Source organism: Monodon monoceros, unplaced genomic scaffold (genome assembly GCF_005190385.1).
Source record: "Monodon monoceros isolate NGI ecotype Baffin Bay Population unplaced genomic scaffold, NGI_Narwhal_1 Super_Scaffold_18, whole genome shotgun sequence".
Taxonomy (NCBI): domain Eukaryota; kingdom Metazoa; phylum Chordata; class Mammalia; order Artiodactyla; family Monodontidae; genus Monodon; species Monodon monoceros.
Genome location: NW_021703774.1, coordinates 160,186,376 through 160,329,105, shown reverse-complemented (window position 1 = coordinate 160,329,105; position 142,730 = coordinate 160,186,376). Strand labels below are relative to the sequence as shown.

General features: G+C 44.8%; 2 protein-coding genes and 1 non-coding gene across 7 annotated transcripts; 2 read left to right on the top strand and 1 right to left on the bottom strand.

Moving 5' to 3' along the window:
• Window positions 1-29,001: 29,001 nt before the first annotated feature.
• LOC114900164 lies at window positions 29,002-29,098 on the bottom strand. Its single transcript, XR_003794780.1, has one exon. It is a non-coding gene; the product is annotated as a small nucleolar RNA SNORA40 (small nucleolar RNA).
• A 20,501-nt stretch (window positions 29,099-49,599) lies between these two features.
• On the top strand, window positions 49,600-119,173 carry ARID1A (AT-rich interaction domain 1A). 2 transcript variants are annotated; one of them, XM_029230662.1, is made up of 20 exons: window positions 49,600-51,138; window positions 75,843-76,055; window positions 77,356-77,808; window positions 78,801-78,917; window positions 101,637-101,877; window positions 102,191-102,280; window positions 102,829-102,996; window positions 103,710-104,022; window positions 105,623-105,768; window positions 105,856-105,965; window positions 107,148-107,357; window positions 110,051-110,258; window positions 111,742-111,874; window positions 112,052-112,224; window positions 112,540-112,690; window positions 112,777-112,923; window positions 113,008-113,104; window positions 113,580-114,465; window positions 114,831-114,961; window positions 116,691-118,421. In XM_029230662.1, the coding sequence occupies exons 1-20, from the start codon at window positions 50,002-50,004 to the stop codon at window positions 118,419-118,421; spliced, it is 6,855 nt and encodes a 2,284-aa protein (XP_029086495.1). In that variant the 5' UTR covers window positions 49,600-50,001. The 2 variants fall into 2 exon arrangements, with proteins under 2 accessions (XP_029086495.1, XP_029086494.1); XM_029230661.1 differs by having other exon boundaries at window positions 49,601-51,138; window positions 112,049-112,224; window positions 116,691-119,173.
• A 7,266-nt stretch (window positions 119,174-126,439) lies between these two features.
• On the top strand, window positions 126,440-136,469 carry PIGV (phosphatidylinositol glycan anchor biosynthesis class V). Of its 4 annotated transcripts, none has more exons than XM_029230940.1 (5): window positions 126,440-126,487; window positions 127,493-127,582; window positions 129,715-129,849; window positions 133,015-134,136; window positions 135,637-136,469. In XM_029230940.1, the coding sequence occupies exons 3-5, from the start codon at window positions 129,772-129,774 to the stop codon at window positions 135,916-135,918; spliced, it is 1,482 nt and encodes a 493-aa protein (XP_029086773.1). In that variant the 5' UTR covers window positions 126,440-126,487; window positions 127,493-127,582; window positions 129,715-129,771; the 3' UTR covers window positions 135,919-136,469. The 4 variants fall into 4 exon arrangements, with proteins under 4 accessions (XP_029086773.1, XP_029086774.1, XP_029086772.1 ...); XM_029230941.1 differs by lacking the exon at window positions 126,440-126,487 and adding an exon at window positions 126,697-126,948 and having other exon boundaries at window positions 127,498-127,582; XM_029230939.1 differs by lacking the exon at window positions 126,440-126,487 and adding an exon at window positions 126,697-127,246.
• Window positions 136,470-142,730: the final 6,261 nt, after the last annotated feature.

Below are 142,730 nucleotides of genomic sequence, written 5' to 3'. Positions count from 1 at the left end.
CCTATAGTAGAAGGAGGGGAGAATCCTTTGATTTAGATTAGACAGAACCAAAACTCTTTTATTTATTTATTTAGGGCTGTGTTGGGTCTTCGTTTCTGTGCGAGGGCTTTCTCTAGTTGTGGCAAGCGGGGGCCACTCCTCATTGCGGTGCGCGGGCCTCTCACTATTGCGGCCTCTCTCGCTGCGCAGCACAGGCTCCAGACGCGCAGGCTCAGCAGTTCTGGCTCACGGGCCCAGTTACTACGTGGCATGTGGGATCCTCCCGGACCAGGGCTCGAACCCGTGTCCCCTGCATTAACAGGCAGATTCTCAACCACTGTGCCACCAGGGAAACCCCAGAACCAAAAACTCTTATCCACCCCACCCCTAAAGAAAATCACTTACAGTTGACATTAAACATATAACTTAAATCTGAATACTTTTTGACCAATTTAGAAAGCCTTGCATTTGAACTTTATTATTCAAATTTACGTTCTACAGTGATTTTATAAGCTTTAGCTTCATTCTGCTACTCTAAATGTTTCTGCTGGGCTCCTGCTTCTGCTTCCAGAGTTACTGCAACCTTGCTGTTACATCCTGGTCTGCAAACTGATGCCTTTCATGGGGTTGGTGCTATAAGATAGTGTAACTAGGTTTTCAGCTCAATCCTATTCTAACATTTAGATTCAGAAGTTAAATTGTAAGAACCCCAAGAACATAGTCTTTCTTAAGTAAAATGAAGAAATTACCACAGGCTCAAATCAGTAGAAAGTCAGGAACATAGTCTTTCTTAAGTAAAATGAAGAAATTACATGTGAAAATGTACTACTTCTCATTAAATCTAGGGATAATTCTCTGAACTCTTGTATGTGACTGTATTGCTATTCATAACCTGCAACAGTGCCCCATAGACATTAGAGTCAAACTGCTGTGGATTATTGTCACTGAACTGGGAGAAGAGTGGCACTATCTGATTTCTTAAGGGAAAATCATACTGTAGACTAAAACCTATAGAAAAATTGACACAGTCATCAGCTTTATCATAATGGAATTCAGGCCTTGCTTTCCCCTTTATTGTCAACCTCTGTGTCATAGAGCATAAATGGATCCTTATTGTTGGTCTTGCATCCAAGCTGGAAGTCATAAGGCTTCCATTTCTTTAGTCATTTTAGAAGCCACAGTTTGAATAGATGCCTGCAAAATCTTTTTATCATCAAGCTTTCTAAAGATGATTTTTCTGGCCACTGCTCTGACTTCATGCTTTTTGGGATCCTGGGTAAGTCATTCCTCTTATTCGGGCTTCAGTTTCTCTACCTTGGGTCTTGCTGAACCCACAACCAGCTCCAGGTCATTCTCCAGAAGGTTACTTCTTTGCTTTAGTGCTGCAGGACCCTGGACTTTTAAAGTAATTTCCTCTTTTACTCATATCTGTCTTTTCTAGTCTTATTTAGCTTTTATACATTGATGAGAGAAGTTTTACACTGAGGGATTGAAATTTTGGGCTCCAAAAATAATGTGATGTTAAGGCAAGGTCTTAGGGAGGTTAGGGGAACAAAGAGACTATTTCAGGGATTCTTAACCTGGCACCCAGGATAGAATGCATTGGGTCCATGAACATAGATTGAGGGAAATCACATCTTTATTTTCACTAATTTCTAATTTAACATTTCTTTTTAGTTTGAATGTTAGTAACAAAACCACAGCACTACTGTATTAGCAGTACCGTACTTGTGACTGTCATTGATAGAAATCACAGATAATTTCATATCACACTGCAGTTGTTGCAGACACATTGATATAGTTTGTACTCATTACTAGGAGATCTTGTTATTTAATGTGTTAATAAAGACATACATTTATTGGGCTTCCCGGGTGGCGCATAGGTTAAGAATCCACCTGCCAATGCAGGGGACATGGGTTCGAGCCCTGGTCCAGGAAGATCCCACATGCCACAGAGCAACTAAGCCCGTGTGCCACAACAACTGAGCCTGCGCTCTAGAACCCGCGAGCCAGAACTACTGAGCCCGTGTGCTACAACTACTGAAGCCCGCGCACCTAGAGCCCGTGTTCCGCTACAAGAGAAGCCACCGCAATGGGAAGCCCGTGCACTGCAACGAAGGGTAGCCCCCGCTTGCCACAGCTAGAGAAAGCCTGCGCACAGCAATGAAGAGCCAGTGTAGCCAAAAAGAAATAAATTAGTTTTTAAAAAAAAGAAATACATTTTATTTATTTATTTATTTATTTATTTATTTATTTATGGCTGTGTTGAGTCTTCATTGCTGCACGCAGGCTTTCTCTAGCTGCAGTGAGCGGGGGCTACTCTTTGTTGCCGTGCATGGGCTTCTCACTGCGGTGGCTTCTCTTGTTGCGGAGCACGGGCTCTAGGTGCGCAGGCTTCAGTAGTGGTGACACGTGGGCTCAGTAGTTATGGCTTGTGGGCTCTAGAACGCAGTCTCAGTAGTTGTGGTGCATGGACTTAGTTGCTCTGCGCATGTAGGATCTTCCCAGACCAGGGCTCGAACCCGTGTCCCCTGCATTGGCAGGCGGATTCTGAACCACTGTGCCACCAGGGAAGTCCCAGAAATACATTTATTAATGTATCATACATTTAAAATTTTTTGATAACTATTTCAGTATATTAGGTTTCCTCTGTAAACCAATGTAATATCCTATGCATTTAAAAACATTATTCTGACAAAAGGTCTATAGGTTTCTCCACACTGTTAAAGGGGTCCATGATACAAAGAAAGATTAAGAACCTCTGCTTTAATCAAAATAAATACAATTAGTAATGGGTTATAAACCACTGAATAAAATAAGAATCCCTGTTGTAAATAAGTAAATGAATAAGTAAATAAGTAAATGAGTCATTATAAATAAGTAAATGAATCATTACATAAATATAGGAAAAGTGAAAGTGTTTCCTTTCAGGAGGATGACAACTAATAAATACAGATGGGATGATGGAGTAAGAAACTCATTCATGGATGCTAAAACTAGTGGGTGAAAGTTTGATGAGGAGCAGGATATTTACATGGCCAAGTATCTCTCCATAAATTATTTAATAGTTACAAAGCAATACTGGAGGAACCTCATCACACCACTTTAACCAAGTCATCAAGCCTACATCACTGATACTGGGACAAACTGACTGCATGTACCTCTTAATAAAAAGCACTGAGGAATCCTAAAGATGCTACCAGAAAACTACTAGAGTTAATCAATGAATTTGGTAAAGTAGCAGGATACAAAATTAATGCACAGACATCTCTTGCATTCCTTTACACTAATGATGAAAAATCCGAAAGAGAAATTAAGGAAACACTCCCATTTACCACTGCAACAAAAAGAATAAAATAACTAGGAATATACCTAAGGAGACAAAAGACCCATATGCAGAAAACTATAACACACTGATGAAAGAAATTAAAGATGATACAAATAGATGGAGAGATATACCATGTTCTTGGATTGGAAGAATCAATATTGTGAAAATGACTATACTACCCAAAGCAACCTACAGATTCAATGCAATCCCTATCAAACTGCTAATGGCATTTTTCACAGAACTAGAACAAAAAATTGCACAATTTGTATGGAAACACAAAAGACCCCAAATAGCCAAAGCAATCTTGAGAAAGAAAAACGGAGCTGGAGGAATCAGGCTCCCAGGCTTCAGACTATACTACAAAGCTACAGTAATCAAGACAGTATGGTACTGGCACAAAAACAGAAATATAGATCAGTGGAACAGGATAGAAAGCCAGAGATAAACCCACGCACATATGGTCACCTTATCTTTGATAAAGGAGGGAAGATATACAATGGAGAAAGGACAGCCTCTTCAATAAGTGGTGCTGGGAAAACTGGACAGCTACATGTAAAATAATGAAATTAGAACACTCCCTAACACCATACACAAAAATAAACTCCAAATGGATTAAAGACCTAAATGTAAGGCCAGACACTATAAACCTCTTAGAGGAAAACGTAGGCAGAACACTCTGACATAAATCACAGCAAGATCCTTTTTGACCCACCTCCTAGAGAAATGGAAATAAAAACAAAAATAAATGGGACCTAATGAAACTTAAAAGCTTTTGCACAGCAAAGGAAACCATAAACAAGACAAAAAGACAACCCTCAGAATGAGAGAAAATGTTTGCATATGAAGCAACTGACAAAGGATTAATCTCCAAAATTTACAAGGAGCTCATGCAGCTCAATATCAAAAAAACAAACAACCAATCCAAAAATGGGAAGAAGACCTAAATAGACATTTCTCCAAAGAAGGTATACAGATTGCCAACAAAAACATGAAAGAATGGTCAACATCGTTAATCATTAGAGAAATGCAAATCAAAACTACAATGAGATATCATCTTACACCAGTCAGAATGGCCATCACCAAAAAATCTACAAACAGGGTTTCCCTGGTGGTGCAGTGGTTAAGAATCTGCCTGCCAATGCAGGGGACCTGGGTTCGAGCCCTGGTCCAGGAAGATCCCACATTCCGTGGAGCAACTAAGCCCGTGTGCCACAACTACTGAGCCTGCGCTCTAGAGCCTGCGAGCCACAACTACTGAAGCCTGCGCGCCTAGAGCCTGTGCTCTGCAACAAGAGAAGCCACCACAATGAGAAGCCTGTGCACCACAACAAGAGTAGCCCCCACTCATTGCAACTAGAGAAAGCCTGCGCACAGCAACGAAGACCCAATGCAGCCATAAATAAATAAATAAATAAAATATATATATTTTTAAGTCTACAAACAATAAATGCTGAAGAGGGTGTGGAGAAAAGGGAACCCTCTTGCACTGTTGGTGGGAATGTAAACTGATACAGCCACTATGGAGAACAGTATGGAGGTTCCTTAAAAAACTAAAATTAGAACTACCACATGACCCAGCAATCCCACTACTGGGCATATTACTTGAGAAAACCATAATTCAAAAAGAGTCATGTACCACAATGTTCATTGCAGCTCTATTTACAATAGCCAGGACATGGAAGCAACCTAAGTGTCCATCGACAGATGAGTGGATAAAGATGTGACACATATATACAGTGGAATATTACTCAGCCATAAAAAGAAACGAAACTGAGTTATTTGTAGTGAGGTGGATGGACCTAGAGTCTGTCATACAGAGTGAAGTAAGCCAGAAAGAGGAAAACAAATACTGTATGCTAACACATATATATGGAATCTAAAAAAAAAAAAAAAGTCATGAAGAACCTAGGGGCAGGACGGGAATAAAGACGCAGACCTGCTAGAGAATGGACTTGAGGACATGGGAAGGGGGAAGGGTAAGCTGGGACAAAGTGAGAGAGTGGCATGGACCACATACACTACCAAATGTAAAACCGATAGCTAGTGGGAAGCAGCCGCATAGCACAGGGAGATCAGCTCGGTGCTTTGTGACCACCTAGAGGGGTGGGATAGGGAGGGTGGGAGGGAGGGAGAGAGACATAAGAGGGAAGAGATACGGGGATAAATGTATATGTATAGCTGATTCACTTTGTTATAAAGCAGAAACGAACACACCATTGTAAAGCAATTATACTCCAATAAAGATGTTAAAAAAAAAAAAGAGAAGACAGATAATTTTTGTAAAGAAAAGAACTCTTGGTAACATGAATAAAAGCTAATCAATTCTATGCATCGATAAATCAACAAGTAAATAAAAAGCAGAGATGTAAAAAAAAGCACTGAGGACCAAACATTACTTCAGTGATAATCCTGCCAAAAATGCACAAACTGAATCTAATCATGAGGAAATGTCAGACGAACCCAAATGGAGGGCCATTTTACAAAATAACTAGCCTGTACTCTTCCAAAATGTCAAGGTCAGGAAAAAAAAGAAAGCCTGAGGAATTGATCCAGATTAAAAGAGACAAAAGAGACATGACAAGTAAATGCAATGTGTGACCTTAGATTTGATCCTGAACTAGGAAAAAGTATATCTCTACATAATGTTTTTAGGATAATTTACACAATTTAATATAGACTGTAAGTTAGACAATAATATTGTATCAATGTTAAATGTCCTAATTTGTATATACACACAGGCACACACACATGCACACACACACACACACACACACACACTGTGGTTACATAAGAGAATGGCCTTGTTCTTAATAAATAACACACTGAAATATTTAGGGTTAAAAAGTGTATGATGTCTCTAAGTCTCAGATGGTTTAGGAAAAAACACATATAAGTCTATATGTAAAGAGGGAATAATAAAGTAAATGGAAAAAATGTAAATAATTTTAAATTTTGGATAAAGGACTTAGGGGAGTTCCTTCTGCTACTCTTGACATTTTTCTGTAAGTTTGAAATTACATTGCTTTAGATCATTTGTTCCACCCTCTCACTTTGAAGAGGTGAAAATTGAGATTTGGGAAGGTGAAGACTGCTCAAGGTCACACAAAAAGTTAGTGACAGAGTTAGGGCCAAAACTCAGATGTCCAGATGTCAGTCCTCTTTTTACAACACCAACTGAATTGTTTGGTGTTTCTGTTTGGATGGAAAAGGTTGAGCCACCCCTTTTTTACTTCTCTTTTTAGTTTTTTGGTTCCTTAGAGCTAGTTCCTTCTGCTAGAGAACCAGACTAACATAACTAAATGCTTCTTTCAGTTCCTTCATGATTAGGCAAGGATCAGTCTGAAATTTTTGAGCTGTACAGTTGGGATATCTCTTTCTTCTTGTAGGTTTAACATCTTTCTTATCGCCAGTCTTTTTCTGTACATGGTCAGCTTCTTTTATATGGTATTATTTGTACACTGTCCCCCATAGAGTGATGATGTATTATTGTTTAAACTTCTTTCCATAGGCCACTCCATATCAAGGTCTCTTCAATATTATCTATTCTAAATAAAATTGTGTGTTTTCATTTCTGTGGTTCTATGACTCAGTTTCCTTAATTGGTGGAAAATTAAGACATAATATGCCAAAAAAAAAAGGGAACATAGCATTTCAGAATTATAGTCTTAAAATATGGAGATTAATCTAACCACAATTATAGATGGTGGGGGCCATTTACTAGTTTTACTAGTTACTGAGTAAATCAGCTTTATCAAAAAATTAAGAAATCAGATCTATCATTTTCCATGTAAATCAGTGTAAATCAGCTAATTGTCATCAGTGGGAGGATGCCTTGTCTCCAAGTGAGATAATGGAAAATATTAAATAACAATTAAATGTCAACAATTTCATATGGCTCAACCTGATAGCAGTAAGCATATTATTAGGTAGTGATGTGTTTTCTCTTCTCTTACGGAATTGGTAGAAAAATGGAGATAGTTCATGTGGTATCTGCTCTTGAATCTTCAACTTCTCACTTTCTTTTCCTACCCTGGCTGTTCCTCTGTCCTGTCACTCTCTGTGAGATTCTTTCTAGGCTTCAAATTACTCCAAATTTCCATCTTGGCTTATATTAGCTTCTGCCACCTGGGATCCATCCAGCAATTCATAGAAAGTTAGAGATGGAATACCAGAAGCAGCTTGTCCAGTCTCCTTATACTTCAGATGAGGAAACAGAGGTTAACATCATAAAGCTGATATCTCAGAGATGTGGCATGAATGCAATATCCTGACTCCCAGGATAGTGGTCTTTTTATCTCAGTATCCATGTTCTACCTTATATTTTCTACAGCCCAATTTATGGACTTGGGTCTATCTTTCAATCTCACTGTCTCTTTCTTCCCCTTATCTTTTTCTTAGTTCTCATGTCAGTCAGTCACCTGGATCTCCTTTATTTCCTCATTTTTGCCTTTTTACCATTCAAGAGCAACTTTAGCTTGTGCACTCTCTCTCTTTCTCTTTCCATCTTTGCCATTGATGAAATAAATTTATTTATTTTTAGCTGCGTTGGGTCCTCGTTGCTGTGCACAGGCTTTCTCTAGTTGCGGTGAGCAGGGGCTACTCTACCTTGCAGTGTGCGGGCTTCTCCTTGTGGTGGCTTCTCTTTGTTGCAGAGCACGGGCTCTAGGCGTGCGGGCTTCAGTAGTTGTGGCACATGGGCTCAGTAGTTGTGGCACGCGGGCTCTAGAGCACAGGCTCAGTAGTTGTGGCGCACGGACTTAGTTGCTCCGCGGCATGTGGGATCTTCCTGGACCAGGGCTCAAACCCATGTCCCCTGCATTGGCAGGTGGATTCTTAACCACTTCACCACCAGGGAAGCCCGTGTATTATTTTATACTTACAGAATATTTTGAAAATAATTTAAGAAAAAATAGTGATTGATAATATCTGTCCTTACAATAAAAACTACCATAGCCCAATGGAAACAATGGAAAGGAATCGGAATTAGAATTTTTTTTTTAATGAATGAGTGATGTTTTGTTAAACCTCACAAAGTAGAGTTTGAATTATCTTTGATTCTGCTGAAAATATACCCTATCTTTATTCCTAAAATACTGAATTGTTTATTTGAAAAGACCCTTGGGATTCATGTTCAGGGGAGCAGAGTAAAATATCAAGAAAAAATTATTTAGTATGAGGGAAGCAGAAGATTTTAGGGTAATGGACAAGTCTTTGGGTCCTAGGAATACTGTAACAATTTTTAAAGGGCAGAGCAGAGGCATTTGCTTTTTTTACAACTTATGTATTTTTAAGACAGTTCAGCTAGAGACTCAGCCAATACGTAGAAAAACTTCAGAGTGAATGTTTGGTGTGTGAATCTGGTACATTGAGGAGTATCTCAGGTTTTCTCTACCTTTATTTTATTATTATTATTTTTAAAATATTTATTTATTTATTTAGGCTGTTCCGGGTCTTAGTTGCAGCACATGGGATCTTCGTTGTGGCATGCGGGATCTTTTAGTTGTGGCATGTGGGCTTCTTAGTTGCAGCATGCATGCAGGATCTAGTTCCTGGACCAGGGATTGAACCCAGGCCCTCTGCACTGGGAGCACGGAGTCTTACCCACTGGACCACCAGGGGAAGTCCCTTCTCTACCTTTAAAGACTTAGCTGTTGATAAGAAGTACCCTGTAAACACCTTGTTTAGTCAGCATTTGCATCTTGCAGCCCAGAAATTTGGTTTTGGGTGCTTTACCTACTTTGGGACAAATTGGCCTTCTATTGGTAGGTGAGCCTTATATGAGATAATACTTCAGCCTGGAGTTTGGATAAGCACTGACTGATGGATGTAAAAAGTCAGTGGAAGCTTTACTCTTAAAGAGAAAGGTCAATGTTTATATTTTCTTTCCTCTGCCATGTAGCTTTTCCAGAAATAGTCTTTGGGTTTTTTTTATTAGTTAATCTCTTTATTCCCACCCCCCAACCCACCCCCGTGCTCACCTCCCTACCATCTCTTTATGTGTAAACTAAGCCTTTGTTGAAAACAATTTATGGCAAAATTGTACAATTTTTTCTTTAATTTCTTTTATTTTTGGCTGCGTTGGGTCTTCATTGCTGCATGCGGGCTTTCTCTAGTTGCTACTCTTCGCGCAGTACATGGGCTTCTCATTGCAGTAGCTTCTCTTGTTGTGGAGCATGGGCTTTAGGCGTGCAGTCTTCAGTAGTTGTGGCTTGTGGGCTCTAGAGCACAGGCTCAGTAGTTGTGGGGCACGGGCTTAGTTGCTCCGCAGCATGTGGGATCTTCCCAGACCAGGGCACAAACCTGTGTCCCCTGCATTGGCAGGCAGATTCTTAACCACTGTGTCACCAGGGAAGCCAAAAATTGTACAATTTTCTTTGGAAAATAAAGGATGGATATATATTAATGCTCTCTTTTCCTTTCAAGCTTTAATTGGCATGCTATTCGTACACGTGATTTGGAAAAATGTGGAAGAGAAAGACCTCTTCATCTGGAATTAATGGAGTTACCGTCAATAATTGTGAGAGGCATATACCCTGAGAAAACCGTAATTCAAAAAGAGTCATGTACCACAATGTTCATTGTAGCTCTATTTACAATAGTCAGGACATGGAAGCAACCTAAGTGTCCATCGACAGATGAATGGATAAAGAAGTGTGGCACATATATACAATGGAATATTACTCAGCCATAAAAAGAAACGAAACTGAATTATTTGTAGTGAGGTGGATGAACCTAGAGTCTGTCACACAGAGTGAAGTAAGTCAGAAGAGAAAAACAAATACTGTATGCTAACACATATATATGAAATCTAAAAAAAAAAAAAAAGGTTCTGAAGAACCTAGGGGCAGGACAGGAATAAAGACGCAGACGTAGAGAATGGACTTGAGGACACGGGGAGGGGGAAGGGTAAGCTGGATGAAGTGAGAGAGTGGCATGGACATATATACACTACCAAATGTAAAACCGATAGCTAGTGGGAAGCAGCTGCATAGCACAGGGAGATCAGCTCGGTGCTTTGTGTCCACCTAGAGGGGTGGGATAGGGAGGGTGAGAGGGAGACACAAGAGGGAGGAGATATGGGGATATATGTATATGTATAACTGATGCACTTTGTTATAAAGCAGAAACTAACACACCATTGTAAAGCAATTATACTGCAGTAAAGATGTTAAACAAAATTGTGAGTTTTAGAAACTTAATGATTGTCTTAATAAAGTAACAACCCTAATTCTCTAATTTTATCCCTACGAACTCGCAGAGTTTTCTCCAACTATCAATTGTTCCTGTTGGATAGCAGAGCTGAAAAGATGTAGTATTTATTTCAGGGTACATTCACAATTATATAGTGAAGCTGAATGTGACAAACGCATTACCAGGTCCCTTATCAAATATAAAAGAATCAGTTGCTTGTTACTCATGCCTGTGTTCTGCAAGTATTTCCTATAAATACAGTGGCCAATACATTAAAAAAATTTTCACTTTAGCTTTTTTTTTTTTTTTTTTAGTAATAGTTATTATCTTTTATTTGTTGAATTTGCTGCAGGACTCAGAAAAGAAGAGTGTTACTGATAAATTTTAAAGTAAGTCACCGTTGGCTAACCTTTCAGATTTCTTCTTGACTAAAGAGCTTTGCTGATGAACTTGACTTAGTCAAGAAGCTACCTAGGGGCTTCCCTGGTGGCACAGTGGTTAAGAATCCGTCTGCCAATGCAGGGGACACGGGTTCGAGCCCTGGTCCGGGAAGATCCCACATGCCGTGGAGCTACTGAGCCTGAGCTCTGGAGCCCGCGAACCACAACTACTGAGCCCGTGCGCTACAACTACTGAAGCCCACGCACCTAGAGCCCCGTGTTCCACAACAAGAGAAGCCACTGCAATGAGAATCCCCCACCACAACGAAGAGTAGCCCCCACTCGCTGCAACTAGAGAAAGCCTGCTCACAGCAACAAAGACCCAATGCAGCCAAAAATGAATAAATAAAAATAAATTAATAAAATAAAAAAAGAAGCTACCTAAATCCATTCTACTTGGTCAGGACTTACCAGTCTCTTAAAATTTGTTTCAAATGCCCTCATTTTCATAAAAATTTCCTAATAAGGTGGCCAAGGTGCTCTTGTTCTTCACTTCTAGCCATCTATTAACACATTAAACATACCAGTGTTTCCCAAGCCGGCCAATTTCTTGAAATATTACTAGGTGTTCCGGGTGAAATAAATTTAGTAAACACTGTATATTATATCCTTCTCTTGGAGATATTTATGATTCATGTTATGAATAATTATGAATGAATGTTAAAGTCTCTGAGAACATCTGCAGTAAAGAAATCTGCTTAACTTTGTTTAGCCCATTGTACTCAGTAAATACTTTGTTAATTGCAAGTTGTAATTCAAATGTTACATTCCACATGAAGCCTTTCACGACTCCCACAGGCAGTAGCCAATGTGTCCACCACTGAATTCACACAGCTTGAAGTTACACTATATAAGTGCTATAAAAATCTAGTTCCTGTTCATATTATTATGTAATCTTCTGATTGTTAGCAACAGAAAACTCATCTCAAACTTAATTAAGGGAATTTACTAGTTATCAACTGAAAACTCAAAGTTTGATCCTCAGTGTTAAGGCTCAATGATACTACTAAAGACCTGGTTTCTTTCCATTTCATATTCTAAAATATTTGATTTTCTAAAGTTTCCTCCTTCACGATCTCAGTATGGCTGTAGCAGTTTCTAGGAGGGCTGCATGTGCTTCCCTCATCTCTAGTGGGAAGAGAACATCTCTCAAGGAAGCTATTTCAGAATAACAAGGAAGTATCTTTTCCAGAAGCCCCAGCAAAGGTCTTTTCATATCCCATTGTCCTGAATTAAGATCACTTGTCCAGGGGCTTCCCTGGTGGCTCAGTGTTTAAGAATCCACCTGCCAATGCAGGGGACACGGGTTCGAGCCCTGGTACAGGAAGATCCCACACACTGGGGAGCAACTAAGCCCATGCGCCACAACTACTGAAGCCTGCACGCCTAGAGCCCGTGCTCCGCAACAAGAGAAGCCACTGCAATGAGAAGGCCGTGAGCACCGCAAGGAAGAGTAGCCCCTGCTCGCTGCAACTAGAGAAAGCCTGCACATAGCAACAAAGACCCAAAGAAAAAAAAAAAAAAAAAAAAGACCCAAAGCAGCCAAAAATAATAAATAAAATAAATGAATAAATTTATTTAAAAAAAAAGATCACTTGTCCATCACTGAACTAATCAATGTCCATGGAGATAGGATGTGCTCTGCTTAAGCCAAGTAGGGTCTATCCTGGTTTTGGGTGTGAAGTCAGCTTCCTTGGAAGCTTCCTTTTGTGATCATACGTAAGAGAATATGGGTACTGTTTCTAAGCGGAAGGAGGAATAGATGCTGGGCAGCCAAAACCAATAAAAATCCACTACATGATGCTTACCACATTCCATTACTTCTGTATTAATGAATACATAATTAGTACATTAATTAATCATTCTGTATTAACTTTGTTCACACAAAAACTTGTACACGAATGTTCATAGTATCAATATTCATAATAGCCAAAAAGTGGAAACAACCTAAGTATCTGTCAGGTAATGAATGGATAAACAAAATGTGTATATCCATACAGTGGAATACTATTCAGAAATAAAAAAATAATGAAGTACCGGTACTTGCTACAACAGGGATAAAACCTGAAAACATTATGCTAAGTGTAAGAAGCCAGTCACAAAAGGCTACATGTTGCATGATTCCATTTATATGAAATGTCCAGAATAAGCAAAACCATAGAGACAGAAAGTAGCTTTGTGCTCGTTTTCTGCTTTGTATTTTCAACAACCACCCGTCACCAACCCCAGTGCCTCACACATAGCAGGTGCTCAAAAAATATTTGAATGAATGAGTGGAAAATTAAATTGAAATAACTGATAATATTTTTCTCTTTAAGCTCCAGAAAGACAGTTGCTTAGTTCTCTCCTTAAATTAGTAATGCACTCAATTAGCATGAGTGCAGATCAACATCTTTGCAACTAAAAAGTATATTATATTCAAAGATTATTTTCACTTTTGTTGGTTTATTTTGTGATCTGTCACTTGTACAGGTACCGTTTGGTCATATACCATTACAGACTTGAGCTGGTTAGTCCATGTTCTCCTCATTTCCACAGTATTTATTTTCCTGATTTACTTGTAAAAATTGCTCTCATTAAATTTCACCTTTGAGAGCAAAGAGTTTAACTGGGTCTCTGAATTTGTTTTGTCTGATTATTGCTTATAATATTTACATTATTTTAAAAAACAATTACCCTGGGTTTGTTTCCTCCTCAGAGGACTTTAATCATGTTAGCACCATTCAAGTTAACAGTCTCTGTACTTAGCATCATAAAGGCAGGATGTGGAGGAACCCATATGTGCAGGTGGAATTATTTCTTCATATCATGAATCTGAAGAAAGGGAAGATGAGAAACAAATTCATTTTCCAAGTTCTTTCTCGTTTTACTTAAACTGGCCACTCTACCTTTTCCTCGTCACCCCAGTTTATAAGTACGATATGGAGCCTGCTTAGCTCTGCCATTCAGAAGCATTAGATAGTTTCCATAGCCCTTCCATCTTGAGGGTTCGGTGGAGGGTATAAGGCAGCAGATTTTGCTGGTTTTGATTTGAGATTTCCAAGAAGCTTTCTGAAATAACTGTCCTTCTACCTGTGGATGCTGCTTTTAAGAACTGACAGCCCCATGGCCAGTAAATCTCTTTTTTTTTTCTTACTTAGCTAGAGAAGTACTCTTTTATTATTTTTTCCAAACTTCTGTTTTTTTTTTACAAATTTCAATTCTACATAAAAATGGAAAGAATAGTACAACAGGGGACCTCCCTGGTGGTGCAGTGGTTAAGAATCTGCCTGCCAATGCAGGAGCGTGGGTTCGAGCCCTGGTCCGGGAAGATCCCACATGCCACAGAGCAACTAAGACCGTGAGCCACAACAACTGAGCCCGTGTGCCACAACTACTGAAAGCTGTGCATCTAGAGCCTGTGCTCCACCACATCAGAAGCCACCCCAATGAGAAGCCCGTGCACCGCAACGAAGAGTAGCCCCCACTTGCCACAACTAGAGAAAGACCATGTGCAGCAACGAAGACCCAACGGAGCCAAAAAAAAAAAGAATAGTACAACATCCATTTATCAATTGATAACATTAATATTTTGTCTTATTTACTACATGTGTGTGTATATATATCTTAAAAATATATACATACATAATTTAAAAATATTATTTTATGATCCTTTCAAAAGTAAGTTACAAGTTGTAGACATCATGGCATTTCTTAAATATGCTAAATATTTTAGCATACATTGCTTAAGAAAAAATACATTCTCTACTGTTTTAGTTTCCTGTGGCTGCCGTAACAAATTATGACAAGCTTGGTGACTTAAAACAACAGAAATGTATTATTTCTCAGTTCTGGAGGCCAGAATTCTTTTGTCTTCTTTTTTTTTCGCGGTACGCGGGCCTCTCACCGTCGCGGCCTCTCCCGTTGCAGAGCACAGGCTCCAGACGCGCAAGCTCAGCGGCCATGGCTCACAGGCCTAGCCACTCCGCGGCATGTGGGATCTTCCCGGACCAGGGCACGAACCCGCGTCCCCTGCATCGGCAGGCGGACTCTCAACCACTGCGCCACCAGGGAAGCCCTGGAGGCCAGAATTCGAAAATCACAGTGTTTGCAGAGCCACATTCCTTCTGGAGACTCTACAGGAGAATCCTCTTTGCCTCGTCCAGCTTCTGGTGGCTGCTGGTATTCCTTGACTTGTGGCCACATCACTCCAGTCTCTGCTTCTGTGGTGACATTACCTCTTTTTCTTGTCTGTATCCTCTGTGCATCTCTTATAGGAATCCTTCTCATTGGATTTAGTGACCACACAGATAACCCAGGATGATCTCCTCATCTCAAGACCCTCAAGACTCTACATCTACAAAGACCCTTTTTCCAAATAACATTCAAAGGTTCTGGGGATTAGGACATGGGTATATCTTTCTGGGGGCTACCATTCTTTCCAATACACCTACACAACCACAATAAAATTGTCATCCTCAAGAAATTTAACACAGATACACAGATTACCTAATATATGATCCGTATTTAAATTTTCCCAATTGTCCTCATAATTTACTTTATGGCTTTTAAAAAAAATTATTTATTTTATTTTTTTATTTCTGGCTGCATTGGGTCTTTGTTGCTGTGCACGGGCTTCATCTAGTTGCGGCGAGTGGGGGCTACTCTGTTGTGGTGCGTGGGCTTCTCATTGCCGTGGCTTTTCTTGTTGTGGAGCACGGGCTCTAGGCGCGCAGGCTTCAGTAGTTGCGGCACGCGGGCTCAGTAGTTGTGGCTCGTGGGCTCTAGAGCGCAGGCTCAGTAGTTGTGGCACATGGGCTTAGTTGCTCCAAGGCATGTGGGATCTTCCCGAACCAGGGCTTGAACCCGTGTCCCCTGCACTGGCAGGCGGATTCTTAACCAATGCGCCACCAGGGAAGTCCCCAAAGCAACTTCTTAATGGTATTGTTTTCTTGCATCCTTCCTGCTTTGTACAATTGGTCATATGTCAACCTCTGATTTTGTTCCTCCTCAAAGAGCTACTATTAGTTTTCTGTCTGTTTTCTTCCTAGTCTCTTCTTTTTGGGGAGTATGGTTGAACAGATGATTTCTGTTTTCCTTGTCCTGGTGAAGGTGATTGCTAATGGGTGGGCTGTTTGGTCACACTGCTCTCCTTATCTTTCTCGAAAATATGTTCAGGGGCTTCCCTGGTGGTCAAGTGGTTATGACTCCACGCTTCCACTGCAGGGGGTGTGGGTTCGATCCCTGGGTGGGGAAGTTCTCCATGCCACAATGTGTGGTAAAACAAACAAACAAACCAACAAACAAAAAACTTCAAAATGTGGCTTCTTAGTACTCACAAACATTTTGCCACTTCTCCCTTGGAGTGCAATTGTTAGAACTGGTTGATACAGGTCCCTGAGGAATGCTCTAAATTTGTTAGTAATTGCTTTGATTCCTTATTCTCTGATTTTCATAGAAGTTACAGAATTGTGTAGATATAACGTTGTGTGTTTCTTTTGCTGCATTTGACCAGTAGTGTGATGGTGAATGGTCCTTGTATGGAAGAAGGAATGAAATGTTAGAAGGGAGAATGGATGAAAATATGGAAGGAAAAATAATAGGATTTTGTGGGAATGGAGAGGGAAGTGGGTAACGTGTGAATTAGTCATAAAGCCAGCTAATGAGTTTGAAGCCTTGTCATTCAGGCATGAAAATAAGGAAAAAGATTAAGAATCTAGAGAACCAAATCTAGTAGGGTAAAAGTAGTTAAGAAATTGCCTCTAAAATGATTTCTTTTCTTTTTGTTTTTTGGCTGCTTTGGGTCTTAGTTGCAGCACGCGGAATCTTCATTGCGGGATGCGGGCTTCTCTCTAGTTGTGGTGTGAGGGCTCTCCGGTTGTGGCGCACAGGCCCAGTTGCCCCCCGGCATGTGGGATCCCAGTTCCCCGACCAGGGGTCGAACCCATGTTCCCTGCATTGGAAGGTGGACTCTTAAGCACTGGAACACCAGGGGAATCCCTAAAATGATATCATTATCTACTCTTTCTCAAAACATACCTGTATTCTTAGAAGAAAGGAGAAAAAGGGCTTTGTAAGTGTTAAGGTCCTGTGAATGACAAACCACTGAAGTAAGTTATTTTTTGGAGTTGGAATTTTATAGAATCATGGAATGTAAGATCTGAGGGAACTTAGAAAGAGTTGTTCTTTACTCACAGTCATTCATTTATTAAACAAATATTTGTTGAATGTGCCTGATACAATGTCAGGTCACATAGGTGAAAAAATAATTCCTATCCTGAAGGATAGAAAAATTGTTATGAAAAAGTTTTGCACATTACAAAGAGCATACAGAGGAAGGGATGTCTGTCTTTGCCTTTTTGTTTATTTGTTTGTTTGCTTGTTTTTGAGATGAGGTATTAATACTTGAAAAGAAATGGTAGTTTGTCTAGTGAACAGGAGGGGTTGAAATGCTGGCTGAGGAGATAGCATATGAAAAAGTACAGGAATATGACATCGGAGAGTATATTTAGACAACAGCAAGTAATTAGGTATATTAGAGGTGCCAATCATTTCTCCTATGCTCACTTCCTCTTCTTAGGAATCTGCCCTTCCCAAGGCTAATATATATTGAGTACTCTGTATATTGAATGACCCTATACCCTTGGCCACATCACCAGGAATCAGCCCTTGACTGGAACTAATGAAATTTTCTCTTGCAGGAATAAGGTAAACTGAATAGACTTTCACTGTTAGTAAAGGTAGACTACATAATTCAAGTCAACCCTCCTACTGAAGGCAGCTAAACAACCTGGATGAAACCTAAAAAGCATCTTCTAGAAACATCTCATAAAATAACAAGACAGTGAGGAATTACTCGGCCAAAATTCTCAATAGGTAAGGAATTTGGAGTGATGAGCCTGGCACTCATGCTGCTTTTGTCTGGAGACATTTACTGATTCAGAAGTGACTGGGAAGTTAAAGTGTACTTTTGGCAGTCTCGAGAGTTTATGGGAACAAAATTTGGAGTCTAGGAGCCATAAAAGGTGGTAACCCTAATATACCACCCTGTGCTTTGGCTCAAGACCTTAAAACACTGCACTGTAGGTATAAGGGAGCACTGGAAGTTAACTAACCCTCATACAGACTGCAGGCTGACTTCATATCTTCTTAAGTGGCCCAGAAAAATCTAAAAGCCTGAACTTGTATTAAACTGTCCCTAATTGCTAGTGGCAAGAGCAAATAAAAATCCTCTTTGGAGGAAAATATCATCATCGTTGGCATCAAACTATTTATATAATTTTTTTTTTTTTGCCATGTGGCATGTGGGATCGTAGGAGAAAACCTATGCCCCTGCATGCCCCCTGCAGTGGAAGCATGGAGTCCTAACCACTGGACTTCCAGGGAATTCCCAATTTTTTTTTTTTTTTCAAATACAGTGTCCAGCACAAAGATAACCAGGCACATAAGGAGACAAGATACCATGAGGAAGGAGAGAAATAACAGATAATAGAAACAGACCCACAGGGACTCTGATGTTACAATGACTGGACACAGACTATAAAATAACTGTTTACTATGTTCCAGGAGATAAAAGCTAAACTTGAAAAATTTGGCAGAGAACTGGAAACTATAAAAAGTGACATTAAAATACAAATAGCAGCTTTGTTAATGAACAAAATAGAAACTCTAGACTGAGACATGGTGAGCACTGAAATTTGTAGGATCAGAGATTCAAGTCTGGTGACCTTGTTGGTCCATCTGTAAGACCAGGAAGAAATACAGAGAGAAAGAGAGATGAGAAAACATGTGATCCCAGGGAAGAAAGATGAATGGAGAGAAAGCTACCTGGCTATTTTCCAATTCAGCCTTTTCCCACTACAAATGATGCCACAATAAATATCTTTGTACACGTATGCTTATGTACTGGTATTTTTATTTCTATAGAAAAGATCCCATATACTGCATTAAAAGGATATGTTACATTTTAGGGACTTTCCTGGCAGTCCAGTGGTTAAGACTCTGCACTCCCAATGCAGGGAGCACAGGTTCGATCCCTGATTGGGGAGCTAAGATCCCGCATGCCACACGGTGTAGCCAAAAAACAAAAAAGGGTATACTACATTTTAAAAGATACTGCCACATTACTTTCCCAAATGGTCATAGCACTTATCATTTCCCCCAGCAATGTATGAGAGTTCTCATCCCCCCATATTCTTTCCAGTACTGAATGTTGTCAATGTTTTGAAATATTGCCAATCTGAGGAGTTAAAAATGGTATATTAAAAGTCTATTTTTCATAAAGAAAAGCATGACCAATGGAATAGAATTGTTTTGTTTTGTTTTGTTTTGTTTTTTTTTTTTTTTAAACATCTTTATTGGGGTATAATTGCTTTACAATGGTGTTGTTTTGTTTTTTGCTGTACACGGGCCTCTCACTGTTGCGGCCTCTCCCGTTGCGGAGCACAGGCTCCGGACGCGCAGGCTCAGCGGCCGTGGCTCACGGGCCTAGCCGCTCCGCGGCATGTGGGATCTTCCTGGACCGGGGCACGAACCCGTGTCCCCTGCATCGGCAGGCGGACTCTCAACCACTGCGCCACCAGGGAAGCCCTGTTTTGTTTTTTTTGACGTTTGTATTTCATCTTTAATAAATTGCCTGTTCTTATTCTTTGCCCAGCATTTTTCCTGCTGGGTTGTTTATCATTTTGTTATTAGTTTATATGAGTTCTCTTTACACTAATAGTATTAGCCTTTTGTCTACAGTGGTTTTTCTTCCATTTGATTTAGTTTATGGTGTCTTTTGGTGTATAAACATCGCACAAAATGGTACCAAGGGCCCACTGCCATTATAAGGTGAATTTAGTGCTGTGGAGGTGGGGAAAGCAGTTCACAGAAAATATGATGCTGGACAGAAAGCCTAATGGATGCCTACTATATGAAATTTTATAAAGATGTGGCCTTTCCAGCAAAGAACTGCAAGGAAATGACAGGAGGCACTAGATGTGGGTGTTGTTAGTTACCTGAGTCATGGTTTACTTGTCACCATTCACTCATTACTTCCTCCAGTCATCTATTTATTCATTCAACAAACGTTTATTAAGCAGCTATAATGTACCGAGCACTGCATTATAACAGAATACAAAAATAACTAAGATGTGGTTCCTACTTTTGAGAGGCTCATGCTGTATTTGAGGAGGTAGAAATGTTAAATTACCAATAGTAGCAAAAAGATGAGTAACACACTAGGAAGATGATGGTGCCTCAGGCTAGGAAGCTGTAGACATAAGAAGTGAATGAATTGGGGTTATGTTTTAAAGGTAAAACTGAAAGAACTTATTGATGATTGGATATAGGTATCAGGGAAAGAGGAATCAAAGATGATTCTAGGTTTTGGATCTGAGTAACTGTGAATATCCACAAGGGGCTTTTACTGAGCTGGAGGAGACTGAGTAGACAGAGATTTGAGGGAGTAAAGTCCTATTTTTTTTTGGCCACACCATGCAACTTGCAATATTGGATCGAACCCAGCCCCAGCAGTGAAAGCACCGAGTCCTAACAACTGGAGCAGCAGGGAATTCCCATATGTTAAGTTTGAGATGTCTACTAGACATCACAGTGAATTTTCAAGTGTATACTTAATATATGAACCTGGGAGCTCAGGGAGACAGGCGAGACTGGATTATAAATTAGGTGGTCAATAGTAGTATTTAAAGCTATTGGACTGGATGGGATCACTTAGGGCAGACTGTAGATGGAGTAGAAAAGACCCAAAGAGAACGGATGGACACTAAGGGGGGAAAGTGGTGGGGGTATGAATTGGGAGATTGGGATTGACATGGATACACTAATATGTATAAAATGGATAACTAATAAGAACCTGCTGTATAAAAAAATAAATTAAATAAAATTCAAAAAAAGAAAGAGAAGAGCCAAAGAGAGAACCAATCTTTAGAAATTAGATAGAGGAAGAGGAGGATCCCACCAAGATGACTGAGGGGTGGCCAAGGAAGCAAGAAGAAAACTAGGAGAAAGAAGTGTCCTAGAAGCCAAGAAAAGAAATTACTTCAGCAACTAAAGATTACACGTGCCCCAACTAAAAAAGATCCTGCGTGCCTCAACTAAAGATCCCGCATGTACCACAATGTTCATTGCAGCACTATTTACAATAGCCAGGACATGGAAGCAACCTAGGTGTCCATCGACAGATGAATGGATAAAGAAGATGTGGCACATATATACAATGGAATATTACTCCGCCATAAAAAGAAACGAAACTGAGTTATTTGTAGTGAGGTGGATGGACTTAGAGACTGTCATCCAGAGTGAAATAAGTCAGAAAGAGAAAAACAAATACTGTATGCTAATACATATATATGGAATCTAAAAAAAAAAAAAAATGGTTCTGACGAACCTGGGGGCAGGACGGGAATAAAGACACAGACATAGAGAATGGACTTGAGGACACAGGGAGGGGGTAGGGTAAGCTGGGACAAAGTGAGAGGGTAGCACTGACATATATATACACTACCAAATGTAAAATAGATAGCTAGTGGTAGCTAGTGGGAAGCAGCTGCATAGCACAGGGAGATCAGCTCAGTGCTTTGTGACCACCTAGAGCGGTGGGATAGGGAGAGTGGGAGGGAGACGCAAGAGGGAGGGGATATGGGGATATATGTATGCATATGGCTGATCCACTTTGTTACACAGCAGAAACTAACACAACATTGTAAAGCAATTATACTCCAATAAAGATGTTTTAAAAAAAAACCCTATACACAGCAAAACCAAAAAAAATAAAATAAAAGAAAGATCCCACATGCCACAAGGAAGACCCCACACGTGGCAATGAAGATCCCGCGTGCTGCAACTAAGACCCGGCATAGCCAAATTAAAAATAAATAAATAAATTTAAAAATAAATAAAAATAAATAGATAAATAGAAATTACTTCAAGCAGGGAGTAGTCAACAGTGTTGAATACTGTTGAGAGGCTAAGATGAAGGTCTTAGCCTCCATCAGAGATGGAGGTTATAATGCCCTGAAGAAGGCAGTTTCAGTAGAATGGTTGGGACAAAACCTAGGTTTGAATGGATTGAAGAGAGAATAAAGATGAGAAAGTAGAGACAGCAAATATAGACAAAAACTTTGAGTGGTTCTGTAAAGAATTAGGATGATAGTTGGGAGGGGATGTAGGTCAGGGAAAACTTTTAAAATGTTTTTTTTAATAGAAGCAGATTCTGAATAGGTTACATTACATGGTACAAAATTGTAAAGGTACAAAAGGGTATATAGTGAAAAGTCTCACTCCCACAACTTTCCCCCAGTCACAGTGTTTTCCTCCCTCATTCCAATGTTTCCAGTCTCTTAAGAATCCTTCTGGAAATACTCTGTGTATGTACAAGCAAATATATATATATTCTTCCACTTTCCCTCCTTTTAAACAAATACACAAATGGTAGCTCATTGTACACACTGTTTCTGCCCCCTACTTTTCTACTATCAACATATTTTGGAGATTGTTCCGTATAGGTATACAAGGAGGTCTTCCAGTTTATTGATGGTTACATTGTGTTGTTATACCATAATTTATTTATTCAACCCCCTAGTGATTCCTGTTGATGAATATTAGGTTGTTTTCAATCTTTTGCTATTACAAACAAAGCTGCAATTAATAATTTTATACATAAGTCTTTTCACATGTGTGGCAACATATCTGTAGGGTAAAATTATTAATTGTTAAGTCAAAGGGTAAGTACATTTGTGAGTTTGATAGATATGGTTCCAGAATGCGTCAATATAATTTGTACCAATATCTCTCCCACCAGCAATGATGAGAAAACCTGTTTCCCCATATCATGTTATTAATTTTTTTTAAATGTTTGCCAATCTAGTAAGTGAAAAATGGTTTCCTGGTGTTTTTTTTTGGCTGCGTTGGGTCTTCGGTGCTGTGCATGGGCTTTCTCTAGTTGCGGCGAGTGCGGGCTACTCTTCGTTGAGGTGAACAGGCTTCTCATTGTGGTGGCTTCTCTTGTTGTGGAGCATGGGCTCTAGGCACGTGGGCTTCAGTAGTTGTGGCTCATGGGCTCTAGAGCGCAGGCTCAGTAGTTGTGGCGCACGGGCTTAGTTGCTCTGTGGCATGTGGGATCTTCCTGGACCAGGGCTCGAACCCGTGTCCTGGTTCTTAACCACTGCGCCACCAGGGAAGTCCCCCTCTTGGTGTATTTTTTTTTTAATATAAATTTATTTATTTATTTACTTATGGCTGCGTTGGGTCTTCGTTGCTGTGCTTGGGCTTTCTCTAGTTGCAGCGAGTGGGGGCTACTCTTTGTTGCAGTTCACGGGCTTCTCATTGTGGTGGCATCTCTTGTTGCAGAGCAGAGGCTCTAGGCGCCCGGGATCAGTAGTTGTGGCACTCGGGCTTAGTTGCTCCGCGGCATGTGGGATCTTCCTGGACCAGGGCTCGAACCTGTGTCCCCTGCATTGGCAGGTGGATTCTTAACTACTACACCACTAGGGAAGTCCCCCTCTTGGTGTATTTTAAATTTTCATTTATTTCTTTTACTTCCAGTGAGGTTGAATGTATTCTCAAAAGTTTAAAAGCTATTTGTATTTCTTTTTCTTTGAATTGTCTCTTCTTACCTTTTGTTCCTCTTTCTAATGGGTTATTGGTCTTTTTCTTATGATTTGTAGGAGCTTTTAATATATCAGGCACATTAGGCTTCACTTTGTGATATGAATTGCAAATATGTCTTTTCACTTTATGTTGATTTTTCTCTGCAGAAATTTAAAAAGTTTTACATAGTTGAATTTTTCTGAGTTTTGTGTCATACTTTGAAAACTGTCCCTACTCCAAAAGTTTTTTGTTGTTGTTTTTTTAAAAATTTCCCAGGAGAGTTTTTAAAGTATTGGGGTAGGAGATACTAGAGCATGTTTGCATGTTTTCAGTAGAAAGGGAGGAATTGATGATGCAGGAGCTATTAAGGAAAATTTTAGGAGCAAAGTCTATGATTAGGCTAGAGGGAATGGGATACAAAGCCTAAATGGGATAATTGGCCTTCAATAAGAACAGGGATACTCCTCCCTCTGTCATGGGAGAGAAAACAGAGAATATGCGTGCTGATGCAGATAGGTTGGTGGATTTGGTGGTGAGAGAGTGGCATAAAGGCAAACTTATTAGCTGAGTGCAGGGCAGAAAGGGGTGTTAAGGTTTGAGGACAGATGAAGATATAGAAGGTTTAGAGGCCTTGTTGGATTAGACGTTCTAGCTTATGTTCATTTTCCCCACCTTGGAACAAAAGATTATTTAAAATTCTTATTGATATAATGATTCAATCTGATGGAATGACTTTGTTTCCCTTTGAAAACTCCTTTATCCTTAGAAAATGCTTCATATAATTATATTAGTAAAATTAACTTGGTATCAATGTGCTTTGCATGGGTTCCTAGTGGGGTAAGATTCTCTTCAAGAGGTGTTTGGGCTTACTCTTTGGACAACAACTGAAAACTCTCCACAAAATTCATTTTCTATACTTAGCACACAGCTGCTAAAAGTTTTAACACCTTGGACTTGAGTTATTTGCCTTCTCTTTGTTCACCTGGCACATCCCTACAGAGATAATTTGATTGGGTTGATTTACCATTACTCAGTATTGAGTGCTGCTTTTCTTTGTTTGTTTTTAATATTTATTTATTTATTTATTTATTTGGCTGCATTGGGTCTTAGTTGCGGCATGTGGGATCTTTCGTTGTGGCGTCTGGGCTTCTCTCTAGTTGTGGCAAGCGGGCTCTGTAGTTGTGGCTTGAGGGCTTAATTGCCCCGAGGCATGTGGGACCTTAGTTCCCCTACCAGGGATTGAGCCCGCGTGGATTCTTAACCACTGGACCACCAGGGAAGTCCCAAGTGCTGCTTTTGAACTAAGCTACTAAGCTTCTAAGCTACTGCTTCTGCCTCAGTGGAAGTTGACTAGCCTGTATGTAGTTGCCTTTGGCTTGTGTCTTAGCCACTGGTTAATCAGCTGTGATAGCAGGGTTTATTTCATTCAGAACAGGTTGTTTGAGTCATACAACTGCTCAGGAAAGAACAATTTGGATCACTTTGCCTAGAAGGGGTCCATGTACCTGGCAAGCCCAGATGGCTGCATGGACTCCTTCAGCCCTTACAATAAATTGTTCAGATCCTTTGTCTCAGTAATTAATTCTGCTTCTGGGAATCTAACCTAAGGAAATAACCCTTAGGTTATCTGCAGTATAGCAGAGTGGTTAAGAACACACAGTCTTTGGAGTCAGATACACTTAGAACTGGATCCCAAATGGTGATGCTAGAGTTTTATTTCTCTGTTCCTGAAGTCATCACTATGCAATTAAAAAAAAAAAAAACCCACCACATCTTCATGGGGATGTAATTCACATACTGCAAAATATACTCATTTAAAATGTACAATTTAATGATTTTAACATATTCACAGAGCTGTGCAACAACAATCAATTTTGGAATATTTTCATAATTTCAAAAAGAACCCCCCATCCATTAATCACTCCTATCCTATAAAACCCTACACAAACACTAATCTTTTTGTCTTTATGGACTTGCCTATTCTGGACTTTTCATATAAAGGAATTATACTACACGATCTTTTTTAACTGGATCCTTGCATTTAGCACAATGTTTTGAAGTTCATCCAAGTTGTAGCATGTATCACTACTTGAGTCCTTTTGTTTGCTCAATAATAATTCCATTGTTTGAATATACCACTTTCATTGATCTCATCAGTTGATGAACATTTGGATTGTTTCCACTTTTGGGCTATTATGAATAATGCTGCTGTGAACATTCATGTACATCTTTTTGCATACGAGTTTTTGTGTGGACATATATTTTTATTTCTCTTGGATATATATCTGGAAGTGGAATTGCTAGGTCATAGAGTAATCCTATATTTAACTTTTTGAGGAACTGCCAAACTATTTTCCAAAATGCTGGGCCATTTTATATTCCTACCTGCAATAAATGAGAGTTCCAATTTCTCTGCAAACTCACCAACATTATCTGTCTTTTTTATTATAGGCATCCTAGTGGGTATGAAGTGGTATCTCATTGTGGCTTTGATTTGCAATTCTTTAATGGCTAATGATACTGATCTCCTTTTTATGTCCTTATTGACCATTTACATATCTTCCTGGGAGAAATGTTTATTCAACTCCTTTGCCCATTTGAAAAAAATGGATCATTTGGTTTTATATTGTTGAGTTACAAAATTTTAAAAATATATATTCTGGATACAAGTCTCTTATCAGATTTGTAAAAATTTTTCTCCCATATGGTATGTTGTCTTTTCATTTCTTGATGGTATCATTTGTAGCAAAAGATTTTTAATTGTGATATAGTCCAATTTATCTATTTTTTTCTTTTGTTGCTTGTCTACTCAATGTTTTGAATTCCTCTCCTCTCAGTCTCTCTCTTTTTTTTTTTTTTTTGGCCGCGCCATGCAGCATGTGGGATCTTTGTTCCCTGTCCAGGGATCGAGCATGTGCCCCCTGCATTGGGAGCATGGAGTCTTAACCTCTGGGCCAAACAGGGAAGTCCCTCTCTCAGTCTCTCTTGAACCGACTCCAGCCAGGCTTTTGCCCTTACCACTCCACCAAAATTGCTCTTGGTATGGTCACCTGTGACCTCCATGTTGTTAATCCAATGGTCAAGACTCAGCCTTCGTTCTCTTTTTTTTTTATTTTTTTTATTTTTTTGCGGTATGCGGGCCTCTCACTGTTGTGGCCTCTCCCGTTGCGGAGCACAGGCTCCAGACGCACAGGCTCAGTGACCGTGGCTCACGGGCCCAGCCGCTCCGCGGCATGTGGGATCCTCCCCAACCGGGACACGAACCCGTGTCCCCTGCATGGGCAGGCGGACTCTCAACCACTGCGGCACCAGGGAAGCCCAGCCTTCATTTTTATTTGACAGAGCTCTTACCTCCTCCTTCTTGAAATTCTATGCTTTATTCACTAGGCTTCCAGGACACTACACCTTCTTAGTTTTCTCCTAACTTACTCACTGGTTGCTCCTTTCAGTCTAGGATTCAGCCCTTGGCTTTGTTTCCCTTCTCTACTTTTACTCTAGTGGTGATTTCATCCAGCCTGAGGGCTTCAAATATCATCTATATGCTGACAACTCCCTAGGTTATATCTCTGGCCCAAACTCTCTGCCTAAAACATTCTTCCCCCAGATATATGTATTACTAATGATCTGCTATGGACTGAATTGTTTTGTTCCCACCCACCCCCCCCCCCATTTATATGTTGAAGCTCTAACTCCCAATATAACTATTTGGAGATAGGGCCTTATTGAAGGTAATTAAGGTTGAATGAGGTCATGAAGGTAGGACCTGATCTAACAGGATTAATGTCCCTGTGAGAAGAGATACCTGAGAGCTCTCTCCCTCCCTCTCCCCACCTCCTTCTCTCTCTCCTCCGTCTCCATGTGCACGAAGAACAAGAAGCCTACCTCTGGAAGCCAGGAAGAGCTCTCCTCAGAACTGGACCATGCTGACTACCTGATCTCTGATTTCCAGCCTCCAGAACTCTGAGAAAATGAATGTCTATTGTTTAAGCCACCCAGCCTATGGTATTTTGTTATGGCAGCCTGAGTTGACTAACACACTCCAGTTTCAGGTATATCTCACTGAGGTATTTCCTCTCTATCCTATTTAAAGTTGCAACCCTGTCTAACCCTAGCATTCTCTTTCCCCCTTTCCTGCTTTATTTTTCTCCAGTAAATCATCCGGCGTATTATACCTATATTTTAATTTTTTTTTACTGTCTAGCTCCCATCAATAAAATGTAAATTTTTAAGGGTAGAGACTTTTGTCCACTTTGTTCACCTCTGTTTCCCTAATACCTAAAATAGTGCCAGGTAAATTATAGGCTTTTAAAAAATATATGAATGAACGATTGCCATTGTAGTTTGAGACTATATAATGAAATTAGATATATTAAGTTGGGATATTATCAAATTGGCTACTTCTGTGAAAGTTAAAATTTAGGCTTTCATTTTTCCTACCTCTTAGGAACTGTTAATTAACAGCTTTGTCAGCTTTATCAGCTAACAAAATTCCTTCCCTCATGACCATTGCAATGAAAGACTCTTGGTGAGCAAGCCATAATTGGAGCTGAGATGGTTTTTATATCAACACCGTGTAAACATAGCCCAGTGCCAGAACATTGTGCTTTTATGTTTCATTAAACACCATGTGTACAATGGCGGCTCCTTTGACTTTGCCGAGAGATCCTCTTCAAAGTTGTGTGATCCATTGCTGGCGTTACTATGGCCTCCTCTTTTTGGCTAAATACTGTATGATCTAAACAAAAATGTTTAAATACGGGAGTACCAGCTTAAATGTTACCTTTGCTTTTTTTTTTTTTTTTAAACAAGATCTGTGTTTCATGCTGGTCATTATACTTTGGCAATATAATATAGATTTTTTTTTAAGTGTAAAGGGTTTTTTTATTATTATGTGTAACACAGTTATTTAAGTCAATAAAATTTTAAGGAATTTCACACGTTCTGATTCTTTCCACTGCTAATCACCTTAGTTCCTCCAAACTCATAATCTTCAAGATAAAATAGCCCTTTCAAAAAGAAGTTATCATGTGAGTCAGCCCACAATTCTTTTAGTTAGGCTTCTTTGATCTCCAATGAAATATGGACACACTTCAAAATTCCCCACCTGTAATCTTTGGGATCCAATTTCCTCAAGCGATTTACTTTAGGACCATGTTTAGGGTCAGGAGATGGATCTGCCTGGTTCTGAATTTGACACCCTCTAAAAATATATTAGGTTCAAATCATATTCACTCCTAAGCCATCACACCCTAGAACAGTACAGATCATTGGGATATGCCAATACCTTTTAAAATTATCCAGACACTGTGTTCAAGATAAAAGCCTAAAAAAAGAAGCCATCTTTGTTTCATGTCAACGTTAAAATTAGAGTACTAAATCAATACAGCTGATAATTTAAAAGCTTAAGATATGAGGGAAATTATCAGCTCTATAGTCCTGGAAGCAATCTTTATGTTTATCAATACACCCCCATCACTTGACTCTCTTAGGTATCATGTTCCTTCTTATCTGTATCAAAACTCATACTGAACAATGAGTTCTGGGTTGTAAAAGAGGATTATAGATTTGTTTTTGTTATTGCTTTATGGCAATTCTTTGTATATGGGATGAGAAGGTCATCAATAGTAAGGAAGACCACTAGTGAAAAAACATGACCTCATTATTTTGATGAGAAGTCTACATGGATACATTAGTATGAATAAGTTATATTAGTAGTCATTGCAATAGGAACTGTAAGTAACAGAAGAAAATTAACTGTTTCAACTCTCAATCATCCCTAAATCAACTGATACTCTTGCTAGTTTTAATTAGTGAGTATACTTATTATATAATTTGTATAAGCAGCTGTGGTTGCAGTCAGGACAAATCATGTTTGATATGTTCTAGTATAACATGATACTTTATTTTTCTTTCTTTCTTTCTTAATATTTATTTGGCTGCGCTGGGTCTTAGTTGTGGTGGGCGGGATCTTTGTTGCGGCGTGCGGGATCTTTGTTGCGGCATGTGGAATCTTTAGTTGCGGCTTGCGAACTCTTAGTTGTGACATGCAGGATCTAGATCCCTGACCAGAGATCGAACCCAGGCCCTCTGTGTTGGGAGCACGGAGTCTTAGCTACTGGACCCCCAGGGAAGTCCCTAACATGATACGTTAGATGTACTTTTTTTTTTTTAACTTTTCTTAATGGCTTTCTTTTTTTTTAATTAATCAATTTATTTTATTTATTTATTTGGCTATGTTGGGTCTTCATTGCTGTGCGTGGGCTTTCTCTAGTGGAGGCGAGCAGGGGCTGCTCTTCGTTGTGGTGCTCTTCTCATTGCCGTGGCTTCTCTTGTTGCGGAGCACGGGCTCTAGGCACACGGGCTTCAGTAGTTGTGGCACGCGGGCTAAGTAGTTGTGGCGCACAGGCTTAGTTTCTCTGCGGCATGTGGGATCTTCCCGGACCAGGGCTCGAATCCGTGTCCTCTGCAATGGCAGACGGATTGTTAACCACTGCGCCACCAGGGAAGCCCTAGATGTACTTTTTCCACTGAGAATGACTTTAACAGTTCTACTGTAAATTTCCACAGTAACATAAAATAAAAATTAGTTTAAAAAGTGTCTGCTGACTTGTCGACACCGTAATAATGGTATTTGCACCCACAGCTGTTTACGAGTATTACTGTAAATACTATACAGTTTCAAGGCATTTTGCTCTGGGCTTTACTATTCCATGTATCATGAATCATCCAACTCCTCGGTTATCGCTTGGACTTTCTAGTATTTTGAATGGCAATCTCTCTCAAGGGGGCCCTTCTAATTGCAGAATCTGTGCCTAGTATCCTTGGATTTGCTGGTTCAGCATGAGCATGAATTGATTAGTCTATGTATCCACATGTCTTATGGAATGTGTATTTCCTGTGTTCGCCATCTGCCAAATTGGAGCAGCATTTGGACCAGAAGATATTATCCTTTCTCTGATTTACTGTCTCTCTGAATAGAGCCTCTTACTTAAATTTGGTTTGGTCAAGGGGCATTAATAGAAGGCTTTTTTTTAAAAATAAGGCTTTTGAAAAAATTCAGTATAACTGATGATTCCACAACAAAGCAAAGAATCCCCAAAACTGCAATATTGAGTGAGATGGCATGCCTTCAAATCTTGAATAGTATCATGGGAAGTCCATCTTTAGTCATTCCACAGATTGATCACCTCTTTTTTTAAAAAAAGTTTTAAAAAATTTACTTATTTTATTATTTATTTAGTTTTGGCAGTGTTGGGTTTTCGTTGCTGCGCGCGGGTTTTCTCTAGTTGCGGCGAGCGGGGGCTACTCTTCGTTGAGATGCACAGGCTTCTCATTGCAGTGGCTTCTCTCATTGTGAAGCACGGGCTCTAGGTGCGCGGGCTTCAGTAGTTGTAGCGCATGGGCTCAGTAGTTGTGGCTTGCGGGCTCTAGAGCACAGGCTCAGTAGTTGTGGTGCACGGGCTTAGTTGCTCCGCGGCATGTGGGATCTTCCCGGACCAGGGCTCGAACCCGTGTCCCCTGCAATGGCAGGCGGATTCTTAACCACTGCGCCACCAGGGAAGTCCCCAATGACTTCTCTTAATTTATCACTCAATAGCATTTATTGAACACCCTTGTGGCGGGCACTTGCAAATGCTGTAAATACAAAGGCAGTAAGCTAAGCTCCTTGCCCTCATGGAGCTCACAGACTGCCAACTATTACTATGTGTGATAATGCTACAATAGAGGCACATAACTGTTTTAATATTATGAGAAAAATGATTTTGGGAAAGACCACTATAATATATTTTAGGGATACAAAATGTTGGGAACAAATCATTCTTGGGTTTAGGATTCCTTATTTTGTTTGTTATTAGATATTTACTAAAACATATTTTAATGCCTTCTGTATGCTGGGAGTTGTGCTTGATGAAAAATTACATGTGGTCTCTGCCCCAATGAAGGAGATAAACAGACATTTTAAAATGTAGAATTCGATATTTTCAAAGCTAAGAAGAGAAGTTCAAGGTGTCCTGCAAAACTACAAGGAATTTAGATAGAAGGAAAGCCACTAACGGGACTTCCCTGGTGGTCCAGTGGCTAAGACTTCATGCTTGCAACACAGGGGGCCCAGGTTTGGTACCTGGTTAGGGAACTAGATCCCACATGCCAAAACTAAAGATCCCGCATGCTGCAACTAAGACCTGGCACAGCCAAATAAATAAATATTTTTTTAAAAAGAAGGAAAGCCACCAAGCATATTGTATGTTATCTATTGCTATATAACAAATAATTTCCAAAATTAGAAGCTTCAGACAACAATAAACATTTATTATTCCATATAGTTTCTACGGGTCAGGAGTTCAGGAATGTCTAAGTGTTGTGGTTCTGAGACTTTCATGAGTTTTGTAGTCAAAGTGTCGGTCGGGACTGCAGTTATCTGAGACTTAACTGAGGCAGAAAGAGCCAATTCCAAGATGGCTTATTCACCTGGCTGTTAGCAGGAGGCCTCAGTTCTTTGCCTCATGGACTACTTTATAGGGTTGCTTGTCTTCAAGGCATAGCCACTAGTTTCCTCTAGAAAGAGTGATCTGAGAGAGTAACGCAGAAGCCACAAGTCTTTTATGAATTGCCTCAGAAATCGTATACCTGGGACTTCCCTGGTGGTCCAATGGTTAAGACTCTGCACTCCCAATGCAGGGCGCCAGGGTTTGATCCCTGGTTAGGGAACTAGATCCCACATGCTGCAACTAAGAGTTCGCAAGCCACAACTAAAGATTCCTCATGCGCAACGAAGATCCCACACGTGGCAACGAAAATCCCCCATGCCACAACTAAGACCCGGTGCAGCCAAATAAGTTAATTAATTAATTAATTAATATTTTTTTAAAAAAGCAATCGTATATCTTTATTTCCACACTACCCTACTGGTTCCAGAGGTCATCCCTATCAGCATGAGAGGGGACATGGATAGCAGGAGGTAAGGACCATCGAAGGCCATCTTGGAGGCTGACTACCGCATGTATGAATCTTCAAATGCGAGCTTGCTGAAATCAGACTTTTCAGAAGAACCCAATGTAGTAAAAAAAAACCCACCCAAGGATGGAGTTGGTCAGAGAATCATGGAATGGCATAGCCAACTGGGTAGAAGCAGTTCGGGCAGAAACTCTAATACAGTAGATATAGATATATATTGATAGATAGCTAATTATAGCATAAAACTAACCTAAAGCAGAAACAGAAAATGGAAGAAAGACCATGAATTAATTGAGGCACTAGAATTGGTGTTTGTCACAATTAAAGGGAAAAAAGGAAGAAAAATTAAAGAATTAAAGACTTTAAAAGTTGCTGTAAATATTAAAAAAGAGCTCAGAAAAGCACGGTTCTCATTGTCATTCATTCATTATGGACTATGCCACTGACTGACTGACAAAGCTTGTAAATGGCTCCTACGATTCAAATCATCTCTTAGTATCATCACAGAAGATCTTGTCCCCTTTAAGCAAGGTTGACCCCTCTACCTATCTTTCAATAACAGTTGTTTTAGGAAATTGCCTAAGATTTCCTCTTATTGAACTACGCTTGTACTTGTTCTCACCAAAGTCTCAACGTTGTACTATATCAGTTCAACATTTGCTTTTGCACTCTGGATGGGGTGTTCATATCCCTAACTGCCTAGCAGGATCTAGTTCCCCGACTAGGGTTCAAACCCGCCCCCCCTGCATTGGGAGCCAGGAGTCTTACCCAGTGGACCACCAGGGGAGTCCCCCATCAGGTGGCTTTAGATCTGCTCTTATGAAACCCAACCCTGGCCTTTAAACAAGTTGGCCTTTGGTCTCAGCTGGGCTAGTCCAAGTCTCCTGACCCCTCCCTCAGAGGGAGATTCTAGCAACTGGGAAGAACCACTTCCATTTTATCTTCTAATGATAACTGACAATTACAAACACAGCTGGTTGGTTACATTTATTACCAGTAGGTCCATGGTCAAGTTGGCCTCAATTACCCTGCTGAATACATGCTGATTACTCTATTATTACCTCTTAGCAACAGTATAAGGAAGACAACCTGTCTTAATAGAAAGGATGCAGAATCTGAGAGTAGCTTTCTAGGTCTGGGAACCAGAGAGAGGGAGGTGAGTGGAGGTGGAGAGATGGGCAACCCTAGTCCTTAACCCTCCTTATTTACCCAGGGGCACCCAGATTCCCTATCTCTCCTTTCCCTCAATACACAGGACTTGAAGGGTCCCTTACCCACTCCAGTCTGACCTCCGCCATTCCAGAGCAAGCTGGACCAGGTGTGCATGTGACTGAGTTTTGACCATGCAATTGAGGTGAAATCCTAAGAGAGGGCAAAGCAACAATATGAAAGGAACCCAAGTCTCTGATTGACCAGGTGCAGCAGAGCTACCTGCTGCTCAGCATCTTCCAGACTGTTATTTGAGAAATAAACTTCTGTTTTCTCATTTTAAAAAAGAAAAAAAGAGTACAGACTCCTTTTTTTTTTGAATTTTTGAATTTTATTTTATTTTATTTTTATACAGGAGGCTCTTATTAGTCAGAATACAGACTCTTGATTAAGGGTTGGATTCGAATATCAGCTCTTAAACTTAACACTCCTGTGACCCAGTTAAGTTCCTTTAATATCTATTAGCTTCAGTTTTCCATAGGTGTAAAGTAAGGTTGTTATATATTTCACAGCACTGTTCAAGGTATAGGAAAGAAAATATGTACACCTGGCGTATAGTGGACACTCTATATTTATTTATTTATTTTATTTAAAACTTTATTTTTAAATTTATTTTTGGCTGCATTGGGTCTTTGTTGCTGCGCGCGGGCTTTCTCTACTTGCATTGAGCGGGGGCTACTCTTCGTTGTGGTGCGCGGGCTTCTCATTGCGGTGGCTTCTCTTGTTGCGGAGCACGGGCTCTAGGCGCGCAGGCTTCGGTAGTTGCGGCACGTGGGCTCTAGAGCACAGGCTCAGTAGTTGTGGTGCACGGGCTTAGTTGCTCCGCAGCATGTGGGATCTTCCTGGACCAGGGCTCGAACTCATGTCCCCTGCATTGGCAGGCTGATTCTTAACCACTGCTCCACCAGGCAAGTCCCTAGTATATTTTAATATTTCCCAAAATGCATTACTTTGCACTCTATTTCTTAATGCTAACAATGACCGAGAAAATAAGAAGAGCTTAAAGTATATTTGCTATATGTTTCAAGAAGGCAGGGATCAATTTTATTTAAAATAAATTTTTTTTGGTGGGGGGGACTGCGCTGCGCGGCATCTGGAATCCTATTTCCCTGACCAGGGATCAAACCCATGTTCCCTGCATTGGAAGCATGGAGTCTTAACCATTGGACCACTAGGGAAGTCCCTAAAATATTTCATTAAAGGCAGATTTTTAAACATCTTATACTTAAGGGGATTAGTTTAAATTAATTAGAAAACTAATTCAGAATTTTCACGTTCTTCAAAGGTGTTAGATAAATGAAGATTTTCTAAATTATAATAGCAAAGTCAGAATAAATACCTGTTTATGTTGACAAGTCTTCTAAATGTGTCTTTAGATCTGGTTGGTTGCTTTGACCCCCAAGCAAGAGAGAATAAATAATGCATTCCTCTACAAGCTGACTAACCATAAAAGTGTAACAAGTTCCCATTGGTATGCCCAGACCTGTGGAAGAGAAAATGAGTAGAAAATAAGAAAGGTATGTAGCACCTTGTTCTGACTTCCCAAGGATTAAAGGATGATCATATGAACAAACCCACAATGTAAATTATTTATACTGTTGAATAATATGAAACTATATAAATTAACAAAGATTATATATAAGAACAACTTCTAAGCAATTCCTAACACATATAAGCTATTGTTTAAGAATTCAATAATATCTTGAAGTCCATTAATGCTATAGTTCTCACCTTTTGAGATACCTCTGTGGCTCTTAGGGGGTTATTTGTTACTCAAGGTCAAAGTAAGTTGAAAGCAGAAAGTTCTGCAAGACTACCAGCCAGGAACACATGAATCTATCTGCTTTTCTTCCTTACTGTCCAAGACAGCAGGGTCTTTCTTGCCTGATTCACTCAGGAAGAGCAGGACTCTTCAAGACACACTGAGAGAATCCACCAAGCACATGACAGGTTGGTTAGGGCTGCAGGCTACCATTATATACCTTCCCTCCCATCCCCTCCAGGGCAAAACCCCATGAGAGCTGAACCTTGTCTGTCTTATGTACAGCGTACAGCACAGGGCTGGCATGTAATAGTATTCAACCATTTCCTAAATGAACATGATAGAGTGGCAATGAGAACTTGAGGTAACTGGAGCCTTAATTTGGAAAGCATTTCCCAGGCATAAGGGCATGACCTGGGGATATATAAGCTACTCAAGGAGTACAGCGCAGTGTACAACAATCTATAATGGAGCTATATGCCCCCAAATGAACTCAGACAAGGTCCCAAATCCAGACACAGGCATCTAGGGAAAATGATTTTGTTACCATGCTAGTTTTTCTTTGGGACTGATCATTTATGTTTCATAACAGAAATTTGGCTTTGGGCAGCTTCATTTATTTATTAAAAAACATTTTTTTTTTGCGGTATGTGGGCCTCTCACTGTTGTGGCCTCTCCTGTTGCAGAGCACAGGCTCTGGACGCGCAGGCTCAGCGGCCATGGCTCACGGGCCCAGCCGCTCCGCGGCATGTGGGATCTTCCTGGACCAGGGCACGAACCCTTGTCCCCTGCATCGGCAGGTGGACTCTCAACCACTGCGCCACCAGGGAAGCCCCCAGCTTCATTTATTAAAGAAGAACATCATGATTTTAGAGAACAGAACACCGTTTTCCTTGTTTTGCTGTTCAGTAGGGCAGAATGTTTAGACCGACTCTCTTTTTTACAGAAGTAACTTAGCATACCCAAATGTCTAAGTACTCAACTGTTATGCTGCTGGAAGTGGCAAGAGAAAACAATCCAGGTAGAAATGAACAGGAAAAGATGTTTAGGTTCCCTGTTCTGTGAAGAGTAATGTAGGGAAATGAAAGTGAACTGGAGAGGAAGAGAAATGGGAGCTGAAGAAACAGCCAAGAATCAGGAAGAGAGATTGCAAAACATGCCCCCTTTAGCCCCAAGTGCATCTGCATTTGCCTCTTTCTCCGCCTTTTGGTTGTTTGGAGGTGCCAGGCATGCGTTGCCACATGGCACACCCTCGACCTCTCCTGGTCACACTCTGTCATGAGTCACAACCTTGAGTCCTGTGGAAACAGCAAAGAGCGGGGCTCTCGGGGAGGAAGACAGTGCCTGACACAGTGTCCACTACTTCAAGAAATGGGCATAAGGTGGCAGCACTGGTAGTGCCTGCAGGTGTTGTGGAGAGAAACTTGGCCAAGGGCCAGCTGTACTTGAGCTGCTAAGTCCCAGGGAAAAGATGGAAAAGGGGAACTCTGTTAAAGACCTCCTTATTAGGGTAGTAAGTGATGGAAGGAAAAAGGCTTCTCCTGGGGGAGCAGTGGCACCAGGAGCTCCACTAGGAGGAATGCGTGATGAGGTCACATTGCCTGGCACCCATACGTCTGTTAAAAGAATAACTGCCACTTATGAGGAAGGATTAAGACGGACTGATGAACAACATGGATGAATCTTGAAAACATGGTAAGTGAAAGAAGCCAATCACAAAAGATGTGTACTGTACAATTCTGCTTACGTGAAATGTCCAGCACAGGCAAATCTATAGAGACAGAACGTAGGTGAGTGATTGCCTAGGGCTTGAGACTGGGGACAAAGAGGGGGTGACTGCTAAAGGGTTTCTCTTTAGGTTGATGAAATGTTCTAAAGTTGATTGTGGTGATGGTTGCACAACTCTGAATAAGCTAAAAACCATTGAATTTTGCACTTTAATGGATAAATTGTAATGAAACCTCAATAAACCTGTTACTTTTTAAAAAATGAATATTTAATTAAAACCAGAGAGGAAAGGTTATAACGTGAGTGCATTCTTAACCCTTCTCTCCCTCCCTGGTCCTTTGAATACCTATGGTTTCAATAGGGATGAGAGGCATGCCTTTTCCTGGAATCACCCATTTCTAAGCCAGTGCCTCTTAAACTTTAATTTGCATACAGATCACCTGTGGATCTTGTCAAAATGCAGAATCTGTTTCAGAAGGTCTGAAGTGGAGCCTAAGACTGTGCATTTCTAAGAAGCTCCTAGGTGATCTTGAAGCTGCTGGTCCTAGAATTACACTTTGAATAGAGAGACTCTAAGAGACTCATTGAAATTATATTTGTTCTTTGATTGAGATTAGTATTATGTCAGCTCTGTACTGAAGTTAAAATGCCAAGTAAATATTTTTATTTTGACTTGCTAGTGGCATAACATATATATGATGCTTCTAACAACAGTTAATACAGGTATCTTGAAAAAGTACATTACTAACATTATGGTATTTATTATCCATTTTTATTGAAAAGTTCAGGATTTGGAACTGTAAGAGAACTGGATTTGAATCCTGGCTCTATCATTAACCAATGTCATGGCCTTGGACTATCTGAGTTTCAGTTTCTTTGTGTATAGAATGGAGATACTAATACCTATCTCAGCGGATTTTTGGGAGTGCTGGAGACTATGGCACACACATTATACTCACTCTTGAGATAACTACTATTATTGTCATCATATTTGTGTGAGGTGGGAGAGCTACCACATTTCCTTCTCTGGATCTCGCATCACTCCATATTTTCTTTAAAACCTCCTAAATCTTGAAATTTTGGTTGTGTGGGAGATGCTTCTCAAAGATTATTTTTCTTTATCTGCCTAAAGAAGGTGTTGTTTGGAGCTCTAGTAAAATCCATACGGAATATAATTTTTAATACGTAGATGGCTGCTTTCTTTTTTGTGGGAGGGTTTGTTCTTTTATTAAGAGATTCAAAGAAAAAGTTCAGGATTTTTTTTTTTGTGGTACGCAGGCCTCTCACTGTTGTTGCCTCTCCCATTGCGGAGCACAGGTTCCGGACTCGCAGGCCCAGCGGCCATGGCTCACGGGCCCAGCTGCTCTGCAGCATGTGGGATCCTCCCGGACCGGGGCACGAACCTGTGTCCCCTGCATCGGCAGGCGGATTCTCAACCACTGCGCCACCAGGGAAGCCTGTTCAGGATGTTTAATAAGGAATTCTGGTCTTCCTGATTCTCTAGTGTTAAGCTGGAATAATTCAACATCAATGACTTATTTTTGTTTAAAAAAATTTTCAAACTGAGTTACTCAATTTCACTTTAGGGCCTCTGCTATTTTCCTTTTCCTTTACAGGTATGGCAGGCAAGTTCTTCTAATGCCTGGCCCTCAGGGAAGCCTACAGAGAGAGGCAATTCGGAAAACCCTGTTTTGGAACAGAGCTGCTCCTCAGTAGCTCCCCATGGAAGAGGAATTCCTGCCACAAATGACAAGACATCACAGGCACACAGCTTGGACTAGAGTGAGGACTGCTGCTTCTTCCTTCTTGTGGTGCTCTGACCTGGGAGGCCCATGAACTACAGTATTAGGCAAGCACCCAGGTGCCTTGTTCCTCCATGTTATTCTTGGGCTACAGTCTGAATGTTGTAGACTTGCAAGGGGCTGCCCAATGTATTTGCTTCCTTTTGTTTTTATAGTCTTTCGACTTTTAGGCTGACTTTATCTCCTTGATTTTCCTAGTTTCTGGAAGAATATGTAGCAATACTAATTGTCACTGGCAAGTTCCTGGCATACAGCATTAGTGAAATTCATTTCTTCCTTCTTGTTAAATCATTCTTGCGTTTAAAAAAATTTTTTTTTAACACTTTTGTAAATCTAACCCCTTGCCAACACCTTTCTATCACTGTGTACTGAGCATTAGCTCTATGAAGGCCTAAGCAGTATCGAGACTTAAGAACTTGTTTTCTTCTCTATTTGTTTTTTAAATTATAGAAGACTCTAATGCTGTCAGCTGGTAAATGTTTAGAATTTAAGGTAAACATCACTCTAACTTTTGTAAACACTGTAATAGAAAACTGGTTTTAGAGATGCAAAAACAAATCAAAAATGTTGTTTTATGGAGAATTGTGTTGAAGACATATTTTGAAATTTGAAGAAGAAAACAAGAGGTTCTATGTCTTCAGTGCAGCTTTGAATATTTAGGATTTCTTCTGTTAACTGCTCTGTTTTGTGTCACTACTGCATGAGGGCCTCAGAAAGGCTGGACTGGAAACACCAGCCCCCTGAAAGGGACAGTCACGTGTTCATGGAGTGAGGAAGTGCTAGCTGCTGGCTGGGGACTTCCCAGGTCACTAATTTTGAAAAACCCCCTAAACACTGATCTTAAAGATCCAATTCTTCTCTTCAACAGCAAGGATCAAAATGTTGGAAGGCTGTATCCTGTTTCCTCATCTAGCACCAGGATTCTGGTGAAGAGTTGCAATGAAGTGGACTCTAAGTCGGCTTGTTCTTTCCTTTCTTATCCGACCAATTAAGGACATTATTTCATTTGGTGCATCTTAGCCATTCATTTTGGTGGACAATTGTTTCTCTTGTTATAAAGACCAAAGACCATTCTAAACCCAGAGTCAGCCAAATAGGTAAAACAAATATCTCATAATTCCACATAGCTGCCTTAGGAGGACTGGGTTCTAGTCTATGCAGGAATCCCTGGCATGAGCACTGTTATGTACAGAAGCCTGAGCTTAGAGAGCAGCCAGTGTGGCATAGATTGTGACTTGTGGACATTTCTGTGCCATTTAGTCCAAGTACAATTACCCATCATGAGAGCCTATGTGACACAAACAGGAAGAGAGTAGGAGAAGATGAACAGGAGGAAAGAAGTTATCTTTTTTTTTTTTTTTTAAGAAGTTATCTTAATTCTATTCTCCCCAAGGGGGGAAAATGACTAAAATATAACCTGAGTGTAAGAGCATTAGTAATATTAATAATAATATCTTTGATAATTAGGCCACTGATCTCAAAGTACTTTTATTTATTTATTTATTTAAATTTTATTTATTTATTTTTGGCTGCATTGGGTCTTCGTTGCTGCGTGCAGGCTCTCTCTGGTTGCGGTGAGTGGGGGCCACTCTTCATTGTGGTGCACGGGCTTCTCACTGTGGGCTTCTCACTGCGGTGGCTTCTCTTGTTGCGGAGCATGGGTTCCAGGCTTGTGGGCTTCATTAGCTGCAGCACACAGGCTCAGTAGTTGTGGCTCGCAGGCTCCAGAGCGCAGACTCAGTAGTTGTGGCGCACGGGCTCAGTTGTTCCGCAGCATGTGGGATCTTCCCAGACCAGGACTTGAACCTGTGTCCCCTGCACTGGCAGGCGGATTCCCAACCACTGCACCACCACCAGGGAAGCCCTCAAGTACTTTTAACATCCATTATTTTCTTTGTACTCACCAAAATCTCTTTAAGGTCCCATAGAATGGGAATTGCCATGTCTTAAGTTTTTCCCTGTTCCTCTTTCCTCTTTATTCATCAACTTTCTTGGAAAATGAGGGATCTTGCCCTGTGAGTTAGGAACTTATCAATTCTGAAGGAAAAAGGCCTATCTCTCCTGTTCGTTAGACATCATCCTACACTGTACTTTATAGGAGGTACAAAAGTAGTGTATATTACAATGTTGTACATCACAGCAGGGTAATTGTCAGAGAACCTTCCATTTACAGTAAACTGAATGAGAGGATTGACATCCAAAATCAAAAAGTGGAAACTTCTAGACTGGTTTCAAATCATCACAGTGAAAGGACAGTCATTTGACTCATGGAGAACCTCTGCTCTGATGCTTCAGAGCATACATAGTCCATATGATTAGATTTTGTAAGTCTGAAATCTTGATCATTACAGTCTATAAATGGATATAGCCTTTTGGAAGTCTTGACTTAGAATGAAAGCCTGGACCTTTGTCTCAAATATTGAGATACTATCAAATTGTAGGCTCTTTGCCTTGAATATTAGGTAGGTTATCCTCCTTTAACTCTTGTCTTCTGTTTCTTCATCCTCCACCCCCAATCACTCCCAAGAAGAACATCTCTAACAGAGTTTTCAATGTCTTTGTAGTACTTCATTCCTGTAAATTCCTTCTTCTCCATGTTTTTGTTCTGTTTTATGTAGTTTGGAAAATGACAGTGTAGAATATGTTTGGTATAACCCTAGTCCTGTCCAGCATTTTTCATCCCTTTAAAAAATATATATATATTATATATATATAAATATGTATATATATATATATACACACACACGGGTGTGTGTGTGTGTGTTCTGCGGTTGAAAGTATAGAACTAAAAACTTTATTCATTTATTTATTTAGGCCACACCTTGCAGCATGAAGGATCTTAGCTCCCCGACCAGGGACCAAACTTTTGCCCCCTGCAGTGGAAGCATAGAGTCTTAACCACTGGACCACCAGGGAATTCCCTAGAAGTAAAAACTTTAAATAAAATAGAGGGCTTCCCTGGTGGCGCAGTGGTTAAGAATGGCCTGACAATTCAGGGGACATGGGTTCGATCCCTGGTCCGGGAAGATCCCACATGCTGTGGAGCAGCTAAGCCTGTGCACCACAACTACTGAGCCTGCGTTCTAGAGCCCATGAGCCATAACTACTGAAGCCCACACGCCTAGAGCCCGTGCTCCACAACAAGAGAAGCCACTGCAATGAGAAGCCCGCGCACTGCAACAAAGAGTAGTCCCCACTCGCAGCAACCAGAGAAAGCCCGCACACGGCGACGAAGACCCAACACAGCCAAAAATAGATAAATAAATTAAAAATAAAAAAGAAAATGTTTCTTGTATTGTTCCTGTTAAGCATTTCTCATATTTTGGCATCACACACCAAAACATGATGTCAGAGGTGTGGGGTGGGGTGGGGGAGCAGGTAGGGGTGAGGGAAAGACTAGGTTAGATAGTACAATGTGTGCAGTGGTGAAGAATTTACTAAATTTAATTAATCTTCAATTAGCAGATCACTGAGGATATGAATCACTCACTGGCAGTCAAAAGGTGATGTCAGTGAATGGTTATGGCTCAGCATGACTGCTTCTGTTTGCTCCTGTATTTACTCCTAGCACTATTGCTACTGCAGGGCTCTCCTATGAATTTTTTTTTTTTTTTTGCGGTACGCGGGCCTCTCCTATGAATTTTATTGTGGGACTTTAGAAATGTCTACTGCCAAGGATAGCATTAATAAGTATTCCAGTTGATAGTTAGAGCAAGGAACAAGTTTCTTAATGAAGTTTATAAATATGGCTTTGGACTGATCTTATTGGCAATAGTCATACTATTAATTTCTAGTTGAAAGAATAACATGCTCACAGGAGTACTGAGCCTAAGTAGAAGACTCATTTTGGTGGAAATTGGGTTAAAACAGCACATGCAACTCAAGGATTGCTGAAGAAGGGCAGGTGCATAAGTTTCTTCATCATGAAAGGTGGATATTCAACGTGGAGACTGAGCGCCCTTGGTTAAGTTTATAAAACAGTTTCTGCCTAAACTCTCTGTAATAGTTACCAATTGTGCTAATAATGGGTTACAAAAAGTCCTCAGTAGCCAATCAGGTTGCGACCTCCTTACTTCTAAGCATCTTCCTAGAGAATATCTTATGAAGGTTATGTAGTATCTCAATTCTCCTATGATTGCATCTTGGAAACACTGGCTGCTAGTTCATAAAAAACCAGATTATGTACAGAGTCAACTAGAATCCTTCTTTTCTAGATACTTTGGACTTCCAACTTTAGCTGGGCTAAAGTGGAACAACATGAGCCATGAACTCCAGGCTTTTCTGGACAGAGTGCCATATTTTTAAGTAACCGTGATTGACGGTTATGGGAAAAAAAATACTTAAATGGGCTCTTGGACTTTGTTCTGAGGTCAAAAGGGACCGCATTAAAAAATGTGTATTCTATATCCTGATCTTGGTGTTTGGGGCAAAAATAGTACCTAATGTTGTGTGATATTGTGTATTCTTTTGTTTGAACATAGTTTGTAGATGGACTCTATTAGTGAAAACACACCGTGGTGGAGAGGAATGTGTGTGTGTGTGTGTGTGTGTGTTTCAGTGCTGTTTTTATTTATTTATTTATTTTTTTGCGGTACGCGGGCCTCTCACTGTTGTGGCCTCTCCTGTTGCGGAGCACAGGCTCCGATGTACAGGCTCAGCGGCCATGGCTCACGGGCCCCGCCGCTCCGCGGCATGTGGGATCTTGCCGGACCGGGGCACGAACCCGTGTCCCCCGCATCGGCAGGCGGACTCTCAACCACTGTGCCACCAGGGAAGCCCTCAGTGCTGTTTTTAAATGGCCTGTTGGGTAGGCTTGATGAAATGTGTTAGGTTATTTCACCTTTGTCTCCTGTTCTCTCCCTCCACAGTAAGACTGGAAGAACAACACACTTATACCCAAGCCTCCAGTAGTCTCTTTGGAAGGGTAGGCCAATTAGAACCAAACTGCTGGTCCCCACCCCCAGCCACTCTGGTAGGTTCTGAATCCAGTTTCAGTGTTGTTAAATTTCAGGGCAGAAAGTGATAATTTGGAAAAGTGCCAAAACCCACTGTAATTTTTCCTGGCAGCTTTCCCTTGGTGTCATTGGTAAGTTCTGCATTTCACTGGAGTACCGCACCACTACTACTACAGTACCTCGCAGCAGACATTTTCATTTGGTCCACTTTTATCTTTGGAAGAAGCTGTTTTTCAGTAGGGATAGACGGATTTACACTCTATTAAAGCTAGTCAGAATGCTTTCCCTTAAGGGTCATTCACTTCCTGCCTTATGCTTAATAAGTTCCCTTGGATTTTCCTTGATGCTTACATAAAAAGCCTGGGATGATCATGCTGGAGTATTCTCTTGAGGCGGCTGTGTTGCACACTTGCTGTTTTAGGCTCCTATCCTGTTTCACAGGACTGCATGCCTACCTCCCTCCATTTTGTCAGTGCTCACTGGGTTTTTCCTTCTCTTTCCACCTCTCTTCTACAGACTTGTGTTGGAGCAAAAGACTCCATTCCAGATCCGTTCCAGAGTTACTATGAGAAACTTCCCCACTCTCTGACTTTTTTTTCCTATCTCAGTAAAATGGCAGTGTAAGAAAGCTCTATGCAATCAGGGCTGAAAGAAATACCCACCTAGAATATTTGATTTTCCTTCTGATTTTCTTCTCTACTCTCAACTTTCAAAAATTTCCCCTACAATCATTTTACATGTGTGAAATTTTCTAGATTGGTTTTAAAGAATAAAGCAGAACAAATGCAGCCTGGATTGGTTTAATATGGGAAGTCAAAGAAAACAGACTTTTACTGTTCCTGAGCAATACCTTCAATATTAAGATTGGTGACCTTAACTTTCCTTGGTAGTGTTGTTAGTGTTTAGCTCTCCAAATCTAAAAACAGCTTTGTGTAATAAGTACCAAACACAAAATTGTCGTGTCTCTTCTGATGGACTGTAAAGTGGCTTTCAAGCTTCTTTGTAAGTAGGTTTTTCATATCTGCACTATTTTTGTGTCAGTTGGTGAACACAAACCTTCAGTGAGGCTCAGCAGAAATGCCCAAATTCCTGATCTGCCCAGTGGTTTTATAAAACTCCAGTATGGGTTGGTTTGTTTGTCTATAAAATATTATTAATAGTTTTACTCTATCTTCTACAAAAGAATCGTCAACAAGCTCACCAATGAGACAAGTGGTTAAGGAAAATGTATATATTAGAGTGTGAGAGAGCTTGTGCTTTTTCCGTCATGTTAGATTGACTCTGGGTGCTTGCTTTGTTTGAAACCCACCACAAACCAAACTAGCCTGGACCTTTATTTATTTACTTTTATTGTAGATTTCAGTTTTGGGGTAGGTGATGGTGAGGGTAATTCTTATTTTATATTGGTACAAAAAAAGCAAGTTGACTTATACCTAAGGGTTTTTTTTCCAGAGCTACTCTTCTGGTGAAAAAAAAAAAGCCTCATTCAGAAATTAACATTTCTCAAAATGTGTTCCTTATTATTCTGAAATGTAAATTCCTTCAAATTGTTTATTTTAAAACTCTGAGATGAATGGAAGAAGGATCTAGACAAGGAGTTGTTGAGCGCCCACCATGCCTGATACCTCTGGGGTTGCTCCTTTGGAATTCTAGGTGCTGGGCAAGCGCAATTTTACCAGGGCTGTTGAGCGCCATTCGGACTCCATTCCATTTTTCTCCGTGGCGATCCAGTTCGTATCTTACAGCTCCCGCCTGGAAGCCGGTAATGTAATGAATTGCCTTGACTCTTGCTTCAATCCACTTTCCTCGCTTAATATGCAGTCCAAAGTTTTGCAGCTCGCTGTCAGATGGTACTGCTAGACTTTCACACTGCTCCCAAAGCCTCCGCTGGGGCTGTTTCAGAACACGGAGTTACAAACTTTAAGAAACAGACAGCTCCAGACGGAAATCCACGCCAGGCTTTGAGCTCTGCTTCTGGCTTCCGTCAACTGACATAGTTGCCCTTTTGCTCAAACTCGCAGCTCCAGTTCGCACTCGGGAGAGCTCCGCTGGGTATCTGCTCGCTTCGGCGCGGCGGGGACGCGTGTGAGGCTACGAGCCGGCGCTCCACCTATTTCACCGCGCCTTAGTTCAGAACCGAGGCAAACCTTCACTTGGGTCCCTGGGCTTAAACGTCTTCCTTCAAAAAGAGTGGGGAAAGGAAGGAGCCGGGCCCGATCTTTTGTTTGTTTGTTGAATTTTGTATTTCGGACACTTGGGAAGCAAATTGCCAGAGAGGAAGGGCTGTCCTCCCTGCAAACGTTTCCCTCTCTTAGCAAACCCTCCAGGCCTCGGTTCCACATTTTGCAGTTGACTGCGTGGATTTTAATAGGCTGTTCCCTTATTCTCGGGCCCAATCCATGCACACTGTGTAGCCAGATAAAATGAGAGCACATTTTCTGCCATTTTCAGTCGGTTTGTCCTGGCAGCCCTGCCCCCTTCCTTGGCTGCGGCAGCCGCGGGAGTTAATGCTGCGCGCAGAAAACTCCGCCTGATCCTCCGGGCCGGAGATCCAGTCCACGTTTGCCAGGTGCCGTGCGGTAGGGGACGGCGATAAGAACTCTCTTGTGACGGAGCGAGCGAGACTTTAGTCCGGTTTCCATGTCAACGATACAGTCCATATTTGCCATCAGGCTGTTGGTGGCAAAGGAGCTTTCGTGCGGGTAGCGCTGTCCTAGTCCTAGTTCTCCAATCGGCGCCGGGATTCCTGAGCTGCCTAGGTGTGGGGTTAAAAGGCAGGGGCCGTGGGGGAGAAAACTCCACCAGCGGGAGGACCCACAGCCCGAAACCCGGGTCTCGGAGCTCGGGCCAGCCACGTGCCCTGTTCCTCCCCTCCCCCCCTTTCCCGCAGCCATTACCCCTAGGGAAAGCTGATGGGCCAGTTTCTAAGAAAGTTCCCGTCAACTCGGGATAGTGATGTGGGGCTCTAAGGGTAGGGGTGGAAGAGGACCCTAAAGGATTTGAGATTAAAAAAAAAAAAAGTGGGAACGGAGAAATCCGACATTACTACCTCCTCCAACCCAGGTGGAGAGATTTTTTGCGCACTTTATTGCTAGACAAAAATGGTGGCTGTTTTCAAAACAGCCTGCCCACGTGTCGGACAGGGATTTTGGCACTTTCCAAATTTCACAGCCATTGAAGAAAGGGGATAAGGGCTTCCTCTGGAGACAAATTCATTCTGGCTTCCAGATTTTCACTGGGCTCCAGGTTTCTCATTATACTCCACCTCTGAGGGAAATGGCAGGGTAATTGCATGTAAAAAATTCCTCATTTGTGTGCAGGACTCAGGACTGTTTGCCAGCTCAGAGGCAGTTGATTAAATAGCCAAGCTCCATTTAAGAGGCAGCCTATAATCTGGTTTCTAGGACCTAATGCACCGGGCGAGTTGTTGCCCCTGAGGACTGTGAGTGAAAGGAGGGCACTGGTCCATTCCAGTCAGTCAGATCCTGGTAGGCCGGTTTGGTTCTTGGCTTGGGGGGAAAGAAAACACCAGTAGAAGTTTTTGCTTTTTTAGTGTAAGATGCTCTTAGGTTTTCTTGGGGGTTAAGAATGAGTTCAGGTTTTCGGAATTATTCACAGTGACCAGTGGCATGGCCAAAACTCCAGGGGCCTGCAGAATCTGGAAGTTCTAAGGTAATGGTTCTGTGGCCATGAAGTCTCCATTTACAGAATCTAAGGGGGAAAAAGGCCCTGGTGTCTAGTGACTAGCTGGCTTGGCCTCTCCCAAGGCAGCCTTGGGCTTGGTGAGGAGCTGGAATCCCCTCTGGCTTTTGTAGCCTGTCATGTCAGAGCATTCCAAGTCAGCCAGAGGAGGAAAAGGCTGCTGCTGGGGTTCGGTGGGGCCTGTGGATCTAGAATTTTCTATGTATGCCTGCAGCTCAATCAGCATCTCTTAGAATGTAATGGTAAACTTTGACGATTCTTTACAGTGTAGGACAGAAAACAAATTTGGGTTGCATCTGTTTTCTAAGTGACCTCTTAGACTGCACCTTTTCTCTCTTTAAGGCGAAAATAGTTTCCTCCATTTGGTCATCCCTCTTCTGCAGTGGTTTCTTTGAACACTTAGGTTCCTCCAGTCCCTGAAGCCTCTTCTGTGATCTGTTTACAGTTTTACAGGTACTGTCTTTGGAGACTGGGGCTCTTGGTCATTGTGGGCAAAGGTGGGGCTTGTGTTCTCCCGCTAGAAGGCTGTCATATGCCCTCAAAGTAGCTTCAGTGGTGACTATTTTAAGTCAGTGTTGAGATGACCAGCTTTGATCTCAAACCCATTCTGATGTTCTGATCACATTGTTGAATATGGCACAACTTGACAACTTTTTTTTTTTAAATTAATTAATTAAAAATTTTTGTCTGCATTGGGTCTTCGTCGCTGTGCACGGGCTTTCTCTAGTTGCCGTGAGTGGGGGCTACTCTTTGTTGCGGTGCGCGGGCTTCTCATTGCTGTGGCTTCTCCTGTTGTGGAGCACGGGTTCTAGGCACGCGGGCTTCAGTAGTTGTGGCTCACGGGTGTAGTTGCTCCGCGGATGTGGGATCTTGCCCGGTCAGGGCTCAAACCTGTGTCCCCTGCATTGGCAGGCGGATTCTTAACCACTGTGCCACACCAGGGAAGCCCGTGACCACTGTTTTTTGTTTGTTTTTAATGCTAAGTAGTTAGGGGCAGCTGTGGGGACTCTGCTGCTTTTTAAAGCCACCCTCCTCTGCTCTGACTTTAAGTGACAGGGCAGTCCCCTACACTCTGTCTTGATTCTGTAAAATGGAGATAATAGACCTCATGCCCCCAGGGCCTTGTGAGGACTGGCTAATGAGGGCAGAGGAGTGGGAAAACGGAAAGTCTAAAACAATGATCTGTCATTCCATGCAGCTTGCAAAGGGGATAAACTGTAAGGCTCAGCTGGTTCTTTGGAGCGGGTTTGTAAAAGGTTTTGAAGAAGAAAAGTGCTGTAGAGGTGCTAAGTAGCAGCCAAGAGACCAGGCCCGCTGCCAGGGGGTCAGGCCTGGGCCGAGGCGGCCGCGGTCTCGGGCTCAGGCCAATTTTTCAGCCCCAAGTAAACTTCACGGTTGCCCGCTCCCCTACGCGCGGCCTGGAGGGGACCGACCTGGGTAGGAACGCCAGGAGGGAGGCGGCGCAGGCTCCGGAGAGGCGCGAGCTCCGGGCCGGGTTTTCCCCGAAGCCTTCGGCGGCGGCGCTGCCGAGCGAAAGCGGCAGAGGGCCTGCCGCCGCCGCGGCTGGTTCTCTCCCCTCCTCCTTTGTGAAGGGACGGGAGCGAGTCCGTTCCACGGCCTGCGCCCGCTCCGCGCTCCGCTCCGAGTTTGCCAGGCGGCCGCGACGGCGCTGGGTAAAATGGCAGTGCTGAGCCTCGTGTCGGAGTGAGGGGGACTCGGAGGAGAGTGGGGCGCTCTAGCCGCTCAGTCCGGCCGCCCGCCCGCTCGCCCGCCCGCTGCCGCGCAGCAACCTCAGCCCGCGCCGCGGCCGGGGAGGGGAGGCAGGGCGCCCGGCCCGGCCTACGCTCCGACTCTACATCCCGGCGCCCGGGCTGCTGCCGCGCGCCCTCCAGCCCGCCCGTCCCGGGTCCCCCTCCCCCCGCTCCCTCCCTCCCTCCCTCCCTCCCCGCCCCCTCCCCCTCGCCTGCCTCCCTCCCTCCCTCCCTCCCTCCTCCTTTCTCCGGCAGCAGAAAGCGGAGAGTCACAGCGGGGCCAGGCCCTGGGGAGCGGAGCCTCCACCGCCCCCCTCATTCCCAGGCAAGGGCTTGGGGGGAATGAGCCGGGAGAGCCGGGTCCCGAGCCTACAGAGCCGGGAGCAGCTGAGCCGCCGGCGCCTCGGCCGCCGCCGCCTCCTCCTCCTCCGCCGCCGCCAGCCCGGAGCCTGAGCCGGCGGGGCGGGGGGGAGAGGAGCGAGCGAGCGCAGCGCAGCAGCGGAGCCCCGCGAGGCCCGCCCGGGCGAGTGGGGAGGGCAGCCCGGGGGATTCGGCCCCGGGGCGGGGTGGGAGGGGGAAAGAAGACGAAGACAGGGCCGGGTCTCTCCGCGGACGAGACAGCGGGGATCATGGCCGCGCAGGTCGCCCCCGCCGCCGCCAGCAGCCTGGGCAACCCGCCGCCGCCGCCCTCGGAGCTGAAGAAAGCGGAGCAGCAGCAGCGGGAGGAGGCGGGGGGCGAGGCGGCGGCGGTAGCGGCCGAGCGCGGGGAAATGAAGGCAGCCGCCGGGCAGGAAAGCGAGGGCCCCGCCGTGGGGCCGCCGCAGCCACTGGGAAAAGAGCTGCAGGACGGGGCTGAGAGCAATGGGGGTGGCGGCGGCGGCGGAGCCAGCGGCGGTGGCGGGCCCGGCGTGGAGCCGGACCTGAAGAACTCGAACGGGAACGCGGGCCCTAGGCCCGCCCTGAACAATAACCTCACGGAGCCGCCCGGCGGCGGTGGTGGCGGCAGCAGCGACGGGGTGGGGGCGCCTCCTCACTCAGCCGCGGCCGCCTTGCCGCCCCCAGCCTACGGCTTCGGGCAACCCTACGGCCGGAGCCCGTCTGCCGTCGCCGCCGCGGCGGCCGCCGTCTTCCACCAACAACATGGCGGACAACAAAGCCCTGGCCTGGCAGCGCTGCAGAGCGGCGGCGGCGGCGGGGGCCTGGAGCCCTACGCGGGGCCCCAGCAGAACTCGCACGACCACGGCTTCCCCAACCACCAGTACAACTCCTACTACCCCAACCGCAGCGCCTACCCCCCGCCCCCCCAGGCCTACGCGCTGAGCTCCCCGAGAGGTGGCACTCCGGGGTCCGGCGCGGCGGCGGCCGCCGGCTCCAAGCCGCCTCCCTCCTCCAGCGCCTCCGCCTCCTCGTCGTCTTCGTCCTTCGCTCAGCAGCGCTTCGGGGCCATGGGGGGAGGCGGCCCCACAGCGGCCGGAGGGGGAACCCCCCAGCCCACCGCCACCCCCACCCTCAACCAACTGCTCACGTCGCCCAGCTCGGCCCGGGGCTACCAGGGCTACCCCGGGGGCGACTACGGCGGCGGGCCCCAGGACGGGGGCGCTGGCAAGGGCCCGGCGGACATGGCCTCGCAGTGCTGGGGGGCTGCTGCTGCGGCGGCGGCGGCGGCGGCGGCCGCCTCGGGAGGAGCCCAACAAAGGAGCCACCACGCGCCCATGAGCCCCGGGAGCAGCGGCGGCGGGGGTCAGCCGCTCGCCCGGACCCCGCAGGTACACAGCTGAGTGGGGAGGGGCCTGGGGCGAGCGGGGTCCTGGGAGTGGGGGGGCGGCGGCGGGGAGCAGGCCACAGCCGTGGGCTACCCCCAGTCCGGGGCCCCCACTACTGGGGAGCTGCCATTGTCTCGCTCTTCCCTCTTAAAATGGCTGCCTGTCTGCCTTACTCTCTTTCCCTCCTTCAGCCTTTGTGTGGGGCTTTCCCTGAGGTGTCTGCTCCCCTTCTCCCTCTACCCTGGTGCCTTTCAGCTCTGGGAGTCTCCCAGGGGGTGCGAAGCAGAGTGTGCGGGAAAGGGCCCGGCCCGGGGTGACGGGGTGCTGGGGGGTCAGGTTAGGGGTATAGGCAGTGCTAGGAGGTCTGGAGTTGAGTGAACAGTTATTTGCTCACCTGCCGCTCCTCTCTGCTCCTCCCCCCACCGCCCACCTTTTTCTAGGCCGGTCCCCATCTGTGTTTTCAAGGAGGGGCCCCTCGGGCTCGGGGGGACCTCGAGGGAGGGCAGGGGCCTGCTTGGGAGCAGCTAGAGGCCGGCTGCGGTCCACCCAGGGCAGCCCGGGCCGTCTCCTGTCTTAGTCTCCGTCGGCCCTGTGGCCTGGGCTTCTCCCTGGAAGTGCTGGTAAACAGCTGAGTGATTGGAGTAGTAAGTGCAGATTGCTTTGGTTTGGGATTTGAATTATGGAGGTAAAATCCTTCTGTCAAAGCCAGGAGACAGTTGGTCTTAGGTTGACATCCTATCTGTGATCTGATTGGCTCCCCATCTCCTGCTCTTGGCCATTTATAATTGCCTCTGATGTAATGGTACAACAATCCTGATGAGCTCATAAACTTTTACACTCTGCTTTTCTACCAGTGATAACCCAAACCATCGCTGCCACTATCTGCCTTTTATTCCAGAGCTGAAATTGGCTGTGACCTTGAGGAGGGAGGTTTAAGCAGCAATACTGTATCAGCAGGAGCAGAGTCCCAGACAGGCTGCCCTTGTTACATTGTGCCCGAAACAAAAGAGGAGGCAGTGGCATTTTGCTTGTACCTTGGATTTATTTTGCTTGTTATGTTTTATGCAGACTGAAATAGATTCTGTGTTGTCAGAACAGTAGCTGAGTTTTTCTATACAATGGGTTTGCTGTTTGTTTTGGTTTTGTGACTTTCCTGATGGTATAAATGACTTCTTTGATGGCTCTGAAGATGCGTTTGTCTTGAGTAATTTTGACCCTGTTCGCTTTGCAGAACTGATATTATTTTACTGACCTTTTTATTGAGTGGCAAATGTGGGATCTTTATCAGAGGGGGTAGGAAAAAACTTTGAGAACTGAAAGCTTTCTGAAAGAGAATTTCATATTTAGGTGTTCTGTTTTAAAGAAGGCTGGCTTCATTATTTGTTTACATGTTAACACTTTCTTTTGTTAATTGAACTTGGGGAGAGCAGATCAATTTAAAGGGAAGGACATCTTTTTTGATCTTGAGAGGGGCTGTTTCTTAAAGGCTTGGCTTGGTGAAATTTATCATTTGTTCCTGGAAATATCAAAAAGCCTAGTTTTCTATTTTGTCATCATTTATTTTATAGCTTTGAAATAGAGGTCAACCAGTTTTTTTCTTTGCATTATAAGTTCCATTTATTTCTGTCTTCCAAGATAACAAAGATATGACCTACAATGATACTTAAGACTTGCTTAGAAATTACAACTTTTAGGTGTGTTTTTATGTAATCTGTTTTATTTTGCCCTTCCTCTTCATCATGTTCTGTCTTCAGTGCTTTGGCCAGGAATATTGGGTATTCTTTGGAGTCATCTATCTTTTCAAAGCAGAAAAAAGTCTTCCTTCATGTCTGCCCCTCTCCCAGCAGTACCCAGTTGTACCTTTGTCCTATGAGATTTTGTTCACATTTTGTTCACTTCGGCGGCCTAATTAGATGTATTCCCTCCCCATCTTAGAACTGCTTTTCTACTCTTACGTTGAGCTGGGAATTTTGAAAATATTTATGTCAGGTAGCAGGTTTAGAGGTCTGTGCCTTGACTCCGTGTCTTCCATGATGTTCTACATCTGGGCAAGAAATAGGGGAATTTTAAATTAGATTCCTAGTGTCTGGAGGAGAAATTTTGTCTTAGAACATCTTCTCTCTGGGTCATTCTATAGTTTATCTTTTTTCCCTCATTTTTTCCCTTTTGGGGGTGAGGCGGAAAGGAGGCTAAGAAATTTACTATTCTTAAACCATTAGATGAAATAATTTGGGGTAAGTCAAGGCTCATTTAAAAACAAAAATTAATTTGAATTCTTTCAGCTTGGGGATATTCAAGCAAATTCTTTTTTTTTTTTTTTTTTTGGTAAAACCAATTTTTGCCGTATAGTAATTTCTGTTTTTCAGTCATTAAATATTTGAGCACTTTCTATGTACTAGGCACTATGTTCTGTGCTGGATAAATGGTAGGAAAGTAGATACAGTCCCTGTTTGGAAGCTTGTCTGTGCTGCCTTTGTGCAAATTTTCTTATTCCGTTTTAACATTAACAGGCCTAGCACTTCACACAACATAGATTCCTGTAGGATTTCAGTTCAGTTGCCTGTTCTCCTGAGACCCAGAGCATGGGCTGGTGACCATTCACTTGTAGAAGAGACAGTGCAACTTCCAGTTTTGTGGGTTGCTTCAGGTGTGTCATCTAGATGAAGGTTGTAGGTGGGTAGATATCGTTCTGAATTCCTTTTTGCTACTTAAGGTTAAACTACTTGTCAGACCACGATGCCCTATTCTTAAGCATTCTTAAATAATAAGATCTTGGTTTGTTCTCTTCTTTCCCTAACTCAGTCTTGAATTAAGAGTTTTTTGCAAGTGTTTCACTTTGTTATAAGGCAGAAACTAACACACCATTGTAAAGCAATTATACTCTAATAAAGATGTTGAAAAAAAAAGTTTTTTGCAGGGACTTGATTAACACAGCTAGGGTGGTAATGTTCATTTGACTCTGAATCTTTATGGAATAAAGATTAGGTATGTGTGTGTATTGTGGCTCTGTCTTTTTCACAGGAGCTGGTTGGATCCCATCAAACAAACTTTTCCTTTATGCCTTTCCATAAGTAGTATTGTATCTCAAGGTGTTGAATCCTGCTACTGATGAAATACTTTTCAGTCACCTATGTTCTTGAACCTCGTGTAAAGCTTTTTTTTTTTAGCTGCAGTACCTTGAGCTGGTAGACTATGCTCATCAAAGGAAAAAATCCAATAGAATATGTAGTCCAGGATCAAGGTGGATTTGATTGTAGAAGCTTGGCTGTTAGTTCCTGCTATGGAAATATCAAATGATATTTCCGACTCCTGGGAAACAAATACAGGAATCCTGGGCTTATGGGAATGCCTACTGGCAGAAATTCTGGGCTGGCTGAAACACAGGACTCTTGGAGCTCTCTCAAGTAGGAGGGATCAGGAAAACCACACTGAGACGGCACTTAGTTGTGAGGGCTTCATGTTTCTCTGCTTTCCATGAGAGAACTGGGCTGATGAAGGTTGGGATGATGGTGAGAGAAGAGAGAAAGCAGTCAGGACCAAGGCTGGCTTCTTTGTATTGGTCCCTGTGGGGATTTTTTAAGGTTCCTTCCCTTGTGTGTGGCACAGAGTAACCATGACAAGTGGCACCTGCTGTAACAAGATGATTTGGATTGCATTAAATATTCATATGTTAGATTGACTCCTGTAGGGTGTGAAGTCTACAGTCACCCTTTTGCAAAGTTAGCGAACCTTATTGTGTGTATGTACATATGTGTGTATATATTTATGGCTGCGTTGGTCTGCGTACGGGCTTTCTCTAGTTGCGGCAAGCAGGGGCTGCACTTCCTTGTGGTGTGTGGGCTTCTCATTTCGGTGGCTTCTCTTGCTGTGGAGCACACGCTCTAGGTGCTCGGGCTTCAGTAGTTGCAGCACGCGGGCTCTAGAGCGCAGGCTCGGTAGTTCTGGCTCACAGGCTTAGTTGCCCCATGGCATGTGGGATCTTCCTGGACCAGGGATTGAAGCTATGTCTCCTGCATCGGCAGGCGGATTCTTAACCACTGCGCCCCAGGGAAGTCCCAGTGAACCTTTTTTAAAACGTGGAAATAAGCTAACAAAGTAATGGTCAGGGTCTTTTCCCATTCCCATCCCCCAAAAGTTTGTATTGATTGGCGTCAAATCCCAAAATTCTAGAAGCAACTGAAGCATGCAAATATGGCTAAAATATGGCATTCAAAATGAATTGACACTAAATAGTTCTTTCCTGCCAGTGAGATGGGATGATACCTTGGTCTCTGAAATGGAGTCCTGATTCCCTTGGCTTTCATTTCTGGGTTTTTCCCTGTTTAGATAGGTCATTATCATTACTGATGTGCATCGAGTTGTGTGTGGTATAGTAGTGAGCAGTAAAGAGTGCAGGACTCAGAAGGAAGAGGAGCTTTGGTTCCACATGCAGCTCTGGATTAAGCTGTGTGACTTTGGGCAGGGCATTTGCCTTCTCTGTTTCATTTTCTCTTCACTGGTAAAGCGAAGCTGGTGAACTGCATAACCTTCTCTGATGCTACACATCTGTCTGTGCTTCCATACCTGGCTTGTTAGGAGGGCAGCTTCTTCCTGTACCTTTTTCAACAGGGATCCTGAGACCATCTTTCTTTCCCTGGGCTCAAGGAACTCAAGTCTGTTTTCTCTTGAGGACTTACAGGAACAAGCTCTAAATAGTTGGGTGCCACTGTGGTCTGTGGCCCTTCACAGAAAAAGCCCTACCAGATTGTTTTGCTTTGAGACTGTTAATCTGGTTGTCATTAGTCATTCCACCTGGCTGGTGGTATTAATACACTAAACAGTAATTGAAAAATTAGACTTCATTAGAGCAAGACTTGAAAAATAGTTCCTTCAGAATCTCCATGAGGGGATTTTGGCTAGATTAGGGAGGGGGTGAGGAGTGGATATTCATAAATTCAGCATTAACACTGTTTCTTTGGTGGGGGGTGGATAGGAAGGTGGGGGGAGGTAGTATTAAGCTCTCCAGACTCTTCTGGTGTTTGGGCAGGTCTAGGTCTGGTTTGGGCAGTTGGTTGTAATCTGAGTGCCTGAACTTGCCCTGTAAGTTTTGCTGAGAGAGGAGCAAAAGTTCCTGAGACTGGAACAGGAACAGGAAAAGCTAAGCGTCTCAGGGTCAGCTTCATAGGTGTATTGCCATTTCTCATACCCCTGTTGTTTTTTTAAAACTATGTTGTGTGGTTTGCAGTTGGTCCTGGAAATGCTGTTCTTTCGGCTGTTCTCCAGTATACCAGAATTTCCAATTTTTCTCCTCCTGGTTTAGTAGTTAAAAAGTGTAATTTAGGCATCTTAGAGGTGTGCTAGAAGGAAGCTTCCCTTTATGAAAGAGGGAAAAAGGTAGAGGGAAAGGTGTTTGATAATTCTTTGCTTGACACAGCAGCTTCTTCTCTCTGAAGGAGCCAAGTGTTTCAGAGCTTTGTGTAAATACTTGCTGAGCTGTCAATATGTACCCAGGAGGTTTCTATAGTAAGACGTAAACGGCTCTATAGAATGTTTGACAGGCAAATTAATAAACAGTTTTCAAGCAAAGATAATGCTAGTTTCTTCTCACGTGGTGGAATAAAATAACATTGGAGAAAAAGACTTGGGGGTAGGGAAGAGAGGGTAATGCTGGGGGGTAGAGGTGGGGATGGAGAGCATGGAGATGAGAAGAAATGATCTAAAAGAGGTTTGAAGTGAAAAGATGATGCCCTGGAAGAGAAACCTCCCTGGTTCTGGCTCCATGCTGAGTTCAGGGCACGTGGAGCCCTGTTTAAAATCGGTTGCAGTTTCAGAGTGAAAATAAACAGAAGTTTGGAAAGAAGGTCCTAAGTTTCAGTTAGTGAACTAAGTGTGCTCCTAAATCTTGCTTTATGAGACTGTGAGTTTTAAATTTAAAGCATTGTTCTTTCAGAACGTTTCTGTAGTTTGGTGAGATGTTTTTAGGGTTGGGTTTGCATTTTTGGAATACCAAAAAGGAAAAAAAAGATACTACTACTTCAGTGCTGTCCTCAGCCTCTGTTCTGCTTTGGCTCGCAGGATTATAAGCCCACTCCTCCAAGGGCCAGGTTTAATATTTTTTACTTAATTAATTAATTTATTTTTGGCTGCATTGGGTCTCCGTTGCTGCGTGCGGGCTTTCTCTAGTTGTGGTGAGAGGGGGCTACTCTTCATTGTGGTGCGCGGGCTCCTCACTGTGGTGGCTTCTCTTGTTAGGGAGCACGGGCTCTAGGCGCACGGGCTTCAGTAGTTGTGGCACGTGGGCTCAGTAGTTGTGGCTCACGGGCTTAGTTGCACCAGGCTTAGTGGGATCTTCCTGGACCAGGGCTCGAATCCGTGTCCCCTCCTGCATTGGCAGGTGATTTTTAACCACTGCGCCACCAGGGAAGCCCGGGCTGGGTTTAATTTATGTAGCTTTTACTGGACTCCTGTGCATCACTTATTTTTTGTTTGTTTGTTTTTGTTTTTGTTTGTGGTACGCGGGCCTCTCACACCGCTGTGGCCTCTCCCGCTGCGGAGCCCAGGCTCCGGGCTCACGGACCCAGCCGCTCCGCGGCATGCGGGATCCTCCCGGACCGGGGCATGAACCCGTGTCCCCTGCATCGGCAGGCGGACTCTCAACCACTGCGCCACCAGGGAAGCCCCATCACTTATTTTTATGTTAAAATTAATGCCCCAGGTTCCTGGGTCATTACAGTGTTTGCGGACTCGCTAAGTCCTGCCTGAAGGGTTATGTGAGTAGATTCAATCTTTGTTTTTAAAATTGCCATTTTAGGATTAAAAACGTTTCTGGTTCTTCTGGTGAAACATTCTTTTTATGGAGGAGGAGGTATTTTAGAAGTGTTTTATCTGTCTGCCTATCGTACTCTCCCTTGGTAGCCTTGTGAGATGACCGGATTTACTTTCTCAAAGTCTCTTTTTAAACGTAATCCACTGACTCTGACACCATTGTTCTTCACAAGAAGTGTTTTTTAGGCCAGAGTCCTGGAAGTGCCTTTTTGACTCAGCATAGTAGTAGGGAGTATGAATGTAATTATGGCCCTGACCATAATTTTTAGTTAGGTTCAGCTAACTTACCAAAGGCTATCAGCTTGTTTTAAAACAAGATACAAAAACTTGGGTTGACGCTGACATTGATTGCCCAGGCCTTTCCCCAGTATGGTGGTAGGGAGGGTATTAGAACTTCAGGCTTGTTGCTGAGAGCATGATTTCTAGCTCAGGGGGCTCTGGAGATTCAAATGGGGGTGGGATGTAGCTCTTTGTGAACATACCTACTAGATACTAGGGAGGGACTTAAAAGATAGAGGCAGTATCTGCTTCAGAGGAATTTCGTTTTCTTGGGAAGCATGCTTACGTGTACACATTTGGAAAACTTGCAAAGCAGGGTTTCACAAATGGATACAGACCAAACTAAGTGTATGGGCTGAAGGAATCTGAGAATAAGGAGCAATCACATTTGGGCAGAGTAAACCTGGGACAGCTTTCCAGAGGCAGTGATTTGTGAAGTTAAATGTCCAAGAAGGGGAAAGTTAAAATATTAATTTGCTTTTTCATAATGCTACTCTGAGTTTCATGGGCTTTATAGAATTCAAGTTACACATCCATCCCCAGACCTGTAGTTGTCTCATTCTGGTGACTTTGAGAATTTGGACTGTAACCAGTTCCATGAAAGAGAGTGGTTTCAGGGTCTTAGTGGTTCCTGTGGTTATGTGGGGCCTTTAGTACAACCTGCCAAGTTCTTGGCTAGTTCAGAGGCTCTTTTGTAGTAATTTTGGGTTTGGAAGGTTGTGTCACCTTCAGAGTTGTGTGCCCTGGACAACTCTACAGTGATAGTCGTTCAACTTTGGTTAGAGAGCCTGAGTTTTTTCTTTTTCGGCAAAGTTAATTGACCTTTCTTAAAACAGGAGCCATGAGGTACCTGTCTGGACTCAGGCTGCTGCTGTTTCTGAAGGTTTGGGAGCTGTGCTCAAGCTGAGTTACTTGGATCAGACCTTACATTGAGGGTTGTTGGGTGGGTAAGCCTGCACATATGCAGTTTGCCCATCTGTTCACAGAAATGGTCTTTAATATTGTTTTTGATTAGGTTGGCTGTGGCCAAGAAGCTCATAAATGCTGCAAACACATGCTCATTCCTTATGGGAGCCTCTGAAATGTAGTGATTTTGGTTTCTCTTTACCTGCTAGTCCATGTGTGATTGGATCCCATGTGATTTCTGGCACTTTTCAAATGGTAAGTGGATGCTTAACAACTGAAGATGCATGGAGGGTCCAGTACCAGGCTACTACAGTGCTTCCACCTGGAAGAGGAGGGTAGGTTACACTGTTCCAGTATAAAGATATGGAGTCTTGAATACACATTCTAGTTTGGAAATATCTCTTCCACCATCTTTACCTTGCCATTCTGGCATTTTGCGAAAGTGAGTTTCCAGTAACTCAGAATTGGGCACAGTGGTTCCAGCAAGTGTGTAGGGGCTTGAGATGAACTCCTTAGTCAGTCCAGGTTTTAAGAATCCAAGTTGGGGTGAATGTTGACTTAACTGCCTTGAGTATTCTTCCCTGAACTTGCTCTTCCCCCTATTTAAATGGATGGCATTAGTATTTATTGAATTTGAAGGGACATCTGAGTGAACTTTTATTTTTGTTAGTCATTTGTGCATACTAGAAGATGGTCTTGGGACAGGTTGAGTCTGTATTTCCCAGTGGCTTCTGCATTTTCTAAGGGTGGACTGCAGTGGGAAGAAGTCTAATGCCAAGAATGCATTCCAACATACTGCAGAGTAGGAAATTTGATCCCTAAAATGTTGACTTAGTGTTGGTTATGGTACATATTAGAAATCACTCAGTAATCCAGGACAGATTTTTGTCGTCCTCCAGGAAGTTAATGTTGGTATGAAATACTAAGGGGCTTTGGGCACTGGGCTATGCGCTCTGCAGGCCCAGAGTGCTGCTTGAATATGAAGAGGAAATGTGCCATGTGCTTTTTTTTTTCTCTTTTGCATTTGGGCTTCCTTATGGCTTCATTGCTTCTGGGTTCGTAAGTCCGCAATGTTAGGTATTAGACTTCCTCCTCCCTTGGCACTGGCACGTTCATGATTTTTTTGTGGCTCATCACCAGCAGCCAAGATTTTTGTATGCTTTTCCCTCTTAAACTTGTTAGCTTTCAGCTTGCTTGTTTATAGACGTCTCTGTTAAAAGGAACTCCCCCCTCAAGATCTAGCACCAGCATGACGGCAGCAGGGGAGTTTAGGGATTGGTGTGATATTTGAAAACCCATTTGCTGTGTGCTTAGTGTCTTTATTTTGCCTCCTGTTTTCCTTGAGGTCACAACTTGCATGAGTGCATCTGGGTCCAGCTGTTTATTCTCAACTGACTGGTGCCTGGTGTACTTTGACTTTAAGAAGAGTGTGAGTTCAGCCACGTGGTAGAGGATTAAAGGCTACATCGTGCTGGGTGCTTCCTTTAAGAGGAAACAGATATGTCTTTGGGCTCTTCTTGCCCAGTGATTTCCCCTCTCTCTTGGGTAGACCTTATTACAGCTTTCTGTTGTTCTTAGAGAACAAATCACCTGAGCAGAATGCTGGGAATTGGTTGCTCTTTGTTACTACATCTTTTCTGGTGAACACAGATGGCTTTCTCTCTTGCCTTTTGGACAAGATTCTGTTCTGGTTGGAAGGTGATGGAGTTTCATGGCATTAGTTTAGGAGTGTGAAACTCTTGATTCACATTCAGATAACCTGCCTTTCGTTTCCAGACTTCTAACTTTTTACCTGTTTAGGAATCTGGGCTGCCAAAGATATTAATAAGGATTTGGGGATCAATTCTGTAGGTAGTTTGTCCACAACTTTGTCCTGGGCCAGGGGTAGGCCAGGGACCTCACTGAGTTCCCTGTTTTCAAGTGATGGTGTGTTGGGGGTGAATATTAATGATAATTACCATGTAGTTGAGTACTTGCTATGTGCCAAGCACTATGCTTGGGTCTCTCCATGAATTTCTTTATTTAATCTTCACAATCATGAGAGGTGGGTTCTAGAGTTATTCCTCCCACTTTACAGATGAGGAAGTAGAGTAAGAATGAGAAATTCGCCCTAGGACAAAAAACTAGTAAAAGGTAGAGTTTAGGTTTGAATCAAGGTTTGTCTGATTCTCCAGAGCTGTGTAACATTATAAAATACTAAGTTTGCTTCTCCAAAATAAATTATTCAAGCACTAGACCTTGTTGGGACATTATTTTTGCACTAATCTAGAACTCTTTTTTTAAAAAAACTATTTAGTTATTTAGGCTGTGCCAGGTCTTCATTGCGGCATGCGAGACCTTTAGTTGCAGTGTGCATGTGGGATCTAGTTCCCCGACCAGGGATGGAACCTGGGCCCCCTGCATTGGGAGCTCAGATTCTTAGCCACTGGACCACGAAGGAAGTCCCTAGAACTCTTAAATGGGGTGAAAGACTGAAAAGCCTTTAGTTACAGTTTGACATTATGCCTAGATTTCTGTCCCATCCATCTCTTCCATTTAGAATTTTATTTAGGTTTTTGATGAATGTCTGTATGATCCCGATGGTAAGAATTGGCAGGATTTGGTGCTTAGGCCCTTTTCTCTTTGAGAGTGGGGATAGAGGTAGGATTCAGGCTCAAAGATAGAGCCCTTCACTTTGACCTAAATGAGAGTAACTTGCATTATGAAAATATTTGCAGAGTGATTTTACTTTCTAGAACTTGGAGCACTCACTGGAGAGATGAGGATTATTGTCTTAATTTTCCACTTCAGGGAAGTGAACACGTAAAGGTTAAGTGCCTCACACAGTTTCATGTCAGAGTCAGCTCTAAAAGCGAGGTTTAAAGTTCCCTTAGGCTGTGTGACTTGAGGCAGGTCACTTCTCTGAATCTGTATCCTCAACTGTATGATAAGGAAAAATATCTACTTGCAGCTGTAGTAAACGTTAAATAACATACATGTAAGTATTACTTGTTATCCAATAAAATTCGAACACAGCTCCTAGTTGGTAGAGGCCCCTGCTTGAGAGGGGGATAGAATTGAATGGTTAAAGACAGACAGCATTAGTCTGTGCTGAATTAAAAGCTATCCCATAGTTTTTACCTGGGCCCATAGCATTTTTACCTGGGCCCTGTTTAGAAATGCAAATACTCATCCAGACGTACTGAATCCAAAACTCTGGCAGTATGTTTTAACAAGACCTCCAGGCCACTATAATGCACACTCAAGTTTGAGAACTACTGGATTTATGCTCAGCTAGGCTACAGAATATATCTGAAATACCTGAGGGGCTTCTTCCAAATTATACCAAAGGCTAATGTTTCAGATGTATCTGCCCTTCCCATGATGTTGAAAGTGTGTTATTGGTTGGAGAAAAGGTTAAAAGTGCTAGGGGTTGGGGGAGAAGAAAGAAAATACTTTTGAGATGGAGCTTCTACACAGTAATGACACACTCTGTTTGTTTGTAGGGCCTGGGGACTCCCTGCCCTCCGTTTCTCTTTTAGCTCTTTGGTGGCGTAGCATGAGGATGGTTCTGGTTTGATGAAGGTGGAAAAGCTCATTTTAGGGTGGTGGCCTCCAAGTATGACCAGTTGATAAAACTGCCCAAAAAAGTCGTTCTTGAAAATGCTCCTCAGAGGCTAGTATTTGAAACCTTAATTAAATGCCATGATATCCTTTCTGCTCGTTGATGGCCACCTGATCTGAGAATTTGGTGGTCTCTGAGTAGACCATTCTTAATGACTTCCCTCTGTCTCTCATCCTCCACCCCTCAGTGCCCCAGTGGCCACCTTGAGTTTTGCTGTGATTCCTTTCCTTGTGTCCCTTGTTGTGAAGTCCTAGTAAATAAACCCTCTAAGAAGACTCCTGACAAGTTACCCCATCTCTGAAGTGGATGAGGTCTCTTTGAGGAATGGACATTTGAGCCAAAACCTGTCCCTAGTTGTATGACTTAATAAGGATTGTGCTTGGCACAGAGATGGAAGTTACAGAAATGGTCAGATAATAAACATTAATAATGCAAAGACCAAGTGGAGAACCAGTTCATGGGGGCTTTCTGAAAACCTGATGTGGTTTCTGAATCCTTCCCATTAAAAACATGTTTCCTGTACCAGACCTCTTTTCCCTCCTGCCTGAGAAGGGAAGCTGTGATCACTGTGACCTGGCTGCGATGAAGGCAGAGGCTTCCAGGAGGCAGTATGCTGACAGTTTGATCTGTGATTTGATATTTGTATGTACAGACAATACTCTGGTAGTCATATGTTCCGTGTGTGTGTTTTTGTGTTCTAGACTCACTTTATCATCCCTCTGCCATTCAGCTTTATTTTCTCTCTGTTCTTGTTCTTTTCCTTTTTCATTCTTTCCTTTGGTTTCTAACTCTGTTAGTAGAATGCAAAGCACATGGAGACTTCAGTAGCTTTAACACACCAGAGCTGACAAAATGTCTTAAGAGAACCGGAGAGGCAATTTATACCACTTTCAGATCAACATCGTTTCAGTGAAGATTCCTGGTATCTGCTTACCTCTGTTGGAATGGCCTGGCTAACTAGAGGCAGGACGTGTCTTTGTCTAATAAACTAAGAAACAGAAGTTTCCTAGATGATCTCTCCCTCTTCTCTTTTCTCACCTTATTGCCTTTGGTCTGGAGACTTTCTTAGCCCTCCTTAATCTGTTTTGGGGGTTCTGTTGGTCTAAGACAGATTTGTAACGTTCTTGTTTTTCTTTCTAGTCTGTGATTTGAATCTTCTGCTTTCCCAGTGCAGCTTTGAATTGGCTTCTTTAAAACCCCTACATAAAACCTCAAGTGACCAATATGTGGTCTCATTATGGTATTTTGGGTTAAAATAAAATGAGATTGAGATTGCCTTATTCAAGGCACACAGAATTTCCCTTTGGTAAATGTGTCTGGGTGAGTGAACACAGCAATCTCAAAAGAGTGTATGAGCCAAAACAGACTTGGGGGGTGGTACGGATAAATATTAGCTAGATTTCCATAGCTTAGCGTGCCAAGTATTCATCCCAATTTGATTATACTGGCCACAGATAGCAGGAAAGACAGCTGGTAACTTTGGTCTAGTCTCATGCATTTCTCGTATAAATGATGAAGCCAGGGTCTTCAGTACACATTTGTGTGGACAGTGGTGTAGAGGAGGGGAGGTCGGTACCAATGTACTTTTGGAGCTCTGAAAAGAATAGGAGAATCTATAGTACTCTATGGCTTTTCATTCAGGGAACTGCTGACCTTAAAAAAGCCTGAGGATTTGGAAGCATCTATAATCTTAATAAGGTAGGCTGTGCTCTTGGCCGTTCTTTAACTTATTTTATTGTGCCTGTTATAGTGGACATAGGGGGACCAAGGGAAAGGCTGGCATTTTTGGAAAGTGGTCCAGGGCAGCCCTAGGAATTAATGAAAGTGCCATGGCTGCTGCTTCTCAGTGTCTTTATCAAAATATAGTACTTGATTGGATTGATTACAATCAAAGCATGATGGCAAACAGATTCCCCTACTGCATGTGAATCAAGTTCCTACAGCTAAGTGATGTCACAGATACCTTTTTTAGTATAGAAGGAAAAACTTGGGCAGAATGTAAAACTGTGCACTTAGAGAAATTTAGAACCTTTTTATATGACCCATGCCAGACCAAGTTTGGAGTTACAGATAAAGTAAAAGGAACGGGGGAAAAGAGAGCTTTTTAAAGGAGAAGGCAAGGAGGCCTTCAAGTTTTTTGGCTAGAAGCAGGTTTTGCCTTTGCCTTTTTTGTCTATTTTTGAGCAGTTATCTGTAAAGCAATTTAACATATGGAAGAGGGAGTAGTATTTTAGAAACTAGGTCAAAAGAACTAGGTGTGATTTAGAAGTGTTGTCTTTACTGAAAAGTTGATATATACTCTCCTGGGTAAAGCTCTGTTTGAAAGGCTATGTGCCCCTTGCCTCTCCATGTATCCCTTAAGTGTACCATATCAGTTCCTGATAATTGACAAATAGGTAGGGAAGAAAATGTCTAAACCTACTTAGTGCTTCATTCTTAACCTACTCAGTTGGGCTGCGGTCCATCCACAATAAGGTCCTTTCCCTAGTAGAAGCACCAAAGGATGGTTTGTGGGAGGAAATACTTTTTTCTGATGTCAACCCATAACACCTCGTGTGGGTAGTCAGGTCTGTATATTGTTAAGTTTTTAATTATTAAGCATATACTGGAAGGCAGTATACCAACCTGTTTTCCTTGTATACCATCAGGTTTTCTTGGACTTTGATCATATGCCCCATTTCTCAAGAATTTTCAGGATAAGAACTTTTTTTTTAGCTCACTTAATTGTCCGGTCCTGTTACTGAAATATTGTCTAATTTAAAGCATACAATAGTTGGGACTTGCCAGTGTAAGAAATCTTGTGGCAAAACTTCTTTTGAAAAACCTGTGAGTACCTACCTACCATTGGCAGTTGCTTACAGTAATGTAACAGCTACTTAAGGAGCTTCTACAGTGTATCAGGCAACAGGGTTCATAATGCCATGGAGTACTTTCTCGTAGGGAAAGATATAAATAAATAATCACAAATAACTATATAATTATAATTGTATTAATGCACTGGGGAAGTACCGCCTTCAGTAAATTATTTTCCAACTATTTCATAAAGTAAATTTTTATTTATGATTACCTTGGCTAGTGGGTGACTTTGTACTGTTGAGCTCTTGGGATAGGTACCGGTCAGTTCTGATTCCCTTTCCCATCACTGCTCCAGGGTCAATTGTTACAGGAAATTCTCCATCTCAGACTGGACTTGTAATGGGCTAGAGTCCATTAGTTCTCAGTGAGGCTCTTCTTTGTGTGGAGATGCATTGCAGGACATTTGGCATCCTGCTCCCCAGGTAACAAATGCCGGTAATACCACAGAATCGCTGTGATAACCTAAAAGGCACTTTCGTACATTGGTTTCCAAACACTTCTCAGGGGCTAGTATTGCCCTGGTTGAAAACCGTTGGGCTTTACTGTCAGGATTCTTGGAAGGAGCTATTGAACAAATTCCTTTGGGAGAACAGACTGAAAGTAGGTAGAGCTTGAGAACTGGACTGGTCAACCCTTTTGGTGTCTAACTTGTGTGTGTTTGTGTTTAAATTTTCTTTATTTTTAAAAAATATTTATTTATTTTTGGCTGCATTGGGTCTTCGTTGCTGTACATGGGGGCTACTCTTCGTTGCAGTGCACCGAAGTCGTCTTATTGCGGTGGCTTCTCTTTGTTGCAGAGCACAGGCTCTAGGCACGTGGGCTTAGTAGTTGTGGCACACAGGCTTAGTTGCTCCGCGGCATGTGGGATCTTCCTGGATCAGGGCTCGAACCCATGTCCCCTGCATTGGCAGGTGAATTCTTTTTTTTTTCTTTTTTGCGGTACGCGGGCCTCTCACTGTTGTGGCCTCTCCCGTTGCGGAGCACAGGCTCCAGACGCGCAGGCTCAGCGGCCATGGCTCACGGGCCTAGCCGCTCCTCGGCATGTGGGATCTTCCCGGACCGGGGCACGAACCCGTGTCCCCTGCATTGGCAGGCGGACTCTCAACCACTGCGCCACCAGGGAAGCCCGGCAGGCGGATTCTTAACCACTGCACCACCAGGGAAGTCCTGTAGTATTCTTGTTTTTTAAGTGGGTATTTTGAAACTGCTTTCAGCTCCATTCTGCTTTTTCTCCTATTGAGTATGGAGAGAGGGAAGTAATTTATTTGATTGTTAGTTAACTTCTAGTTGACCACTTTGGGTTTCTGGTCTTGAGTGTGTGGGACCAGACCTGGGTCTGGTTTCTAAGCTTTATTGCTTAGAAATTTGGGACTTGTGTAGGATGATAATAGCTAACATTTTGGGTGCTGGAGGTTATAGCAATCAAACACAGACACGTACCTTGTATTCTAGCCTTGTAGCTTATACTAGTCTAGGATATAGACTTTAAACAAGATAAATAAGTAAACTTTAGTATATAGTATGCTTAGTGATATGTGCTCAGGAGCAAAGTTAATCAGGGATCAACTATAAGAAGTGTGCAGGATTGAAATCTTAAATGGGTACACCAGGGGAGGCCAAAATGAAGTGATATTTGATGTGAGAGAGCTATACTAATACCTGAGAGAAGAAAGAGTATTCCAGGTGGAGAGATCAGTGAATACAAAGACTCTGAGGCTGGAGCATGTCCAGCTGGTTTGAAGAACAATGTTTTGTTTCGTTTTAATGTATTAACTTATTCAACCCTGAGGGTGCTACTACTGCCGTCTCTATTCTGTTGATGTAGAAACTGAGGGACAGAGAAGTTGAAGGCATTGTGGAGGCAGAGCTCTTAGGACTTACTGTGTTGAACCAAAGCGTTTCCTCTCAGCATGAAAGAGGTTAGGAATTGCCAAGACCTCTAGAATTCCACTTTCTCTTTCACAGTCCCCTTTCTTTTCCTCTTTTAAAGTAGGAAAGTTTGTTTTACACACGGATGTCTACCTTCCCGGAGTTTATGTTCTAGTCTAGGATACAGACGGTGAACAAGGTAAATAAGTAAAGCATATAGTATTGTTAGTAATAGGTGGTCAGGTGAACAAGGCAGTTGGGGATTAAGTATAAGAATTTGGGAAATCTTGGCTTTGAGAATGCTGCTTATTTGGGAATCTGAGGTCCGTTCCTAGTTTTTCTCTATTGGCCAGGCACTGCCCTCTTCAGACCATAGGTTGGCTAAGGAAGCTGAACGTGCATCTGAGTTCTAGGGTCATTCTGTGCTGGAGATGGGAGGAGATTTGGAGGGAGGCCATGCAGCCCAAATGCTCCCAGACTGGACATGAGAATTGCCCGAGGAGATTCCTGGCCCCATCCCAGAGCTGCTGATTCAGAATCTAGAGGGCGGGATTCAAGTGTGTAGCTGAAGAGGTTAGGTACAGCCTGATTAGTGCCTACCCCTCTCTCCCCAGTTGATCAGAGAACTGGGATTGAAACTCAGGCATTCTCTTAGTCTAGTGTACTCTTTTCACCGTGTTGTAATGCTGTCTTACTCTTGAGATTAAAAAGTTGTAAACAAGGGGATGTTTAATTTTATCAAATGGCATTTCATTGTTGTTTAATCATTGTCTTGGGGCCTTACTGTTTTATATATTATATACCTGGGTTTTAAGTAGTACCTGAAGAATTCTTTCTCAAGAAAGTATGTGTCTTTCTTAGAGGCTTTTGTAATTCATTGGAAATTGGGAGAAATTGGTTAGCTAAGTTTGGTCTTCCGAAAAAGAGATCATCATTTTTGGAAGAGCACTTTCTCTTTGAAAGGTGGCTAATGAAAGTGCTCTGGATGAGAAGAACTTTATTATTTGTTGGGGAATTTATTACTTTAATGCTCTACTTGCTTTATTTGAAGAGCTCTTTCAGGACCCAGCGAAGAAATAAAGAAATGCCAGCCACCTGGTTGTGGTTTTTCTGTCACGCCTCTTCTGGGGGACAGCTGCGAGGTGGTTATTACGGTTGGCTCTCATAATTTGTTTGAGTTTTGTGGAAGATTCAGTGACTTTTCGCCCTTTGGTCTCTTTTTTCTACCCTTAGTGAGTGTTTTTCTGATTTTCTGGTCTGGAAAGATGGAGCACAGTAGCCTAAATACCTCTGAGCCAGGGAGAGAGCCAGGCATCTTGTCTTGTTCTCTATCACATTAGAGACAGTGTGGGTTGGAAGGTCCTGAGTCTGTTGTCAGGTTGCAGCCCCTCCTAGGAGTTCGGTCAGCTTGATGCTTCAGGTCATGTCTTTGAAATGGGCTCTTACTTAAGGCTGCAAAGGGGAATGTGCCCTGATCTTCAAGAACCGTTTCTGTAAACAGAATGGGGTAGATAGAACTTTTAATTGACTTTGGGTTTTTTTATTTATATTCAACTTGGACACTTACGGAACGTTGAAAGAATTTTTTAAAAAACTGTCTCTTTCAGGTGGTAGTTGTAAACTAGTTGTTGGTAATTCCTCTCTCACCATAGGCATATGGCCAGCTTGTTGAGAACTGGAATGAACTAGAACTAAAATGAAAGAATTGTTTTCAGTCTCTTGTGAAGTAGAAAAATGGGGTGTGATTCTCAGGTTATGAATGATAAGAAACATAGGCTGAGTGGGTTGATCTCCTGGGTCAGGTGTTGGTATATCTGATGAGAGATTTTTATTTTCTTATCATCAGTATAGCTTCAGGAAATCAGTGATGTCTCCGGTGTGGCCAAATAGGAAGTGAAGAATCTCTTGTTATCCTGGGTCACATAAACAGTGGGCACGTGACTGTTTAAATGCAAAACAAAATGAAGGGAAGGAATCTCCTTATTTTAGGAGGCAGGGTCTGGGGATAGAACTAAATGCAGGTTTCTGGGCAGTTTTTCCTTGATTGGGGTTGGGCCCCTAGACCAGTCTTCAAAGCCATGAAGTGTACTGGAGGAGTGAGAAAAAAACAGGATGAGGATACAGATGTCTGTGCGGCTGGGGAGGGGGGCACTGTGAGAATGAGTTATGCTGGTCAGCTCACGTGTATCGGGGTGCAAAGGGTGGTTCTCTCTATGGAATCTACTCTGTCCTTCCTCAGATCTGAGTGTGGGGCCACGTGGAGCTTGCGGGAAGCTGAGAGCACGTTGGTTGGGAGAGGCCTTAACTTTTGTATTTATCCCTGCCTGGAATGCTCCTCAGTAGGGGAGCGTCCCATAGGGAAACTGGATCAACAGCTGCCGCCTGTCCCTGTAATCACAGGAAGCCAAGGCTGGGTGCCTTTGTATGGGAGCTCCACAGCCAGACAATAGTTTGTGCTGGCGGGGCCATGTGGCGAGTCACGTGACCTGGGGCTGTTTTCTGCCGGGGTCCTTACCCATCTGTTCTTTCGGCTCTTTCTGGGTTATCAGGCGCCAGTCCAAGTCCTCCCAGGCAGCCAGCTTCATGGCCAGAGATTACGAGCACTAACCTTCCTGGCAGGGGTGGTGTGGCTTCGCGTTTATGCAGATTAGCCATGTGTTTCTCACTTCAAGGCGTTCCACAGGAAAAGCCTTTTCCTGTGTTTGGCTCTCAGTGGGCGGTTCCCAGCTTACTGTACCGGGACTCAGCAAGCAGCAGGCGAGCACGAGAGGGATCACAGTGCACGGCCCCTCCCATTCCACCTCCAGTGCTACGTCACCGCAACACAACCGCTCGAGCTCTCAGACTGTTGGTGTCATTCATTCGGTGCCAAGATTGCTTTAAAAAATTCCCTTGGCCCCAGTTCAAACAGGAGTACAGCTGGGATGTGTTAGATTTTAGGCAGTCTGCCCTCAATTTGAGATGAGTTATAAATAGCAGTGCCGACTTCCTTAACTACCGCTCTCTGAGGTAAAATGCAGGTTAATTACTGTGGGAATCAATTAGGTGGTTCTTTTGGTTAAAGAGCCAGGGATGCTTTTTTTTATTGTTGTTATTAAAAGTCATACAACAAATCTGGCCAGGAATAAATTGAAAGCGCAGTGAGTAAGAAATAATATTCTAGGTTTCTACTAGCCTCAACTAGTTGGCATTTAGGGTGACAGGACAAGTGGTAGTCAAGACTTCTGCTTTCTGATGGACACATTTTTGGCAGCCCGGTCCATCTCTCTCCAGTCATGTTCTTGCTGGTCCTTGGGTACCAAATCTGGCTCCTTTGGTTTGCTACACGGTCACTTCCTTTCTGCATCTTTGGATTGGGACTGAAGCCTGGAACTTTCCTCAGTTGGACTTTTTTTTTTTTTTTTTTTTTTATTTTTTTCAGTTGGACTTTTATTTCAAGAAAATTAAGAAGTTTCTCTTTCCTGGTGCCACTGCATGTGGTGTGGTGCATTTTGGTGAACAGTATCTCTCACTTTGAAGTTGGAGTCCCTGGCCCCGCCTTCTCTGCTCTCTTCTCAATCAGTTGTGATCAGAAGTTGGAGAATTTGAAGTCCAGTGTGTTATATCTCAGCAACCCCTTAGGTCGTTATGGCTTTCCTTGGTGCAATAAGAAGTTGTAAGGGATTCCATTAGCCCTCTGATCTGGAGGGGCTTTTAATTCCATTTGCTTAGAGCAGGGGATCTCTGTGCAAGTGGTTAGTCTGTAAGCTGTTTGTTCTGAATATATTCAAAGGGACCAGCCTGCTAGGCATCCTTGCCTTTGATGCCTAGGGAAACTGCAACTTTTGATGCATTTCATTTGGCAGGCAGTTTGTAACACGTCCAGTGATCTGGAAAGAGATAAGTGGTGAATAGAGATGGGGGTTTTCTTATGGCTCTTTTCCTCTTTTTTATTTTTATTTTTTATGAATGCAGGAGAGTATATAGCAGGGGGCCCGACTTCCCTGATCAAGGGGGCAGCATTTTCCTCTCAATTATGTGTCTTTGTGGCAGAGCCTTTGCTTTTGAAGTGTAATCACAGTAATCTACTCCTGTGGTTTCCCATTGAAGGGATTTCCTCTCTGTCTTTCCCAGAGAGGAATCTCTGGCTCTTTGGTGTTTCCCATCCTCTGCCTCTTCCTTGGTGCCTGCAGACTGCTGATACTGGTTTTTCTATCTTGTATGTAGTAGGGATTTTTCTCGGCTGAAATTGCTACTTTCCAAAAAAACTGATTAGTGAAGATTGAAGGCCCCTTCTCTGTTATGAAAGATTGGAAGATGACGTTTCATCTATAACTGCAAATCACAGATCTTTCACAACGGTTTTAAATGTCAGAAGTGTGAGTTCAGTCCCTGCCTACCTCCCCCTCTGATATGAGCAGGTGTTTACCTTTGACATGAGACCAGAGTAATCTGGTTGAACTGAATATATTTTAGTTGCTAAGCTGTGTATTCCGTTTATTATAACCCTTTAGTGAAGGGAAGGGGTCAGAAATCTGATGTGCAGGAAAGGGAAATGTCTTAATTTCATTTTTTAGAATAAGAATTCTTTGAACTTGTGTTTATTTTTAGTCTGCAAGGAATTTCTAAAGTAATGGAAGAATCCTTGAACCCTTTAGTAGCTGTCCTCAATTGGGAGTGCAGGCACCCTGATGTGAGACATGGGGCGGGGGTGGTGGGTAGGGGGGAGTAACTTGCCTTTAGCCTTTTGTTTTTAAACAGTGTGTTTGTGGATGCCTGTGTGGTTTGAAGACCTCTCTGGTTATAGGAGAGAGGCACTTAAGGATGGCACTTAAGAGTCTCCTCAGAGGTGTGCTCATTCTTCCTTGACTGTTTGTTCTACCCTCCCCTTTGCTTTTTCAGTTCAGTCCCCATTTTTTTCTGCCCTCAAAGTCATAACCGGGTTTAGGGGTGTCCCTGGCCCTTTGGCTAGGTGGTTTAATCTAGGCTTTCTTCCCATAGTATCCCCTACCCACTTCTTAAAGTAGGGCAGCCTGGCACAGTGAAGTTCCTGAGCCCTAGTTCTGCACTTGGGGTCTTTCGGGGGACTTTGAAGATAAAATACCTGATCTCCGATTCCTGAGAACTTAGTCTCGAGAGATGCAGTCAGTTAGCTGGACAACTAAGTGCTAAACCTATGATTCTGACTGATTTTACAATAGGACATTTAGAAGTGTGAAAGAACAGAATGTGCTAAAGAAGTGGGAAGTGGCTTCATGTTGAAGGGTTGGGTTTCTGCTGGTGGAAGCCATTGTGGACAGGAGGGCATGGCAGGGTACTATTGCGTAGAGCTGGACATGAGGGAAGTCTGGCATGAGGCTGAAAAATGCGGAGAACTGGAGCATGTGGCACATTTTAGAGCCAGGCAGAAGCACTATTTATCATTATTGATAATAGCTACTATTCATTGGGTGTTTAAGTACCAGGCACTGTGTGAAGTGTGTTATGTGCATTTTATGTTTTTTGGCTGTGTTGGGTCTTTGATGGTGCACGTGGGCCTTCGCTGGTTGCGGTGAGTGGGAGCTACTCTTCGTCGCGGTGCGCAGGCTTCTCTTGTTGCGGAGCACGGGCTCTAGGCGCGCGGGCTTCAGTAGTTGTGGTACATGGGCTCTAGAGCACAGGCTCAGTAGTTGTGACGCACGGGCTTAGTTGCTCCGCAGCATGTGGGATCTTCCTGGACCAGGGCTCGAACCCGTGTCCCCTGCATTGGCAGGTGGATTCTTAACCACTGCGTCACCTAGGAAGCCCCAGTTATGTGCATTTTAGTTAAAGAATTGATGTGCTCAAGGTCAGTGACAAGAGTTAGGATTTGAACCCAAGTCTGTCGATTTATTACTTTCTTTGCTCTTTCTATTTGATACTGTACATGATGTAGTAGGTAGGAAGTTTGGGGCTGTTGTTGAGCAGGGAGAGGTGAAAATGATTTGTGAGTATTGCTCTAGAACTGTGCAATCCACTATAACCACCAGCTACATGTGGTTATTTGAATTTAAAGTATATAAAAAGAATTCAGTTCCTCAGTCACACGAGGCATATTTCAAGTACTTAATAGTCACACAACACAGAAAATTTTATGGGGCAGTGTTTCTCTAGATCACTGGTTCTCAGCTAGTAATATATATTAGAACTAGGGAACTTCCTGGCAGTCCAGTGGTTAGGACTTGGCGCTTTCACTGCCGTGGCCTGGGTTCAATCCCTGGTTGGGGAACTAAGAACTAAGATCCCACAAGCCATGCATTGCCCCCCCCCCCCCACGAATCATCCAAGGATCTTAAGGGGTTTAGGGGGAGGGAGCCCAAGCCTTTCTAGACTCGCTAAATTGGAATCTCTAGGGAGAGGCCCAGGCATTTGTGCAGCTTCTCACATCTGATCGGTAGCTGTGGTTAATAGCTCCTGCTCTAGAAGCTCCGTAGTAACCATGGTAATGACTGCCCCTTGTGTGTTGAGGAGATCTAGACTGACAGAGATACCCAGAGTGGGCTGGTCTCTGTTCAGCAAATGTAGTCTCTTCACCTGGGGGCCACATGGACAGCAGCTGCAGTCTAGGATAAGATGAGGATCTCCTTGTTATTTGCGGCATGATGTGGCTGTGTAAGCCCCTGAGCTCTTTGTAGGAGAGAATGGTGATGTTTTGGCTCCATTGCCAGGTGTATCTGGGGAAAACTACATGCTATTTATTACTCACTAGTTTGGTTGTTGAATTTGAACTTCCTAAACAGGCCCAAAAGAATCCACGTGGCTCCAAAGTTATGATCGGGAATGTTATTGGAGCTTCTGATACAGAGGCAGGTCTGGGCAAAAATTGTTTAGTTATGATTGTTGGAAATAGCACTTTAATAATATTGACATGTAGTAGTGATTTGGGACACGGTTTTACTATGATTCTCGTAGTTTGGAAACTTGGGAGGTTTCAGTGTTAACCTTTTAAGGTGAGATTTCAGCTGCAGCCTAAAAGAGAACTTCGTTTCTGCTTTTTTTCGGTTAGTATTTAGAAGAATAGTCTCTGTGGCTTTTTATCTTATCCATTTTCCTCATGACAGCTTGACTTCTTCATTATTATAAAACACTTAGGTAGTGTGCTGCAAAAAAAAATATTAGAATAATTTATTAATTATAGAATAATAGAACCAGAAGGGAGCCTAGGTGTAATCTAGGCCAGTGGTTCTTAAAGTATGGTGGTCCCTGGACCAGCAGCATCAGTATCACCTGGGAACTGCTATAAATGCATATCTTAGGCCCACCCCTCAACCTACAGAATCGTACCCTGGGGATGGGTCCCAGCAGTGTGCGTTTTAACAAGCCCTCCGGGTGATTCTGATGCATTCTGAAGTTTGAGAACCACTGAATTCCTTAATACCTACTCCCCATCGCCAATTTAATTTAAGATTCAGTTTTCAAGTTTTACGTCAGGTGCAGCCCTACTTGGCAACTTGGGTGTATCTATTTAAGTGCTTAGAGATACTCCTTCCCTTCTCACCACCAATAGATATAGGTAGGCATCTTTGGGAGGGGAAAGTGTGCTGGGCCTCTGTTCTACGTAGCTCCAGTAAGATAAAATTATGTCAGAAAGTGAATGAGTTGACTGATCCTGTTGCACCACAAAGAGCTGGAAGTTATGTTTGTAGCCAAATACCTATGAGCTTTGAGGTTCCATTATTGGTACCTCTGCATCTTGTTCTTTAGAGAGACATAATCTCTACCTGCCTTACACCCTCAAGCTCTTGAATATTAAAGGAGGTGAACTTTTCAGTTGAGTTGCACAAGGCTCTAAATAAATTCAGGGTCACAATTCCCTCAACAACTGTAACTTAGCTGTGATAACCCAGTTGGAAGAAAGCATAAATTTAAGTCCTCGTGCCATAGCACAAATGGGCTCTGGATGTGCAAGGAAATAAGTTTCCACTGTTTAAAGAATAAAAACATCTAGAGGCTTGTGTATTTGAATTCCCTACCACAGTATTAAAGCATCAGTTCTGGTGTTATTGAACAGGATCATGGCAGAGTATAGCAGCACCATCCCCTCCCAACTGAAGGGCCTTTGTTCTCATTTTTCTGTACCATAGAGTACGTGTATTCATTGCTCCACACCTGGCCCGTTCCTTGGATCTCAAGTAGTACCACACTTATAAAGTAGTATATAGCTTAGAAGATGCTTTCACAAACCGGTGGTGTTTCCATTTTACATATGACAAAATCAAGGTTCTGAGGAAGGTTAAATGACTTGCTCAAGGGTTATTGGGTCTATACCATTACTTTATTTCATAGTAACTGTTTTCCTTTGTGGCATACAGACCTGTATGCCAAGGTTTGTGTTCATATTGGCTAGAGGACATCAAAGCTTCAGGTTAATGAATTGCTCTTTATTTTGTAGCCATCCAGTCCAATGGATCAGATGGGCAAGATGAGACCTCAGCCATATGGCGGGACTAACCCATACTCGCAACAACAGGGACCTCCATCAGGACCGCAGCAAGGACATGGGTACCCAGGGCAGCCATATGGGTCCCAGACCCCGCAGCGGTACCCGATGACCATGCAGGGCCGAGCGCAGAGTACCATGGGCGGCCTCTCTTATGCACAGCAGGTAGATGTTGACTCCGATTACCTCAATCCTTGTTGCTGTCCAAGATCTGGTCTTCAGCTATAGAATCAGAATGTGTCTTTGGCTTCTAAACCTCTTGAAAGGAACATAGGCCAACTGACTCAGTTAGTTTCACTGTGCTATGTACAAGGCCAAGGTTGTGGTCACCATCGCATGTGTGCTTGAAGGAAAACTGCTCCCTGGCCACCTGCTATACGTATCTGTCTTCTTTGACCTGGCTGGCCTGCTTGTACCCACTGAATGGCGATCTCTGAAGGAAGTGGGAAGAAAGAAAAAGGCAGTGGCTGAGCACCAATCAATCCACTGCTACCAAGAAAAACCGCTCATACCATGTGCCCTGGGGAGAGAAGAGGCCCTTCATGTTCTCAAGGCCTTCAACATACAGCTGTCTGGTTTAAAGTGAATGTTTAGAAGGGACTGGGATTAGCAGGAAAAGGGAAGATTGAGCAGTAAAGATGCTAACAGTGCTATTGCAGATGCTAAGATTTTACTCATCTCCTTTTATCTGACCATCCGCACCATCATCTTTTTATTGCCATTTTTTGTTTTGACAGCATTTTCTACCACTTATATGTGAGTGATATTCATACTGAAAATGGTGAGGGATAGAATATAAGACGTAACTTTACTTCTAAGACTTGAAAGCAAAGTATGCCCTTATATAAAATCACTTTTTTTTTCAATGAGAAAATGGAGGAGAGTTGGGAAGGATATTATTGGTCTTTTTTTCCCCCCTCCTTGCCAGATATATCCCTGGTGCCTAGAGTAGTGCCTGGTAACAAGTAAGCAAGTAGGCTGTCAGATACTTTTTGAATGAAGACTAAATGAAAAAGAGAACCAGGGTAGTTTAGTGATTGGCATACCATCTGGCTTACTAAACCCTAGGTTTTCAGTCGGCTGAGCCAGGCTGCTCTTGACTCTTCGTTGTGGCTAGGATACAGATTCCTAGCGCTTATAAAAACAGTCTAGGCCATGATAAAAAGAGTAGACTCATTGGTGAAAACAGCTGTTCTTGAACTCTTGTAAGTTGACCAGATTTTTATTAAATAGTGTAAATTTTCTGCGAATGAATGTAATCCACTTAAGAACAAACCAACTAGGAACCCAGCCTGGCTGTCCTTCCTGGCTCAGTTTAACAGGGTTGGTAGAAAAACCCTGGGCTTTCTAAATGTGAGGCTTGGCTTGCCGGCTTCGTATACCCATCTTCAGGGCATGGCTTCTGACATAATCACCTTTCTTCATCCAGAAGGGTCAGTGCTAAAAGTATCCTTTCCTTTTACAGATTCCACCTTATGGACAGCCAGGCCCCAGCGGGTATGGTCAGCAGGGCCAGGCTCCATATTACAACCAGCAAAGCCCTCACCCCCAGCAGCAGCAGCAGCCCTACTCCCAGCAGCCACCATCCCAGACCCCTCACGCCCAGCCTTCATATCAGCAGCAGCCTCAGTCTCAGCCACCGCAGCTCCAGTCCTCTCAGCCTCCGTATTCCCAGCAGCCATCCCAGCCCCCCCATCAGCAGTCCCCAGCCCCGTACCCCACCCAGCAGTCCACCACCCAGCAGCACCCCCAGAGCCAGCCCCCCTACTCACAGCCGCAGGCACAGTCTCCTTACCAGCAGCCGCCACCTCAGCAGCCAGCATCCTCGACGCTTTCCCAGCAGGCTGCGTACCCTCAGCCCCAGTCTCAGCAGTCACAGCAAACTGCCTATTCTCAGCAGCGCTTCCCTCCACCACAGGTAAGAGGCCCCTTCCTCATGCCCTTCCCTACGTGTGACCGCAGACTTTGGGGGCTGGTGTCATGAGAACTTTGCCTTACAAAATTGGTTCTCTAATTGAAACTAATAAAGATATAACTGCATAAAAACCTGTAGTTCTCCATCCTCATGAAATAGGGCAATGGAAAGTTGCATAGGCAGAAAAGAAATAAAGATAATGGGACTGATTTTTTTTTTTTTTCTTTTTTTTTTAACTCAGAATTCAGAACTTGAGCATCCAAGTTAGTTTGGTCTTTTTTAAAACAGTCGCTTTGGGAGGCTGTATTGTACATTCATCCAACTGCCATTCCATTCTGCTATTGCTCAAAATATTTTGGAGCCCTTCATTTGAAACTGCTGTCAGAGCTGACATCACATTCTTTAGAATAGTCTCAGTGGTAGCAAATCTCTTATTTTTTTGAGAGTGGATTTGATTTTGGGAAATAGCTAAAATTCATCTGTAGCCATGTCTATGAACAAGGTAGTTGATAAAGTCTAAATAACAACTTGGGCTTTATTCTTCAAGGAGCAGAAAGAGGAGAATGACTGAGTGATGACAGGTCCATTAAAGATTTTGTGCATTGATGGCATTGTTGGAATAAATATCTTTAAAGGAAGCAGTACTCATTTTAATGCAGAGGTCCTAGCGTGAGTTTTTTGAATCAGGTGGTCTCATTCCTTGATAGATATAACTTGTAGTTAGCTAGACTTTAGCATTTATCCCCAAGTAACAGCTTTCTGTGGGTGGTGATACATGGTCAAGAGTGCCATCAGAGAGTCTTATGTCCACTGTTGACATTCTTAAGAGCCACAACTTGTTTTTTTCTGCCTTTGGGTAATATTGTGTGTGATTGGGCAGTCTCTCACACCTAGCTTCCCCTGTTGAAGAGAGCCCCATAGGCCTTTCATCATGAAGCAAGCTTGCCTGGTTTATCAATACCAAGCTCTCACAGCTTTTGTTTTTCTTGTTTTAGGAGTTATCTCAAGATTCATTTGGGTCTCAGGCGTCCTCAGCCCCCTCAATGACCTCCAGTAAGGGAGGGCAAGAAGATATGAACCTGAGTCTTCAGTCAAGACCTTCAAGCTTGCCTGTGAGTATTTCTGCCACCCTCTAAAAGATGATGGGGGCAGAGAGAAAAGCAAAGAAAACCAGTTTCTGATTGGATGTTTTGGTGGTATTGAGCTAAATGAATGATGAGCTATTCCTTGAATTCAGGCTCAAAATTCTGAATAGGAATTTATGGACTGACCTTATAGAATGTCTGTTTTGGTTGCCTGCCCAGGGAGGAATATGTGTGTGATCTCTGTTTAGAGCTCTAAACACTGTTTTAAAGTTTTTTTGTTTGTTCATCTTACTTTTGAGGGCTTAATTTTTAGGTGTTTGTCTGAGCGGTAAGCTAGGAGGTAGGATCTGGGGTGCATTCAGCATGGATTGTCACATTGAGCATGGCGGAGTAAAAGCAGATTTTCTAGTTGTTGTTTTGTGTGAATAGGTGCTTTTGTCTAGTAGAGTTTTTGGTGCCCAGATGCTTGGTTAGTGTTTATAGAATGGACCGACAGTATCCTGAGAAAGACAGTGTGGTTTGCTGATTAAGAGCTTGGGCTCTACACTCAGAGTTCCTGGGTCTGCATTTTGACTCTGCCGCTAACTCTGGAGCCTTGAGCAAGTCACTTAACCTCTCCGTGCCTTAGTTTTTGCATCCGTAAAATGAAACTCTTAAGTACCCACTTCATGGAGAGGTTAATATTAAATAAGTTTATATAAAGAGAGTACTGGTGCTTGTAGGTGCTCCATAAATGTCAGCTGTTATCATCATCGTCTTAGAGGGACTACACTTGACACTCAAAGGCAGTTAACACCGACTATTAAACAGTAGGCTGGTTCTGGGAACATTGACCTTTCGTCTTAGCTCTGCCAGTACACGTAGGCAAGTCACTTAGGCTGGGCACAGGAATAAAATGGAATGTTCTGAAATCTAGTAAGACTGCAGGTAGCAAACCTTCCATTACAAACCTGGCTTCAGTTTAGGAAATGGAAATTCAGCCACAGGTGCAAATAAGATTCTTTTGAAATTTTGATTCTACTTGGATTTGAAGCTTGTCTCTTCATTTATTCTGACTTTGGAGAAAATGGTTTGGGGATCTTTAAGGAATAGGTGGGAGGCAGGAACTCACTTCATCGTGAAGCCTCCATGGCTTCCCTTGAAGATCTCTGAGCCATAACCTTAGTAGGGCAAGGTCTGTGGAGTCCCTCAGCACCTGTAATTCAGGCTTCCCAGGCCAGGATGAATAGCTATTGTCAGATGGGACTTCGGAGACTGTTGACTTTCTCAGCTGAGGAATTGGGGAAGTGTCTGAATAAGGCAGTCACTCTTTGTTCCCTTCTCATTAATGTCTGTTGCAATCCTTTTCTGCATCCTGAACTTCACTGGAATGTGCTTTTTAACCTGATTCAGTCAGAACTGTGTAACCACTCCCTCATCATCTATGGTCTGTAGCTAAATCTGGGTGAGGTACACAATATTGTGGCAAGAATCCAAATCGGTGGATTTCTACCAGTGCTGTAAGTTGCTCCTCATCAAAAAGTTTCTGCTTGTTTCTAGTGACCTTTTGATTGGACTGTATTTGATAGTTTTTAGTCCTGAGAAACCTAGCACACAAACATGTTGTGTGTCTTTTGAGGGTTGCGGGCCTTATACTGTTGAATCCAAGAGCTTGATTTGACCTTCTGAAGTGAAGACACTGGTAGCCTCTTGGGCCCAGGAGAGGGTTGTCCCTGGGTTAGCCTATCACAAGGAGCATTCCCAAGTTCAGGCTTCTACTGTAGATTCATACAAATGGGTCATTTGCTTTGTAGTAGAAACTCTGTGTGAGAGGTGAGCAGGCTGGGTTATTGGCATCTTGTTTGTTGAATTGCTTTTTATCCCTCTGCTACTTGGACAAAGAAACAAAAGGTGGTTTACTCTTCGAAATTTTGGTTTGATGCCAGATTTGCCTAGCCAGGCTGGGGAAATAGTCACATCTGAAGAAGGGAGAAGGCTGGATTCCCTGCAAGGGGCCCACTCCTTTCTTCAGCAGGTGTGTTAAGGGAGCCCTAAGTTCGCCAGTGAATCCCTCCACTCAGCACGTGTTTGTTTGGCTCCAGAGCAGGTGCTGTGCTGACTGGAGGGCAGCCCCATCAGTGTTCCACATCCCTCTGCAATCATTCGCCTTTCTGGCTTAGCCCTAAAGGCATTACGATTGTGACCCTTGACTTAAAGGCTCAGTATGGTTTCTGATCCTGATTATTACAAAAATTAGATTTTGAGGAGTTTTTGCTCAGCTATTAATGCCAAACCATTTAGCTACTATTATCCTGATTATGTTATCCCTCTATTAAAACCTCTCAATTATTTTTCATTAATCTTAGAATAAAATCCAAAATCCTTATTATTACAAAGGCTATTCTCCGCCCCCCTCCCCGCCCTCCCTTTCTGATTTAGTAGGTCTGGAGTGAGGTCTCAGAATTTGCATTTCTAACAAATTCTTGATGCTGCTAGACCAAGGATGGCACTTTGAGAACCTCTGCTTCATCCTTTTTTGCTCTCTGCCCTCTCAGTTTCTGTAAGGCCCCATGCCTTTTCTGCTTCCAGCCCCTTGCACACAATCTTCCCTTTGCCTAATACACTTTTCCTCCTAACTTTTCCCGTTCGTATTTCAGACTACATCTTCAAGATCATTTCCTCAGAAAACTCTTTCCTAATCAAGCTTCAAAACTCAGCTTAAGGGGCTTCCCTGGTGGCGCAGTGGTTGAGAGTCCGCCTGCCAGTGCAGGGGACGCGGGTTCGTGCCCCGGTCCGGGAGGATCCCATGTGCCGCGGAGCAGCTGGGCCCATGAGCCATGGCCGCGGAGCCTGCGCGTCTGGAGCCTGTGCTCCACAACGGGAGAGGCCACAACAGTGAGAGGCCCGCGTACGGCAAAAAAAAAAAAAAAAAAAAAAAAAAAAAAAAAAAATCTCAGCGTAAATAACTTCTATGATGCCTTCACTGACTTAAGACAGTTTTTTAAATTAATTAATTAATTAGGTTGTGCTGGGTCTTAGTTGCGGCAGGCAGGCTCCTTCGTTGTGGCAGGTGAACTCTTAGTTGCAGCATGCATGTGAGATCTAGTTCCCTGACCAGGGATCGAATCTGGACCCCCTGCACTGTGCCACCAGCGAAGTCCCTAAAGGTAGTTTTTATTTTATTATTTTAAAAGCCTGCAATATTTAAGATATATGAAAAGGTATAAAAAATAATTAGTTGCCTGAGTACCCATCTTTAGAAACCAAACCTTGCTGGAACAGGTAAAAGCACCTTATATAGCCCAATGGGATCACTTCCCTACCCTTGTGCCCAGAGAAGCACTATCCTGTATCTGAGGGTTTTTTGCTCCATCTTGCTAGAGTATTTTGCTGATACTTCTACGTTGTTGGGTCTTTTCCACTAGACAGAAAGCTCTTGGAGGGTAGGCATTGTATTATTGACCTCTGTGCCCATAACACGTATCGCATTATACCCAAAACCAGTGGTTCTCTACCTTGGCTGCATGTTAGAATTACCTGGGAAGCAAATGATCTTTAAAACCAATGGCCAGGGTTCACAGAGTTCTGATTTGTTTGATATGGGGTGAGGCTTGGGCTTTGGTATGCTTAGAAGCTGTCCTAGGTGATTCTGATTTACAGCCCCTGTAGAGATCCACTAGTCCAAACTATGTCAGGTTCCTTTACTGTAATAGACCATCTTAGTGCCCATGCTTCTTGTCAGTGCTTATCTCAAGGGTAATTTCAGTTACTTATTCCAAGCTTAGTGAGGGTAGACTTGCTTTGTCTTGCTCAATGCCATCATAGTGCCTGGCATATAGTAGGTTCCAACTCATTGAACAAATAAACCTGAGCAGGTTCACTGATCATCCAAAAAGTGTATGGCTGACAGGGGACAGCGTGACCAGATTGTTGTTTTCACTGCTAGTGCAAAGCGGTTATCACAGACTGATACGGGAATGCCCAAACTTCATTTTAGAGGATAGATTAATTTATTTGTGCTTCCTGACAGTGGCCTTAGGAAGAAATGGGGTTGGGGTTTGTCATTATCTTATAGCTACCACTTCACCTTATGTTAAGAAGGTTCTTGGGACTTCCCTGCTGGCGGTCCAGTGGTCAAGACTCAGTGCTTCCATTGCAGGGGGCACGGTTCAATCCCTGGTCAGGGGAAGTAAGATCCTGCATGCCACACGGTGCAGCCAAAAACAATAAAAGAAAGAAAGAAGGTTCTTGTAAGGAGTGGGTGAGCAAATCTCTAGGTGTTTCATTAAGTCTTCAGTTTTCTTTATTTTGGGTCAAAATCTGTAAGGGAGTCATCTGTAAATTGGTTTCTGACTTTTGATTATAGTCATTTTTGAGAATGACTTGGAGTTGCATCTTGAAAAGCTTCTATTTAAGTGATTCATTCAAGTGTATGTGGTTTCCTTGGAGTAATGACTGCTTCCCAAATTTTTCTTACTGCAGCACATTTGTAAATGTACATGTTAGTCTTGAAAGTGTACCTGGGATAGAGTTTCCATTCAGTGGTGCAAAATGGATATAGGATTAAAAGCGTTGATCTGGTAGAGGTTAGCTATATCACTGCTTCTCAAACTTCAGCATGCATTAGGAATCATCTGGAGATCAATTAGAACAAGATTACTGACCTCTACCCAGAGAGATTCTGATTCAGTAGTTGTGGGGTAGGACCCCAGCATTTGCATTTCTAAGAAACTCTCAGGTGGTGCTGTAGTTCTAAAGACCATACTTGAATAACAATGAGCTTTGGTAGTCCTTTGAAAAGGGAAGAAAAAAATGACTAGACTAGGAAGCCACAGTGGCAACTTGAATAATAGTGGTGGTGACTTACACTGTCGTTTGACTCTTGATGATCTGGAGGGAAGACTGCGGGTTGAAAATGAAGGAGGGGAGACCTTGGGAGAGACAGACTGCCTGCAGCTGTGCCCCCTGCAGTTTATTCCGAGGTTAGGGCAGCCCTTGCGTTGCCAGCACACCCTGGGAGCTCTCAGCTCTGTGGCACTGATTGCTGGATCCCTTGTATAAGTTGTTCACCAAATCCTAGTCTACCTCAGAAATGGCTTTTAAATCCCTTGTCCTTCCTCGTTGCCTTTCTTTCAGGCCCCCATTATCTCTCACCAGGTGTTTTGCTACAGAGTCCTGACCTGTTTCTTTTCCTTCCAAGTCTGTCCTCAACATAATCACCAGAGTGATCATCTTAAAAAATCAAACTTGGCAAGTTAACACTATTGTTCTAAAACCTCTGGGTACTTGTTGTCTATAGGTTTAAGCCCAAGTGTGACATACAAGTTCCTTTGTGATCTGGAGGATTGAGGATATTTTAAAAAGAAAAAGAAAAGTAGGTAAGTTCCCTGTCTTACCTGTAAAACCTGGCACCCTGTTTGCTGTGGTTGTCATATAGGAGGCAGAATACGCATTAGACAAGGGTTGAACTTTGATGACTTCTGAGGTAATCTGAGCTCTTAAGTTGGTGAGTCTGAGTATGACATGGTTGCAACCCTCAAGGATCCTCCTCTGTTTCATTAGTAAAATAGATGGAAGAATGTGTGCCTGAATGTTACAGTGAGTGCTGTCAGGGCTTGGTGAACTCAGTGATCCATTTATGTCTAAATAGTAGAGGGAAGACATCATGGCAGAAGTTTAGTTAGAATGAACTAGGTATGGATGTATTGGGGTGGTTGGAAAGGAAAGTACAGCCTGAGCAGAGGCTCGGTGGGGGTGGGATGACACTTAGAGGGGCTGGTCAGGATCAGGCTTCCCGGGGTGGGGAGTAACAAACAGGATGGAAAGCTAGATCACAGGGGCTGGAGCCCCGGTAGGATAAGGGAGCCATTTGGACCTTATCTCATAGGCCTGCAGATATGTAATTAGGGCAATAACATGATGAAATTAATGTTTTACAAGATGATCCATTGGTGTGTAGTATAGTTTGAAAAGGGGATAGTCTGCAAGCAAGGGGATAAGTTAAACTGTTGAAATAGTTCTGGTGTTCAGTGGAGTTCTACCCCTCTGTCTCATTTACATAACCACCTAGTCTTAGTTGTGAGATGCACAGGAAAGAATCTATAGAACTGAGAATAAGTGCATTCTACTGGCTGGAAAATTTAACCATGTTGTATACTGGGTTGGGGCGGGGGTGGGGGGATCTCATTGACGGAAATAGAAAGGTTAATAGGAAAACTCATTTTTGAGGAGAAGTTAAGTTCCATATAGTGAGATATCGAAAAACAAATGCTTAGTTACTAGTTGGAGATAGGAGACTGAAACTTGGGTAAGAGCTGAGTCTGGATAGAACTCGAGAGTTGTCTGCATAGTGGTTAATCGTTAAACCATGGAATGAAGTTAAACCATGGAATAGTTAAACCACCCAGACCATGCAGCATGGAGAGAGGAGCCAGATGGAGCCCTGGACAATGCCTGTGGTCACTGAGTAGAAGCACCCAACACGTAGCTGGAGAGATTGGAGGGGGACCAGGATCGTGTCATATTTCCATATTTCTGGAAGCCAAGGAAGGGACAAAGATGGTGTGCATCTGAAGTATTTTCAAGGAATATAAAGTTAGATTTGTCATGAAGCAGGTTACTGGAATACTTCTGAGGTAGGGAGAAGACCTAATTTCTGAGGGCTGGAGGGAAGGAAATGAGCAAGGGAAAGGTGTAAGGGTAACGAGCACCCTTGAAAGGCATGGAAAGGGAGGCAGCTGAATCGGCCTGAATTCCTTAGCTTCATCTCAAGACCCACACGTGTATAAAGCAGATAGATACAGAATGGTGACGTTCCTGGCAGAACATTAGGAAGGTATAAACAGGCACATCTTTCAGGAGTTGCGAGAGAAGGGAATCAGGGACACTGGGTTAGCTTAAAAGGGACACTATATATCCTTGACTGAAGATGTCTCAGACACTGCCATTGAAGATCTCAACCATATTTGTTTGCTCTGGTTAGATAGGAGTGGAAGTTGTTGATGCCAGGAGTGAGGTGAACTGGAGTAGGATTTTTTTTTTTTTTTGCGATACGCGGGCCTCTCACTGTCGTGGCCTCTCCCGTTGCGGAGCACAGGCTCCGGACGCGCAGGCTCAGCGGCCATGGCTCCCGGGCCCAGCCGCTCCGCGGCATGTGGGATCCTCCCGGACCGGGGCACGAACCCGTGTCCCCTGCATCGGCAGGCGGACTCTCAACTACTGTGCCACCAGGGAAGCCCAGGAGTAGGATTTTTAATATCTGTTAAATTATCTAAAGATATCGTTGTATCACTTGGGTTTCCAAGCCCTTCTTTAGATTTCTACTTAACAACAAAGTAGCTATTAGCACTCATGCTTTACTACTGTGATGTTCTCAAATCTTGAGAGCTTGGGTTATAGTGATCTGGAAAGAGGAAATGGGAGGGAACTCTTGTAGAATCTGAATCTTAGAGGGCAGGAGTGAAGCCAGGAAAGGATCTACAGCCAAAACGAATCTTCCTGGAAAGGCAGGAATTGAAATGTATTAAGTTGAAAAATCACTTCTATTTTACATAAGAAGAAACTAAGGCTCGGAATTGGGATTTGAATCCAGTTTTCTCTGATATTTTAGATGAAATATTTCCTTTAGCATCCCACCCAGCAGAGGAAGGTCATGGACAATCTGATTCTCTCTTAATGTTTAGCCAAAAGCCTGAACCCTTTGTCATTTAACATTTACTAGAATTGTCCTAAAAGAAGAGTATAAATGTATTTCCATTTCCCATTTTTGCCCAGACCTGCCTGTGATGGAGGCATAGATGAGTTGTGAACTGAAGGCACAGGGAGGAGTGGAAGAGGGAAGATGGCCAAATCTATAGGTCAGGCCTGCTGGAGGTACTAACCAACTGGGGAATCACCTCAAACTGAAAAGTTGACAAAAGTGGTTCTTTGGTTTCCTTGTGTTGTGTGGGAGCCTGCTCTGTGCCTTTTAAAAAATTTTTTAAGTCTATTTTTTAAAAATATTTATTTATTTATTTATTTGCCTGCGTTGGGTCTTCGTTGCTATGCACGGGCTTTCTCTAGCTGCGGCCAGCGGGGGCTGCTCTTCGTTGTGGTTTGTAGGCTTCTCATTGCGGTGGCTTCTCTTGTTGGGGAGCACGGGCTCTAGGCACGTGGGCTTCAAGTAGTTGAGGCACGCAGGCTCAGTAGTTGTGGTTCACGGGCTTAGTTGCTCCGTGGCATGTGGGATCTTCCCGGAACAGGGATAGGACCAGTGTCCCCTGCATTGGCAGGTGGATTCTTAACCACTGCGCCACCAGGGAAGTCCCTGTGCCTTTTTTTTAAAGCAGTGTCTTGATTAATGCTAAAACTTTAATCAGTTAGATCCTTGGTACTGGGGAAAATGTGGTCCATTATCTAGCAGCACAGATATCACCTGGGAGCTTGCAAGAAATGCAGATTCTTGGGCCCCACACTAGCTTTATTGAATCCAACACTGTTAACAAGATCTCCAGGTGATTCATGTGTCTTATGGTTCTGAAGCAAGGAGGAGTTAGACCCTGAAAGCTGAGAGTAATATTTTCAAATAAAATATCATGCCAGAGACTTTGGAATACAATAAATTTTACTGTGTCTAGTAAACCACTTGTTTTGTGGGTGCTCTGGGGGCCCTGACTCCCTGTGCCTACAGTCCAGACACTATTATGGGGCCATCTACAGCTCCCAGCATACCTCTGCAACCTCATCTCTGGCCACTCGCGTGTGCCTTAAGCTCCTCACAAGCCGTGGTCCTTCCTGCCATTGTCCTTTTGCTTAAGGTGTGCGTGTGATCTCTGCTTCCCCCCCACCCCCAACCTTTTTTTTTTTTTTTTTTTTTTTGAAGCCCAGCAAACTTCTACTTTGGCTTCAAAACCTAGCTGTGAAATACCTTCTCTGGGACTTCTTCCCATTTTCTTCATGTTGACGTAGCATTATGCTGGTACTTCTGCTTGAGTACTCAGGCCTGTGTCTAATACCTGTGTCAGGCAAATACTTAGTAAACCTTTGTTGACTAGCCCCTAGGTTCTTGCTACCTACCTGATCTTGGGGACCAGCTTTTTGTTGTCTAGGTTATTGGTGAGGGGCGGGGGGGCGGAATGACAGAAATTCTCTAAAGGCTTAAAAAACTGGAATGTTTGTGAAGGATTTTAATTTTACACTGTTAGTGTTTCCTTTCATCACATTTCATGGTAAAAGGAGGCAGGACCAACGGTTTTTGCCTAGGTTTTCGATGGCTTATTTTTAAAGGGATAACAGAAATGTCACTAGCAATTTTGGTACCCAGAGAAGCTGGGCCATTCTGAGGTTGGTGACCTGTTTTCTTTATATCTGACTGTGTATCTATGCTTGCTCCCCTTGAATTGTAATCCAGGTGCTCTTAGAAAGTCTCATAAAGGAAATCCCCACCCCCTCTCACATATCTGCCCAGACTGCTCAGAGCAGCATGTACCCTGTGCAAGTAGCTGTCCCTTCTCTAGAACGCCGGTTCTCTGGCAGGACTAGCCAATCTGCTTCTCCATCTTAGTCACGCTGCTTTGGCCCTGATACTGCCTGGCGCCTGCTGGAGCCTGTGCTGCTTGCAGCAGATTACTGTATGCTTGTTCCTGGGCCCATTTCCTGTTTCTATTCTAGTTGCTGGTGGCTCAGCTCTGCTTCCTGCCTGTGTGTCTCACACAGATTCCTCTTGCTGGAACCTTTTGTTTTCTTCGAAACAACTTCATTCTGAAAACTAACTGAGCCTTAGGTCTAGTGTTATGGCTCCTGGGCTCAGTTAGCGTTACTGAGGACTGGTGGGAAGTACCCCATCCCCACCAAGCATATCACTTCGATTTGACCTTGTTTTTCAGTTTGTCCCCAGTCCTGCTACAGGAAGCTGGTGGTTCGTTACTTCAACCAGAAATTGGTATAAGAAGATAAACTGGGGTCTTGTAGGCCAAATGTATCTTCACTTATTAGCAGTGCAGGGCTGTCAGGACTGCTGTGCCCTGGCTCTTTACCACCTGGAGTATGTAAAACATACTTCCTGCTGCTGAGGAAGACAGTTGGTACCCTTTCTAGCCCAAGCCCGGAGAATACTTATTTGGGCTTGGGCAGGTAATGCTATCTCGGCAGAGTAAAAGCTTACAGAGAATATAGGGATGGAAAGGAAAGCATGTGCTGACTCAACCTTCCAACTTATGTGAGCAGTTCAACACCCCTCAGAGCTTAGGGTGGGAGGGAGAAAGTACAGGAAGGTTGTAAAAAAGGAAGAAGTGAAGGAGGTTGTCTTGGGCAAATGTATTTTAAAGTTCTAGGCTTCCCCATCTTGCCCATTTTCCCCCAGAAGACTCTGACTCAGGGAATATGCTTTGTGAATAATTCTCTTCTTTCTCCTTCACAACTCCTCTCTTGGGATCATCTGACAGCACTGTGTCAGATAGAGTGATTTCTACACTGAACCTAGGCCATGCTAAACCCTAGGTATGTTTAATAGAGAAGTATTTAATATAGGGAATTGGACTTAAAAATTGTTAGGAGGATTGAGGGAGCATGCTCCAGGCTCATCCTCCAGGAATTGGGATCTAGACCTAGATCTGACCCACCGAGGGAACTCCTGCTTGTGAGTCCCTGTCAGGCTGAGCGCTCTGAATCTGCTCTCTAGGGGTCAGTAAGCTGGAATCAAGAAGCAGCAGCTGCTGCTACAGACCGGCCCCCAGTTAACCGGAAGATGAAACCAAAACGCTCCTGTAGGAACAAGTGGAGGAGACAGACGTATGATCACTGCCATGCTTTGATCTAATCTTGAGTCTGCTTCTAATTAGCAGAACCTGAATTATAGCCAAAACCCATCTGCAGGGATTCTGGGAAATGTAGTTTTTAGCTTTTTAACCTCTGCAATTAGGAAAAGAGTAGAATGAAGTTAGCATGAGCTACTCCACAGAATATTCACCACACTTAACACAAACACCACCATCCCCCCTCACCCCACTCTTTACATGTATGAGGAATCCAAGACCCAAGAAAGTTAAAGGACTTGCCCAAGGTCATTCAGTAAATGAGAACATGGGCTTCCCTAATAGTGAAAACCCATTGCTTTTACTATTAGGACAAACTCCTATGAAGGGTGAGTAAAAAGCTCCTTTAAGGGAAGGAAGAGTGCCATATTCAGAAAACAGACTTTGGGGGCTTCCCTGGTGGCACAGTGGTTAAGAATCTGCCTGCCAATGCAGGGGCACGGGTGCGAGCCCTGGTCCGGGAAGATCCCACGTGCCGCGGAGCAACTAAGCCCGTGCGCCACAACTACTGACCCTGTGCTCTAGAGCCCGTGAGCCACAACTACTGAGCCCGCGTGCCTAGAGCCTGTGCTCCGCAACAAAGAGAAGCCACCGCAATGAGAAGCCCGCACACCGCAACAAAGAGTAGCCCCCGCTCGCCGCAACTAGAGAAAGCCCGCGCACAGCAATGAAGACCCAACGCAGCCAAAAAAAAAATGAATAAATACATTAATTAATTAAAGAAAAAAAGAAAACAGACTTTGTCGTCCATATTCTCTTCTCTTTGAGGAAAGGGAAGGAGGAGGTATGGAGAGATGTGGGGTTGAGACTTCTAGGCAAAGGTAGTGATACTGTAGCTTCTGGATTTGGGTCTCCTCCATAGGAAGATGTAGGAAGCATTTACTCTGGAAGGAAGAAACCTCAAAAACTAGAATTTCTTGAAATTCCTGAGTCACCATATGGATGAACTCAGTTGCCTAGGTGACAGTAGCTTTCCTCCATCTATCTCCCCTTCTCCTTCTCTCTTGTTGGTGCTTTTATAACCTGCAGAGCTGTCTGGGAGACTACCTTGGTGAAGTACATGCCCCGGTTCTGCCATTGTCCTTCTCCAAGAAGACCAAACAAAATCCAAAAGCTAGCCCCTAGATTTGGGATTGTGAAGCTGTTTCTTGTCTGTCTGGGGAAGGTGGGTGAGGGGTAGCTTGGACTTTCTGAACAAAGTCCTCCTAGAAATGCTATATTTACAGAAACCACTAGGGCCCCCCTGCACCAGAGTGAGAATCTTGGTCCAGAGAGGAGGGCCCATGGGTGTGAACTATGTTAACATACCTGATAAATCAAGCATGGAATCAGCTCTGTTGTCTTTTTCTCATATTTCTAAGATATTTGATGTTCTACCTGAAAGTTGTGATGAAACTGGTATGTGATCTAGTGCTGTCCCTTTGGGGGCCAGTGCTTGACCTCTTGCTCCATCTACTTCCATGGCCAGAACCTATTTCTCCTCCCTGGTGTCAGCATGGAATTGGCTGGTATTGTGATGTAATCTCTGATTGCTGTGAGGCGGAGCTCATCTCCAAGCTGTTAGCTTGCTTCCCATTGACCTTTCCCCAAGGGAACTAAGAAGCTGTGCCTTGTTGAAGGTGGGAACTAGAGGTTGAAGGTTCAGACTGAGAGCAAATCTGTCCCTTAAGGCCAGCTTTGTTGTGGGAGGAATATTGACGGTTGTTTACTGAGGTGAGTGAAGGTAATTTCCTGATATTTGAGGGAAAGTAGGAGAGAAACCAAGTTCCAAATAAATTCACTGCATCTGTATTCAGAGGAACTGTCATCAAGAATATTCGTTCTTTTCCTTCCTCGTCTTTTGCTTTTAGGACTTGACTATGTCTTTCCCTGTCTGCAGAGTTGTTGTTGTTTTTTTGGTTTTAAAGGCCTTCAGGGCTGTCTTTTCTGGTTTCGGATTCTATCCATTCCCCACTCTCAGATTTCTTTGTTCCACCCCCTCCCCCCAAATCTTTGGATTTTATCTAGACCCGTAGGTCATGGTAGGGAAGACCACTGGCAGATATAAATTTCGGCCTTTAAATATCAAACCAAGGAGGCCATCCAGCCCCCTAGACCTTGGTCTACGCTGTGTTAAGCACAGTGCCAACTTTACCTTCCCTACTTGTGCACATTACGTCCTCCTTGCTTTCTGGTTGCTGTATTTCTGAGGAGCAGCCAAATGAGGTGAAGCCTAAGGCAGTGCCCCTCCCCCTTACACTTCTCAGATCTAGAATTCTGCCGTCTTTTCCTCTCCCCTTGTTCCTGTTCTCCTTACTCAAGTTCTAGGATCCAAGCTGATGATCATGGTGGAACACGGTCTGTGTGGTTGGCCTTCTTGACAGGGAATGCAAGCTTGGAGAAAGTAGGGGGTTCTTAACTTCTTTGTCTTCTCTAGCTTTACAGTGCTCATTTCCTGCTGGGATTAGAATAGCCCTATTCCATAAATATGCACTGATCTTGACTGCTCTAACTCAGGCCCAGCTCTGACCTAGTTTCATTTTTTTTCAGATTTGAGTCTTAGCAGCTAGTGACCCTTACAACACTCTGTACACTTTTGGCCAAGAGGTGGTTTCTGGCTAGATGAGACATTCTCTAATGAGAAATGCCTAAGTGAGAAGAAACCTTGGCAGGGGAGGGGTATGTGTCAGAAGGCTGGTCAGGTAGGTAACATGGGTATTATACAGACGTGGTGGGGTCTGTGACAAACTAGAAAGCAAGGTTTCAATCGATCAGCACCTCTGGGAGTTCTAGGATCTATTCTTTTCACAAGTTGGGAACTTGGATTTTTTTATGTAAAACATCTGAATTATTAGAAAGGTCTCATGGGGATGTTGGGCAATGGATTAAAAGGTTCTCTGGGGCCTGTGGGTCTGCCCCTGCAGCTTGTGGATTGCCCGGGTAGCTTTGGTTCCCTTGAGCTGGTGCTTACAATTTTTCTGGGTATAGGGGCCAGCTGTGGGAAACACCATCTATCCGTTGCCAACTCTTATTGTGATTTTGGTGTTTGTTTTATTGGCTTGGGGAGGGGGAAGTGCAGGGGAGATGTTGAGCAGAAGCACTCAATGTGATTAAACCCCTAGCCGAGCAGATCTGTGGGAGCAGCGCATCGACCCCTGGAAAATCAATGGCTGCTGCAGTGGCCGAGCTGCTGTTTGGAGGGGCGCCCACCGCAGGAGTGCCGGCCGCCCAGCACTCTTTCTTCTCCCCACTTTTTACCTCAGCAGCGCCCTCAGCCTCCACCCAAAGGGTCAGACCTACGTCAAGAGATTTTGCTGAGGTGGATTAGAACAGCAGGTTCTTGTTTTTTGTAATTAGATTGAAATTTCTCCAGTGATACAGAGCCCCACCTCCCGACAGCCTCCTTGCCCGACGTTCCTTCCCTGCACTGCAGTTCTATCAAGAGCTCTCTTATCAAGTGGCTGAGGCCCTTTCAGGATCGCCCTTCTCAGTCTTAGGCAGGAGAGTCAGTTCCCTTGATGACAACACCCAAGAGTCCCTCCTTCATTGTGGAGGTCTGGAGTGGAGGTGTGCAGGGTTAGGGTGGGGGAATGACTATTAAAGGAAAGAGACTAATAGAGATTGGGTCTAAAGAGGATGCTTTTGAGTAATATTTATCAAGCATTTATAGTCTTTTGTGTGCCTGGCATTTTTCTGGTCACTAATAACATAGGAGAATATAGCTCCTAAGGCTAATGAGGAAAAAGGCAGATTCAGCACAGTACCACCAGTCCTGAACACTGGGTCTAGAGGACCTTGAAGGGACTCTGGGCTCTGCCTGCGGAGCGAGCGTGAGGGCTCAGGGTAGTTATACTGTGATTGTGGAGGCTTTGCCCCCACAAAGCTGTTCTCATCTTTGAAGATCCCAAGGCAGAAAACAATTTTAGTCTGTAGTTGATACACCTATAGTGCAACTTCAAGCAACTGTTCTTCCCACCCAGTTCTCTTTGGTGGCTGGGAAATGGGCTACCCTGTTGTGTTAGAGGAGAGCTCTGTTGCCCCATTGTTGGTGCGCGGCTGTGGGCAGGGGGTTGAAGCTTGCTTGGCACATGCCCCAGAAAGGAGTAGTTTGGGAGTTGGGGCTTCTAAACAAGACCCAGTTGTCCTGCAGTTTGCAACAGTGGCTGCAGGGCTGGGTGAGGAAGAAAGTGTGAAATTATCCGAGATGAGGCTGACTAGAGGCTAGGAGTGTTTTGACTTCTCTCTCTGGGCCACACCCTTATGCTTGATAATAGGGTTAGGGCCCAGGAGTACCTGCAGAGAGAGATCAGACACCTACTTTCGTGGGACTTAACTTCCTGCTTATCTCCCTAGATTCTAAGTCACTCTCTCCTCCCTCCTCACCCCTGTACATTAAGTATCCTTCTGAGGACCCAGAGGAGAGGAAAAGTACTATACCCTTTAGTATAGAAAAAGTAGGTTTAAATTAAGTGAGTTATAGGTGACAGGGCTGACTTGAAATAACCATGAAAGGAAGAGTGATTTATAAGGAAGAGTGGCTAGGAAAGAGAGGAACACATAGCATTGTAGACTTGTAGAGTTGGATTATCTAGTTTTATTCTTTCCTTCTGCAGAAGAACTAAGTGATACCTAGTGAGGTTAGCCTCTTAGAGTCATGTAGCTAATCACCCGGTGTGTCTGGAGACAGACTGTTGTTGCCTCACCTTGTTTGGAGCGTGGAGCCTAGCCTTTGATAGTGGCAAACTTCCACCTTATGGTGGAAAGAGTGCAGGCTGTGGAATCGAAAATACGGGTTTAGACCCAGTTCTTCTGTTTAATAGCATTCTCTCCTTGGGTAAGTCATTTAACTGCTGAGCCTCTTGCTGCTTTGTTAAAATGGGGATGGTACCTACCTCAGAAGATTGTGAGAGTGAAACGTGAGACAGCCACGTACCTTAGGGTTGAACACATGATAGTCAGGTATTCGTGTCCGTTCTGAGTCCCTTAAAGAGGGAGACACGAAGGGACTTGGCTTTTATTCCTCTTTCCAACATCCTTTGAATTTGGAGATTTGGTCTCCCAGAGCTTTCTTTACGAAATTTGTTGAGTATATTTAGGGGATTTCGTCTTGGAAGTGGGCCCCTGAAAAGCATTCTGGAGATAAGAAAAGTCTGACCTTTCTCTACTGTGCATTTCCCACCAGGCAGCCAGAGGGTACCAAGAAGAAATGATTCATTATCGCCAAAATAAAAGCTTGTAGAAAAAGAGAAGTGGGAGTTTGGTGAGGGGTTTTTGGGAACTTGGGGTGGGGGGTTAAGAAATAAGAGTTCTCTCAGCCTTTCCCAGAGCAGTTTCTTCTATTCCACACAGTGAGTGTAGTCCAGGCAGGAGATGGTGCTTGGTCCTAAGCTGCAAGGATAGTTGCCAGCCTCTGTGTCTTTTCTTTCCCCTTCCTTACCACCTGCTTAAATCCTGACTTGGAAGTAAGAGGCAGCCTCTTCTGTGTGTTGATTCGTTCTTGGCATTTCCACCAGCACCGCTACCGCTAGCCTGCTCTCAAGGGAGGGATGGCATTTAGTCTCTTGGACTAAGACCACTTATTAGAACAACAGAGCAGCAGTCCTGTAACTCTGGAGTCCCTTCTAGCCTGGGTGGGTCAGATCGCCCATCTTTCCATTTAGCAAAGACTGAGGAGAAAAAAGAGAGAATTATTGTACTGAATATTTTTTTGTGAGTGTATGATAGAGGTAGCCTCTTCCTCCCCTGACCCTTGACAAGTATGTTGCTTAAAGAAGGCTTTATGAAAAATCAGCTCTCCCCAAAATTTATTTGCCTTAAGTAGTTCTGAAGTAATGAAGTTTGTCTTTTTCCTTGAAGTTTGTTAAAACTATTGCCTCCTTTCCCACCATCTGCCTTTCATCAAAGTTAAGTTTCCCAACCTCTTCTGTGTTCTTCAGGATTTCCTCCCATTCTCCAGCCTGGGAGCAGCCTCCCACAGGGACCGTGGATCTGTTAGGCTGGGCAAGTATGTGTGTAGAATTTACCTGGGGCGGATGGTTTCCCTGCCAGTAGTCAGCACAACTTGGCAAAAGCTCTTCACAACTGAAAGAATATGAGGACTCCATCTGGGGGTTAACAAAAGCTCTATTTCTCGAGGATTCAGCCAAATTTATGAGAAAACCCTGAATCTGAGCATTGCTGCTATGAGCTTGTTCTTTAGACTTCCTTATTGATGTTGCTTAATCTGTTCAGCAAAATGAGCTGATGTCATCCTTGTGAGTCTCTGTCAGAAGATTGTTTAACCCCCCCCACCCTTCTGTAACCCTGATCTGGTATCTTCCTGCTTGAAAGTGTACTTAATCAGGCAGCCAGTTCATGTTAGAATTTGTAGCTCTTCTTGTGAGAGCACTGCAAACACCCCCCAACCCCACCCCACCCCACACACACACCCAGGGAGGTATGGACTGTGTGATTTTGGGCATGGTTTTGTTGTGGTGTGAAGAGGTGTTAGCTGCTGAGTTCTGTTTGTCAGCAGAGCCTGACAGACCCATGCTGGCACTCGCTGGGGCTGGGCAACCAATCACAGCTGGAACAGTTATCGTCATGGAATCCCTATGGGCTTCCTCTATCAGGTCACATCCCAAAATAACATTGGGCAGTATTTCAAGTGAAGAAACGAAGGCTTTCGGGGCTGTAGCCAGCCTGGAGTGTGAGATTCTGTGTGAAATAGTTGGACCTGCTCCAGCGCTTTTGATCTGCATGGTAGATGAGCAATAAAATGCATGAAACACGTTGGAAACACGTGAGGAAATTCTCCCTGGCCCTGCTGCTTCCTTGGAACTGGCAGGGCACTGAGTGGGCTGATCCTCACCTCCTATCTCTCAGCAGGATTATGCTTGGAGGAATGCAAGCCCGGGAAAAGAGATCTTTCCACTTACAGGGCATTGCTACAATTCTTTCAGCAGTCCTCCTAGAAGACACCTGTTAGGTGGACTCTTTTGGGAGAACTGAGAACCTGAGTCCTGAAATGCTAAAGGTCGCCCCACCAGGGAGAGAGAATAGGGGCTTGGATTGATTGAACTTTGTGTGATATGTGTGCTGTAGAAAGCCGAACTTGTTAGGCACATTGAAGTCTGACTCAACAACCAGACATCCGGCTTTTTGTGGAACAAAAGACCTGAAAAACTGGCTTTTTGTAGGGTAGAAAGCAGAGGTGTGTCCTGCGCAATAAAAGGACGTGGAGTTCAGAGCAATATCTGTTCATGTAGATAGAGGAGGGAGACTTCTTTTGGAGTCTTCTGCTTTTACCACTCCCTCTCATTTCCCAATAAAAACATTTACTGTGATTAGCCACTCAGATTGATGGGTGTGTCTTACATCTTATACTGCTGTGTGTAGTTAGTTGTATCTCTCATTCAGGGTATTGCTGCTGGTATTGCATTTTCCATATGGCCCTGACTATATGGTGCCGGTAGAGTTTCTTGCAGATGCCCCAGACTCAGATTTGTCACAGACTCAGATTTGTCCAGTCCTTTTCGTCGTATAAATGAGAAAACTGAAGCCCATCTTGTTGCTAGCTTGCCCAAGGTCACAACTGATAGGTACCAAGAGCTGGGCTTTGGTCTCCTAACTCAAGGTTATGATGCTTTTTCCTCAGTCTATATAGTATCACAGCGTAGTGGAAAGAGAAAGAACATAGGCTTTGGGGTTCAGCAGACCTGGGTTCGAAGTCTGATTTCTGCCACTTACTGGCTGGATGGCTTGGGCATGTAACCCCGTCTCTGAGCACCCGCTTGCTCCTTTTCAACATGTTAGTGGTGGTGGTACCTGCTTCCAAGAATTGTAGAAAATTAACTCCATAAAATGCCTGACACATTGTAGATGCTCAAATGATAGTTACTGTTAGTATTAATATCAATGAGCTGTTCCTTCCTATGCTAACATTCTGGTTCTTAATACCTTTTTAAATCAACTCCCCCCATGCTGACCCGTTGCCCTCTGATGAAAATGACAGTTTGAGAGACTGGCTTCAAACCAACCAAATGAGAGAGATAAGAAGATTAATGCTGATTCTTCCCCTACGGTTACTCTGTGCCCGGGCATCCCAGCCCACGTGGACTGCTGTTGACAGTGGTTTACTTAGTACTTTTTCTCTACGAAGCTCAGGGCACTTTACCAAAACTGACAGCTCTCCTCAGAATGCCTCTGTGAAGGAAGCCACCACATTGCCACCACAGGTGCCTCCAGGATCCTGAGAGCCCAACCCCAGGGGCTGCCAGTGGTTTTTTTCAGGCTCCTGGGATCCCTCAGGGTGGGCTAGGACGTTTGCTTGTGTATCTGTGGAGAGCCTGGTTTTTAACAGATGTGTGGCTGAAAGAGCATCTGTAGGCCCCGCCCTGACCCCATAGCAGCGGTTGTTGGGTTGGTGGGGTTTTTTCCTTTTTATTTTTTTATTGATATATATTTGATATACAATATTATATTAGTTTCAGGTGTACAGTATAACGATTCAGTATTTGTATATATTGTGAAATGAGTAACACAGTGAGTCTAGTTAACATCGTCACCTGTATAGTTACAGAATATTTTTTTCTTGTGATGAGAACTTTTTAAATATTTCAGATATACAGTTTTATTAACTTTAGTCACCATACTGTGTACATTACACCCCCATGGCTTATTTATTTTATAACAGGAAGTTTGTACCTTTTAACCCCCTTCTCTGATTTCTCCCCCACCACCTCTGGCCACCACCAGTCTTCTCTGAGCTTGGTTTTTGTTCTGTTTTGTTTTAGATTCCACATGTAAGTGAGATCATACAGTACTTATCTTTCTCTGTTTGACTTATTTCACTTAGCATAGTGCACTCAAGGTTCATCCATGCTGTCACAAATGGCAAGATTTCATCCTTTTTTATGACTGAATACTAATATTCCTGTGTGTGTGTGTGTGTGTGTGTGTATGTACACCACATTTTGTTTATCCATTCATCTGTCATTGGGCATTTAGGTTGCTTTCATGCCTTGGCTATCGTAAATAATGCTACAGTGAACATGGGGGTGCATCTATCTTTTCGAGTTAGTGTTTTGGTTTTCTTTGGATAAATACCCAGAAGTGGAATTGCTGAATCATGTGGTAGTTCCTTTTTTTGTTTTTTGAGGGACCTCCATACTGTTTTCCATAGTGGCTGCACCAATTTATATTCCCACCAGCAGTGCGCGAGGGTTCCCTTTTTTCCCACATCCTTGCCAATACTTGTTTCTTTTCGTCTTTTTGTTAATAGCCATCCTAACAGACGTGAGGCTTATTGTGGTTTTGAATTGCATTTTCCTGATGGTTAGTGATGTTGAACATCCTCTTTTTTTTTCCTCCTCAGTTCCTCAGAAGGTCTCCACGGATATACACCAGATGGAATAGGGATTCCTGTATTGAAGGCAGCAGAAAGAGAGCAAAGGGGACTTTTAAGTTTACCTATACTGTCTCAGCTGTTTTTACCATGAGAATGTTCATGTTTTACTTGTTTAATCAAAGACAGAAATGTTTAAAACATTTAATTTTTCAAGGCCATTTGAAGAGTTCTTGTCTTATGGATAGACCTTCAATTCCTGTTCTGTTCCAAAGTATGCTGATATCTTTTTCCTCTAAGCAAGTAGCTCTTATTATTAGAAGCTGGTGGTTTGGTAAGGAATGGAGACAGTAGGAGGGAATGCTGAGGAAAGCTACTGGTCCCTAAAACAGAGCATTGGGCTGTGGTTTCTGTTATAAACCAGGGCTTAACAAGTGGCTTTCAAGGCCTTTTCTGGCCTACACAGTTGGCTCCTCTTGTCATCTTGCTGCCTCTTTGAGTTTACTCTCCTTGGTTCAGAAGCTAGGTGTCCCTGGTACAGCTTAGCCCTCAACGTGGGGAAGGAATCCTCCTCTCTTGGGATGGATCTAGGGCTCTTCATAGCTCCAGGTACTTTAATCCTTTGAGACGAAAGAGGCCCTTTGGTGTTACCTAGAGGAGGGCTTCTTGAGTTCTCTTCCATGCTGGGACTAATTCTAGTTGCAGTTTGTGAAAGCATGCTATGGTGTACTGGGTCTGCTTCTTGTAGGAAAGCTAGCATTTTCTGACTTCTCAGCTAACACTGAGAGCTGAACACAGACACAAATGCACACCTACCTACTTGCCTTGCCTTCAAGGCAAGCTTTGTTCCCACAGAACTCAGCAGAAATACTCCCAGCCTAGGGAAGTAACCAACTGGTTTGCAAAGGTCCAACCAACCTGGATACTTAGGGGAGAGCCTAAGAGGTGCTCTTTGATCTCCAATGTTACTGGCCGACTCCAGGGTCAGAATCACCTTGAACTGATCTCTCCAAGGTGAGTTTGTTGTGGGAATAGGAATAGACTCAAATCAGGCCATTTTGGATTTCCTTCCTCTTCAGCTGTGTCTCTTTAAGAGAACTCTTTTCTTAACTATTTGAGTATTAGGGTTTTCACAGACCTGAGCGTGTACCGAAAGCTTTCATTCTTTCTTCAAGGTACAGTTAGTTCCCAGCCTGAAGTTAATGCGTGATGTTGAGCCCATGGTATTGCTAGAGAGTGAACTTGGGGCTGGGAGTGGGTTGGGGGTGCATTTCCTGGGGTGAATATTTTTATTTTTTTGGTGTGCCACGCGGCATGGGGGATCTTAGTTCCCTGACCAGGGATTGAACCCACGCCCCCTGCAGTGGAAGTGTGGAATCTTAACCACTGGACTGCCAGGGAAGTCCCTTTTGCTATTTTTAAATATTTTTCATATTGAGCTCCTGATTGCTAATCTTGGGGTTTACTGACCTAGAGTGAACTCTTTACCGATTAATTCAAGACAAGCACAACCTCCAAATAAATACCAAATTCTCATCGAAAAACTTAAAACTAGGGAAAAAAAACTGGGTTTGTTCAGTTGGCAAACATTTGTTCATCCCTGTTGTTGGCCAGGTGTTAGGAATGTAGTCCCAGACCCTCTTGGCAGTTAAAGAATTGTCTGTGCAATATATCCCTTTCTTACCTCCTACCCCTTATGTTTTAAAGTATGGTAACTTGGAGTGAGTTCTTGGTAAATGTAGGTTATAATAATTTGATGGAGAGGGGATCTGTGAATGTTGCCCAAACTTGTTAACATTTTCTTATAGCTCCTGATGCTGTCCTGGCAGTGTTTTGTTAAGTTTCCCCGTTGGAAAAGAACTAAAGGCTCGCTGAAAGAGCTGCTCTCTTACGACTGTAGAAGTTGGGGCTGGGAAAGAAGATGAAAGTACTACATGTGCTTCTGGTAGATAGACCAGAAGATAGACCAGATAGACCAGCAAACTATAGCTTGTGGGCTAGTTACTTTTAAAAATTAATTAATTAATGGCTCTGTTGGGTCTTCGTTGCTGCGCGTGGGGGCTACTCTCGTCGCGGTGTGCGGGCTTCTCGTTGCGGTGGCTTCTCTTGTTGCGGAGCACGGGCTCTAGGCGCGCGGGCTTCAGTAGTTGTGGCACATGGGCTCAGTAGTTGTGGCTCACGGGCTCAGTAGTTGTGGCTCGCGGGCTCTAGAGCGCAGGCTCAGTAGTTGTGGCGCATGGGCTCAGTTGCTCCGCGGCATGTGGGATCTTCCCGGACCAGGGCTCGAACCCGTGTCCCCTGCATTGGCGGGCGGATTCTTAACTACTGTGCCACCAGGGAAGTCCCTAGTTACTTATTTTTATAAATAATGTTTTGTTAGAACACAGTCACATCCATTTGTTTATGTGTTGTCTGTGACTGCTTCTGCACTCTGGTGGCAGAGTTGAATAGTTGTGACAAAGACTATGTGGCCTTTAGAGTCTAAAGTATTTCCTCTCTGGCCCTTAATAGAGAGCTTGCTGTATGTAAGCTATAGTATCACGACTGCATAAATGTGTGCAGTATATTTACTTCGGGTTGTTTAAGAAAAATGTTGATCATGTAGTAGGATTGTTGAAAAAAGAATCTTTCTGCCTAATACTGCTAATCCATGTCCTTGTGTGTATGTTCCAGGATCTGTCTGGTTCAATAGACGATCTCCCCATGGGGACAGAAGGAGCTCTGAGCCCTGGAGTGAGCACATCAGGGATTTCAAGCAGCCAAGGGGAGCAGAGTAATCCAGCTCAGTCTCCTTTTTCTCCCCATACCTCCCCTCACCTGCCTGGCATCCGAGGCCCCTCCCCGTCCCCAGTTGGCTCTCCTGCCAGTGTTGCTCAGTCTCGCTCAGGACCACTCTCGCCTGCTGCAGTGCCAGGTACCCACGAGTGCTGACCTTTGGGGAAAGGGAAAGAGGACTGGCCCCCAGCAATATTAGGGAGCCCCAGCCTTCCACTGGCGGAGAGTTTCCCTTCAGCATTTGAAGAAGGGAGATGGGAGCCCCTTTGCTGGATCCTTTTGTGAATGGGATACTGGGAGGTTCTTGGCCTTCTCAGAAGCCATTTCCAGTTCTAACTTGACCTTCTGGCTAGAATTTCCAGGCTATGGAATTCTAGTTGCGGCAGAATTCTAATTGGAATTCTAGTTCCAGTTAGTCATAATTGACTTACTTCTTTCTCTGTCTGGAGCAGGCAACCAGATGCCACCTCGGCCACCCAGTGGCCAGTCGGACAGCATCATGCATCCTTCTATGAACCAATCAAGCATTGCCCAAGATCGAGGTGAGAGGCTGGGCTTCAAGGGAGGGGGGAGCAGGGCAGAGGCCGACCTTTGATTGATTATCTGTGCAACAGCTTTTGGAGAACTGTATGACCACGAAGCTTAGGACAATCTCAGCAGCAGGTTGTGAAGTTAGGATGGGCTTGGCCATCTTGGTGTCTCCAGAATTATGTTCCCCCACAGTCATCCTTTGTTGGTCATGTGTTTTGATGGATTTCCCCCCTACATTGTGCCTAATTTGGTCAGCAAATACTAAATACTCAGCATTGAATCTTTACCCTTTAAATCCTGCCTCTTTTTGGGGGGAGAGGGGGGGTCATTGCTGTTTGTTTTTTCAAACCTCCATTTAGTAGAAACAGTTGGCATGCCCTGGTTAATGGCTGTGTCACTTTTGAGTGTGCCTAAAAGAGCACACAATTTATACAGCAAATAAGAGCCCCCGCGCAAGTATTTGCTAAAGAAAACGTAGATGGTGAAGTCCTAGGGTAAGGGAGAGCGTTTGTTCCCATTGTATTGAGGTACTAACTTTATGGACACTACCCACAAATAGGTTACATGCAGAGGAATCCCCAGATGCCCCAGTACAGTTCCCCCCAGCCCGGGTCGGCCTTATCTCCACGTCAGCCTTCTGGAGGACAGATGCACACAGGCATGGGCTCCTACCAGCAGAACTCCATGGGGAGCTATGGTCCCCAGGGAAGTCAGTACGGCCCACAGGGTGAGTATACTACCGTAGGAGTACATGGAGGTGAGACGAGAAAAGAGTTCCTTGTTTGATATGCTGCTCTCTGGGTTATTAGAGTAGAACTGTCCTTTGCCTTAAGTCCACCAAGGCCAGGCCCTAAAGTAGGGCAGGACTGCCATCATGGGAAAGTCCCTGAATATCTCTGAGCCTCTGTTTCATCTCTAAAATGGGGATAAGGTATTTAGCCCAAGACTGAGCACAGACACTTAGTAAATGGTAATTATTGGTTATTAAACTTTTTTGAGTAAATTAGTCCTACTAGAGTAGATCTTTGCTCAAAATCAGCCCTAGGTGGATCTAAAGCTGAATTTCTTAAACAGAGCATGGAAGATGAGTATGTAGAAAGGAAAGAATTCTGGGAGTTGAAGGGCCTGGATAGCAGCATAGCCAGCCTTGCCTGCCAGACAGCCTCGCTCTGTGCTGTGCTGTCCTTAAGATAAGGGGATGACTGAGGCCTGCCTTTAAATACTCCTGCCCCCCCCCCCCACTTTTTTTGTTTTTAAATGGACCATGAAGTTTTGTTGTCGTTGTTGTTTAAAGAGACCATGAAATTGGTCTCTTTCCGGACCAAATATTGAACAATTCCCATTGTTTGTTATCTTCGGAGTTTTAGAGTTGAGTGTTATTAGTGAGTTGCTAGTGAGTCACTAACCAAGTCTCTGCATCTTCTCTCCTTCCCCTCCCAGGAGGCTACCCCAGGCAGCCAAACTATAATGCCTTGCCCAATGCTAACTACCCCAGTGCAGGCATGGCTGGAAGCATGAACCCTATGGGTGCTGGAGGTCAGATGCATGGGCAGCCTGGCATCCCACCTTATGGCACACTCCCTCCAGGGAGAATGAGTCATGCCTCCATGGGCAACCGGCCTTATGGCCCTAACATGGCCAATATGCCACCTCAGGTTGGGTCAGGGATGTGTCCCCCACCAGGGGGCATGAACCGGAAAACTCAAGAAACTGCTGTCGCCATGCACGTTGCTGCCAACTCTATCCAGAACAGGTAAGGCCTGGGAAGTGAAGAGGGAGGGTATCAGTGCTAGGAAGCTCATTGTAGAGTCATTTAGGTTGTTGAGATACTTCTGGACCTAAATCATGTTATCTTGGTAAATATGCATTTTATTGAGAGCTCTTTAGAAAACCAGGTTTCTTTACAGTGAAAAATATAGCAGGAATGCTGATTTGTAAGCATCTTAGATTGGTATCAAATTTCACATGACCAGATATCATATGTAAAGAACTTTATAAAGTATACATTATTTTGATTAGTAAAATAAGTCTTCAGAGTTTATGTCTTCTGCCAGTCTAGCTTCTTGGTTTCCAAAAGGATTTTTTTTTAAATGCAATTTTATTTATTTGTTTGTTTATTTTTGGCTGCGTTGGCTCTCTGTTGCTGCATGCGGGCTTTCTCTGTTTGCGACGAATGGGGACTACTCTTCGTTGCGGTGCCCAGGCTTCTCATTGTGGTGGCTTCTCTTGTTGCGGAGCACGGGCTCTAGGCGCGCAGGCTTCAGTAGTTGTGGCACGTGGGCTCAGTAGTTGTGGCTTGCAGGCTCTAGAGTGCAGGCTCAGTAGTTGTGGTGCACGGGCTTAGTTGCTCCGCAGCATGTGGGATCTTCCTGGACCAGGGCTCGAACCCATGCCCCCTGCACTGGCAGGCAGATTCTTAACCACTGCGCCACCAGGGCAGCCCTCCAAAAGGATTTTTAATGATTCACATGATTTGGATCTACGATGTAAGAAATGGAGGGTGGTGAGGTTGTGGTTTGCCATTTCTCCTACTCTTCTGTGTGGTCCTGTGTATTTGACTCTGGTGCAAAAGTGTAGAAGGCTCGTGTGATTTGATTTAATGACTTCAAGATTCATCTCTTCTTCCTTGGCCACTGACTTCAGTGACTATGATTCTGCTGTTTTTGAAGACTCTGTCTGTGTACCCCATTGTTGGTGCCTACAGTTCTTAAAGTGACTCTTACTGGGATGTTGATGAACCATGGTAGAATAGGGTGATTGACTATAAAGAGGTGGATTTGGTTCCCTGGTGGCCTAGTGTTTAGGATTCTGGGCTTTCACCGCCGTGGCCGTGGTTCAGTCCTTGGTCAGGGAACTGAGATCCTGCAAACCATGCAACACGGCCAAAAAATAAGTAAATAAGGGTTTTTTGAGGTATAATTTTAAAAATAAAATAAAAAGAATGCAAAGCCCCTCCAGGTGCCATGCTAGAGTAATAAAATTGAGCATTTAATCTAGGCCTTTTGCCATAGTGAGGGCCCTTAAATGGAAACACAGCTTGACTTTGGAGATGCCTTAAAAGGAGGCAGTATTTAAGAGGCACCGTAAGACTCCATTCTTCAAGGAGTGTATCCTTTAAAATTGAGCTATGAGTTCCTTTTGGGAGCTTGCACCCTCTTAGAACCGTTTGTGGGTGGTAGAAGATAAGAATATTTCTGTGCATGGTTGTGGTTTGCAGGAGCCATAAACTTTTTCCTTGTAAGCCTAACTAGATGATCTTGGCTCACACAGCCCTATTTAGCTCAAGTCCAAATCTGAAAACTTAGTGTCTCTAACTCTTGTCTCTCTCTCACACTTTGCATCTTCTTCCTCAGGCCACCAGGCTACCCCAATATGAATCAAGGGGGCATAATGGGAACTGGACCTCCCTATGGACAAGGGATTAATAGTATGGCTGGCATGATCAACCCTCAGGGACCCCCATATCCGATGGGTGGAACCATGGCTAACAATTCAGCAGGTAAGTCCTAGTCATTGTTCACCCCAGGGATTTCTTCCAAAGTCATCTTCATGTCACAAACCTATTGGACTTTTTTCTCTTTTATAGGGATGGCAGCCAGCCCAGAGATGATGGGTCTTGGGGATGTCAAGTTAACTCCAGCCACCAAAATGAACAACAAGGCAGATGGGACACCCAAGACGGAATCTAAATCCAAGGTGATGATTTATATCTTGACCCCTCAACTTTCTGTCCCATCCTTTCAGTGATAGGAAGGAAAAAGAAGAGAGGGTGATCAGATTCCAGCCTTTTATGACACCAACTAGATAATCTTGGAAAAGGGTGCTGTCGCCTCTTCTTACCATGAAGGGTCCCAGGATAATAGTTCACTGAATTGGGTTTGAGTTAGCCTAAGGGGTCCTAACGTAAATAACATGTTCTCACAGCTGTCTGATATGGAGGAAATGCCAGACCTGCAGAGTAGAATTCTCTGCACTGCTCTCTCTGAAACTGTGACCCCTGTCCTTGTGCATTGATAGATGGTGTATGCCATGGGGGACTAGTTCTTCTCTTCCTGGACCTTACTCAGAACAGCAGGAATGGTTGGTGCCCTACGTTCTATAAAGTGGGAGACGAGGCAGGTGGGGTTTTGGGTCCTTGGCCTCTCTTAGATTGGTCCTGAGTGTGCTATTGGTTGGGCTGTGTGGCATTTTGGGGACCTGCTCAGTATTTAAGTCATTTAAATTATTTCGGCCCTTTGTCATACCTCATTTTCCCTATCTTATAAAGTAGGGGAAATCAAAATCATAACTGCCACCTCTTGTGGACATTCACCTCTGGCTTCCAGACCCTTTTAGTCATCCTCATGTCTTGGATAGGATATCCAAAGCCATTCAAGCAGGACCCTTCCTTTCTTGAGAGGAGGAAGAGTTGGCTTTCATTTTAGTCAGTTGTCTCAAGGTCATGTTTTGTGTTTCTTGAGTTCTCTGAAACAGTCTGTAAAAGTGTGTCCAGGCTCCTGGGTAGTAGTATGGGAGTAGTGACATTGATGTCAGGTGGACAAGGGTTTGACTCTCAGTCCTGCTACTTAAAAGCTATGAGATCTTAGGCATGGCCTCCTTGTGCCTGCTACCTTATCTTTTAAGAGAAGGATAATTTATAATACCTAATGTGTAAAGGCCTCTAGCACAGCACTCAATACATAACACGTAGGCAGTGTTAGCTTTCTTTCTTTATAGGAACGTCTGTCTCCCTTTTGGTTTTTGTGAAGGCAGTGCAGATGTTAGTGACCACCCCAGAATGAGAAGCTTTACCACTGCTCTAATCAAGGGATTTCTAAGACCCCTAGCGTAGGCTTTGAATCTGACCAGTTCCTAAGAATCTTGACCTGCCCCTTTCAGAAATCCAGTTCTTCTACTACAACCAATGAGAAGATCACCAAGTTGTATGAGCTGGGTGGTGAGCCTGAGAGGAAGATGTGGGTGGACCGTTATCTGGCCTTCACGGAGGAGAAGGCCATGGGCATGACAAATCTGCCTGCTGTGGGTAGGAAACCTCTGGACCTGTACCGCCTCTATGTGTCTGTGAAGGAAATTGGTGGATTGACTCAGGTGAGTGCCTGGCACTTGGCTTCCCCTGTGGTTTCAACAAGCCTCTCTCTAGGTACTCAGTGGCATCACTGGTGCCATGCATCCCACAGGCACATCACCCTCTCCTGCTGCTCTCTGAGTCACATACTGACAGACCAGGGAGCTCGGGCCTTCCAGAAGATAAGGCAAAGGGAGGAGGCTGAGACCTCCGTGGGTAGTGTAAAGTATTAGCATTAACTTACCATGTGTCCAGAGTCCCCCTGGGTTGCAAAAGTCGGGCAAGTCTGTGGGCATTCTGATTCCATGGCAGGCAGTTTGGAGTAGTAGACAAGGGCAAGGTTCAGGGATGGGTCTGGAAAAAAAAAAAAAGAGATGGGTCTGGTTTTGAATTCTTTCATAGCCACTTACGATATATGTGACCTTAATCGAGGTATATAACTACTCTGAGCCCTCGTTTTTCTTATTTGTAATGTAGGGACAGTGTGTATCCTGTTAAGACTGTCGAAAGCTGGGGATAATCAAACAGAGCTTTCAGCAAGATTTCTGTCACATAAATTGGTCTACAGTATGGTACAAGGGAAGCCAGAGTGGTTGCTGATCCTTTCATTCTAGGAAGCTTCCCAGTGGAGATGGGATTTCAGGAGCTATTAAATAGAAATCGTTTATGAAGGAAGAAGTAGGTGGGAAATTGTGTTTAGTCACTCTGTATGGGAGACTTAAGTGATTGGGTTAATCTCCACTGGAAACCTCTGAACTGAGCACCACCCTGAGCCTTGCGCCTGCCCTAATAGCTTATATCTTTGTTTTACACTCAGCCCAGGAGTCAAACAGGTGAGGCAACGCTGGCAGACAGCCCACTGTGCCTTGCAAACTTTACTCCTATGTATGTTCTGTAGTCATCATACCAGGAGCCTGCTATTGGATCTGAGTGTGTGGCTGAGCTCAGGGGGAGGCGTCGGGGCGTCGTGGGGAGGGGGTGTATTCCAAACCTTCTAAATCAGAAGAGAAAACAGCTGTCACCAGCAGAAAAGAAAATGATTGGAATGAAGCCAACCAACAGTCAGTTATGAATTCCTTCTCCCTCAGGCTTTGTTCCCCTCCCCCACAAAAGGAAAACAAAATAAAACAAGACACGTGCACACCACCACATAACGAGTGTGGGAAGCCGAGCCACAGCAGGCTTCTGAGGTGACCCTGGGTTCATTCCTGCCATTCTCCCTGGTATTGAGCTCTCGTAGTCAGGGCTCTTCTACCTGAAGGGAAAGGGGGCATTGGGTTAGGTTTGGCACACTGTTGATTGTGTGGGCTTCTGGGTTCGCTGGACCTAAAATGAGGTATAGAGGGAATCCCAAAGCCTGGGTCTGTCTTCCAGTTTGCAAAAGGTTGCCAACCTTTTAGATGCAGTGATGTGATTGAACTCTAAAGACAGAGTTCAGAGGAGAAAGAGTGCTGTTACGAGTTAGTTTGTGAAGGCTCCAAGAAGGCAAAAGATGAGACCTGAGCTTTTCTGAAGGATTAGTAGGGTTTAGGTAGAGGGCGGGGGAGGGGGGAGGGGGGAGGCAGTTGACTGGCCCAGCTGGCATGCTGATGGGAAAGAGTCTGGAGTATACCCTACCAGTGCCACCTCCAACCTTCAAGACTCTGCTCAGATATTGCCTGCTCTAGGAAGTGTTCATCTAGGTTGTTCCTTTCTTTGCTTCCTTATCACTCTTCTCTGGTGTCACAGGTACCAGACCAGCAGGTATCAAAACATATTGAACTCCCTGTGGATTGGGACTGGAAAGCCAGTGTTTCTAGCCTTGAGAGACAGGCTTATCACATGGTGGATGAATAAACATAAGAATACATGAAGGGGACTTCCCTGGCGGTCCAGTGGTTCAGACTCCGCGCTTCCACTGCAGGGGCCATGGGATCCTTCCCTGGTTGGGGAACTAAGATCCCGCATGCTGCGCAGAGCGGCCAAAAAAAAGGAATACGTGAAGAAGGAGACCTGCCTGGCTAAAGTAGACAGACCAAGTGTAGGGACTGGGGGACTGGTCTTGATCAGTGTGTGCTGAAGCTGAGAGGAGGCAGAACTGTAGGCCGGCCGCTGGGAAGGGGCAAAGGAGTCATAGGGTCTGAAGCATCTCCCGGACAATCAAGGCAGTGACTGCTGAGGGAAAGGGGCTTGTAGCTATATGTCCTTGAGATGCAGGGAGCAGTGACGCAGAGTATCAAATTTGGAAGGAGCCCCACACTGAGAAAAAAAATCAGATTTGAAAACCCCCAGTTTGACAAAGTAAAAGTCAAGCAGCGTGGTCGTTGATATTGCCACACGTCTCCATTTTATAAAGTGTTAGTTTTTATCAGTTCATTTAAAGTATGATCTGGATCTGATGGTGATTTGCACATCATTTCTCAGCAGTACACTTGTGTAAAGCAAAGCCCACACCTTCTGAATTCCGTTCTCTCCAATAGTGGCGTAAGGTTTGCCCTATTTTGAATAAGCACTGTCTGACAGTTGCAGTGATCTGTGGATAAAACCTGCTGAGGGTAGAGGGAAGCCATGGATTTAATGTTTATTGTGGACTCTCCACCAAGCAAGGTTCACTTTTGTGGTTAACAGAACTGTGATATCACAAGATGAGTACCTGGTAGCCTGATGGGGTTTGGGGTATGTGGGCAGGAAGACCAGATGGAAGATGTACCCCCAACTCTTCTGGTTGGTTGTACAGGTCAACAAGAACAAAAAATGGCGGGAACTTGCGACCAACCTCAATGTCGGCACCTCAAGCAGTGCTGCCAGCTCCTTGAAAAAGCAGTACATCCAATGTCTCTATGCCTTTGAGTGCAAGATCGAACGGGGAGAAGACCCTCCCCCAGACATCTTTGCAGCTGCTGATTCCAAGAAGTCCCAGCCCAAGATCCAGCCTCCCTCTCCTGGTAAGGATTGGGTGAGCAGCCTCACCAAGGCTCACCCTTCAAGGGTAGCATTCAATGGACTTGACACGGGGAGTGGGAAGGGTAAGCTGGGACGAAGTGAGAGAGTGGCACGGACATATATACACTACCAAATGTAAAATAGCTAGCTAGTGGGAAGCAGCCGCATAGCACAGGGAGATCAGCTCGGTGCTTTGTGACCACCTAGAGGGGTGGGAGAGGGAGGGTGGGAGGGAAGAGATATGGGGATATATGTACACATATAGCTGATTCACTTTGTTATACAGCAGCAACTAACACACCGTTGTAAAGCAATTATACTCCAATAAAGATGTTTAAAAAAAATGAAAAAAATAAAAGGGGTAGCATTCAGGGTCCAGGTTCCTTATTCACCAGTGCCTGCCACCAGGGATGTGTGCTTTGCCTTGTCCTACCACAGAGCTTAACAGGTTGGCAGACTAAAGAGCGGGCAGTGGCGACTCCCTTGGGAGATAGTTTGCAGCAGCCCTTAAGTTTTAATTTTCATTGTGCACCTGGCATCTTGCCAAATGTTTGTAAACTAGTGAGTGGGAGGGACACCAAAGGAGTCGGGAAATCTGACAAATAGCAGTGAGGCAGGGCCATCTGGGAGCTTTGGCTCACTGATGTCAGCGCCTTAGAATGCAGCTCAGACTAGAGCCCTGAATTCCCCAGGGAGCTGAGATGGTAATGAATGGGAAGGAGGGGGTGGGGAGGGAACATGAATGGAGCTGTCTGCTGGGAGTGCCTCTGCCCACCCTGCTTTCTGAGAGGAGGATGGGGCCTGGACAAGCATGGGGAGGGAAGAAGGCCAGGGCTCCTAGAAGGTGGGTGTAAACACATGCGCCCTGGTGTTGACCTCTGAGGGTATAGTGAGTGCCTGAGATGACTCATCGGCTGGGGAGGCCTAATCTGTGGGGTATCTGCTGCTGGGAATGGCAGCTAATGGAAGCGTTAACTGGGGGTAGTTCTGTGCTCACCAGCTTAAGGGAACATTTGAAACTGCACAGTGCCACTGGGTTAGATGCTTGAGAATAGGAGTTCCTAGGCTCCTGCAGTGTTCTGCAGGTTTGGGGCAAGATGGAACCTCCCCATCTAGCATTCCAGGGCCTCTTACTGGGAGCTTGTGTACCAGCATAACAATGTGTAATAGGTTAGGTAGGGTCCTTGGGGGAAGTAAAGAAAAGTAGTCAGGGAAGCTGACAGACTCAAGGAATCACCAGCATGTTGGTGGCGTCGCCACACCACTCCTGGTCTCCAAATGTGAACAGCCGCAAAAAGCAATAGCGCTCTCAGATTTCCTTCTTTATTACTGGCCTTGCAGATCCACTCTTGAGAAGGGTTATTTAGGTCTTAAAGAACCCTAGCTCTAGCCTTATAATGATCTGCTTCAAAGAGATCCTAGGGCATTTGTGTGTTGCTGTGAGAGTTACACACTTTCCTGCTCACCCTGCATCTCTGTCCACAGCGGGATCAGGGTCAATGCAGGGGCCACAGACACCTCAGTCAACCAGCAGTTCCATGGCAGAAGGGGGAGACCTGAAGCCACCAACTCCAGCATCCACACCACACAGCCAGATCCCCCCCTTGCCAGGCATGAGGTAAGGCCTGGAGCAGGGACAGGTGGTTTGGGGGATCCTGGACAGAAGTGCATGAGCTCCTGTGCAGCCCAGGGCGGTCCCTGCTCTGCCTGTCCAACCAGTGACTCCCATGTGCCTTGCATTATTGGAGGAATTCCTTTATTTGGGGTCTAATTGGCTTTCCTCACTCTGGAGCAGGAGCAATTCGGCCGGGATCCAGGATGCCTTTCCTGATGGAAGTGACCCCACATTCCAAAAGCGGAATTCCATGACTCCAAACCCTGGGTACCAGCCCAGTATGAATACCTCTGACATGATGGGGCGCATGTCCTACGAGCCAAATAAGGATCCTTATGGCAGCATGAGGAAAGGTGACCAACTGCTGTTTGCCTTACCTCCTTGAGGACGGGGAATTGCGGGGGCGGGGGGGTAGACTTGAGAGTGATTTAAGGTTTCTTGTCGAGCCATCCTCTCTTCTTGTCTCCCTCTCCCTGGCCTCACCTTGTCATCCCTTTATAAGTGTGTCTTCTTTGTTGGTTGGGGCCGTTTTAGATCTCTGTTAAAGACCTGGTAGTTGGAACAAACCTGAGCTCTGAAGAGGGTCTGGGTCTTTGGGGCAGGCAAGGTATAGGCTGCTAGGCCTACTGACGAACCAGTTTGCTCATCGTCTTCCCTTTTGCTCTTAGCTCCGGGGAGTGATCCCTTCATGTCCTCAGGTCAGGGCCCTAACGGCGGGATGGGGGACCCCTACAGTCGAGCTGCCGGCCCTGGGCTGGGAAATGTGGCGATGGGACCGCGACAGCACTATCCCTATGGAGGTCCTTATGACAGAGTGAGGTAAGCACGCCCCACCTCCCACCCCTGTCCCACACCAGCACCCCACAGCTATCATGGACTCAACCTGCTTCTCCAATTTTGTTTAGGACGGAGCCCGGAATAGGACCCGAGGGAAACATGGGCACTGCAGCCCCACAGCCGAATCTCATGCCTTCCAACCCAGACTCGGGGATGTATTCTCCTAGCCGTTACCCCGCACAGCCGCAGCCGCAGCCGCAGCCGCAGCCGCAACGGTAAGTAAAGCCTGGTCTCAGTGCCACTGTGGCTCAGGCTTCCCCACTTCCCACCCTGATCCTCTGTTTCTCTCCTTCCTGCAGACATGATTCCTATGGCAATCAGTTCTCCGCTCAAGGCACCCCTTCCAGCAGCCCCTTCCCCAGCCAGCAGACCACGATGTATCAGCAGCAGCAGCAGGTGAGGAGGGTAGCGGGTGAGCTGACACACAGGTTCCCCCGAGAGCCAGTTAGAAGGCTAAGTTGTGCAGTCTGTGAAGCCCACTTCAGATTCTTTGGTGTTCTTCTCCCACCCCGACGGCCGCTTCTGTCTGAAGAGCCAGGCCCTCAGTCTCTTCCCTGTTTGGAGTCTAGTCCCGTCTCTAGTTCTCCAAAAGGGTTAGAAACAGGCCTTATTTTGAGTTTTGAACTTTTCCACATTTTTCTACTTAGAGCAAGGGAGAGCCAGAGGGAATAGAGAATGATTCTTGCTTTCAGAAACAACTTCAAAAGATAACTCATAAAGGTGATTCCTTTGTTCCCTTGGAGTCTGTGTCCTCTCTTCTAGAGGGGCAGAAGTAAGCCCAGCAGGTGTCTGGTGTAGCATCTGGGCAGCTGTGGGTCTTGTGTCCCTGAGTGCAGAGTATTAACCTTTCCTGTGCTTGTCCCCGTCTTAGAATTACAAGCGGCCGATGGATGGCACATATGGCCCTCCTGCCAAGAGGCACGAAGGGGAGATGTACAGTGTGCCATACAGCACGGGGCAGGGGCAGCCCCAGCAGCAGCAGTTGCCCCCAGCCCAGCCCCAGCCTGCCAGCCAGCAACAAGCTGCTCAGCCTTCCCCTCAGCAAGATGTGTACAACCAGTATGGCAATGCCTATCCTGCCACTGCTGCTACTGAGCGCCGACCAGCAGGCGGCCCCCAGAACCAGTTTCCATTCCAGTTTGGCCGGGACCGTGTCTCAGCACCCCCTGGCTCCAGTGCCCAACAGAACATGCCACCACAGATGATGGGCGGCCCCATACAGGCATCGGCTGAGGTTGCTCAGCAAGGCACCATGTGGCAGGGCCGTAATGACATGACCTACAGTTACGCCAACAGGCAGAGCACGGGCTCTGCCCCGCAAGGTGCTGCCTATCATGGTGTGAACCGAACAGATGAAATGCTGCACACGGATCAGAGAGCCAACCATGAAGGCCCATGGCCTTCCCATGGCACACGCCAGCCCCCATATGGTCCTTCTGCCCCCGTGCCCCCCATGACAAGGCCCCCTCCATCCAACTACCAGCCCCCGCCAAGCATGCAGAATCACATTCCTCAGGTATCCAGCCCTGCTCCCCTGCCCCGGCCAATGGAGAACCGCACCTCTCCTAGCAAGTCTCCATTCCTGCACTCCGGGATGAAGATGCAGAAGGCAGGTCCCCCAGTACCTGCCTCACACATAGCACCTGCCCCTGTGCAGCCCCCTATGATTCGGCGGGACATCACCTTCCCACCTGGCTCTGTTGAAGCCACACAGCCTGTGTTGAAGCAGAGGAGGCGGCTCACGATGAAAGACATCGGTAAGGAGACCTCCTTGATTGGGTTGCTTAATCTGCCTCTTTACATCTTGTTCATTGTTCTCTCTCCATCCTGATGTTCTGGATGAATTAAAGTCTGGTCCGGTGTTGACTAAAGTAGAGCCAAAGAACTTTGGGTAAGGAAGAAATCAGCTGATGTCAGGCTTTACTAAAGGAATTGCCACACAGTGATGTCCTAAGAGAGCCTAGAAGCCATGAGGGGCAGATGTGTGTCATCTCCCAGATTGGAACTGCCTCTCACCATGTGTTCTCTTCAGAGTAGCCTGACTGATGAGCCAGCTCTGGGGTGGGGGGTGCCTCCTGCCAACCTGGGCTTGGTGGATGGACGACGTGGAGGTTTATTTCAGGAACTCCGGAGGCATGGCGGGTAATGATGTCCCTCAAGTCTGGGCTGCTGGCAGAGAGCACGTGGGCGTTAGACACCATTAACATCCTGCTGTATGATGACAACAGCATCATGACTTTCAACCTCAGTCAGGTGAGTACAGGTGCCCGGGGAAGATTGGGAGGGCCTGGGATCTTCTTGAAGGAGATGATGCTAAGTGACCAGGGAATTAAGCCATCCCTGGCCAACATGGTCTCCTTTCTCTCACTTGCTGTCTGATACCTTCTATGCCAGTACTTTGCCACCAGCCGTGGGCCTAGAATACTGAGAACAATAATTGTGTAATTTAGTCAATCAGGATTGACTTCAAAGGGAGAAACTTGTTGGTATTGGTAAGAAATGCAGATTCTGTTGATGTCGGTGAGGACACCATATTTTTTAGACTACCAAGAAGAACCTGTTGTCTGTCAGTGAGTAGAGCAGTTTCTTTATTTTCCCTTTCTTTCTTCATCCACTCCGAATAGAAGAGGTCTTTCTTGATCCCATTTTTCCTAAGGTGTAGAATGGGAAGGGTAAAGAAGGGCATGCTGCTGGGCGGGGCTGGGGGGGGCAGTTAATGTAGAGGTGTTTTTCCAGACCTTTTCTCCATAGACACGCACCTGGCGTTCTCTCAGCTGGGCAGAGTTTTCTGCTGCACTGTCCTGCTCTTTCTTTTGATCGTTCTCAGCACCTGCCAGCCCCTCTGCTAAGGAGCTGACTAGGGGGGCGTCGTTATTAATAGTTCCCATTTACTGTGCCCTCACTTTGTGCTAGGTACTTCATATTTTCTTTTGTGTCATCCTCACTGCAGCCTTCTGAGGCAGATGTGGCCTCTTAGAGATGAGTAAATAGGCTCAGAGTCTTATCTTTGCCCAGGTTCACACAGCTGTTAGCAGTCTTTCTGAATCCAAAGCCTGCTTCCCATGAGAAAGAAAAGGAACAAATATTGATTGAGCAATTTCCATAAGCCAGGCCCTTGACATATTCCATTTAGACGTTAGAACAACCCTGTAAAGTTTAGGAATGTGCATCATTTTCAGTGGAAAGATAGGAAAGCTACAGCTCAGAGAGTTCCTGGGAAAGCCAGAATTCAGACCTGGATCTTTTTTTAAGTATAAAGCCCTATTTTTTCCTTTCTGCTATACTCTTCAGCCAGAGATTAATCTGACTGGAGATTAATGTTTTCTGTTGGGAGTAGTAAATGCCCTGTACAGAATCTAAGCTGAAATTTGGGTCTGTCTAGCACCAGCTTGGAACAGTGTTGAGAGAATATAAGCCTCATCCCACTCATTATGTTACATGATGCACAGAGGTCCAGCCTCCTGGAAAAGTTGGGGAGCTTGGGGAAGAGAGCAAATGAACATCTGTCCACCCTGCATTGTGTTGGAAGGTGTTATCCCACCATGCCTAGCCTTGGGCTTCACTTGGCAGTAGAATGTAGAGAGTGCTAAGAGGGACAATGGCAGTGACCAACGGGTAGGAAACTGGGCCTGGTGAAGAGAAGCAGAAATTGGTTGAGAAAGGTGAGGCTGAGAGGTGGGTGGCACTGGTAGGTGAGGCGCAGGGTTGTTGGTCAGTGGTCCATCTGCTGAAGCAGGCTTGTGTGAAGATTGTTTGGGCAGAAGGAAGAATTTTGTGCTAAGCAGAGGAGAGTTCAAATGACTTGCTTTGTGGAGAGCCTTTGGGAAAGGAGAACTCTGACTCTCCCAGTGATACAGACATCTCTGACCTAGAAGGGAAGAGGGGAGATTAGATAGAAGACCTTGGCAGGCCTCTCAAGTCAAGGATTCTCTTCTTAGCCCACTTTTCTCCCTTAATTTACTTCCTGTTCTTTCTCTTCTAGCTCCCAGGGTTGCTAGAGCTCCTTGTGGAATATTTCCGACGTTGCCTGATTGAGATCTTTGGCATTTTAAAGGAGTATGAGGTGGGTGACCCAGGACAGAGAACACTACTGGACCCTGGGAGATTCAGCAAAGCGTCTAGCCCAGCTCCTATGGAGGGGGTGGAGGAGGAAGACCTTCTAGGTCCCAAACTAGAGGAGGAAGAAGAGGAGGACGTAATTGAAAATGATGAGGAGATGGCCGTTGCGGGCAAGGACAAAGCCGCCTCAGAGCATCGTGAGGAGAAACTGATTAGCAAGTTTGACAGGCTTCCGGTAAAGCTCGTGCAAAAGCATGACCCGTTCGTGGTGGACTGCTCAGATAAGCTTGGGCGCGTGCAGGAGTTCGACAGTGGCTTGCTGCACTGGCGGATTGGTGGGGGGGACACCACTGAGCATATCCAGACCCACTTTGAGAGCAAAACAGAGCTGCTGCCTTCCCGGCCTCATGTACCCTGCCCACCAGTCACTCGGAAGTATGTCACAGCAGTAGAGGGTACCCCAGGGACAACAGAGCAGGAGGGCCCCCCGACTGATGGCCCTCCAGAAAAACGGATCACAGCCACTATGGATGACATGTTGTCCACCCGGTCTAGCACACTGACCGAGGAGGGAGCTAAGGGTGTAGAGGCCACCAAGGAAAGCAGCAAGTTTCCATTTGGCATCAGCCCAGCACAGAGCCATCGGAACATCAAGATCCTAGAGGATGAACCCCACAGTAAAGATGAGACCCCACTGTGTACCCTTCTGGACTGGCAGGATTCCCTTGCCAAACGCTGCGTCTGTGTCTCCAATACCATCCGAAGTCTGTCATTTGTGCCAGGCAACGACTTTGAGATGTCCAAGCACCCGGGGCTGCTGCTGATCCTGGGCAAGCTGATCCTTCTGCACCACAAGCACCCGGAACGGAAGCAGGCGCCACTGACTTACGAGAAGGAGGAGGAGCAGGACCAAGGGGTGAGCTGCAACAAAGTGGAGTGGTGGTGGGACTGCTTGGAGATGCTTCGGGAAAACACCTTGGTCACGCTCGCCAACATTTCGGGGCAGTTGGACCTCTCCCCATACCCCGAGAGCATTTGCCTGCCTGTCCTGGATGGACTCCTACACTGGGCAGTCTGCCCTTCAGCTGAAGCCCAGGACCCCTTCTCCACCCTGGGCCCCAACGCCGTCCTCTCCCCACAGAGACTGGTCTTGGAAACCCTCAGCAAACTCAGCATCCAGGACAACAATGTGGACCTGATCCTGGCCACACCCCCCTTCAGCCGCCTGGAGAAGTTGTACAGCACCATGGTGCGCTTCCTCAGTGACCGAAAGAACCCAGTGTGCCGGGAGATGGCTGTGGTACTGCTAGCCAACCTGGCACAGGGTGACAGCCTGGCGGCCCGTGCCATTGCAGTGCAGAAAGGCAGCATCGGCAACCTCCTGGGCTTCCTGGAGGATAGCCTTGCTGCCACACAGTTCCAGCAGAGCCAGGCCAGCCTGCTCCACATGCAGAACCCGCCCTTTGAGCCAACTAGTGTGGACATGATGCGACGGGCTGCCCGTGCGCTGCTGGCCCTGGCCAAGGTGGACGAGAACCACTCGGAGTTCACGCTGTATGAGTCACGGCTGTTGGACATCTCGGTATCACCGTTGATGAACTCATTGGTTTCACAAGTCATTTGCGATGTACTGTTTTTGATTGGCCAGTCATGACAGCCGTGGGACACCTCCCTCCCTGTGTGCGTGTGCGTGTGTGGAGAACTTAGAAACTGACTGTTGCCCTTTATTTATGCAAAACCACCTCAGAATCCAGTTTACCCTGTGCTGTCCAGCTTCTCCCTTGGAAAAAAAAGTCTCTCCTATTTCTCTTTTCTCTTCCTTCTCGCCCCTTCTTCCTCCCGATCTTTCTATTCCCTGTCCTCACTTTACTCCCCTCAGGACCCTGCCCTATTTGAAAAGACAAAGCTCTGCCTACATAGAAGACTTTTTTTATTTTAACCAAAGTTACTGTCGTTTACAGTGAGTTTGGGGAAAAAAAAATAAAAATAAAAATGGCTTTCCCAGTCCTTGCATCAAGGGGATGCCACATTTCATAATGTTTTTAATGGTTAAAAAAAACAAAAAAAAAAAACAAAAAAAAAAAAGGAAAAAAAAAACAAAAAAAAAACCCTGAAGGACAAAAATGGTGACTGCTGAACTGTGTATGGTTTATTGTTGTACATTCACAATCTTGCAGGAACCGAGAAGTTCGCAGTTGTGGACAAACCCTGTTCACTGGAGAGGCCTGTGCAGTAGAGTGTAGACCCTTTCATGTACTGTACTGTACACCTGATACTGTAAACATACTGTAATAATAATGTCTCACATGGAAACAAGAGAAAACGCTGGGTCAGCAGCAAGCTGTAGTTTTTAAAAATGTTTTTAGTTAAACGTTGAGGAGAAAAAAAAAAAAAAAAGGCTTTTCCCCCAAAGTATCATGTGTGAACCTACAACACCCTGACCTCTTTCTCTCCTCCTTGATTGTATGAATAACCCTGAGATCACCTCTTAGAACTGGTTTTAACCTTTAGCTGCAGCGGCTGCGCTGCCACGTGTGTATATATATGACGTTGTACATTGCACATACCCTTGGATCCCCACAGTTTGGACCCCCTCCCAGCTACCCCTTTATAGTATGACGAGTTAACAAGTTGGTGACCTGCACAAAGCGAGACACAGCTATTTAATCTCTTGCCAGACATCGCCCCTCTTGGTGCGATGCTGTACAGGTCTCTGTAAAAAGTCCTTGCTGTCTCAGCAGCCAATCAACTTATAGTTTATTTTTTTCTGGGTTTTTGTTTTGTTTTGTTTTCTTTCTAATCGAGGTGTGAAAAAGTTCTAGGTTCAGTTGAAGTTCCTGATGAAGAAACACAATTGAGATTTTTTCAGTGATAAAATCTGCATATTTGTATTTCAAACAATGTAGCTAAAACTTGATGTAAATTCCTCCTTTTTTCCTTTTTTGGCTTAATGAATATCATTTATTCAGTATGAAATCTTTATACTATATGTTCCACGTGTTAAGAATAAATGTACATTAAATCTTGGTAAGACGTTTGTGAAGCTTTTTATTTTTGAACTGTTTAAAATCTTGACCCTTTTGGGGGTGTTGGGGAGCTGGTCCTGTCCTTGCGAGTCCCCCTTGGTATACTCTCTCCCTAAATGGTGGCATCCTGGACCCTGTCATTTCTGCACCATATTCACTTGACCTTCCACAGTGTAAGTCTGACTTTAAGAAAGCTCTAGAGATGATTTTACCTGCAGAAGAAGTTCTAGGCATAAAAAGCTTGTTAGCCTCTTGAAGTAAAGTGGGTTTAAGTAGCCAAAGAAATTGATGATACTCTAGGAAAAAACTTTTGCAAATAGTTGGCAAAGGGAGGATCTCCGTTTTTCTTAGAAATATTTTAAAAGACCATTATCTGGAGTCAGCCTCCAACTTAACCATTTATTTCTCCAGACCAGCTCTCTTCCCTGATTCCAGATTAGAGCATTCAGCTGCCTTTTTAAAAAAATGTTTAATCTATTTATCTATTTATTTATGGCTGCGTTGGGTCTGTTGCTGTGCGTGGGCTTTCCCTAGTTGCGGCGAGCAGGGGCCACTATTCATCGTGGTGCACGGGCTTCTCATTGCGGTGGCTTCTCTTGCTGCAGAGCGTGGGCTGTAGGCGCACGGGCTTCAGTAGTTGTGGCTCATGGGCTTTAGAGTGCAGGCCCAGTAGTTGTGGCGTTTGGGCTGAGTTGCTCCATGGCATGTGGGATCTTCCCGGACCAGGGCTTGAATTCGTGTCCCCTGCATTGGCAGGCGGATCCCTAACCACTGTGCCACCAGGGTAGCCCTCAGCTGCCTTCTTGACATCTCTGCTTGAAAGTTTAATATGAATATGCCTAAGATGCCCTGTCTTCCCCTAGAAACCTGCTTCTCCCATAGTTTTCTCAGGAAATGGCAACTCCATCGCTTGGCCAAAAACATCCTTGACTCCTTTCATTTCCACATCCAGTCTGTTAGCTCTCTTCAAAAAATAATCCTCAGTCCAGCTACTACCGCTGTAGTTCAAGACACCATCATATCTTTCTTGAACTCAAAATATCCTCCAAACTGGCCTCCCTGCTTCTGCTTTGCCTGGTGTTTGAACCTATTTTCAACATAGCAACCAGAATGCTCCCTTTAAAACCTAAGGTCAGAATCCTTCAGTGCTTCAGCCTTACTCTGAGTAAAAGTCCAGATCCTTGTAATGACCTACAGTGGCCCTCAGTTATCTATCTTACTGTTACCTCTTTGGTCTTCTCTCTTCCCCATTGCTTGTTCCACCATACAGAGCTGTTATCACCAGATAAAACGGCATGGCTCAAGTCCTCATCTCCTTCAGGTCTTTGCTCAAATATCAGCTCAGTGAATCTTTCCCTGGCCACCTTATTTAAAATAGCAATCTGGGACTTCCCTGGTGGTCCAGTGGTTGAGACTCTGTGCTTCCACTGCAGGGGGCACAGGTCTGATCCCTGGTTGGGGAAGCTCTGCATGCCGCGTGGTGTGGCCAAAAAAAATAATAAGATAGCAATCTGTTCCCCTGCCTCATTTCCCTTCTCTGCTTGATTTTTCTTTATAGCACTTTTTACCATCTGGCTTACTGTATATTGTACTTACCTACCGTCTTCCACTGTAATTAATGTAAGTTCTCTGAGGGCAGGGGGTTTATTTGGTTCATTGCTGTATCCCTGTCCTACAGAACAGCCTGGCACATAGTAGCCACTTACTAAGTAGCTGCTGAATGAAATGGTAGATGTTGGCCAGATGCAGTTACATTTATAGGGCTAATGTTGCAATATATAGCTTCTCTATCCAGAAACAGTAACAGAGAAAATGCTATTATTGTGGACACTTAGAAGCAAAACAAGACAAAAGGTTTCTATCGAGTACCTACTTGTGTACCAGACATAGTACATCAAATAATTCCACAACAGTCCCATGCCTGTGAAGTCAGTATTCTGGCTCCCGTTTTACAGCTGAGGAAAGCAGCTTGTTTGAGTTCACATACAAAGGTCCCCCTGACTCCAAGGCCCGAGTTCTTCCTAATGCACCACACTCCACCTCCTTCCTGGGTTGGAGAACAACCAGGAGTAACTGGACCCAGCTGTGGAGCACAGCAGGCCAAGATTCGTTTTTTGCTGTGTTTAGCATGAGGTAAAATTGTCCCAGGAATTTCAGTCAAGTGTTCATCAAACTAAGTGTGGTTGTTAATATTTGGGTCAGGGACAGGAATGACTAATTCATACTTCTCCATTGAGAGAGGGGGAAATAGAGACAATTGGCTAACGTTTGTCAACTAAGATGCCTTCCTAGGACTCTTCTGGAAAAAACGAAATGGCAAGCTTTTCATATCTATATTTTGGTGAGTAATACTGCTCTTGGCTATTTTTGCTCTGGGCTTCTGAAACTCCAATTTCTAGTCAAGAAACTGCATTTCTGGGCTGTGTGTGGAGCATTGCCTAGGAGTTTGGTTTCCTGGGTTCTTTTCATCTGCTCTCCTGCAATGCAGGAGGAGCCTAGCCTGGTGTCCAGTTTCTGACTGGAGTTACCGCAGGCGCAGGCCGAAAGGGCTGCTAGCCACTGAGCTGTGAGTAATTTGCTTTTGAGAAGTAAATAGAACCTCGCCAGTAGAGAACCCAGGGGTGTGGCCAGTAAGTAGTTCTTTTCCCAGGCTCCTCCCTCCCCAGCCCCGCAAGTGACCGTAACCTTCTTTCAAGGCTGGAGAGCAGCCAAGTCCAGCCTAAACAATACTCTCAACCTCATTGGCTCTTTTGCCTTGCGGCCACTACCACCCCCAAGTGGCTAAGGCCCTTCCCGCTGGGCCTCTCGGTGGGGTCAAGGTTTTCTAACTACCGAAAGGCAAACACCGAAGAAAGGGTGAAAAACACCTAGTATCCGTGGCCTTTAAATGATCAGCATTTTGGCTCCTGAAATTGGGAGGAAGGGTGGGGTCCTTGTCCCCCGGTTGGATGGGCATCCTCAAGTGATATGTATGGCCAGAGCCAAAAAGGATGCTTCTGGTAAATGTCCAAGACCTGATAGGTGCCACCCCTAGTTTCAGCATGGATTTAAGTGTCATCCAGCATCCTTGGAAACTGCCAACGAATGCCCACGAAAAGAATCCGCACGAAAAGAAGTAGCATAAAGTTTCGGTAAGGTACAGCTGCCTGTCATCACAGGCATTAGCCCTGCCTGCTAACAGCTGGCAGTGACAGAATCAGAGGCCAGTGTGCTCACTTTTGTCCCATAATGGCCTGGCCTCAAAGCCAAGATCAGGATCAGCTACTCCGTCATTCCCCTAAGATTAGGACCACGGAAAGTTTGGTGTCTGGAAGCTGAGTTACTGAGAGATGGCCAAGGCCATCTCCAGATGTGGCAGCAGAGCAAAGCAGCTACAGAGAAAAATGAGTCGTCAGGTTGCTCCAGGGAAGCGAGTGCTCCATGAGAACTCCCAAACTTCCTTCACATCTTCAGTGGGAAAATCACTTGCTCCCCTTTTTGTTCAGGGAGTTGTAACAGTGCACCTTTTTTTAAAATAAAATATTTATTTATTTATTTTTGGTTGCGTCGGGTCTTAGTTGTGGCACGTCGGATGTTTCATTGCGGCGCACGGGCTTCTCTCTAGCTGTGGCGTGCGTGCTTCAGAGTGTGTGGGCTCTGTAGTTGCGGCACTCAGGCTCTCTAGTTGTGGCGTGTGGGCATAGTTGCCCCACGGCATGTGGGATCTTAGTTCCCCAATCAGGGATTCAACCCGTGTCCCCTGCCTTGGAAGGCGGATTCTTAACCACTGGACCACCAGGGAAGCCCCTAACAGCTCATGTTTATCAAGCACTTTGTGCCAAGCACTATAAAATCCATAAGGTAGATGATACTATCATCTCCATGAGGACAAGGACTGTGTCTGTCTTGCTTAGGGTTACAGCCTCATCCCCGTCACATAGTAGGCACTGCTATTTCGTTGGACAAATCAAAAAGATAAAACTGTAATTTAATGGAGGAAAGAGTAGGTAGGGGCTGTTAAGACTTGGTGTGCCTTATGTAGAATTCTCGGCATAGCCCGTAAAGACTCTTAGTTGTGTGGAAAAAAAAAGGAAGAGAGGGAAACAGGTAAACCTGAGAAAGCTACTGTGGGATGGTAAAAAACAAAACAAAACAGCCAGGGAGGCTGAAGACCTGAATTCAAATCCCACCTCTGCCCCTAGCTGTGTAACTTCAGGCCAGTCACTTCTTCCCGAGCCTTAGTTCCCTCATCCATAAAATGCAGGTATCAGGTTAAACAAACGGATTTATTCACTAGTTCCTTACTGAGCACACACAATGTGCAAGGCATTGTTCTAAGTGCTGGTAACACTTTGGTGAACAAGGCCCCTGCTCTCATAGAGCTTCCATTCCCTAAGAGGAAAACAGACAATGAAATGAGGAAAATTCATGGACAGGACAACCAGGTGATAATAAGTGCTATGATGAAAGCAGAACAGTGATGGGATAGTACAGAGTGGCAGTTGTGGCTGGGTAGACAGAGAAAGCTTCTGCAAGGAGGTGACGTTTCAGCTGAGACCTGAATATAGTGCGTTGGCCAAAGAGTGGTCGGCAGTGAAGCATTTCAAACAGGGGAAACAGCAAGAGCAGAGCCAGGCAAGTTCAGAAACAGAAATGCTGTCTCTTACATTCTAGGAGTCTAGAAACAGCGATGCACTGCTTACATTGTTTAATTTGGTCCGGGATTTGTATTATGAAACCGTTTCTTGGTGGTGTGGCATATTTGCTTCTTTATGGAAGTGTTTGGGCGGTGTAGAATCTTTTGGGAGCCCTGGGATACGTCCCTGTCTCTCCAGCTCTCCCACAGTGCTGGCCGCTCAGCTGGCTCCCTGTGTAGATGCAGGCTCCATTTTAGCTGCAGACTCTAAAAGCAGACTGGAGAGAGCTGCCTCCTCCACTACTTACTCACAGCCTTGAAGGCCCAGAACCCCTCCCACCCCACCTAGTCCTCTTCCATTCTGACAAGCCAGAGCTTTGAGAGCACAAGATTCAGCTTCCTTGTTTTCCAGTTGGAGCAGCAGCCAGAAAATGAAACAGGAAACAGAGCGGAAGAGAAGGGGGGTGGGTAGTAGAGAAGGAAAGGAAGGAGAGATTGCAAGAAAGTAGGGCTGAAGAGCTGGACAAAGTTCTACCTCTAAAGGGTGACAGTTGAGCTTTTAAAAAACATTCTGATGTGTCAGAAGAGACCCCTGTCCTTTTTACAAAAAGATTTTTGAGGGAATTTGGTGTGAACAGAGGGAACCTAAAGAATGCATGTCTTTTTCCCTTGTGAATCCACAAAGGAAGGATAGTTCATTTCTCAGTTTTGTCTCTGCAAACACAGTACTGCTTGGAGCCTCACAGACTTCTAGAGATTCAAGCCACAACCTTAGGCCCCAGGCACGAGTGTGCCCCACGGCTCTGCCGATTCACTCACATCCCTCCGGAGCTGAGAACAAGGGTGTGTCACCGAAAAACCTGGGGTTCTAAACTCCATTTTCCCCCTTCTCCTTCAACACACCACAACTAAAACGTGATTTATCCACCTTACACACAACAAATACCTGAGGGCAGTTGAGGTCCCAGGGCCTGAAATGAGCTATAAAGAATCAAAAGGCACAGTCCCTGGCCCCCAGAGAACTGCTGTGGATTCGCTGTCTTCGCCTGGAGCGAGAGCAACCACCTCTTTTGTTCCCACCCACAGTAGTAGCTGTTGCGGAAGATAAAGCCCTCCCTCCGCCAGGGCTGTGGCCAGAGGCTAACCCAGACCCTAGCTTCGTTTGGAGGGCAGATAACTGAAACCACAGGCGGCTTTGGAATCCTGAGAAACGAGAAATCCACCAACGGAGAAGGATTTATTATCTATTTCCTTTAAGGAGGGTGCAAAGCTGTTCTAACAGTTTCCGTTACAGGGTTCCCAACTGGCCGCTCCTCCCGAACAGACAGTTCTGTTGAGTTAGCTTCTTCCTTTCTTCTGCTTTTTTGGGCCCACTTTCTACGAAAGAGAAACTGCTTGAGTAAGGAAGGAGAAAAGAGTCCTGGGGGTCGTTCTCTGAAGTTTCCTTCACCGCCCTCGTCAGCCACGGGAGGTGGGGCTGCGGGCTGCAGCGGGAGCGAAGGTCCCGAGCAGCCGGAAGAGGGGAAAGTCGGGGGGAACCCCCACTTTCTTCACGCCCAGGACGCAGGGGCCCGCTCCTGGCCACAGAAGCCCCAAGCAGGCTTTTCTTTCCCTTCAGAGAACAGCTATTGTGTGCTAGGCCCTGTACTGAGCTGTTGTTGCCTGACAGCAGGGAAAGTGCGTCTCTGCCTTCCGTTTAGAGGCCGCGGGGCAGACCCCAACTCCGAGGGCCTTGGCCCACACGGGAACTCAGTGGATGTTTGTGGGGTGCAACTGGGGCAAGAGCACCGACTCGGAGACAGCAGCCCCAAGCGGACTAACTGAAGGCGGGGGGAAGGGGCTGAGGAACCCCTGGTGTCACCAAAGCGGGAAAGTGCCAAGGCGCAGGAGAGCGGAGAATCCGGCTTACGCCACCCACTCCCCGCTCGCCCGGACTCAACATGGCCGCTGCGGCGGGGGGCGGGGCAGCTCCGAGTCCCGGCAGGAGCGGGGCGGGGCCGCCATCAGCGGAGCCAGTACGCAGGCGCGGCCGCTCGGGGCCCCGGATGGAGGAACTGTGGTTCGGGCCCCGCCTGGGAGGTAGAGACCGGCGGGCGCTGGGGATCCGGCGCCAGCTTCGGAGCCTAGGAGTTCTGGGGGGAGGGAAGTTGTCAAACGGAGGCCGAGGGAAATGAGGCGGAGGCCGCCGAGAAGCGAGGAGCCCCGCCCCTCCGCCATAGCGGGCTCCCAGGGCCGCCTCTTCCGTTACAGCCTCCCGCCCTCCCCTGCCTTCCGGCCCTAGGCCGGGCCGGGCCTCGCTGGCCCCCTCGGGAGTAACCTCTGAGCCGTGGCCCCTTTGGGGAGAGGAGATGCCCAATCCCCTCTTGGGACTGTGTCCAAAAGGAAAGGGCGAGAACGGGCTTCGGACCCGCCTAGGCTGGCAGAAGGCGGCCCCTGCCTCGCGGCGGCCAGCAAGACCTCTGGTCCTGAGGACCCTGGGTCCGAACACCACCACCCACCCCGCGCCCGCCCCCGAGGACGTTAGTCTTACAGCCCAGGATGTGAGTCCTGGGCTCCGATTCAACAGGTTTTCCTATCTGCTCAGACAGGGCCCTCCCTGCCCTAAGCATAGCCAGCAAGAGCATGCGCTGTCACTGGACAAGTCCTGGGCTGGGAGTTGGGAGACCCTGGTTGTAATTCTGGCTCTGAAAGAGCGCATCCCCTTTGGCAGAAGTGACGGCTGGTGGAAAGATTGATGTTTCAGACAAAAAAAAAAAAAAAAATTCTCCTTAAATATACCCTTGAGAGTGCCACTTGACCCCAGTGAGCCTCAGTTTCCACATCCATAAAATGGCGATGGTAATTACACAGGGTCTAATGAGATCTCTGACGTAAAAACTCTGGAGAGTCTTATTACTCACCTCTCTGGGGCATATTTATCTCACGGGAAAATAGAGTAAAACTAGTTGTTCTGTAAGTGTCCTGCCAGTTCAGAGGGCCTGTGATTTCGTAAACGGGTTGTTGGGAAGTGAAGCCCGCAATTAGCTGAGAGGGAGAGTTCACTGGCTTTATTTTTGTTTTCACATGGTTTACCTGGAAACTAAGTGTAGGCTACAAGTCGTCTGTGATCGCTGGGTCTAGAGCTTGACTCTGGAGAAAGGAAAGGAAGAATGGAAGCCTGGTGAAGAGGCAGAGGTGGGTTCCGTGCTTTTCTTTTCCCAACTCTTCTGCATGTGGGTGGGAAATGAAGGAAGGGAAAAAGTGAATTCACCCTCGGATGGAGAACCAGCGGCCGTGTAAGGTCGGCTGTGCTTCTTTCTACGATTCCTCTCGATTCGGCGAGTCAGATGTTGGCAGTGTTGGGGGGATTTCAAAAGCTTGCCTTTGAACTGAATTTTGATGAGCAAACCGGTGTGGCGTTTGTGGCCCCTCCCTTCCTCCAGGCCTCCTGGTGACGGAGTAAGCAACAGGCGCCCCCTTGTGCTGAGAGGAAAGAGAACTGTTGCTTATGGCCAGTTTTCTGGAGAAATTGTATTTTCCTGTGGCTTCTGTGACTTTGTCGTTTTGCTCTCAACATGAGATATGGTGGGAGGAGTACTCGGAGCAGGGATTTTATATCCAGAGCCAATGAACTGGTGAAGCCATATCCAGTGCTTACTACTTCCACTCAATTAGAACACAGGCTTAAAATGCTTGTTTGTAGTGCTAGGCCCTGGGGATATAGTTGGGAGCAAGATAGACAAAGCCCCTGCCCTCATAAACAACCTAAATAAGCAATAGCAATAAAGACGACAAGGCAGAGTGTAATGAGACCATATCACATAGTCTAGTGAGAGTCAGAGAATTCCAGAAACAAGTGATAACCTAAAGGTTTGATAGGTGTTAGCCAGATAGGAGAAGGAAGAAAAGTCTTCCAGGCCTCCCTGTTAATTTCTCAGTTCTAGTATTTTTTCCTTTAGCGTTAGTTCTTCACCCCAAGTTGATGAGCTGCCTCTGATGCTCTTGCCCTTCCTTCTGATTTCCGACTGGTTCCGTAGGAGCCATTGCTACTTCTTTTAGCATAAGGAATTGTTAAAAAAAAAAAAAAAAAAAAAAACCTTAAAGTGCATTCCTTCCCTCAGAATGGCTTTGCAGTTGTTTATGCATTGCTGCCATTCCAACAAAGAGATGGGAAATAACAGTTTTCCCCATCCCTAGTAGTCGACTCTGTCGTCCCCCTAAGTTTGTTTTAGCAATGTGAGCTGGCTGAAGTCCTGCTGAGTGGTGGTTTTCTTTTCCTTCTTCACTTAATTTAACAGACCAGCTGAACACACATCAGAGAGCTTAACTAGAGTGTGTAGTCATTATGGTCTTCCAGTTCAGTTCTATGCCCCACTTTTGGGACTCTGGTTTGGGACCTAGTTTATTATTCTGGGCAACAGAGAAAGGGCACACACTAAATAACGGCAACCACAATGTAGATTTGGTACTACCTCTTCACACTTCAGTCCATTTCACCATCGTGACAATTTCATGAGACAGGCAAAATAGTCCGATCTCATTTTTTTTAATTAATTAATTTATTTATTATAAATGTATTTATTTATATTTGGTTGCATTGGTCTTTGTTGCTGTGCGTGGGCTTTAGTTGCTGTGCGTGGGCTTTAGTTGCTGTGAGCAGGGGCTACTCTTCTTTGTGGTGCGCGGGCTTCTCATTGCGGTGGCTTCTCATGTTGCAGAGCACGGGCTCTAGGCGCATGGGCTTCAGTAGTTGTGGCACGCAGGCTTCAGTTGTTGTGGCACGCAGGCTCAGTAGCTGTGGCTCACGGGCTCTAGAGCACAGGCTCAGTAGTTAGGGCACGTGGGCTTAGTTGCTCTGCGGCATGTGGGATCTTCCCGGACCAGGGTTTGAACCCGTGTCCTCTGCATTGGCAGGCGGATTCTTAACCACTGTGGCACCAGGAAAGTCCCCTGATCTCATTTTATACACAGAGAACTGAGGCTTAGAAGAACAAAATGAGAACTTATGAATGACAAAGTCAGGACTTGAACCCAGGTCTTTAGTTCCTGGATAGGGGCACTCAACAGGCTTTTAAAGGTTTTCTGTGAGCTTAGCTTTCCAGCTCCATGCCTATCTGTGTGGAACTTCCCCTACAAGAATACAGTGCTTCAGAGTGACACCAAGAGGTCCCATCTGCCTTTGAGATGCTTTTTCCTCATCTGGAAAGTAAGGTGGTTAAGTCTGCCATAGTAGTCCTGAAGCAGGGGTGATGTTTTCATGAAGAATGCTTTCAAGAATTTACTTTCTGCCCATGTGTGACATTTCCTCCTTGGGTTTTGGCGTTTAGAAGCCTGAGGGAGTTCAGCCCTGGCAGCAGCCCCCCTGAATTCCTGGTGGTGAGAGGATGTGGTCCCTGGACACATCCCGGAAAGAGGTCCTGGGGTTTGCAGTCAGCTGCCGTGTCCTGACTCTGGTGCTGCAGGTCAGTCTCTGATCTTTTGTCCTGAACATGCCATTGCCACATGACTGGGCTAGACATTAAGAATAGGCCTCATCTTCTTTCCCTTTCCCAGATGGGCCCCCCCACCCCACCCAACCATGTGGATAGAACTATAGAGACCTAGAGCACATAGCTGAAAAGTGGGCAGGACTCTTAGATATGACCTATTAATCTCTTATTTTATATTTATTTATTTATTTATTTTGATCTATTAATCTCTTATTTTACACATGAAGTAGCTGAGGCCCAGAAAGGATAAATGGCTTCCTTAAAGTCACAAAGCAAGTTAGAGAAGGACCAGAATCAGACCCCAGGTTTCCTTACTCTTGGGCTAGTGGTCTTTCCAGCAGACCATGATGTTCTGTAACCAGAACAGGTGTGTTCTGGTTTAGGGTGTGACAGCTCAAAGCGTTGCCCTGGGTCCCCTGACCAGGAGACTGAGCGTTGCATCAGTCAGTTGAGTGGGAGAGAGGTGGCAATGAGACCCTCTGTGTATATTTGTTTAGTCAGCAGTGTCTCCTACTCTTCCCCCAGCTGTGTCCCCTTGCTGTCTCACCCACACACAACCCGCAGAATGCATTTTGCAATTCCCTGTCCCCTCCAAGGCTGCCCTTGATAACATATTTTAATCAAATTTCAGGTATATATGAACTATGTATGGTGCCTAGCACAGTGCGCAGTGCTTAGTAGGTCTTCAGTATCTGTTATTGTTGAATGTATGTCAACATCCTAGGGATGTTCTATTAGCATATTATATGTGCCTCTCATCACAAGCACGTTCTCTCTGAGGCTCATCGGTGGTTCCTTTGTGGAAAACTCCTTTTTTCTCTCCTCCCCCACTATATGAGGCATAACAGCCTCTGCTGGGTCCCAGGTTTAGTTAGAAGTGTCTTCAACTTGGAGACTAGGGCTGTTACCTGTGACTGTCACTCCTGTCCCACTTGTTTTCACTGTTTGAAGTGGCCTGATAAAGAAACTGACCGAAAAAGGAAAGAGCCTTAAAAATGAGGTTATACTCCTGTTTCTAGGCTGGAAACCTGACTTGATGATGGCTTTGAACCAGCATCAGCTGAATGATTGACAGAACTAAGGGAGCAATACTGTGACTCGGCATCTGGGATAGGGTACCGGGACAGCTGGGTTCTAATTCAGATGGTGATTTGGAAACAAGTATGTTTCCTCTATACTGTTCGCTCAACCACCAAATTTTATTAAGTTCCTGCCCTGGTCAAAGAACTATGCTAGGTGGGAGTATAAAAAGTCACGATCTCTTTTCCCTTAAGTAGCTGACCAAATCTAACGGGGCAAAAAGACATTTAATAATAATGCTATTTCATTATCCTCCCCTCCCCCCCTTCCAGCTTTAAAGCTCACGCCATCAGGTTATACCCCAGTTACCCTTTGTTGTTGCTGTCATCTCTGTTAGCGACAACTCATTCCTCCTCATTCCTTGAAGGTTTTAGCTCCTGATTCACTGTTACTCTTTCCAGCACTACTGTATATTTCTTGGTGGTTTCAATATTAGTAAAGCTGATACATCTAACCACTATCTCCTATCTTCCCAGTTCACTCCCTCCACTACCCCAGTTCTAACGATTCTTCCACTCCCTCAGGGCTTATCCATTGATTCTACCGCGGTTTCACTGTCCCTCACCTACCTCATGGCTTCAGCTCCACTTCTTACCCAGCTTAGATTCCATGGTCCACCATGCACACACGTACAACTCACTCGCTCCCTTCCCCCTATGTCTTAATCACAAGACAAAAGCCCAGCCATGGTTAAATTCAATTCTGTGTCTACTCTGCCCAGAGAAAAGCACACAACTGTGTTAACTAGTCTCTTTGTATTCAATATCATTAACCCAAGTGAGTCCTTAGTGCTGCCTGGCAATCTTAGTGTATTTCCCTGGTCCAGTCGCTCACCCATTCTCTCAAACTTTTCTGCACATCAGAATCAGCTGGGAGAGCTAAAAACAATCTAAACGGCCAGGCTGTACCCCATATTGGTTAAGTCATCAATGTTGTAGCAGTAGGGAAACCCAGGCATCAGTATTTTTGAAACTCCTTGGGCGATTCCAGTGCACAGCCTATTTTGAGAACTAGGGTCATAGATGACTTATTTTACACATTTTCCTCTTAAGTCTCTAGCACCTTTTCCCCAGCTTGTTTTCCTGAGTGAAAATTCAGAAAAGTAGAAGCAATAAGAAGTAACCTTCTGAATACTTCCACCACAGCCATCAGCATACCTACATCTGCACCTCTGTGCCTTCACTACTGAACTGTCTGTCTGCTCTCTAAGGCCAGTTCCACCTCCAAAGCAGATTCCATCCCCTTTTGCCTGCTCCAGCAATTCTTCCCTTTCTCGCCTGCATACTCAGTGGTTTCCTTTCCACTGGATATTCCCATTGGCAAACAAACACTTACCTCCCACGTTTGGAAAAAAAAACAAGATTTCTCTTGACCCCACAATGTCATTCACCTACTACCCCATTTCTCTGCTTCCCTTTACAGGAAAACTCCTCCAAACAGTTGTCTGTATCTACTGTCTCACTTCTCCCCTTCTCTGCTGAACCCAGTCCAGGCAGTCTTCTCTCTCCTCCACTCCACTGAAGTAGCTCTTGTCAAAGTCACCAATGACATTCCCATTGCTAAAGCCAGTGGTCAGTTTTCAGTCCCCATCTTACTTGACCTATCAGCAGCATTTAAGAGCCGATCACTCCTTTGCTTTACTTGGTTCTATGACACCATGCTCTCCTGCTTTCCTCCCTACCTCGCTGACCTTCCTGATTTACCTTTATTGCTAGATCCTCACTCTCTTCCGAGCCTCTAAGTGTTGACATGTCTGAGGCCCAGTCCTCAGATCTCTTCTTTTCTCTATCTGCACTTCTTCCCTGGGTGATCTCATTCAGTCTCACACCTTTTAATATCATCCATACACTTATGACTCCCAAATTTATATCTCTAGCCGTGATTGCTCTCCTGACCCTCAGACCCATATATCTCATTGTCTCGTTGACCTCTGCACTGGAATGTCCATCTCAAACTTAACTTGTGATTCTTCCCCAACATGTCTGTTCCTCCTCATTTTATTAAATGGTAATGCTTCCACTGGCTCAACCAAAATCCTAGTTCTCCTTCATCCCACAGGCTCTCTTCAATGCCATCATCCCAGACCATCATGCGGAAGCCTTCTCACCTCCTCGCCTCGCCCCCTCCAGCTCTGTGGACCAACTTGTGGAAAGTCTCCTGGGCGGCCTGTCTCACTGGGATGCTGAACACTTCCTGTTCATTGCTGAGCATGGCTACCTGTATGAGCACAACTTTGCCTTCTTCCCCGGTTTCCCCCTGGTCCTGTTGGTGGGGACTGAATTGCTGAGACCCCTGTGGGGGTTACTGAGCCTACGGAGTTGCCTGCTAATCTCAGTAGCATCGCTCAATTCCTTGTTCTCCGTGCTGGCCGCACTTGCGCTTCATGACCTGGGCTGTCTGGTTTTGCGCTGTCCCCGCCAGGCTTTTTATGGAGCGCTGCTCTTCTGCCTCAGCCCCGCCAATGTCTTCCTGGCGGCTGGCTACTCAGAAGCTTTGTTTGCCCTCCTGACATTCAGCGCCCTGGGGCAGCTGGAAAGGGGCCGAAGCTGGACTAGTGGACTCCTCTTTGCCCTTGCCACTGGTGTGCGCTCCAATGGGCTGGTCAACGTTGGCTTCCTCGTGCATTCTCAGTGCCGAGGCTTTTTCTCTTCTCTCATGGTGCGGAATCCTCTGAGACAGCTCTTGAAGCTGATGGGCTCTGTGTTCCTGTCAGTGCTCACACTTAGCCTTCCCTTTGCCCTCTTTCAATATTACGCCTATACCCAGTTCTGTCTGCCAGGCCCAGCCTACCCCATTCCTAAGCCCTTGCTGCAGTTAGCTGTGGACAAGGGCTACCGAATCGTAGAGGGAAATGAGCCGCCTTGGTGCTCCTGGGAACTTCCCCTAATATACAGCTACATCCAGGATATCTATTGGAATGTTGGCTTTTTGCGATACTATGAACTCAAGCAGGTGCCCAATTTTCTACTGGCTGCACCAGTGGCTATACTGGTTGCCTGGGCAACTTGGACATATGTGACCGCTCATCCTTGGCTCTGCCTTACACTTGGGATGCGAAGGAGCAAGAACAGAGAGACCCCAGAGAAGCCTGAGCCTGGGTTCCTCAGTCCTCGGGTGTTCGTGTACCTGGTCCACGCTGCAGCGCTGCTGCTGTTTGGCGGTCTGTGCATGCATGTTCAGGTGAGGTGGACTCCTGGCTGGGAAAAGGTGGGAACACGGGCCAAACCCCTCAGTCGGGGACAGGGAAGACCTTTAACTTCTCCCATTTGAGTGACTTGTACCCAATTTATTCATTCAACAACTATTTGGGGGTGTTTTTAGTGTGAGTCCCTGGGTCAGATCACTGAGGTTAGAACATAAATAAGATTGCTGCCCTAGTAGGTCCTATGGTCAAAATGGAGAGACAGACATTTAACGGCTTAAATTATAGTATGGTGGGATGGAATTGGAGATATTTTTGAGGTATAGTATTGTGGAAGCACAGAGGAAAAAGTAGCTAACTGGCTGAAGGAGGTGAGGAGGGCATCATATTTAGGCTGGGTCCTGAAGAGTAAGAAGGAATTCCATTTAAGAAGCAGAGGAAGAACATTCTGGGCAAATGGAAGGGCATGTGCGAAGACAACGAGAGTTGTGAAAGGACCTGATCTGACTGAGTTATAGGAATAGCACAGAGGGTATCTCTGGGACCTTCCCCTAACATACAACTATACCCAGAATGTCTGCTTGAATGTCGACCTTCTGAGGTACTCTGAACTCTGGCAGGTGCTCCATTTTCAGAGCGGCTCTCTCGTGCAATGTTCGGTTGGTGGGGAGGATAGAGAGGGATGGGAAGGGTTTGATCATACATTCGATTTTTTTTGGTTCCTGGTTGTGGCCCCAGGTCCACCATAAACCCTGAGGAAGTCTTTTTGTCTCCATGCTGGCCACTCCTCAGCAGTTTCTGCCTCTTGGAGGCGCACATTGGCTGTTTGTAAAGTTCTCTGAGCTATGTGACTGAGAGGCACAGGGGAAATAGAAAGGAGCACTCTGTGTTTGTAGCTGGATGAGCTAGTAGAGTGAGTGCCAGCGAAGCTTAGAGTTTCAAGGATAGATGAGGGGGGGCCGTTTGGAGACCTGGCTCTGAACTTCCCTAGAAGGACAGTGTTGAACCATAGGATCCCCTGCCCCCTTTCTCTGCTTTGCCATCCCCGTGGGATGAGGGAACCGTTTCAGGGGGCAGGGGATCAGAGTCCTGGCCCTGGGCTAAAAGTGGACCCCACAGACTTTTTTTTTTTTTTTTGGCCATGCTGCGTGGCACGTGGGATCTTAGTTGCCCAACCAGGGATCGAATCCACGCCCCCTGCGTTGGAAGCACGGAATCTTAACCACTGGACTGCCAGGGAAGTCCCCTGACCAGCCGCACCCCCCCCCCCCATAGAATTTTTAGTATCAGTTGGCCCATTATTGTGGTAATTAGTGTGTAGCCATGTTTATTTGTAACATTGCAGTCTCCTGGCTGGCGTCATGCACAGCTTTATAAGGCAGATCCTAAGCTCTGCTGAATGAATATCTTTTCCAGTGTAATACGTTTGTAGTCTTAGAGCTATAGCTCACCCAGCAGCAGGGAAGTCCCAGGCTCATCCAATTTGAGGCAGTGACATTCCAGTAAATGTGTGGGTTTTCCCCTCTTATGATTTCCAGGTTCTCACCAGGTTTTTATGCTCCTCCACTCCTATTGTGTACTGGTTTTCAGCTCACTTGCTTCAGGATCAAGAACCACTGCTGAGATCCCTAGAGACTGTGCCTTGGAAGCCTCTTTCAGGGGACTCCCCACCAGGACAAAAGGTCCCCAGAAACTCCATCATGGGACTCTTGTACAACTGGAAAACTTGTTCTCTGGTCACACGATGCATTCTAGGCTACTTCCTGACTTACTGGCTCCTGGGACTACTCCTGCATTGCAACTTCCTACCTTGGACATGACTTGGAGACTTAGGGGACAGGCTTGAAGCAGACTTAACCAGGGTCTGAAAGTACAAATACATGCTGGGGCTGCCTGTGCTGCCCTGGAACCCTTACTCTGCCCGTTAGAACCTCTCTCTCCGTGAAGGTTGGTTAGGAATGGGAGAAGTGTGAGCCTCTAGAGAGCACCTTCTGGTCCTGGCTATGGCAGATTTTAGGGTAGTAACTGTTTTCTCTGTAAATGAAGAAATCTTATTCCAGGTCTAAAGCATACCTGGATCTGTCTTGTCAATCAACCATAGCAGAGATAGTCTTAAACTTACCACCTACCCACATGTAAATTTAAATGTAAATTATTTAAATGTGAATTTCATCAAAGGCCGTAGCTGACAAGCTGGTCATAGTCCACACAGTGATGGCGGAGGCCTGGACAGTGTAGCCTAAGTACAATGGGACCATCTTTTCTAAATGGGACATTGTTTCTGATTATTTTTTTCGTGACTTGTTCACTTATTTATATGAAAAACCTTGCAAAGATACGCAAATTAAACAACTTTTGATTATATCTGCAATTAATTACCTTTTTACTTTTTAAATTATTTTATTTTATTTTACTGGCTGCACGGCTTGCGGGAGCTTAGTTCCCTGACCAGGGATTAAACCCGGTCCACAGCAGTGAAAGCACCGAGCTGGACCACCAGTGAATTCCCATAAATTACCCTTTTAAAAAAATAATACAAATTAAGGGCTGAGACCCTGCCACATACTCTGCATCCACACTTCATTTGGATATTAAAGGTCAATTGAGGCAAAAAAAATTAATACAAGTTACTTGGGGGGAAAAAGTCATGGTAAGAAGAACATTGCATGAGGAGGCAGGAGGCCTGGATTCTGGTCCTCTCAGTAAAGCCCCACTTACCAGCTGTGTGACCTTGGGAGAGTTTTCAGAGCCTTAGTTACCTCTTCTGAAACTAGGGGAAAATTACATTATCCTACTGGAAAAAATATCCAGTTCTCCTCTTTTCAGCACTCTGAGGAGTAATTTCAGTGACGTTTCCTCTGAAGGAGGAAGAGCAGTGACACTTGGCAAATAAGGCTCCCCTGTCCTGTGTAAGTAAGCCTGCCCAGGGGCAACTAAATGTTCAATGTGTGAGCAGTGACTGGTTTTCCTGCCCTGCCCGAGTGCCTGTGCTTTCTTGATTGGTAGGTAAGGGTCAGATGAGCCAACACAGCAGCAGGAATTGACAAATTGTAGGTAAGTCCAGGGTTGAATGAAATGGTACCTTCCTGGCCCCCATTTGGTAATGGGCTTGACTCTATAATTGTAGTAAAATCTTGACCCCTGCTGAGCTATTTTTTCTCATTCTTTGAGCCAGGTAAGAGGCTCTGCATCATCACCACTCTTTCCCCGTTTGAGCCAAAAATTCCAACAAGCAGAAACTTCGAAATAGATGGATTGACACGCTCCCTCTGACCATGACTGAAAGTTAAACTTGCCAGCTGAAGGGAAGCTCCTGGCTGAGCCCCAGCACCCTCTATTGGAGCTCCTAGTCAGCCTGGCCAATAAGCATTTCCCATCCATCGCCCCAGCTTTAGCACGGCTGAGAGAATTTGGTCCAGAGTCAAACGCTTCTGAAAATGTACACACAGATCGGGACAGCCCTCTGCCTTCTGCCAAGACACCCGAGTGCCCTTCTTGGCAAAAGATGATCCCCCCTGCCCTAGTGTTCCTCCAGTTGGCAGAAACTGTTCCCTCCCTCCTCACCCACAGCTGCAAATCTGGGGACTTCCACCCTGTGTGCAGGAAGCGTTGAGGGCCTGATTCAGCTCTTTATTGCAGAGGTAGGAGTACTAGATTGTTTGCTCTCATGGATTGACCTCTTTGCCTCTTTTGGGGGGGATAATCAGAACTGATTGTTTCCCTACTGGAAGAGGTGACTCAAACTCCGCAGGGTAGGGGGTGATTTCACTGCTTTGGCAGTCTCAGCTTAACGTTACTAGACCTCATCACCCCCAGAAACAAGTGATTTCAAGGACCGGAAACCCTATAAATGCGAACCTCTCATTTCTCAACTAATACCAAGGAACTAAATCACTCTGGTATTTTGCAAAGACCATTCTGGTTACAGCCGATCATAGAGGAGTTAAGTGAGGACCGCAGCTAGGTGGACGTACCTGGTGTGACCTGGAGATGGACACAGTTTTCTCTCTGACCTTGGAGGGATCTAGTTCTCTAAGGAGCTAAGGAATGGGCTGATTTTATGGCCAGCAGCTGTCCTTTTACTATCCTATTAACAGTCTTTAATAGCCTTCGAGAGGGATGTGAAGGGCCCAAGGCAGGAAGCTTCCTGTTTACCCTGAGGTCTAACAATGCTGCAGCTGGGTTGGGCGTCTACAATTTCAGAGAAAAGTCATTTCCTTCTGAGACCCAGCTAAAACAGAAACCAGACGCTTTATGTACCTAGAAGTAGATGCTTTTTTGTTCTTTAATGAAGGTGGGAGGAGAGGGAGCGTTTGACATGGCTTTACCAGTCCCCCTGAAAAAAAAAATCACTTTTCTTGAACAGACCCTCTCACCCTCCTCCAAAAAATGTAGTGTGTGCAGGCTCATGGGATTTGCAACTGATTGATTCTTTCAGCAATTGTTTAGTATTGCCTGTTTTAGGGGTCTAAAGAAGACTCACCCTGCTTCCTGTCCTCAAATAGCTGCCTGATAGAGTTTCTAGCAGAAACACAGGAACGTTAATCAAGGAAAAAACTAATAAATTCTGGGGAATGAAGAGATACTTTAACTTCTTGCTCAATATTCTCTACTTGAACTTTTTATGGTGAGGATGAATTAAAATTTTACTTGTATGCTTGGGAAAAGGTAAGTGTGGTACAGAGTAAGTTCTCTGTAAATTCACACAAGATGGAGATCCCTCCCAGCTTGGAATACTTGAAAAGACTTTGTAGGGAATGGCCTTTGAGTTGGACTTTGAAGGACAGTAGGATTTGAAGTTAAGGGCAGAGCATGAATATAGGAAGCAGGAAATAGAACAGGACAGGGAGAGCTCAGTTTGAGTGGAACTGAGGTATTGTCATTGTGGTCTAAGCATTGAAATCAGCCCCAAGCCCAGCTCCGCTGTGTACTAGCTGTGTAAAGGTGAGCCAGATACTGAATCTCTAGGCCTCTGTTCACTCATCTGTAAAACATGGATAACACTATCTACCTCATAGATATGAATAATAATATTATCTATCTCAGAGTTATGTGAGTTAAATGAAAAATGTTTAGAACAGTACTAACAAAAGAATAGCTGCATTTTGGACATGTTGAGTTTACAATGCCATCAGCACATTCATATGCCAGGAAATGTGGACCAGGAGACAAGGAGAGGGGTCAGGGAGCCATCCACACAGACATGATAATTATAGCAGCCATGATATTGGATGAGACTGTCAAAAAGAAAAAATGTAGAGAGAGAAGGAGGGCCTGTAAAACCTTGAGCAAGTGACTCAACTTCTCTAAACCTGTTTTCTCATCTCTAAAATGGGGGTGACATCACTTACCACACAGAGTAGTTATGAAGATTAAATGAGATAAAGCACTAGATAAAGCACTAGCATAGCACGTAGCACATAGTAAGAACTTAATGAATGGTAGCTATTTTTTATCATTATCATTGTCATCATTGTTATCGTCGTTGTCATTAAAAAACCAGAAACAAATATTATCTGCTGTACACAACATTGTAAACCAACTGTACTTCAATAAAAAAAATTTTAATTGCCTTTCTCTTTAAGGCTGAATAATATTCCACTGTATGTATATACCACATTTTGTTTATCCATTCATCTGTTGAGGGATATACTTGGATAGCTCCACCTTTTGGCTATTGCGAATAATGCTGCTATGAACATTGGTGTACAAATACCTGTTCGAGTCCCTGTTTTCAATTCTTTGGGGTATATACCCAGAAGTGTATATTGCTGGATCATATGTTAATTCTATATTGTTGTTGTTTTTTAGGAACTGCTATACTGTTTTCCACAGCATTTGCATCATTTTGTATTCCCAGTAGCAGTGCACGAGGATCCAAATTTCTCTACATCCTCACCAACACTTATTTTCCTTTTTCTTTCCTTCTTCTTCTCTTTTTTTAAAATACTAGCCATGCTAGTGGGTGTGAAGTTGTATCTCACTGTAGTTCTCACTGCACGATCTCACTGCATTTCCCTAATGATTAGTGATGTTGAGCATCTTTTTATAAAGTGCTTATTGGCCATTTGTATACCTTTGGAGAAATGTCTATTCAGATCCTTTGCCCTTTATTTATTTATTTTTTTTGGCCTCACCACGTGGCATGCAGGATCTTAGTTCCCTGGCCGGGGATGAACCTGCGCCCCCTGCAGTGGAAGCGCGGAATCTTAACCACTGGACTGCCAGGGAAGTCCCCCTTTGCCCTTTTTTTTTTTTTTGGCTGCTTTGGGTCTTCATTGCTGCACGCAGGCTTTCTCTAGTTGTGGTAAGCAGGGGCTACCGTTCACTACGGTGCGCGGGCTTCTCATTGCGGTGGCTTCTCTTGTTGCGGAGCGTGGGCTCTAGGCGCGCGGGCTTCAGTAGTTGTGGCACATGGGCTCAGCAGTTGTGGCTCGCGGGCTCTAGAGTGCAGGCTCAGTAGTTGTGGCTCACGGGCCTAGTTGCTCCGCGGCATGTGGGATCTTCCCGGACCAGGGCTCGAACCCATGTCCCCCGCACTGGCAGGTGGATTCTTAACCACTGTGCCACCAGGGAAGGCCAGGTCTAACATTCTTACACATGTGAATATCCAGTTTTCCCAGCACCATTTATTGAAAACACTGTCCTTTCCTCATTGAAAGGTCTTGGAGGTCTTGTCAGAATCTTTTGACCGTATATGCAAGGGTTTATTTCTAGGCGCTCTATTCTATTCCATTGATCTATATGCCTTTCTTTATGCCAGTACCACACTGCTTTGATTACTGTAGATTTGTAGTAAGTTTTGAAAACAGGAGGTATGAGACCTCCAATTTTATTCTTCTTGTACAAAACTGTTTTGGCTATTCAGGTTCCCTTGAGGTTTCATATTAAATTTAGGTAGTCAAAGCTTTTTTCTTTTTTCTTTTGGGCTCATAATTTCTTTGGCAATACAGTTACCTCAAAATATTTTTGGAGGTGGGCTTCCCTGGTGGCACAGTGGTTGAGAGTCCGCCTGCCGATGCAGGGGACACAGGTTCATGCCCCGGTCTGGGAAGATCCCACATACCGCAGAGCGGCTGGGCCCGTGAGCCATGGCTGCTGAGCCTGCGCGTCCAGAGCCTGTGCTCCGCAACGGGAGAAGCCACAACAGTGAGAGGCCCGCGTACCGCAAAAAACAAACAAACAAGCAAACAAAAAACAAAAAAACAAACAAAAAAAATTTTTGGAGGGACTTCCCTTGGCACAGTGGTTCAGACTCCGCACTCCCAAAGCAGAGGGCTCGGGTTCGATCCCTGGTCAGGGCACTAGATCCCACAGGCATGCCACAACTAAGAGTTTGCATGCCACAACTAAGGATCCCACGTGCTGCAACTAAGGAGCCCACATGCCGCAACTAAGGAGCTGGCAAACTGCAACTAAGGAACCCTTGAGCCACAACTAAGGAGCTCCCCTGCTGCAACTAAGACCTGGCGCAACCAAATAAATAAATAATAAAAATATTTTAAAAAAAGAGACAACATTGTAAATGCACTTTACTCCAATAAAAAATAAACATTAGGGACTTCCCTGGTGGTGCAGTGGTTAAGAATCCACCTGTCAGTGCAGGGGATACGGGTTCAAGCCCTGAACCAGGAAGATCCCACATGCCACGGAGCAGCTAAGCCCGTGCGCCACAACTACTGAGACTGTGCTCTAGAGCCTGTGAGCCACAACTACTGAGCCTGAGTGCCACATCTACTGAAGCCCACACACCTAGAGTCCGAGCTCTGCAACAAGAGAAACTACCACAATGAGAAGCCCACACACTGCAACAAAGAGTAGCCCCCACTCGCCGCAACAAGAGAAAGCCCATGTGCAGCAACAGAGACCCAACGCAGCCAAAAATAAATAAATTTATTTAAAAAAAAATAAACACATTAAAAAAAAAGAAGTAATGAGTCACAAGCTTTAAAAATATATACATATTTTTGGTATATAAGTCAGAATTCTCCAGAGAAACATAACCAATTAGATGTACGTGTGTGTGTATCTGTATCTATATGTATGTATGTATCTGTATACATAGAGATTTTAATGAATTGGCTCATATGATTGTGGAGGCTGGCAAGTCCACAATCTGCTGGGTAGGCCAGCAGCTGGAGACCCAGTGGAAGAGCTGATGTTATAATTTGAGTCTGAAGGCAGTCTACTAGCAGAATTACCTCTTTCTCAGGGAAAGTCAGTCCTTTTTCTATTAAGACCTTCAACTGATTGGATGAGACCCACTCAGTTTATGGAGGATAATCTGCTTTTACTCAAGTCTACTGTTTTAAATGTTACTCTCATCTGAAGAAAAACCTTCACAGAAACATCTAGATTATTTGACCAAATATCTGTGTACTGTGGCCTAGCCAAGTTGACACACAAAATTAACACAACAGATTTCTGCTCTATTTGCTTCTAGTCAGATCCATGTGACACTAACCACACTCAAGTTCTTTCCTAGATAGAATTCTCAAGCTGATATATTTATATCCTCATCACCCCCTTGCCTCACTCCCAGCGTAATAGTGAAGTCATATGAAGTAAGTGGAAAGGCCACACTCTTCACCTGATATTTGCCTTAGAGGTAATCACATCTTTCACCTCATGT

Excerpts from the sequence above, each read along its gene's own strand:
- ARID1A (XM_029230661.1), top strand. The coding sequence starts at position 50,002 with ATGGCCGCGCAGGTCGCCCCCGCCGCCGCCAGCAGCCTGGGCAACCCG. Across the intron at positions 112,225-112,539 it reads TTATGGCAGCATGAGGAAAG|CTCCGGGGAGTGATCCCTTC; the intron begins GTGACCAACTGC and ends TTTTGCTCTTAG. Across the intron at positions 114,962-116,690 it reads TGACTTTCAACCTCAGTCAG|CTCCCAGGGTTGCTAGAGCT; the intron begins GTGAGTACAGGT and ends TTTCTCTTCTAG.
- PIGV (XM_029230940.1), top strand. The coding sequence starts at position 129,772 with ATGTGGTCCCTGGACACATCCCGGAAAGAGGTCCTGGGGTTTGCAGTC. Across the intron at positions 129,850-133,014 it reads TCCTGACTCTGGTGCTGCAG|GCTCTCTTCAATGCCATCAT; the intron begins GTCAGTCTCTGA and ends TTCATCCCACAG. Across the intron at positions 134,137-135,636 it reads GTCTGTGCATGCATGTTCAG|GTTCTCACCAGGTTTTTATG; the intron begins GTGAGGTGGACT and ends TATGATTTCCAG.